Source organism: Schistocerca americana, chromosome 5 (assembly GCF_021461395.2).
Source record: "Schistocerca americana isolate TAMUIC-IGC-003095 chromosome 5, iqSchAmer2.1, whole genome shotgun sequence".
Classification (NCBI taxonomy): Eukaryota; Metazoa; Arthropoda; class Insecta; order Orthoptera; family Acrididae; genus Schistocerca; species Schistocerca americana.
The window spans coordinates 129867289-130011467 of NC_060123.1; positions in this window are offsets into that span (position 1 = coordinate 129867289).

A 144179-nucleotide genomic window follows, 5' to 3' on the forward strand; every position below is an offset into this window, starting at 1 on the left:
CAATTTGCAAATAATACGGTTGCCAGCCTAATTAGGCATTAATTGAGTTTCTTCCCTGTACAAGTTGATGTACGTTCATACAAAACAACACGTAATAACACTACATAATATGGTAAATTTTAGAACCAGAAAATCTACTGAACTGATAATTTCACTTTCTGTACTAATATGGATAAACCATAAATACATAACATTACACTATAATGTTTACTACAAAACTTCGTACTGTCTATTGATCTGATTAAAATCGGGCATAGCTTACCCTAGAAATAGCACTTTCGAAACACACACACAATGTCAATTTTGATAAAGGTAGAACACTGATAAATTTTGGTTTCTATTTTGGCTTTGACTTTGCTGGTCAAATCAGTTTAGAACACTTCAGAATTCAAATCAATAAAAAAGGGGGGGGGGGACCCTGAAACTGTTATGATCACTGTATTAAAACAATTAATTACTGAAATCATTATGAACTCAAGATTTCCAATATATGAGTTACTACTCTTTTTATCTTATTTCCTGCTCATTTAAATACCATTATATCTGCCTCAAAATAATTAAACTTCATTTCTAAATCGATATCAAAATTATCTTCCAACTTTGTTCAAAATGGTTCAAATGGCTCTGAGCACTATGGGACTTAACTACTGTGGTCACCAGTCCCCTGGAACTTAGAACTACTTAAACCTAACTAACCTAAGGACATCACACACATCCATGCCCGAGTCAGGATTCGAACCTGCGACCGTAGCAGTCGCGCGGTTCCGGACTGCGCGCCTAGAACCGCTAGACCACCGAGGCCGGCTCCAACTTTGTCAGACCTTTGTTATTCGTCTATTAGTTCATTAACAAAAAAAGTTCTTTAAACATCATTCTTACATAGCTAGGTCTGCTGGTAATTATTATTAACATAAACTTTAATTCTTCATTTCGGGACACTCGGATTGCACAACATTTGGAAAGGACCCTGTCTAGGTTAGTTGTGAGGATAATTAAATCATAGGACAGTTCTGGTAAAATTTAAATTGTTATTGAACAGTATGGAGCAAAAGTAACACTGGTCCACACGAATACGGTATTAAAAGTTTCAACCTGTTTGTATCGATGTGGCGGTTGGCGGGCGGCGAGATGGCGAGGCACAGAGCACACATTCAACCACAGCAATGGCTCTTGATGTATCGGCACTTTACTTCTTCATAACGTCGCAATACTTTCCCATTTAGTGCCTATGGAATTTTGCCATGCTGTATAGGCGTCGGAACGGCATATCCGAGGCCCAATGAAACTACGTCTTCCAGGAGAGCCTCCTCGATCCAGAACGTGTTGCTCAGACCAATGCCCAACTCCGACTACCACTGCTGAGCCCGTTATGCCGTGCAGAGCCCGTGTGGATTTTCCCGCGCTCGCCTGCCATCCACCTTTTACCGCTCCCCTACAGACAAGGTATTCACCCGAGGTCTTGCATTCTACATATCCTAATACATTGCCTATGTATGGACCAGACGCACAATTACAATTTTAACATCTTACAATAGTTTCAACGTTTCTTACATTTCAATTCTATTATAATATTGCTTGAAATTTGACATAAACATTAATATTCACATCGAAAATTGTTTACAGTTTCTTTAACATAATGGCATGAAAAAAAAGAAATGAAATCAGAACATCGATTATACTAATTTATCGAAAATCAGAAGAAAAAATTATTATATGTACAATAGTACAGCGTTGTTGTTGTTACAACAGCTCACAAACTACTCTCTCCAGCTCATCTCGTTAAAATTAGAGAAATCTGGCCCCATGCACAGGAATGCCGACGTCTTTCTAACGGCGTACCATTCACAAATGGAATAATAAAGGGAGGGGGAGGGGGAGGAAAGTCGTGGCAGAGATGCACTAGTATGCTCCACACTCATTGTACGTTGGCTTCCGGGAAAACAGCTGTAAATGCATATATAAGCACACGTACTTCACATGGGAGGCCACTGAATCCCGATTTTGCGATATGAGTACTGACCTGTTGGATGACGGCCACTGGGAAGACTGCGCAAGATGTCATGATTGACCTAGAACTGAATGAGAGACCAACTCTGTGAAGGTAAAAAATAAGACCTCTCGTAGGATAACAAATACTACACACAAAAAGCACTCCGTCTTCAGGTCACAATTGGCCCATCGGGACCATCCGACCGCCGTGTCATCCTCAGCTGAGGATGCAGATAGGAGGGCGTGTGGCCAGCACACCACTCTCCCGGTCTTTACGATGGCTTTCTTTGACCGGAGCAGCTACTATTCGGTCGAGTAGCTCCTCAATTGGCATCACGAGGCTGAGTGCACCCCGAAAAATGGCAACAGCACATGACGGCCCGGATGATCACCCATCCAAGTACCGGCCACGCCCGACACCGCTTAACTTCGGTGATCTGACGGGAATCGGTATACTATACACGTACTGTATATAAATGCATAACTGAATAAAATGTCATCAGTTTTTCAGCCATGTCAAGTGATAATCCACGAGCTTTCGACTGCCTGTCGGGTGGTTACTGGTCTTATCCTTATACAGCATCAGTAGCCACTGTGACTTTACTTGTGGTTGGTCCATCGCCGTATAAGCCAAGACTATTTTATCTGACGATATTTGTAGGGTTAATGCCTTTTGGGATAGTGCAGTAATAGAAGCTGAAGAGATCAAAATACAGTGTGGTACATAGGCATCGCGAAACTGAATTCGGTGCATCTGACCCAGAACAAAAACAATTTTTTTAAATGGCGATGTACTTCTCATGGGGCCAACGAGATATATAGACCCTATGGAACATAGGACAGCATGTGACACTGCAGGTCTTAGGGGTTGCAGCGACTGTTTTCAGCGGGGAGCGAGTTACTATTTGAGACCACTTTAACACTTCATAACGGTGCATTTAAGCAGACTCACGTTCTCAATTGCATATTGTTGCGAACTGCGTGCTTGGGTCATGTTGTGATCAGGTCAAGTCTAGAGTGGGGGTGAGAGATCCACAGCACACCCAGAGGTGTCAGTGATACAGAGGTATCTGTAATAACATTTATTTACCATGCAGAGTGTACAAAGGTGAAAGTGTCTTCAGAGCTGCAGTCAGCAGCCAAGAACAAGTGCTGACACCTCGTCAGTAAGTAAGTGATGCCACTGCCACAGGTCAGTCCCACAGCCACGTGTTGTTCTGGCGGTGGTAGTGGGATCAGGAAGGTGCTGACCACCCAGGCTTTCCACAGTGACGTAGTAGGCTATAGCTTCCATCTCAGCGCTCTCGAACACAGCCCGTTGAACACTCAAATGGAGGCTATCGACTGTGGTCCAGCAAGTCCACTGTTGTGAAGACTCGGCCCTGCTCAGCCATCAAGGATTGATCAAGATTGCAGCAGATGGTCACGAGTCGACCAGTAGGCTGTGTGGGTGCTCTTCACCTGGTCAGTGTAAAGATGACAGGTTGCAGATCAGCTGCAATGAGCCAGTAGTGAAGGAGGGCTGGCCGCTCACCAATCTTCTCATCCGCTGCGACTCAGTAGGCAGACGACGGCTGTGGGTTGCCTGCCTCTCGGTGTTGTACCCAGAACGTAGCAGGCTGGCCATCATCGAGCAGCTTGTTGTGGTTTCATTGAAACCCAGTAGACTGTCACCGTCACTGGTGCTAGTGATACGAACAGAATGTCTTCTTGAGCTCCGATAGCCTCTCTACATAAACGGTCGACTCGGTGCGTATGACGCGGTAGCTCTGAATGTATAAGAGCATTCGTCCTCATTTACTGGGCCCGTCGGCGCTTCTTGCCTCGCTGTGGTAATGCAGTGCGTATTCTTGGTCACCGAGCTCAGTTCTCTAGTGTCTATGTTTGACTTTGCAGTGGCGCTCTGTCGTTGAAGTTACGAAGTGTTACCTCACAGTGTCTCGTTAAGTAGCAGAGTAGTGCTTGCGTTTCTGTCTGCCCTGTTCTGGGGCTGTTACACCGACGGTATGCCTTGTTGACATACCGATTAGCACATGAGTCCACCGCTAATCTATTCTATTCCAGCTTGCCCAGTGAAAATTAAAAAAAAAAGTTAAGCTTGCACAGTAAAATTATACTGCTGTACAACAATTTTACAAAGTTAAAAACCTTACTGGGTATATTTTCACTGACTTATTGATTTTACAGCTGGTTCCAGACTTAGCCGAGCGTTCACAACGTACGTCGGGTAAGACAACTAGTACGACGTCAGAAGTTGATTGCAGAACCCATATTTCCCGTGGCCCCGTCTGAGTACTAGGTACGTCACAGCCACTAACATGGCTGTTTAAGATCGAGGCCAGCAACCACACGTCAGTCATTCACCGCTTTACAGTGGCTGAGGAGCACTCGGCCGAAACAAGCTGCAAGCTAGTAAACACAATGACTATTTTCAACACAGTCACCATGTGACAGATATTTGTCGTAGCGCTTCCATCTCCTCTGCAAAAACGCCTGTCACCTGTTGACCGAAACTTGCCTTCACTTTTCCCTGCATGTATTCATTTTAGATAGAACTTCTTTGGCCCAACCACTTCCTCATCCGCTAATTTTTGTTTTACAGTGTGCGTTCGCCAAGTCTTCTCATACACAATTCCCTTCATATATACAGACAATGCACTTTCAGATCTGTTTAAGAAAAAGAAGAAAAACGAGCTTAAGTACACATCTGCAGAGTTCCCTCAGTATACAGTTTACAGACTGAAAAGTAACTTGTCAGTATAGGAACTAAATATCCTACATGTGCAATAGTGGTAACATTTAAACGCAGGATTAAAAAGGCTTTAGCTAATGTGACAGTACATGTGAGCCACAAGAAGGAAGTACACACACAGCTGGCAGAACACAGTTGCTCCTCGATTTCCGCCTACCATTCCACTGGTAAAGTTTATCCTCTCTCTTACGTCGGACTGCTATGTCAGCAGTTCATTTCTTTCCTCGCCACTTATCTGGAATGAAATCCGGTGGTTAATATGTTAATATGACCCTTCCTTCGGTTATACAACACAAAACGTTTAGCATATTCCAATTAAACAGCTTCATTTACTACACAAGTCATTAACTCAAAGCTTTGGGATAAACACAGTAACTAACTTCTGAAGAACAAAAACAAAAACTTTCTCTGACTGAGTGAGTGCTCAAATAATCTTAATTCCAAAAAGTAGTAGTCACATGTTGAATTCCTTTAAACTATGTAGGAATGAATTTTGTAATACCTGTAATTTTTGGCACAAATTCCAACACTTCCCAAGTGCAAGAGATGCAGCAAAACACAATGCTAAGTCCTCTTCACAGTCTCCCCTGTGGTCAGTGATGGCGAAGAGTAGAAGAGTGGATCGTGGTTGCGCATTGACCAGGCAAGGTCATCCTAATGTGGCTGGCTGCACTGCAAATGCTGGATGCCATCACGGTTCGGGCCTAAATAACCGTCTCGCTGAGTAACACTTCTGTCTGATTGGCTTAAACTTAGTTTCGGCGGAAGCAGGAAATACTACAGCCTGCGCGCGCTGATTGGGGCTGCCCACACACCGCGGAGCTGCTGCTGGTCCGGCTACTGGTGTCACCGTCTGTTGATCTGCTGTAGTCGGTCTCAAGCCTTGCAGCTCACAAGGAATGTTGTGTTTTCAACTGAGCTGGAAGCACATAGACAGCACCTGTGTTACGTTCCTACACCTTGGCAACGTTGCAGATTGGCTCATCTAAATCTGCCTCAAGTTTGAAGAACAAGTACACTTCAAAAATAAGGTTCCCTGCCTGTTTGTGAAACACTTGTTGCCTTCTAGGCTCTTCAGCCATTATGAGAAAATTGAAAGAACACACAGAATACCACAAATATCAGTCAGCCGTTGTTTCGCGCACGTAAAACGCGATAGAACGTTCACATACGAACGAAGTTTACACAGTACGGACCGCGGAAACAGACTGAGCACTGACTGGCCAGCTGTGCAGCTGTCTATTGTGAATCCCCAGCCCAGAAGCCTTAAACGCTAACGCAGACTACAGCAAGCTCGCTGGTTTGAATTTACGGCTAGCTCGGACTGGAGTACTGTCGCCGTGATGTACACTACTGGCCATTAAAATTTCTACACTACGACAGGAAGAAGATGCTATTATATGCAAATGATTAGCTTTTCAGAGCATTCACACAAGGTTGGCGCCGGTGGCGACAGCTACAACGTGCTGACACGAGGAAAGTTTCCAACCGATTTCTCATACACAAACAGCAGTTGACCGGCGTTGCCTGGTGAAACGTTGTTCTGATGCCTCGTGTAAGGAGGAGAAATGCGTACCATCACGTTTCCGACTTTGATAAAGGTCGGATTTTTAGCCTATCGCGATTGCGATTTATCGTATAGCGACATTGCTGGTCGCGTTGGTCGAGATCCAATGACTGTTAGCAGAATATGGAATCGGTAGGTTCAGGAGGGTAATACGGAACGCCGTGCTGGGTCCCAACGGCCTCGTATCACTAGCAGTCAAGATGACAGGCATCTTATCCGCATGGCTGTAACGGATCGTGCAGCCACGTCTCGATCCCTGAGTCAACAGATGGGAACGTTTGCAAGACAACAACCATCTGCAAGAACAGTTCGACGACGTTTGCAGCAGCATGGACTATCTGCTCGGAGACCATGGCTGCGGTTATCCTTGACGAGACAGGAGCGTCTGCGATGGTGTACTCAACGACGAACCTGGGTGCACGAATGGCAAAACGTCATTTTTTCGGATGAATCCAGGTTCTGTTTACGGCATCATGATGGTCGCAGCCGTGTTTGGCGACATCGCGGTGAACGCACGTTGGAAGCGTGTATTCGTCATCGCCATACTGGCGTATCACCCGGCGTGATGGTATGGGGTGCCATTGGTTACACGTCTCGGTCACCTCTTGTTCGCATTGACGGCACTTTGAACAGTGAACGTTACATGTCAGATGTGTTACAACCCGTGGCTCTACCCTTCATTCGATCCCTGCGAAACCCTACGTTTCAGCAGGATAATGCACGACCGCATGTTGCAGGTCCTGTACGCGCCTTTCTGGATACAGAAAATGTTCTACTGCTGCCCTGGCCAGCACATCTCCAGATCTCTAACCAACTGAAAACGTCTGGTCAATGGTGGCCGAGGAACTGGCTCGTCACAATACGCCAGGCACTACTCTTGATGAAGTGTGGTATCTTGTTGAAGGTGCTTGGGCAGCTGTACCTGTACACACCATCCAAACTCTGTTTGACTCTATGCCCAGGCGTTCAAGGCCGTTATTACGGCCAGAGGTGGTTGCTCTGGGTACTGATTTCTCAGGACCTATGCACCCAAATTGCGTGAAAATGTAATCACATTTCAGTTCTAGTACAATGTATTTGTCCAATGAATACCCGTTTCTCATCCGCATTTCTTTTTGGTGTAGCAATTTTAATGGCCAGTAGTGTAAGTTATGCGGGTTGGTGTTGCCGCCTGTTGCACTTGTCGCCACAGCACCGGTGGGTAAAGTGACACAACTATGTAGTAATCACCGAAAAAGGAGCTGCCTGGTCGTTCCCAACAACTCACGTAAGCTTTGCTCTGTGTATTCAAGTGCTTTGTATCTTGTGTTTACAAGGAGACAACGAGGGAATCAGACACTACCAGGAGACACTGGCCGACTGTCTGAGGGCGACAATGGTGAGACGCCGAAAACCACAGAAGGACAACAACAGTGATGGACGAACAACAAAGACACCATGCAGAATGGCAAGTCCGGAGAGGGAACCAAATCGAGAGCCTAGACGTATCAATATAAAGAACGGAGTAACTCTGAGTACAACGAACAATACGGGAGCGCAGTCGGAACATGACTGAGGTCCGGGCCGGGCCCCTGCGCTGCTAGCTTCGTGGTACGGCCTGGAGCGTGGGACGTGCTGCGCGTCCGGCGCTGGGGCGGCTGCTGCAGCGCTCGCAAATATTAGGAGTGCCGCCTAGCAGCCGTCATCTAGAGCCGTGCGTTCTGGCGGGCTTACGAAATCGTCGGACCGGTATACCAGAGGGACGTGGCTGATACCCACATAAAACGTATGTTGTAAGTATGTATCACTGACTTTGAACCACATAAAGTTGTCATACCATCATTTGCAAAATCAGCACCAAGTAGGAGAGCATATCTATGAAATATTTACATCTACACTCTACAGAACCATTAGGCGGACAGTGCATTCGGTACCATTGCCGTATCCCCTCTTTTCTGTTCCATCCACGAATGCAAGAAAATTTTTCGTTGCAGACTGAAGGCTTCATAAAAAAACAGTACCCCTTGCTGTCGGTGCGCCGTTTCTCCACGATAGGAGTGGTAGTCCTTCGTGGTATTAAGAGAGCTTTCGTGAAGTTAGGAAAGTAGAAAAAGGGGTACTGAGAGAACTGAAGCTGTCACGTGCTTTGATAGCTCAGTCGATAAAACCGTTGCTCGTGAAAGGAAAGATTACGATTTCAGGTCCAGCGCACAGTTCGAATCTGCGGCGAAGTTTCATACAAGAGGTGAGGTGGCTTAGAGAACCAGCATTTGAGGCTGACTGCAGTACAACTTTACTGCAGCCAACTTACATTTCGCGGAAAGACCACAAAGATAAGATAAGAGAGATTAGGGCTCGTACAGAGGCATATATGCAGTCATTTTTCCCTCGTTCTGTTTGGGAGCGGAACAGGGAGAGAAGATGCTAGTTGTGGTACGAGGTACCCTCCACCATGCACCGTATCGTGGATTGTGGAGTATGTATGTAGACGTAGATGTAGTAATTTTATAGAAAAAGCACCGACTGCGACTTTAGTGCAAAACTACAGGCACTATGAGATCAATGTTGAAAGACAACTCTTACAACCCTTTTTTCTGTTACTGATGTTACATAAATCGGATTCTATAGGTTTTTGTTCCTTGCAGCTCATAAATTATAGTCATTGGAACGTTTTTAATAGACAAAAAGAAATTGTGTCATTAATTACAACAGAGCAGTCCTGAAGTGACGCAAGGGTAATAAACACGAAGAAAGTAGAGGCTTCTGAAATTTGGTGCTACAGAACAATATTGAAGTCTAGATGGCTAGATTTAGTAACTAAGAAAGAGGTACCCAGTCAGGGAGAATCTCAAGGAACAGTTATTCGGATACTGGAGGAAAATGTGGGTTAAAAGGTGTCTGTATTTCCAGTTTGCACGACAACAAACTTCCATAACTTTAAATTTTATCATACTTCGTTAGTCTTCAACAGGCGAAATAACAGCTGAAGTCAAGATACCAGGTCAGTATCGATATTCCTGAAGCAGTATACCCTTTGGCAACCAAAACACTTGTGTCTTTGTGAAGTTGGGCAGAGAATGTGACTATGTAATGATGACTTCTGGTGGCGTGGAGGCGTAGGTTAGCTTTGGTGCGAATAGTTATTTGTTAGTGACCAGGAAACACAAAGGACTTACTACTGAAGAGCCGAGCTGCAAGCTGTGGCTTAAAAAATCTTAATTACTCTTATACATGATTCGCGTACAGCTTTTGATCATTCGCATTACTCACATCATTTGTTACTCGTAGTATGCGTGCGTATTGATCACCCAGTGGTAATGTGGATATTTTTTCAATAAATTAACGGAAGTTCTAGATAAAGTCTGAAGTACAAAATCAACATAGTTTTGAGTGCAGATATAAACATAGACACAAATATCACAAATGAAACTAGTAGCACCTTCATAAAAATCCTTCATAGTTTGGCATGTCCCTGTAGGCCAATAGCGCAACAAGAGTTATCATAATAATGATTGCTTCGATAATCGATCATGTTCCCACATATATAGACAGGGATAACTGTTGTGTAACTGTGAAAGATCTCTGATTATCAATTCGTTTCCGCCAAATAACAGTAAAATCGACTTTGTAAAAAATTCCTAAACTGTAGCCGTCCAAAGGTATCCATCGGACATGAAAATATAAGGTCTTCCAAGATATCTAGCAAACCAAAGTTGGGATGAAGTATATACAGAAATCAATATTAATGCGAAATTCTCTAAATTTTCAACATTATTGGCACTGAAATTTGAGAAGACAGTTCCAGAAGTACTCACATCAGTATCAATGTTCCACAAAAACAAATGAATAATATCAGGTATTAAGAAGTCTTCCAAAACCCTTAAATACCTCAGTTCTATGAAAAAGAGACATAACGAACCAGAGTTCTTCAGTTTATATCGTAGGGACAAAAAGACTTATAGAAAAATTCTGACCATTGTGAAACAATCATTCAATGACAAAATAATATACATGGTAGAGAATAGAATCAAAGTAGTCTGGGAAGTCATCAAAAAGGAAACAGGGAGAAACAAATAACGGTGTAATAACATGCTGATAAGGAAGTGGGTGTGCACCTAGCAAACTGCGTGAAAGAGCATTTTCCAGGTATTACAGAGGAATTACAACAAAAATTCTCATGAACCAATATAATACTTGCAAAGAATTGTACAGTAAGTACATCGATTTACTATCAACCACAAGCCATGAAATCAGTAAAACAGAACAAAAACTAAATAATAAAGAGTCAGTAGGCTTCGGTGAAATATCAGTGCGTGTATTTAAAAAATGCATAGATAGTGTACAAGCTCCCGCAAAAAACATTATAACTGAGTTCTTCTCATCAGGGATATTTTCAGAGTATTTAATACAGTAAGATTTGTACCTCTGCACAAGAAAGGTGATGCAAAAGACACAGAAAGGTACCAGCCCATTTCATTTTTCACACCATACTCAAAAACAATTGAATCAATAATGAAAGATAGGTTAATGAATTATTTGAACAAATAAGACCTTTAAAGTAAATCACAGTTTGGTTTACGAAGTGGTAGAAATACAGAATCAGCCATAGTACAATTCACAAAAGTGGTACTTGATGCTCTTCATAAATGTGTGTCAGAGGCATATTTTTAGATCTTTCTAAGGCTTTCGATACTGCTGAGTACAATACTCTACTAGATAAACCAGGAGCATTAGGGATAAGTGACATAGTTAAAACCGGTTCCAGTCGAAGCATTAGGGATAAGCGACATAGCCAATAACTGGTTTCAGTCATATCTAGCAGATAAGCTACAAAGAACAGAGATAACACATACCTCGATTAGTGTAAACTTTCAGTGAGATGCTTGTCAGAACCAAAATACATTAATATAGAGTTCCTCAGCTTAGCATATTAGGATCAACATTGTTCCTGATGTATATCAAGGACTTGCGCAATAGTGTTAGTCTAGGGGAATATTTTCTTTGTTCACAGCAATATTACAGTCACTGAGATAACAAGAGAAATCCTTGCAGAGAAAGCAAATGAAACGCTCAAGAAGTTTACTGTTGGCAATATGCAACGAAGTGTGCCGGCCGTAGTGGTCGAGCGGTTCTAGGCGCTACAGTCTGGAACCGCGCGACCGTTACAGTCGCAGGTTCGAATCCTGCCTCGGGCATGGATGTGTGTGATGTCCTTAGGTTAGTTAGGTTTAAGTAGTTCTAAGTTCTAGGGGACTTATGACCTCAGCAGTTGAGTCCCATAGTGCTCAGAGTCATTTTTTGCAACGCAGTGCCTTTGAACATAAAGAAACAAACGGTGTGAATTTCAGTTTGAGGAGGGAAAATGACATTATTAAATTAAATTTAGATGTCACCTCTATAGACAGCACGACTAACAGAAAATTTCTAGGAATTACTACCGATTGTTAGTTGAAGTGTTGTAACCACACAAAGATACAAATAAAGACAATGCCAGCAGCATGTTATGCGCTTAAGAGTCCTGTCATCAGTGAGTAACAGTCAGCGGTCTTTTCGTCACATACTATTCATATGTACACTCATTTCTTAGATTTTTTTGGGCAGGGGGCACAAATCCACATAATATGAACATAGTTTTCAAATCATATAAAAGGCCAGTAAGAATAATAACCAAAATAAGCAACTCATTGTATTGTAAACATGTATTCAAAACACTGGACAGTTTAGCTCTACCACGTGAATACATCAACTAAGCAGCTGTATACATAAAAAATGGTATTGATGATTACTGCACAAACAGCACTGTCCATGACTGTGAAACCAGAACAACACTGATCTTACGTTTACTAAGAAAGAATTAACATAAAACAGAGAACAACGTTTTCTATCAAGGAAAAAAGATCAATAAATTGGCAAAGGAGATTAAAGAGATTACTAAAACAAACTTATTCGAAAAGGAAGTTAAAAAGTAACTGTTAAACAATACTTTCTATACGTTGAATGATTACTTACATAACAGAGATAGGGGTTTGGTAAAAAATATAACCCAACAAAATAAAAGTGATAACAAAAACTGTCATTTCACGTAACACTTCGATACTACATTTTCTATTCTTTTCTCTTTTCTGGAAAAACGTATTTCCACAGGTATGTAACGTACAATATGAACATCTTATCCTCTTTCTGAGCTTATCATCTCACTCATTATAAAAGGCTGCCTACTTAGTTTTACAGGCACGAGAATGGGAGGTTGTGATACACAAAATGGAAACCAGACATCGTTGCTATGGCCCTGACGGCACTTCATAGTATGTATAACGTTACATTATCAAACAGCGTGTGTTCAGTGCATGTAGTGTGCGCGATGAGGGAGTGAAAATGTATGAAGAGCGTAGACATAGCCTTTTATATTTTTAAATAACTTTATGCGAATGTAGACCTACATTCGCGAGTATTGATAATGAAGTCTGTAAGTAGGCTGTTTATGTTTTCTTATTGACAACGTTACGTAGCGCTCTTACGAAAATCACTGGCTGTGCTGTGTGCAGTCTGTGGCTAGTTTGCATTGTTGTCTGCCATTGTACTGTTGGGCAGCTGGATGTGAACAGCGCATAGCGTTGCGCAGTTGGAGATGAGCCATCAGCAGTGGTAGATGTGGGGAGAGAGATGGCGGATTTTTGAAATTTGTAAGACTGCATGTCATGAACTGCTATATATATTATGACTATTAAGGTAAATACATTGTTTGTTCTCTATTAAAATCTTTCATTTGCTAACTATGCCTAAAAGTAGTTAGTACCTTCCGTAGTTTGAATCTCTTATTTAGCTGGCAGTAATGACGCTCACTGTATTGCAGTAGTTAGACTAACGAAGATTTTTGTGAGGTAAGTGATTTGTGAAAGGTATAGGTTAATGTTAGACAGGGCCATTCGTTTGTAGGAATTATTGAAAGTCAGATTGCGTTGCGCTAAAAAAATATTGTGTTTCAGTTTAAGCACAGTCTTGTATAATTGTTCAAAGGGGATGTTTCATAAGTTAGTAGAAAAATCTCTCAACTAGAAAGACAGTAGTCATAATCAGGTGTATGGACATTAACATATTTCTCATCATTTCATTAGGCATTTCAGTAAATATCATAAATTAAGAGCTCCACAGTGTTATCATATGTTTTCAAGTTTGAGCGTGTCGTATTTGCGATGCTTTCTACAAAGTAATGTCAATAGTGAGGATAATGGCCCCTTTTTTTTCACCTGTGCCTCTGAAAGGCACACACTAATAGCTTTTTTCCAGGCGACAGTCGAGCAGCAGGGTGCCCACGACTCATTACGTGAAGGTGATCACTTAACTTTCTTACTGAAATATTTACGACAGCAGTTTGCATTACAGTGACAGTCTCACATAAAAAATTTCACCGGTCGAGAATTTGCGTTGCAAATGTGTAGAAACAAAATCCTATGAATATAACAGTGTTCAAAAAGTTTTTGTCGGAATTGTGATACATTCGCGCATTTACACACATTTCATAACTCTTAAAGTACGATTCTTGGTTTCCAACATCCTTTTCCACAAATCACAGTCCCTAACCACTACTCATTATTCATATACGTATTCGTCGACAATTCTTCATTATTTCATCAAAATAAAAACGTGGCATTATCAAATTCCTCATTTACGGTAGCATCATCTTATTGATCATAAACATACCTCAGCAGCATAATACACATTGTCATCGTAATAATAACATCATAAAAACTCAGCCAAATCTCAAAAACGTCGTAGCTTTCAGCTATAATGTCAAAACCTAAAAAAATTCTCTGCTCATTTCAATAGTGTCATCTACCTCAATCGTACTTTAAAAATTGTGATCACATACCAAATATATCATTCAAAGCTCTCATAATATCACAATGGTTCCGAAAAAATATGAACAGTTCACAAAGTACAGACAAAATACAATTTCATAAGTGTGAAGTTACCCAACTGTGTAATTGCGTAAACATGTGTCACTGATGTAGTAAAAAAAATCTCTCAGTTAAATGATCAGATAGCTGTGTAATTTGTGTGTGAGAGAAATATGGTACTGATGTGTAAAGTTGTATAAGCAAATACCATATTAGCTAGGGCTCCTTGTGCTTGCCAAACACATGGTACACAAAGTAAGCGTGCACACCCCTGAGGATTAATGTAATTATACCCACAGGTGTTACAGATTACAGCGATGGAATGAAATGTATCACAGAAAACTTTCTTTGTAATTCAAAAATCTTGAAAAATAAATGGTTTAAGTGCAAAATTAATCACTCAAATGCGTGTCCTGTAGCGCTAAATGTGCGTCTTGCTGTAAGATAATCCTGTGGAAGTGTCGTAGTTATCGTTCTCTGTAAGCAAAGTTCTGCTGAAGTCAATGTACTTACCTCATCATAAACGAAAGTGAAATGCTTTGCGTATAGATATCGTAGTTATTATGTACCTTACCGTGATCAAGAAAGTAATGGTATTGGTGGGCCACCAGAGGTGCAGACCCACTGCAGTCCTTGTAGAGATGGCCAGCAGCCATGTGTTGCGACTGTGCAGGTGCACAATCACCATCGAAGAGTCTTGCGGAGAATATAGCAAGTCCATAAACCACCACTTGTGCACTCACAAAGTTTTTGGAATTGTCCTTAGAACCAGCAATGCTGTTATCCAGTCCCTTGCTGAATTATTAACACACGTCCAAACACTATCAGTCCCTACTTCTCACATATTGTCCATATACTATGACCAACAGAAACGTGTGCAGTGAAATGTAACTTACAAGTTACTTAATTTGATGAATTGGTGTCAATTACAATTTTTAACATAATAATACAATAACAAAGGTACAAAATACATCATTAAAGAACATAACAATACAGATAACATTTATGGTAATTCAGGCTTTACAGAAGAATCGAAATAACATATACATCAGTGTTACAGGAATTATGACATAAGTAAATACATAAAAGATCAGAATAACTTTTGAAACATCAACTTCACACATGAGCATTAAAACAAAACAGAACAAATAATGTCTAAACATCTTTACAAAGAAAATAATATATTATCAGAAAAATTCTACAACATAACTCTTATTAGCTAAACACATTAAGACCGGAAAAACACAAATTCACATAGCGTAATAACACAAAAATACAGGACAGGGTTTGTTTTCAGTGTGACATTTGGTACTGCAGTCCACCCCAAAACTTCATTCCATATATCTTTCCTCTTATTTCAACATTTGTTTCCACCAAAAAAATTCTATCCAAGCTTGCTTTCTGTATTCTGTTCACATCCTCTTTCAAAAATAGTTTTTCTCCACTGTACACTACTTTTTTGGCCAAACCATTTTCTTATAGCTTCTCAATGCATTTCTTCCAATTCGTCATAACTCATTCTGTTATATAGTCTACCCCCTCTTAAGCTAACTTAAATCTACTGAGCTCAGATGCTAAACTAAGGGACGACGCAATGCAGCAGCACAAAACAATTAACACAAACAGCAATGACAAAAAAATGGAAATTTGCAAAGCAAGCTACAGTAAATCTAAATTACCAAGCAATGCAACATTACAACTGTTGAGCCAATGTGCAGCAACAAGAAATATAAATCAGTAGTAAAACTGGCTTAACAGAGTAATACAAAGTGAAATTTAGTAGCACTATGCCTGGCAAACAGCAGCAGCAAATGCAATAACTTGTATCTAAACATGACAAATCTCAAGCAGAAAAATATTACAGTCGGAACAGATGGCTGCTGGCCGTCTCTACTAGGACTACAGTGGGTCTGCATCTTTGATGACCCACCAATACCATTATTTCTACAAGGACTGCAGTGGGTCTGCACCTCTGATGGCCACCAATACCATAATCTCTACCAGGACTCCAGTGGGTCTGCTCTGTGATGACCTACCTACCAATATTCTTCAAAACTTCGACTGACTCTGCTGTGGGTTTGCTCTGTTGTGGCCCATTACCTGTCTGCATGTCGAGAGTCAGCACTGTCTTTCATTTGGAAGGACAACACTACTTCTTCAACACTGCATGGAAATCCACTACTTCCGTGTGCATTTTCTTTTACTGCTCAGACTTTGAGAAAAACACAGCAATTTTACTGTGATGAATGATCAGGACTGTCTTTATGGACTGTGAGAAAATTTTAGCTTTTGACCAACATTGTATCAATAAGTGTGTGCATTTGATTTCTTTGTTATTGTAATTATGAAAATTTTTTTCAAATCATTGTTGGCCACTGCCCAAAACAATTTGTAAAATTTTTTGTGGGGAGCATGGGGGCTCTGTAAGTAGGCTGTTTATGTTTTCTTATTGGCAACGTTACGTAGCGCTCTGTATGAAAATCACTGGCTGTGCTGGGTGCAGTCTGTGGCTAGTTTGCATTGTTGTCTGCCAGTGTAGTGTTCGGCAGCTGGATGTGAACAGCGCATAGCGTTGCGCAGTTGGAGGTGAGCCGCCAGCAGTGGTGGATGTGGGGAGAGAGATGGCGGAGTTTTGAAATTTGTAAGACTGGATGTCATGAACTGCTATATATATTATGACTCTTAAGGTAAATACATTGTTTGTTCTCTATTAAAATCTTTCATTTGCTAACTACGCCTAACAGTAGTTAGTGCCTTCCGTAGTTTGAATCTTTTATTTAGCTGGCAGTAGTGGCGCTCGCTGTATTGCAGTAGTTAGAGTAACGAAGATTTTTGTGAGGTAAGTGATTTGTGAAAGGTATAGGTTAATGTTAGTCAGGGCCATTCTTTTGTAGGGATTGTTGAAAGTCAGATTGCGTTGTGCTAAAAAAATATTGTGTGTCAGTTTAAGTCTTGTATAATTGTTCAAAGGGGATGTTTCAAATCTTCTCGGTTTATCAGCTGAGACAAGACGTAGTTCTGCGGCAACGTTTCAACAAGTTTCCTAGATGACACACTTCGCCTGAAGATGACAACTAAGAAACCTATTTGCCGCAGAACGACGCCTTGACTGGGCTGATAACCCGATAAGACTTCATCATTAAATACAGGGCTATTACAAATGATCGAAGCGATTTCATAAATTCACTGTAGCTCCATTCATTGACATATGGTCACGACACATACAGATACGTAGAAAAACTCATAAAGTTTTGTTCGGCTGAAGCTGCACTTCAGGTTTCTGCCGCCAGAGCGCTCGAGAGCGCAGTGAGACAAAATGGCGACAGGAGCCGAGAAAGCGTATGTCGTGCTTGAGAAGCACTCACATCAGTCAGTCCTAACAGTGCAACGACACTTCAGGACGAAGTTCAACAAAGATCCACCAACTGCTAACTCCATTCGGCGATGGTATGCGCAGTTTAAAGCTTCTGGATGCCTCTGTAAGGGGAAATCAACGGGTCGACCTGCAGTGAGCGAAGAAACGGTTGAACGCGTGCGGGCAAGTTTCACGCGTAGCCGCGGAAGTCGAGGAATAAAGCAAGCAGGGAGCTAAACGTACCACAGCCGACGGTTTGGAAAATCTTACGGAAAAGGCTAAAGCAGAAGCATTTCTTAAACAGGAGATTGGAAAACCGATGGATCTGTCGTGGTGGAGATCATGATCAACAATTCATGTCATGGCCTCCACGCTCTCCCGGCTTAACCCCATGCGATTTCTTTCTGTGGGGTTATGTGAAAGATTCAGTGTTTAAACCTCCTCTACCAAGAAACGTGCCAGAACTGCGAGCTCGCATAAACGATGCTTTCGAACTCATTGATGAGGACATGCTGCGCCGAGTGTAGGAGGAACTTGATTATCGGCTTGATGTCTGCCGAATCACTAAAGGGGCACATATCGAACATTTGTGAATGCCTAAAAAACATTTTGAGTTTTTGTATGTGTGTGCAAAGCGTTGTGAAAATATCTCAAATAATAAAGTTATTGTAGAGCTGTGAAATCGCTTCAATCATTTGTAATAACCCTGTAACTTATTTGGGAAAAAAGTGTTGTATACTAGGGGTAAACCGAATGAGGTAGGTCTTGTATTTGGGAGGGTGAAGGCTCCAGTTTTCATCCGACCATCCTGATTCAGGTTCCCCGTTGTCTCCCTTAATCACTTTAGGCAAATGTCCGAATGGTTCCTACAAGGTCACGATAGACTATATCCCACCCTTGTCAAGCTAGACCTGTTAAGTTTGTAAATGTCTGAACATACGAATTACGTTGTTTTTGTTCTACTTAAGATGTAATACCAAGATACACTACTGGCCATTAAAATTGCTACACCAAGAAGAAATGCAGATGATAAACGGGTATTCATTGAATAAATATATTATACTAGAACCGACATGTGATTACATTTTCACGCAATTTGGGTGCATAGATCCTGAGAAATCAGTACCCAGAACAACCACCTCTGGCCGTAACAACGGCCTTGATATGCCTGGACTAACAGAGTTTGGATGGCGTGTACAGGTACAGCAACCCATGCAGGTTCAACACGATACCACACTTCATCAAGAGTAGTGTCTGGCGTATTGTGATGAGCCAGTTCCTCGGCCACCATTGACCAGACGTTTTCAGTTGGTGCGAGATCTGGAGAATGTGCTGGCCAGGGCAGCAGTAGAATATTTTCTGTGTCCAGAAAGGCCCGTACAGGACCTGCAACATGCGGTCGTGCATTATCCTGCTGAAATGTAGGGTTTCGCAGGGATCGAATGAAGGGTAGAGCCACGGGTCGTAATACATCTGAAATGTAACGTCCACTGTTCAAAGTGCCGTTAAAGCGAACAAGAGGTGACCGAGACGTGTAACCAATGGCAACCCCATACCATCACGCCGGGTGATACGCCAGTATGGCGATGACAAATACACGCTTAAAACGTGCGTTCACCGCGATGTCGCCAAACACGGACGCGACCATCATGATGCCGTAAACAGAACCTGGATTCATCCGAAAAAATGACGTTTTCCCATTCGTGCACCCAGGTTCGTCGTTGAGTACACCATCGCAGGTGCTCCTGTCTGTGATGCAGTGTCAAGGGTAGCCGCAGCCATGGTCTCCAAGACTGATAGTCCATGCTGCTGCCAACGTCGTCGAACTGTTCGTGCAGATGGTTCTTGTCCTGCAAACGTCCCCATATGTTGACTCAGGGATCGAGACGTGGCTGCACGATCCGTTACAACCATGCGGATAAGATGCCTGTCATCTCGACTGTTGGTGATACGAGGCCGTTGGGATCCAGCATGGCGTTCCGTATTACCCTTCTGAACCAACCGATTCCTTATTCCGCTAACAGTCATTGGATCTTGACCAACGCGAGCACCATTGTCGCGATACGATAAATCGCAATCGCGATAGGCTACAATCCGACCTTTATCAAAGTCGGAAACGTGATGGTACGCATTTCTCCTCCTTACACGAGGCATCACAACAACGTTTCACTAGGCAAAGCAGGTTAACTGCTGTTTGTGTATGAGAAATCGGCTGGAAACTTTCCTCATGTCATCACGTTGTAGGTGTCGCCACCGGCGCCAACCTTGTGTGAATGCTCTCAAAAGCTAATCATTTGCATATCACACCATCCTCTTCCTGTCGGCTAAATTTCGCGTCTGTAGCTCGTCATCTTCGTGGTGTAGCAATTTTAATGGGCAGTAGTGTACGTCCAACATCTATGTAAAAAGGATCTACGGATGAATAAAACTACTGCTGCTATAAATCCCCAATAGTGGTTACAGTACTGTGTTGTTTAGGGGACAGTAAGTACAAATGATTCCAGGTGACTTATTTAGACCTGTTTCACAATTCGTCAAATTATTGGCACTGTAATGAGTGTGGAGTTCACAGTCTACGTAAATAAATACTGCTGCCCGAAAATCCGAAAATTTCGCTGTAGATTCTTTAGCTTCCATCCCGTTTCTCCCTCTTCATTACGGAATGGGCCCACGAACGTCGAGGGTTAGTAGATCGAATACGGGAGGGGAGGAGGGGGAGAGGGGGGAGGGTCCAGAAGTTGTTTAGGTCTGGTGGACAGCTGCTGTAATAATAGACGTCAGCAACATTATCGAAGAGTCCATTGTGGGGCGAAAGTTTCCCCGATGGCAACTGCCGACAGCTCGGTTGAAACGCTCTCATTGTGACTCCGAAACTAACCGAAACGCTCCAATGAAAAAGAGCTGAGAAACAGTCCAGAGTGGAAAGAGCGGCCGTTAATGAACTGCAATAAATATTCATCGAGAGATTTATAACCGGTGGACACTATGAGATTCTTTATTGGGAACCAAGTCGTAATCGGGAGCGGGTAGAAAAGAGATATGTATTCATCATTTTTTATAAGTTTCCACAGTTACGCGCATTGAGTGGTGGTGTGTGTGTGTGTGTGTGTGTGTGTGAGTGTGTGTGTGTGTGTGTGTGTGTGTGAGTGTGTGTGTCCAGCATTTTGTGGAAACGCAGAGTTCGTTACGCGCCGCGCGGCAGGAGAATTGGATTGGACGCCAGCTGACGGCGACAGGACGCAGTATAATGGTCGTCGCGACGCCATTACCCTAACGACCGCCGACGCTGTCCATAAATATGTATGTCGGGCGGACGCGCAGCATATCTACCGAATCGCCGGCAATGCAGCGCGATGTCTTTGTGTCTCCACCATCACCACCCTCCCACGTGGCAAGTACCTCATTGGACGTTGTCAGCTGCTATTTGTACTGCAAACCGCAGGACGGACGAGTCTTTCTGCGTTTGTCTCTGTTTGGCACACTTTATTTACGCCTCAGAAATTAATAGTACGAACACTGTGCCAGAAAGACGCACTTGTGTAAAGAATCGAGTTTATATTTTTTATTTTGCGTATGACAATACAGCGACAATATTTTTTATAAGTACAACAATATGTAAACGAAATGTATAAAACAAAACAGTGTGTAAATAATACATGTGTAAAAAACAAGCAATAGCACAGAAGGATAAAATACAAACACTCAAGACAAAATAACTACAAGGTAAAAGCTTGGCAAGCCTGACTAGAAACTCACTCATATATTTACAGCTCAATATCTAGATCGCACAGCCAATCCAAAGCAGAGGTTTCACATATATAACCTCAGAGACAGGTCCGGAGTATCTACTTAAGGGGCATTCCTCAATAATATGGCGGACGTTCTGTTCTGGTGCTCCACAGTCACAGGCTGGTGAGTCGGATAGTCCCCTCATGTACTTGTATGCATTGCATCTTGCATGGCCCGTTCTGATACGGTTTAATTTAGTCCAGGTACATTTCTTCAGGTCAAAGCCCGGTAATTCCAGAGTAGGATCTTGGATACCTATTTATTAATTCCAGAATCATTCCAAAAGTGCTGCCATTGCTCCTTGATGTCAGGTTGATGCTCTTGTGTATTAACCCATATAGGCTTCCGTGACTTCAAGCGGGTCGATGGTATTTCGTTCAAAACATCATGGATTGGTAGATTCTGTGGGTGATTGAGTCATGAATTTTTGACCACTCTCTTGCTGCTGCTTCTTGCCTTCTCAATTGTGGAGGTGGGATATTGCTTAGAGTATGCAGCCAAGGGACTGGGCTGGATGTAATAGTACACGTTATTATCCTCATACACTCGTTCAACTGGACGTCGATTTTCTTAGTGTGAGTGCTCGAATGCCAGACAGCAGAGCAATATTCGGCAACCGGATATACCAGGGCTATTGCGGCAGTACGTAAGGAGGATGCTTGAGCTCCCCAAGTCGAGCTAGCCAATTTTCTCAGCATGTTGTTGCGACTCTTTAGCTTTTGGCTTACGTTTTCTAGATGTTTTTGTAAGTCAGGGAGCGGTCTAGTATTATGCCAAAGTATTTGGGGTTGAAGTTGTGTTTGACTCTTTGTTCACGGAAGTTCACATTCAGTTCCTGGTGGGCCATTTTATTGTTCAAGTGGAAAGCACACACCTCAGTCTTGGTTGGATTAGGGCAGAGTCGCCATTTTTTATAATAGGAATTCAAGGACTCCAGATCTTCTGTGAGTACGTTCGCTCCCCCCCCCCCCCCCCCAAGTGTTTTAGTTTGTACAACTAGTGCCGAATCATCGGCGTAGCAAAATTTCCTGCTGACTGTATTTGGCAAGTCGCTAATATACAAATTAAAAAGGGTTGGAGCCAACACAGATCCTTGAGGAAGGCCATATTTTATTTAATACGATCTGCTGGTGTTGTGCCCGATGCTCACTTTGAAAGACCTGTTCGTCAGCATGTTGTTCATTAAGGTTGCCAGTTTTAAACTAGGTATGTGTCTCTTGAACTTACGCATAAGACCCTGGAACCACACAATGTCGTATGCCGACGACAGATCAACAGAAGTTACTTCCTGTTCTGGAATCCACTTTCTATATATGATGTTAGGGCTAAAACTTGTTCGCAACAGCTGCGTTTGTTTCTGAAACCTGCCTGATATGGAGGGGTTATTCTATCCACGATGTCCTGAATTCTGTTAAGTATTTGGCGTTCCAGCAACTTAAAGCATACACTCAAGAGGGCGATGGGGCGGTAGCTAGTTGGATCTTCTGGTAGCTTTGCAGGTTTAAGGATTGCTAGCGTGTGGGCTATTTTAAATTGTGGTGGGACTATTCCAGCGTTTGAAATGTTGATGTAAAAGTTTCTTAGCCACGCTTTTCCATTAGGTCCGAGGTGTTTTATAAATTCTGGGAATATACCGTCCAATCCCGCCGCTTTGCTTATTTTTAAGGTCTATATCGCACCCATGATTTCCTCTTCACTAAATGGTGATGAAAGCGATGTATCGTCATTCAGAGTTTTATCAAGTTCTTGTAGTTCTTCTTTAGTTACTGCTTCAGTTGTTAGATCAAGAGGGGTTTTCTCAGCACGCGTATTTATGTGCAATGCCATCTCCGACGGTTTTATTTTAGGTTCCTGGTGGTGTGCTGAAGAGGAGTTACCAAGTTTCCTCAATAATGGCCACGCATTTCTGCTGGATGTGTAAAATTCAGCTGGGACGTGAGTTCCTGCCACTTGTGTTTTCTGTGTGTGTTTAGTCCCTCTAATATTTGTCCACCGATTCCAGGGTTTCCTGTTTCTTGGTATTTATCATAAAGTTTGTTAATATTACTGTCCCAACAAGGAATATACTGTTGTCTAACTCCCCATGGTATATTCCTTTTGGCTGCAGTGATGACGACTCCAGTAATTCGTTTATACTTTTCTTGCTTTGGGTCATCCAGCGCAAATTTTGATCAACTTACTGAGGATATTTTGCCCAATTAGCTTTCTTAAAGTTCCATCGCGGTTTATTGATGGATTTTACTACCGGGATTTGGAGGCCTATGGTAAGTATGGTGGGACGATGTTGGCTCTTTGGAAAGTGTTTCAGGACTCTTTTTGTATGGTATAGTGGGACTCTATTCTGATCATACAGTGCAGAGATCAGGATTGGTATCTGTTTGCCATCTGGCCGATTGGAATGTCTTAGGGTCCTTGGCATGTCTTGTGCTTCAATCCACTCAGACAGAGTTTCTCCGTTTTCGTCGACGTTGCCATACCCCCAGAGAGTGTAACGGCTATTGAAATCCCCCACATACACGCTGGGGTTGGGCAGTACAGGTAAAGCTGGTGTTGGCCATTTACTTTGTGGGGGCTTATAAACGGCTGCTATGGTCATTCCATTAAGTTCAACAGCAATTATTTCTATGTCATTAATTTCTTGGCAAATCACTTCTTTGTACCCAGCAATGTTGTTACCAAGATACAGAGCGGATCCATGAATGTGCGATGGCAGTGCTGCGACCATCCTGTAGCCTGGAATGGCGCATGCTGTTATGCGCTCCTGCACTTGATGTGTTTCTTAGAGTGCTATGATGTCGATTTTATGATCGTTAGCCAGCTTGCTTATGTAGTCACATTTATCCCTTGTCAGGCTTTCTACATTAATTCGAAGAACATGGACGATGGGTCAAATATCTTTAGTCTGTTACCTCTCAAAAGAGCCTTTCTCGATGATAGCATTCTTCTTTTTCTTGTTTTGTCGCTGTGTGTGGCCATGAGAGATCAATGATCTAGTTCGGCCGCCATTTGTGTAGACTTTCTGCCGTCCTCCTATCGCAGTCTGTTGCCCGGGGTGCACCATCTTGGAGGTTGTCTACATGTCGCACCCCAAGAATCGAGTGTTAAACGGGCTTGAACCACAATGCTTTGAGCCTGCGAAAAGCGAGACAGGTTCTTTTTTACGAGGATTAGTCATAAAGTTTTAATCATCACTTCAAAACATCAAACAAAGGGAGAAATGGGGATTAGAGTTTAACATCACGTCGACGGCGTGACCGTTAGAAACGGAACACGAACTCGGATTACGGAAGGGTGGGGAAGCAAAATGGCCGTGCTGTTTTCAATGCAACCATCCTGGCAGTGACCTGGACCTGGACCGGTCTCGGGAAATCACGGAAAACCTAAATCTGGTTGGCCGGATAGGGATTTGAACCGTCTTCCTCCCGAATGCGAATCCATTGTTCTAACCAATGCGCCAACGTTGGCGTGACACAGTTTTCTCAGAGTTGGCTGACTTGGTTGTAGAAATCTGCATTTAGGCTGACCAGGAAACGTTCCACCTCGAAAAACCACCTCGACATCATACCGTGAGCGCCTGCTACACAACATTTTCTCGTTCGATGAAAGAGGAAGACGTCACTGGCTGCCAGGTCAGGAAAAAATGGCATGAGTCATCGACAGATGTCACCAGCTGACATGGACCTGAGTTACAGAGCTGCACGTAGTTGCACTAGTAGGCGGCAGAGGTCAGCAGTTGACGGGCAGTGCTAGCAGTCGTAGTCAAAACAATGTTGTAAAGTTATGTTTCATTAATATTTAATGTATTTGCACAATTATAATTGTTCTATATGTGTAGTAATTAGTAGTGTGAGTTTTGTATGAGTGAAGAAGAACAGAAGCAAATTAAAATTGTTTTGTTTATTCACGAAGTGCCAGTTACACTATACAGGGGATTTACTATAATTAAATGTGCACTCAGTTTATGGTACTAATAAATCGTGAGTAGAACACAAATTAATCGGTAATTTCAGAAGGAGTAATTTTGTATTTGATACTTTTCTAAATTTATTTATTTAGCAATTGCCTTAGAAAGAAATGTTTTACTATGATTGGTCATTGAAGTAAAGCGCGGGTTAGCGTGGGATAATGCTGCAACCTGATTTGCTGTTTGTGATATCAGCCAATCAGAAAATGCAGGCTCGCGCAATCTATGCTGGGAACAAAGCCTTTGGTGTGATCTAGGGAAGTCGGGGCTTAGGGCTCGAACTAGTAAGATCTCATTGAAAGCAGCTCCGACGAAAGTACTGTAAAATCGCGGAAAAATGCTAATTACGAGTTCGCGAAATAGTACAAAGTGTATTTAAGTGAACGGTATAGTGGAAGTCGTGTGGAATTTCGGACGGAATATCAAAATTATTGCTTTTGACTGTTAGTTAAAACCGCGTGGCGTGTTGTGCGATCTAAGACTGGAACAGGTATTACGTGTAGAGCAGAGTGCACAACATTTGAGCGAACAATTTCATAACTAAATGATCCGGTGAACTCTATTAACTTCGGTAACGGGTGTAAACACCATAAATTAGCTACGTGTGTGATTGTGGTGTGCGTGTGAACTTTACATTGTGTTGCCACTTAGTACGGACTTGGCAGTATTAACTGTGATCTTTATCATAAAAATACACCTGAAAATTTACATTGCCAAGTTCAAACTTTTATTTCAGTAGCTAGCCACATCCCATTTACCGGACAATTCTATGTTGCGACCTGCAATAGACAGTAGTGGTCTAGTATTTTCTACTACAGCTTTTAGCTAGACAAATGAACATTGATGGACACTGGCAGGGCGACAAAAAGAAGCGTGCTGCGCCGCACCCTGACTGAATCTGGTAAGATTTGACCACGAAAGTAAGACAAAATCACTGTTAATAAACGTCATCTTTGTGTAAATTATGTATTTGAAAGTTTTTCTGAGTTTTTTCTTTTTCTTTTGCTGAGGATCGCTGGTAGAAAGTTGTATTACTCCTGTATCTTGAAATCTGTTGGGAAATAACAATGCTGTTTGAATTATTTCGTCTTTATTTTGTAGCATACTTCGTAGCCCTGAATTCTGCTACTAATGAAGCTCTTTGCACATATATACATTTTTTTCCTTTACATTTGAAGTAGTCAGTTTTGTGATGCTATGATAGAACGCTATAAGAGCTCTATTTCCTTCTCATTTGAACTGTTGTAAGTCGAACCTGCGTTCTAAGTTTTTAAACGATGTCCGATTATTATTATGCAAACTGTTTCTTTGTAATGACTGTTAACAATAACACAGTTTCTAGTCACCAAGCTCACTGCATTCCAACGCCGACTTCTTGGCCTGCAGCTAATTATTCCATGAGAACGAAATCAAATTCGCAGTCTCTTACACCCTAAGAAAAGAGTAAAATAACTAATACCTTCTTTGTAATCTAACTATTATACTAGCTTACTGCCCGGTGCTTTGCTCGCATAGACTGTATGGTCAGCATTGATTTTTTTTTCTTTAATCGAACTTTTGCACTGTTCAGAAACTGCAACAGTTTCGTAATTTTCCAAGCTAATTAAGGTCATGGGAGCCGAACGTGCTGACCAAAAAGCGATTCTGGTATCTAGAGTCGGAGGTTTTTGTTAATCCTGCCTTTTGAGTTCTTGTGGTGATATCTCCATAGAAACTTTCATCCCCTAACACATATTTCTTTATTTCTAACAATGATGTGAAATACCAATTTTCGTAGATTTGGCTTTAAAAATGTTCTAATACAGCGAAATATTTTCTTAGCATTCATCCCCTAATTTTTTATTTCTAACCAAAAAGTCAAATACCGATCTTCATAGATACTGTAGTAAATTTGGTTTTATGGTAGGTAGTTTATTTTTTAAAGTTTAGGTGGATAGGAACTCGTGAATGAGACTACCCCTGATTTTCGATCCGAAGTAAAATTGCCAAAAGAAAATTTATTTCTATGTGAACAAATTTCTATTAAAGTTTTCTAAGTCGCCAAAAGAAAGTGTTTTTAATGCAGTATTGAGAATGTAACTTTTCACGACCGTATCGGACAATATGGGTCGATTTACTACAGAAATAACAACATTGGATAATTTTTGAGCTTTAACAGAGTGAATTTGCTTTTAGAATCCCTTTTTACCTAATTTTACAGTAGGCTGTGTAGATCTTCGTTTTCTCTTGATAGCTGCTGGTCAGGCTATTGTCTCCGTTTATTTTCTCCCTCCGATTCTTGAAGTAGGTAGGTATGGAAATGATTTTTTTCTAACTCTTGATCTTGCTGTTTTTCATATTCATTTATTGCTTGTACTAATTTACGACCATACGAAATTGAGTTGCAATGAAATCTGACATTATCGAATCTTCAAACTGGTCAATATCATTTACAACAATACATCAATCACTTGCACTGTTCCTATGAACTGCTCTACGTGTTATCACAGTAAGAGATCTTAATTGCAGTTGCCACTGCTCTCGACTGGCGGCGTCTGTCAGGGATAGCAATGCCTTGTCTTCGCTGCTTCCGGCCAAAGAGTAATTTACAAAAATGATAATTTAAATAATTAATTGCGTAATTTCATTTGAATAAAAAAATTAACATTTTCCTTTTTCGTCATTTGCGTCAATGGGGAGGGATCTGTTCCACTACACCGCCCCCTACTGTTCACTGACGCATGAGGTCACTTTCCTTGGTTCATGCGGATAGTGAACAGTACCTTTTACACTTTTACATATGTCTATATATATCTCTAAGAAAAAAATCAGCTCTGCTCTAAATCTAATTGAAGAAGTGCTATACTAGGTGATATTCTTAACTACTACCAAAAAATATGTTACATAAATTCATACATATATACAGATATATATATTACGCACAAAAAAATTTTTTTGGTTTCACAATTGCGTTTTTCCTCTTTTTCTCGCGTTGGCGTGTCCTCAGATTCGTCCTGTTGGGATTGGATACCCATTGTTTCCCTTACAGTTGGCGGTCGGCAGGCTTTTGTTCCGTGGGACCATTGTTTGGCTCGTGCGTCTAAGGCACGCATTGTCTTATCCCACACTGTTGTTCCTGTCCTCGTGCATGACCGCGTTGTCCCTTCAGGTGGAGGCTGTGAAAGTGCTGGGTTCCTGGTGGTAAATGCTACTAGAAGTCGCGTTGGTTGCGCCAGTACCCAAAGTACCCTCTACGACACCCCTTGGTGTGCTCTAGGGTCGAAGCGCGAACTTCCAGCCCACAGTATCAGCTCACAGGTACGTAACACAAGCACTAACACTCACACGCCTTTTTCTTCACTTTCCTCCCTTGAGAGGTATGATTTTTCACAATCACTTAAAGACTTTTTCCTTTCACACGTTTTTTCCATTACTCTTGTCACAAGGCTCACTTTGTCTTCTTCCATGCCAACATTTTTTTTATGACATACATTGTCATGAAAATATGCGAAACAAGAGGACAAATAATTATACTTCTGAAATTCCAGTTCATATATACTTTTGTTTTACATGAAAAATCCTTCATTCTTTTGTCATTATTCTTTTGTGGCATCAGTTATCCTTAATACTAAATACATACATGTTACATAGCTTTGTTTACACATACATTTTTAACATGAAATTTAAATATCTCATCCTGAAGAGCTGAACTTCTTCAACCTTTGATTTCTTTCTTAATTTCTCTCTTTTAGGGTGAACTCCTGTTGTACATAAGTTCCATTCTCAAGGTTCAATTGCTACTTCGCTATTCACAAGGGTCTTCACCACTTCTTACTGCAAGTCATGTTATTTTTACACTACAAGTAGAAGGTGAAGAAATATGCTAAAAACTACCAATCTACAATATCTACAAAGAAGAACTTTTAACCATAAATATTTACATTCACTCCACATTTATTCTTTGTTTCTCACTTGTACACCAGTGATTTCTACAAGTTGTGTCAACTTAGTGCAAAATTCATCTCTCAGCATATCTGAGGTCTGCATTTTACTTCAAGCATCGTTTGTGTATTAGCGTTTTTTCGTGTTACGAGCTTGAAACTTCCCTTAATTTTACTCTCCATGCTCCTTCTATTAATGTATTATGCACACTCTTAACAAACAATATTTAAGTAGGTATATTTTCAGAGCTTCATGCTGTGCGTGGCTATCCATTGCATGTTTCAAAAATCATGTCATATTCTCTGCTATGGCTATGTACAAGTCCTTCATGTGTGCTTCCCACTATAATGTGTGTGTGTACATGTATATAGTTTTGGGTGTAAAAGGATTTGTAGCTTAATATTGCTTAAATATTGCTTTTGCACATTCTTCCTTTTAAATGCAGATATGTCATACATTCTCTTAGCATTCCTGAGGTATTGTTTGCTTATTAACTTCATAGGTTAGTTACTAGTTTACAGTAAGAACAATAATCTTATTCAGATATTAGTGGTTCTTTAGGTTTCATGTAGCTTATCTTATGATGTTAGCTAGGCTACAGAATGTTAATTTGTTGTTTTCTCAACTAGAGATAACTGTGTGTATACACTTAAGAAATGTTGCAAAAATGCGTATTGCTTCTTGTGTTATTTTGTGCCTTGAGGTGGTCTCTACACAGTTGGCTTCAAATTTGAGCTATTCTCAACATAAGTGTGGTTATTTGTGGTGTATTTTGTGCTTTTCTAATGGAAAATTATTTACTCTTCCCATTGCTTATTATCATAATACACATGGTTTCTAGATCATGTCAGAGGTTCACTGTGGCTTCATACTCTCACACATATTCTATTCTCATTACACACTCATTCACCTTAAATCTACAATATTTGTGTGGCCCTCTCATTAGGTACCAACACCTCCATTTCCTCAATACTGTTGGGCAGCTGGATGTGAACAGCGTGTAGCCTTGCGCAGTTGGAGGTGAGCCGCCAGCAGTGGTGGATGTGGGGAGAGAAATGACGGAGGTTTGAAATTTGTAAGACTGGATGTCATTAACTGCTATGTGTATTATGATTTTTCAACACTATTAAGGTCCAGTAAATAATTTTATGATCTATTCAAAAAAAACGAAGGAGCATAAAAAAGACATTTCCCTTCACAGGAATTGCATACGGAATTTTCTTTTCAACTACTTGGTAATGTTTTTGGTAGAATAACTTCTTGTGGTGCACCACTTTAATTACGTAGACATTACGATGTGAATATACATTTCCCCTGTCTGCATTGTTGTCTTTAGTGTAATATTTTTTTCTGCTTGAGCTATGTCATGTTTAGATATAAGTAATTTCATTTTCTGCTGCTGTTTGCCAGGCATAGTGTTACTGAATTTGACTTTGTGTTTTTCTTGTTTGCTGCACAGTGCCTTATATTAGTTGTAATATTGCAATTGCTTTGCCAATTTGAATTTTTTTTGTCATTGCTGTTTGTGTTAATTGTTTGGCGCTGCTGCATTACCTCTTCCCTTAGTTTAGCATCTGAGCTCAGTAGATTTAAGTTAGCTTAAGATGGGATAGGCCATATAAGAGAACAAGTTGTGATGAACTGGAAGAAATGCATTGAGAAGCTATAAGAAAATGGTCTGGCCAAAAAAGTATTTTGAAAGAGTATACGATCAAAAAAAGTAGGGTTTAGGGACAACAGGTTTAGGTAGGATTCTCTTGGAAATAAATGATGAGGTAAGATAATGGAAAATAAATAATGAGGTAAGAAATGTGTGAACATATAAATACAGAAAGAATGCTAAGATAGAATTTTTTTGGTGGAAACAAATGTTGAAATAAGAGGAAAGATATATGGAATGAAGTTTTGGGGTGTACTGCAGTACCAAATGTCACACTGAAAACAAACCCTGTCCTGTATTTTTGCGTTATTACACTATTTGAATTTGTGTTTTTCCTGTCTTAATGTGTTTAGCTAATAAGAGTTATGTTGTAGAATTTTTCTGATAATATGTTATTTTCTTTGTAAAGATGTTTAGACATTATTTATTCTGTTCTGTTTTAATGCTCATGTGTGAAATTGATGTTTCGAAAGTTATTCTGATCTTTTATGTATGTACTCATGTCATAATTCCTGTAACACTGATGTATATGTTATTTCGATTCTTTTGTAAAGCCTGTAGTACAAATGTTATCTGTATTGTTATGTTCTTTAATGATGTATTTTGTACCTTTGTAATCGTATTCTCATGTTATAAAATTGTAATTGACACCAGTTCATCAAATTAAGTAACTTGTAAGTTGCATTTCACTGCACACATTTCTATTGGTCATAGTATATGGACAATATGTGAGAAGTAGGGACTGATAGCGTTTGCATGTGTGTTAATAATTCAGCAAGGGACTGGATAACAGCATTGCTGGTTCTAAGGACATTTCAAACAAATTTTTTGTGAGTGGACAAGTGGTGGTTTATGGACTTGCTATATTCTCCACAAGACTCTTCGATGGTGATTGTGCACCTGCACAGTCGCAACAGATGGGTGCTGGCCATCTCTACAAGGACTACAGCGGGTCTCCATCTTTGATGACCCACCAATACCATTATTTCTACGAGGACTGCAGAGGGTCTGCACCTCTGGTGGCCCACCAATACCACAATCTCTACCAGGACTACAGTGGGTCTGCACCTCTGGTGGCCCACCAATAACATAATCTCTACCAGGACTACAGTGGGTCTACTCCGTGATGACCTACCTACCAATATTCTTCAAACCTTCGACTGACTCTGCTGTGGGTTTGCTCTGTTGTGGCCCATTACCTGTCTGCATGTCAAGAGTCAGTACTGTCTTTCCGTTGGAAGGACAACACTACTTCTTCAAGACTGCATGCAAATCCACTACTTCCGTGTGCATTTTCTTTTACTGCTCAGACTTTGAGAAAAACACTGCAATTTTACTGTGATGAATGATCAGGACTGTCTTTATGGACTGTGAGAAAATTTTAGCTTTTGACCAACATTGTATCAATAAGTGTGTGCATTTGATATCTTTGTTATTGTAATCATGAAAAATTTTATCAAATCATTATTGGCCACTGCCCAAAACAATTTGTAAAATTTTTTGTGGGGAGCATGGGGGCTATGTAAGTAGGCTGTTTATGTTTTCTTATTGACAACGTTCCGTAGCGCTCTGTATGAAAATAACTGGTTGTGCTGTGTGCAGTCTGTGGCTAGTTTGCATTGTTCTCTGCCATTGTAGTGTTGGGCAGCTGGATGTGAACAGCGCGTAGCGTTGCACAGTTGGAGGTGAGCCGCCAGCAATGGTGGATGTGGGGAGAGAAATGGCGGAGGTTTGAAATTTGTAAGACTGGATGTCATGAACTGATATGTATATTATGATTTTTCAACACTATTAAGGTAAATACATTGTTTGTTCTCTATCAAAATCTTTCATTTGCTAACTATGCCTATCAGTAGTTAGTGCCTTCAGTAGTTTGAATCTTTTATTTAGCTGGCAGTAGCGGCGCTCGGTGTATTGCAGTAGTTCGAGTAACGAAGATTTTTGGTGAGGTAAGTGATTTATGAAAGGTATAGGTTAATGTTAGTCAGGGCCATGCTTTTGTAGGGATTTTTGAAAGTCAGATTGCGTTGCGCTAAAAAATATTGTGTGTCAGTTTAAGCACAGTCCTGTATAATTGTTCAAAGGGGACGTTTCACTACCGTCATTAATGTGGGCCAGGCTTTATCCTCTGGTCGCACTGTAAATTCCTCCCTCCTCTAATACTTAAAACTAAGTTAAGGCTCCCTCTAGGATTACCTCAGTGTTCACTCACATACAAAATTCTCCCAAAAATCCAAGTTATATCTCTCCCTGACAGTTACCATGTGTATGACATAAGTGTTGTCTATAATAGTTCAATAGTTTGCCTTTTCCTTACAACAAAATATTCCTCCTTGTTATTCAGCTTTCAGAATACTACCTTTTGCTCACACTTCAACTTATGTTACCTTTTATGCTTTTCATATGCATTTATCGTGTCTTTATATTGTTCCTTACTTGCTTGGCACTTCCATCTGAAAAAAAAGTAGTGTATACTATATAGTTTCTGCTTTTTCCTCTCATTTACTGTAATCTGTGCTTAATATTGCTTCAGTTTGCCTAGGCTTTACCTTGCAAGTGTTTGTGTATAATGTTAGCTTGAGATGACATTTGTTTTCAGTGTTAAGTGTTTTCCCTTCTCTTACTGTCTGCCTTTTACACAGAATTAAGGTGGGTTTTGTAAATATTGTACATCATGTTCATAGCTATAGCTTTAGTGTTATGGTGGTGGGTTTTCCTTTCTCTTGTAATTTGTCATCCATCTTTTGTTCATAGCTTTCCTTATTCCTATTTTTGGCTGTGCATAGTGTGAACTTACTGTCTAACCTTTACTTGTTATGTGCATGAAGTGTTTAGAACATGTAGTGTGTATCTCTAGCACTCCACTATTCCTCCTGTTCTCTACAATACCTTACTTAGTCTACTTTCTTACTTAAATGTAACTTATTGCCTAAAGTAAAGTTTACTATTTACACATGTGTCTTTTCCCTGATATTGTCATAGCTTCCAAATCAGATTATTCTTTCTCTCTCATACTAGGTCCTGTGTGTCTTAAATACTTCCTTAAATCTTTATGTGGATATAATCCCTTTATTTTCCTAGTTTTTGGGTAGCTTAGCAAGTATGCTCCAGGGTGTGGAATTTTACTAATTTTAAATGGACCAGCATAAAGCATCTGCCATTTTTTGTTCAGTTTCTTAACCTTGGTAGACTTAGGGTGTGTCCTAAGTAGTACCTCCTCTCCTACCTTGTATTCTGTTCTGTTTCTATGTCTTTTGTCAAATGCTCTCTTTCTATTTTGACCCTGTTCTTTTAAGTGTACCAGTGCTTCTCTGATCTTTTCTTCCAAAGTAACTTCATGATTGGTTAACTTAAGTAAAGGGTTGATCCATTCATTTCTTTCCTGTTGAGAAAACATTAGTTCGGCTGGTGTATAGCCTGTAGATGTGTGTGGTAGATTGTTAAAAATTTCTTCGAATGGTGTAAGGTGTTCTAACCATTTAGTCTGTTTATGTGGGATGTATGTTCTGATGAACCTGTTTCATTCTTTGAATACCCGTTCCACCGGATTTGCTTCTGGGTGAAATCGTGAAATGAGTATGTGTCTTATGTCTTGTTTTGTCATAAAACTCTTCCATCTGTGGCTCATGAAAGTCGTTGCGTTATCAGTAAGAATTGCCTGTGGTTTGCCCACTCATGTAATGTAATCTTCTTTGATTCTCTTAATGTTGGGTTGTGAGGTAACAGTTTTTGTGGCAAACAATTTCAAATATTTTGTGTATACATCATATAATGCAATCACATATTTAGTTCCTCCTTTTGATGTGGGTAAGGGTCCTGCAGCATCTAAAACTACTATTGATAAAGGCCTCTCTGGTATTATAGGATGTAACTCTGTTCTTGTGTCCTTGTTGTCGTGTTTTACCTTTTGACAAATGGTGCAATATCTAAGTACTTGTTGAATGTGCCTACGCATGTTTGGAAAGTAGTAATAAGTGGATATCTTACTCATGCATTTGGAAACACCATAGTGCCCCCAAACCCAATGAGTGTATTGTATAAAGTTCTCCACAGAATCTTCAGGTATGCATACACACCAATAACTTGAAGTGGGTGTACACCTATAAAACAAAACTCCTTCAGATAAACAGTAGTGTGTAGAAATCTTGTTGTTCTCTCCCTTAATTAGTTGTTCTTTTACTGACTTCCATCATGGGTCTTTCTCTTGCAGGAATTTCATATTTTTGCAAAGTTTTAGATAGTATGGTCTGTAAGTACCTTCATACATTAATATGATTCTAAAGTCTGTTGTCTGTTCTGTAAGCTCTGTAAATTCTGTTAAATTTTGAGGTAACCTCGACAAAGCATCAGCTATAACGTTTTGCTGTCCATCCATATGGACTATTTCGAATTGGAATTCTTGGAGGTAAAGACACCAACTAGCTAACCTGGCATGTAATAGTCTGCATGTCAATAGAAATGATAAAGCTTGGTGGTCACAAAAGACTTTAGTGCGATTACCCCACAGATAGTATCTAAATTTCCTGAATGCCCATACAACAGCTAGTGCTTCTAATTCAGTGACCAAGTATGACCTTTCACATTCAGTTAATGTCCTGCTAGCAAAGCGTATAATACATACAGTTGGTGTGTTGTCCATTAAACGTATCTGAAACAAGGTAGCACCAAGGCCTTGAAAACTTGCATCAGTGGCTAAACAGAAATCCTGTGTCACATCTGGGTGATGTAATAAGTCTGCATTTACTCAAGCTTTTTTGATAGCATAAAAATCTTTCTGACATTCCTGTGTCCAAATCCATGTGTTGTTTCTTCTCAATAGGTTCAACAGAGCTTCACTATTTAAAATTTGGTGTGGCATAAACTTCCTAAAGAATGATGCTAATCCTAGAAATGCCTTAAGCTGTTTCTTTGTTTGAGGAGTAGGACAATTCCTGATTGCATCTATTTTACTTGTGTCTGGTCTTATTCCTTCCTCAGAAATGATGTGGCCCAAAAATTTCACTTCCTGCCTAGCAAATTTTGACTTTTTAAGATTTACAGTACTCTGAAAATTTTGTTAACACTTTGTTTAGTAAATCTAAATGTTCTCTCCAAGTGGCTGTAGCAATGAGTAAATCATCTACATATACTGTTACATGACTACGTAATTCAGGCCCAAGTACTTGATCCAAGGCTGCTATAAATACTCCTGCGCTGACATTCAGGCCAAAAGGTACCACACAAAATTGATAGCTTCTCCCATCACATACAAATTCTGTGTATTTACGGTTATCTACATGCATTACTATTTGCCAGTACGATGCTTTCAGATCGATAGTTGATAGAAATTTTACACCATAAAGCATTAGTAGTTGCTCGTCCAACTTACCTGGTTTTGTTCTTACCGGGATAATAATTTTATTGATGGCTCTAGCATCCAAAACAAGTCTTACTGTACCGTCAGATTTGCTAACTGGCAAGAGGGGACTGCAGTAAGGTGACTGAGATGGCTCTATAATTTTCCATTTCAGCATTCGTTCTATCTCTTTGTTTACTGCCTCCCTCTTCACCCATGGTATAGCGTAAGAAGAATGGCAAAAGGCTTCACGTGGTTTAACGTCCATTCTGTACACGTAATCCTTCACTACTCCTGGTCTTTTACTAAATACTTGTTTATGTGTACACAGTACATCACAAAGTTCACGTTGTTACTCAGGTGTTAAGCTGTTACACTCATGTACCTTCTCTATAATTTCTTGTGTGCTCACATGTTCTGTGTCACCTACAGGATAGTGTTGCTGTTGATTTGTAAATAGAATTTTGGGTAGTGTTAGCTCGAGATTAACCAAATGACAATATCTACTATGCATTGCAGGTGTTCTTTTCATGTCCACAGAAATTACCCTTCCCTCAAACTGAAATGTGCATTTACCTATGGCTATGTCTAGTGTAACTTGGTGTTGTCTGAAAAATTCCATTCCTAGGATACAGTTTACAATGAGCTTTTCAACTACTAAAAATGAGCATTTTATTTCTATGCTCGCCAGTGTAACAGGTGCTAGTGTCTGTATTTTAACTCCCTTTGACTTATTCCCCATAGCACTCAATATTTTGCAATTCTGCACTGGAAAGGTAGGCAATACTGTTGTCTTGTTAATCTGTTCGAACAAGCTGGTTGACATTACATTCACGGATGCGCCTGTGTCCATAACAATTTTCACAGGTACGCCTCCTAGTGTCCATTCAACCAACGCTTGTACCTCATATTCTTGTCGATGTGTACAAATTGTTCCATCAAAACACAAATCTTCCTCCATCTCCGTGTCCATGTCATATCTGATAAGGTTTATTGTTTTCGCGTTATTGCCCCTATTCCGCTGTCGACTACTGCTGCGGGGGTGAGCAGTGGCGCGTGCTGTTTTCCGCGGTGTTGGCAACGCTGCCGTTAGCTAGTACGAGTGTACTGGCTGTGTTGTTGTCATTCAATTCAATAATATTTACACTTGGCGTTTGCGCTTCCACGCATTGCCAGTTGCTGGATATGTGGCTCGCCTGTTTCTTCCGAAAGTGTTGTTGTTTCTGTTGTTGTTCTGTGTGTTATTATTTTGCCAATGTGGATTTGGCTGAAATCTGCCCCCGTTCCTAGTTCTGCCGTTTTGATACCCGGGATTGTATCTGTTTTCCCTGCGGTTCCACGGTTTGTTTCCATATGTTTGACCATTCTGCCCCTGCGGCTACTTAAGTTGTTGTGTTTGCCCGCCGGGTGTATTATTATTATTGTGATTGTAATTACTGTTACGGTTATTGCCGTTGCGGTTACTGTTATTGCTGTTGTTGCTGTTCTGCCTTTGACCGTCCTCGTGAATCAGGTCAAAGGTGTCCAGTACTGATAGAAAATAGTCAACATTATCTGCCGGTACTGTGGCGAGTCTTTCTCTGATCGGGATTGGTAACTTCTCTTTAAGAATTTCCAAAACATCAACATAAGATATGGCTTTATCCCAATATCGAGTTTTATTTAGATATTTTTCGAAATGTTTACGTAATCCTCCGCTTTTTGGATTGAATGGTTCAGTGTGGAATACCTCTTTCCGCAATCGTTCCTGAATTCCCTGGGACCAAAATTTGGCTAGCAATGCATTTTCGAAATCTGAATAGGTGTGGCAGTATTCTGCAATTTCATTCTCCTTGTATGTACCCAATGACATACTGTATTTTCTGCTCCTCACTCCAATACTGTGGAAAAATGTTTTTGAATGATTTGAGGAAGACAACAGGATGAACTTTTTTATTTTCCGCAGAAAATACCTGGAACTGCCTGTACTTCAGTAAGCTTTTGTCTATGAAAGTTGCATGTGGTGTTGATGAATGACTACACGAGCAATGCGGTGTGTAATTGCTACTTGACGGCATGTTGCGTAAGCAGCTAACAGCTGGTGAAGTTCTATCTTTCGCTTGTGGTGTGTACCGTTGCTGTACCTGATCTTGTACTCGTACAATACTCTTTTCATTACCTAATTCAGTGCTTAGTGGTTTGCTTATAGCAGTGTCAGTAGTGACGGTTCTAGGTGTTTCTGTTTGTGTGTTTGTCTCTACAGATGTTTGTTTGGTGTGCTGTAGGGCAGTCTTAACCTGTTTCGTTACTCTGTCAACTATTTCTGTCTCCTTTTCAGCTAGATGTCTTTCGAAACCTGTAAGGCATGTGCCGTATTCATGCACCACCTTTTGTGCCATTGTAGTGTCTTCTAGACTTTCCTTTACTAAGCTTAGATCTTCCTTGATCTGTTTTTGCTCTAATTCTAGTGATCCTATTCGATCTGACAGTTTTGTAACCTCTGTTGGAATGTTTCCGTAATTCTCCTGTATACTGTTTACTTCGGTTCTCATGTTTCCTACGTCAGTAATCAGTTTGTTCTGTGATGACTGTAATTGTTCTTGTTGTTGATGTAGTGTACCTAATTGGTTCTTAAATTCATTATGCTCCACAGTGAGGTGTTTCAACTGTACTGTGAGGCTCTGTACTTCGTCTTTTACCCCTCTTATCTGCCGCGTTATATCCCTCTTTGATTCTTCTACCTTCTTATTTAACCGTGTTCAGTCCCCATTCGTTTCATCCACTTTATGTGTTAAGTCATACCTAGTTTTCTCGCTCGATTCGTCTATCTTTTGTGTGATCTGTGCGAGTCTGTCTCCTAGGAAAGTGAGCAAAGCCGCAAACGCTCCATTTCCTGCTACATCGCTTAATTGCTGTGCAGAATGTGTTGTGTCGGGTTGTGAAGTTACAGGTTGTGTCTTCTGCAATTCACATGCACTCGAAATTTGTGTTTGTGTTTGATCTCTGTTCGGTACGTAAATTATTTTCCTTATTGTGTTGGGACTATCGTAAGTTTCTGGGCCAAGCCCGTTACGGCTACTACCAGAACTTAACGTGTCCGAAGCTGTGTTAATCGGTTGCGTATCTTTGTCAACACTACACACTTCCATACTTTGTATGTCCAAATCAGTAATATTGACTGTCGCGTCTGTCATGTTGTTTAATGTAGGTCAGCTGTGTCCATAGCAACACGTTCGTTGACGTGACCTGTGACGTCACCTGTAGTGCGCAACATGGCTTCCGAATTGTTACTCGACAATTGCGACATTATTGATGTTAAGATTTTTTACGAATACACAAATTTTGCACTACAAATGGTGTTTTTCACTTTCAATTTTGTCAAAAATGTGAATGTAGGTGTTACAAAACTTCACTGCACTCGCGTATTCCGCCAAGCGTGCTCTAACACATGGTACGTAAAGACAATGCTCTTTGACAATTCGGCTTAGTCACACGCATTCTCCAACCACACAATAGCAGCGTAAGCGATAGATACAAGCGGCAAAGTATGAACTACAAGATGTTACGACTTGCGTAAAGAAGCAGTATGAATTTGCATTTTATCACTCGCCATTGGTGTCTTCTGATTGTTTGCTGATAAGAATGCACTTATGTACTTCTTTCACCGTTTTTTCCGTCTCCTTTTTTAATATATTACTAATTTTCCTTTTATATTATGTACATTGCTCATCCAGAAATGTTGCACTCAATTTTGAAGTTGTTACACGTAACAGAAATTGACGTTATGTTAACAATGACAAAGACAGAATCAATAAATACTTTCTTTAAGTCTACAATTTTTATAAAATTTTACACATTCTCATATTCGTGTTCTGTCAAAAGGTAGCCAATTCTGTAGTAAATTTGGTTTTTTGGTAGGTAGTTTATTTTTTAAAGTTTAGGGGGATAGGAACTCAAGAATGAGACTACCCCTGATTTTCGATCCGAAGTAAAATTGCCAAAAGAAAATTTATTTCTATGTGAACAAATTTCTATTAAAGTTTTCTAAGTCGCCAAAAGAAAGTGTTTTTAATGCAGTATTGAGAATGTAACTTTTCACGACCGTATCGGACAATATGGCTCGATTTACTACAGAAATAACAACCTTGGATAATTTTTGAGATTTAACAGAGTGAATTTGCTTTTAGAATCCCTTTTTACCTAATTTTACAGTAGGCTGTGTAGATCTTCGTTTTCTCTTGATAGCTGCTGGTCAGGCTATTGTCTCCGTTGATTTTCTCCCTCCGATTCTTGAAGTAGGTAGGTATGGAAATGATTTTTTTCTAACTCTTGATCTTGCTGTTTTTCATATTCATTTATTGCTTGTACTTATTTACGGCCATACGAAATTGTGTTGCACGAAATCTGACATTATCGAATCTTCAAACTGGTCAATATCATTTACAACAATACATCAATCACTTGCACTGTTCCTATGAACTGCTCTACGTGTTATCACAGTAAGCGATCTTAACTGCAGTTGCCACTGCTCTCGACTGGCGGACGTCTATCAACGCTACCGCACCTCTTTGGTCAGAGATAGCAATGCCTTGTCTTCGCTGCTTCCGGCCAAAGAGCGCGTTTACAAGAAAATGTATTTATTTATTTCAATATTAATTTACAAAAATGATAATTTAAATAATTAATTGCGTAATTTCATTTGAATTAAAAAAATAAACATTTTCCTTATTCGTCATTTGCGTCAGTGGGGAGGGGTCTGTTCCACTACAGTGCAACCTTAAAAATGCTTTGGTAGTAGTTTAGTAATGATTTATTTTCAAAAAAACTTTCACCCAAAATTTTACCCCCTTAGTGGTTGAATTTCCAAAAATGCAAAAATACGAATTTTATGTTTGTGACCTAGAAACCAAATTACAATTTCGAATTTTTTGCTTCAAAAATGTATTAATAGTGAAGCCTCTTTTAAAAAAAAATTTCACCCACTACTTCATGCCCATAGTGGTAAATTTCGAACAATCCCTTACTAGACGATGCCTGCACCCCATCCAAATTTCAGTGTTTTGTCCTTAGCAGTTTGCACTGGGCAATGGTGAGTAAGTGAATCTGTTAGACCCTATTTCACCCCCTTAGGGGTTGAATTTTCGAAAACAACGAAACACATATGTCTTTATTTCTAACTAATATTTTTTCATAGATTTTGCTTTAAAAATGCATGTTCTATATGTGCGACAATGGTCCCTCTGTTCCGGCATCGGCTAGCGATGCGCTGCGCTGACAGAATCGAGGCAGGCACCCTGTAATTTTTCTTAAACGATTTTACAGAAACCGTTCAGAAACAATACTCGTCTTTTTTACATTAGTTGTAGCTTTGTATCTCAGCTTCATGGTGAAGAGCCCAATCATCTCGCTAATGGTTATACTTATTACCATATTCTCGTTTAACTAAAATACTGCGCGAAATTCGAAAAGTTTGCAATGAAAAACAGGGCTCGCTATCATTTTGCGTTTGGTGTATATTACACTGTATGTTGCTGAATATGATATGTAGTTGACGTATTGAATTTTTCTTCCGGCTTGACAGGAGGTCTCTGTCTCCGATCTCGAGAAAATGTGTCGTATGTAGTGCGTTCCCTCCCGATTGCATGCATGCGAGAATGAAATATTCACAACATCCCTCATATATGAAAACCAAGTAAAAAATGTGGAAAAGATATTTTGGTGAATGACAGCACACAAGAAGGTGGAGAGTGCTTTTCCAAATCGTTAACATCCAGAATTTTCTTATCGAGGGTGATATAGCATAAGCTATAGTTTTTATTTAATTTTTTCAATCCAGTACTATAGTTTTAAGAGTCATTGACAACTAGTAAAAAGATAATTTACCAGTATGAAAATAAACATGAAATTTCTTCTCTTATGTTTATTGCAAACCGACACAATGAGGTTTTCCATAAGCTATTGACCTCTCTGGTCGCCAGTGCTCGTTTAATGAGACACTCTGTTTCAGTATTCTGTCGCAATAGCTGCTGCGAGGCGAGTGTAATGTGTTTTGGTTAGAGAAGCACAATTAATCTTGTCAACAAGAGAAATGTGGCTGTTACTAATAACTGATGACGCTTCTTCGAATAAGTAAAGGTAAACAATTCACACAAAAATAAATCGCCAGTGCTGTTGCAATTTTGGCAGGATCCCTGTAGCTCATCGTATTTTTAATATGAATGACTGGAATGGAAACTTACCAAAGGATTTTCTTTCTGTTCTTCTTCTGAGCAACATGAAAATAATGACAAGTGCGCCCTTCAGGCGGAGTGATGCGCAAATCCCAGATGTTGCTTACTCACTTACAGCTTGCCAAACTGACAGTGAGTGATTCGCAAATAAAAGAGTTAGTATTGAGAAAAGTGTACTGTCACCAGGCAAGAACAAAGCGTGCAACAGGAATGCGGATGCTAGCCAAGTGCACCTTGTGAAGTGAAGAGCTCATGCCGATCGAAAAACACTGTCATGAATGTAGACACTCCTTTGTCAGCAATACATCTCAGCAAATTAAATATACCTAATCACCACTCTCCTTCAGAATACTGATGCTTTTGGAATAATACTGACCACAATCTTCACTTGCGTAGTCCGTTGTATAATTCTCTGTATGTCCACCTTTTTAGAGATGGCTGCTGGACTCGGCTGTTCGATAGAGGATGTCAAATTAAACACCCTTCAGCTGCCAAATTTCCAACCTTATTTTATTTGTCAACCAGTTTCAGCGTTACATTACGCCATCTTCAGACCCCTAATCGACGTGTAGGAAGAATCTACCTCGGCTGTGATCTATACAGGAGCCAGTAAAAACTGGTATTAGTAGATACCTACTTGCTACAGTGAGCACTTCAACTATCACTTGCTGATTGTTGTGTAATTAGTGCAGTGGTGCTAATAACGTGTGTAAAATGTCTTTCATGAGGTTTCTCAACTGTTCCCAACTTAAAGCGAAAATATGGTGTCAACATGCATGTAGTATACACCTGTGATCACTTTTCAAATTTCTCTAACAGATCATAGAGATACGTTAGCACAATATACAGCACGTAGACGTCCTTGATTGACTGTATAATATTTAAAATTTCCTGCCTTGTTTCTTGATCACATGATTTTATAATATTCCTTCCTATTTCACCACCCTCACAAAGAGTCGTCTATCCCTTCTTGCGATGTGAAAACATTCTGGAAGCAGAAGATGTAATCCCAGTAGATCATGGCGTGCCAGTCACTGAACTGTGCATTGTTCTTGATTTTAAAAGAAAGAAAGAAAGAAAACAAACGAGAGAAAACAGCAAAGTTATACAGGTAAGAATAACTGAAAACTCAATTGTACTTAAGAAAAAAATATCGAAAGCTTAAATGGCGAAAAACGAAACTCTACTCACGGTCAGTAAAGTTCGGCAGTAAGGCAGTTTTTTTTTTTTTGACTGTGCATATTATGTCACAGACACAGTCTCTTTAACTATTCAGAGATGTCACTAAACCCACTCAAAGACGTAAACAACCAAGCATGAGCAGCGCTATTAGACGGAGTGAGTCCGACAGCCAATCAGCGCCAGTCATTCCACCAGGAAGGAGGTATACGGCTCGTGTTGTCTGTAGTTCAATCATGCCTAGACGGTTAATACCGCGGTTCGATCACGTCCGCATTGTTACTTTGTGCCAGGAAGGCCTCTCAACGAGGGAAATGTCCAGGCGTCTCGAAGTGAACCACAGCGATGTTGTTTGGACATTGAGGAGATACAGAGAGACAGGAACTGTCGATGACATGCCTCGCTCATGCCACCCAAGGCTACTACTGCAGTGGATGACCGCTACCTTCGGATTATGGCTCGGAGGAATCCTGACAGCAACGCCACCATGTTGAATAATGCATTTCGTGCAGCCACAGAACGTCGTGTTACGATTCAAACTGTGCGCAATAGGCTGAATGATGCGCAACTTCTCTCCCGACGTTCATGGCGAGGTCCATCTTTGAAACCACGACACCATGGAGGGCGGTACAGATGGCCCCAACAACATGCCGAATGGATCGCTCAGGACAAGCATCACATTCTCTTTACCGATGAGTGTCGCATATGCCTTCAACCATACGACCGTCGGAGATGTGTTTGGAGGCAACCCGCTCAGGCCGAATGCCTTAGGCACACTGTCCAGCGAGTGCAGCAAGGTCGATGTTTCCTGCTGTTTTGGGGTAGAATTATGGAGCGCAGACGTACGCCGCTTGTGGTCATGGAAGGCGCCGTAACGATACGATATGTGAATGCCATCATCCGACCGATAGTGCAACCATATCGGTAGCATATTGGCGAGGCATTTGTCTTCATGGATAATTCGCGCCCCCATCGTGCACATCTTGTGAATGACTCCCTTCAGGATAAGGACATCGCTCGACTAGAGTGGCCAGTATGTTCTCCAGACATGTGCCCTATCGAACATGCCTGGATGGATTGAAAAAGGCTCTTTATGGACGACATAACCCACCAACCACTCTGAGGGATCTACGCCGAATCGCCGTTGAGGAGTGGTACAATCAGGACCAACAGTACCTTGACGAACTTGTGGATAGTAGTCTACGACGAATACAAGCATGCATCAATGCAAGAGGACGCGCTACTGGGTATTAGAGGTACCGGTGTGTACAGCAAACTGGACCACCACCACTGAAGGTCTCGCTGTATGGTGGTACAACATGCAATGTGTGGTTTTCATGAGCAATAAAAGTGGCGGACATGATGTTTATGTTGATCTCTACCCGAGTTTTTTGTACAGGTTCCGGAACTCGAGGTGATGCAAAACTTTTTTTGTTGTGTGTATATATGGTGTCTGTTCTTTCGGACATGTCAGGTAAAACGGGAAGTGGGAAGTCAAAAAGTATAGAAACTTTTGCAATTTCTCGCCTTAGGGTAGCTAACACTGCTAGTATCCACTATTTATTGACTAGGGAGACCTGTGTCGATTTACTCTTCGATCATAAGTTTGCTGTGTATTGTTTCATAACAATTTGACTAACAACATTGAAGTATTCAGACATAATCAGTAGTAACATTGCATACCCGCCAGTGATCGAGAAACTTTCACTATCAATGGCGCGTACTGATAGCTTCAAACAACAGCGAGGACTGCTGGACTAGTGCAGGGCCGAGTTATTTACAGGCGCTGTCGCTTCTGTGGACGCGCCCGCGCGACACGCCCACGGCTGCAGCGGCGTTCTCCTAGGGAGCGAGCTGCGGCGACGGTACGAAGACCGAGCACCTCGCACCTCTCCCCGACATCAACACTCGGCCTGGGCGGGGAATCAGAATCACTGTCCGATACTAGACTTTAGTTTCTACCTGCCTCCGCGAAATCAGTCAATTAGCTATTTTATTCGATCGTGGAGTGTCTTCCTCTTCTGCGTCCTCTTACTCAACTTTCTGCAGCTTGTCGGCTCCACCCGTGGACTTACGAACCACGTCGGATTTCTTGTTGATAGTAGGTATGTCGTACTGAGAATTTATGCCTTTACCTGACTTCAACGTTACCACTGATGTCGTATGGGCATCCAAGTGGACGGGCCTTCAACACAAGCAACTGAAAAGCATCATGCGTTAACTGTAGCTTATTCTCTGAAAGCTGGCTGTGCTACTCCGACGTTGATACATGTAAAAATATAAATGCTTCTACTGAACTTTCTTTGTTTACTTTGAGGAGAATGTGGGGTGTCATGATACCTACGACCCTTTGAACTTCTTAGTTTGAGTCTACTGAAGTAACTGAGTGGATGAAATTTATTTGTGATCACTTAAACTGGTGAGCGTCCCCTTTTGAAAAATTATACAAGACTGTGCTTAAACTGACACACAATATTTTTAGCGCAACGCAATCTGACTTTCAAAAATCCCTACAAAAAAATGGCCCTGACTAACATTAACCTATGCGTTTCACAAATCGCTTACCTCACAAAAATCTTGGTTACTCGAACTACTGCAATACAGCGAGCGCCACTACTGCCAGCTAAATAAAAGATTCAAACTACGGAAGGCACTAACTACTGTTAGGCATAGTTACCAAATGAAAGATTTTAATAGAGAACAAACAATGTATTTACCTTAATAGTCATAGTATATATAGCAGTTCATGACATCCAGTCTTACAAATTTCAAAACTCCGCCATCTCTCTCCCCACATCCATCACTGCTGGCGGCTCACCTCCAACTGCGCAACGCTACGCTGTTCACATCCAGCTGCCCAACACTACAATTGCAGACAACAATGCAAACTAGCCACAGACTGCACACAGCACAGCCAGTGATTTTCATACAGAGCGCTACGTAACGTTGCCAATAAGAAAACATAAACATCCTACTTACAAGTGAAACTGAACGTACTGTCTTGTTCCTTATTTTTGTCATCACGACAACGACCCACGGAATTTTCCCTGACAATGACAACTCGAACTTAACCTAATCAGTTATTACCCACACTATACAAGTGCAATGCACTCTGACAGCTCTACAATGACAACATGACTTCAAATAATTAACCCAAAAGAATAGCCCAGAGTTTGAAGAAATCCTAACAATAACCCACACTTTTCATAAGTCACTTACCTCACAGAAAATCTTCATAACACGAACCACAGTAATTACAGCGAGCAGCAACTACAACCAGCTAAATAAAAATATTCTAACTACTACAGGCTGTAACTACTAGGAGGCACGTGGTTAGCAAAAGAAAGATTTTGTTGAAGAGGAAGCAATGTATTTAGCAGATTTTACCTTAATCGTGTGACATCCAGTTCCAAAAATTATATAGTCGTCAAAAATTCCACTAATCGAACATCACCAACTACATCCATCTTCATTTTACAATGCTTGTCCTACCAACACTGAGTCTTCACGAAGGAGACATGTAAAAGCCGGCCGCTCGCTACCTGTTAACTGTTAGTCCGTCCAACCAGAGTCTCTTACTGAGGCCACAGAGGGCTGTCAGCGATATTAATTACAGTCTATAGTGCTGCCGACATACAAACATATAAAGAGGCTACTAGTCCCTTCTCCTTCTTATTATTCTTTCCAAGTGCTCTTTCTTTAACAATGTGGATCATAAAATTATTATTTAATGGACCTGTTGACAGAAAGTGTTCACATTAGCATATGTATGGAATTTTATTTTGTAAAACCAATGCTGCAGTGCAGCTAAAAACCAGATATAAAATAAAATAAGCAAATTATGTTCAAAACAAAACATAAAAACATCGTTCAACAGCCATGTGGCATTTCTTAAATCGGTAGAAATTCTCTCAACTCTCGTAAAGGACTCTTGTCATAATCAGGTGAGTAAAAGTAAGAATATTTCTCATCAATTCGTAAGTATTTCAGTAAGTAGCGCAAAGTACAAACTCCAAAGTGTAATAATATGTTTATAAGTAATAGTGTATGTCGTGTTTGTGGTGTGTTCTGCAAAGAAATGTTAATAGTGAAGTCAATGGCCTCTCTTTTCTACTGCTATGCGAGCACTTGCTTGAGTGCAGTGAGCTTAAAAGAGACTGAGGCGACACCATTAAAGTTGACAGGCAACACAACAATGGGTATTTCCTGCTGGCTAGCGTGCAACTCAGTGCAGCAGAGCATTACATCAAGGTCACATACAGTATAGATCACTCAAAGCTTTCGCTGTATCACAATGGTTCGTTCCTAAAGTAAATGTGAACGGTTCACAAAATGCAGACAAAGTACAGTTATCTAAATGCGAAGTGATCCCACTGTGCAATTACCTAGACATATGTCAGAGACGTAGTAAAGATGTTTATTTCTCTCTGTTAAATGACCAAATAGCTGTGTAATTCTGTGTTAGAGAAATATAGTACCGATGTATAAAACTGTATAAGCAAATACCATATCAGCTAGGGTTCCTTGCGCTTGCCACACGCATGATACACAAAGTAGGTATACCCCATGAGGGATAGTGTAATTATACTTCAGATCTTACAGATTAAAACTGCGGAATGAAATGTATCACCGAAAACCTTCTCTGTATCACTGTAGTTCAAAAATATTTCTAAAATGTTCCAAGTACAAAAGTAATCATTCCAATGTGTGTAATGCAGCGCTAAACTATATTTCTTGCTGTAAGAAAATTTCTGCCATTGCTTAACGGTAAAAATGTGCCAAGTATTGTATTTATCGTCGTTCATAAGCAACACTCTCCAAAAATCGATGTACTTACCTTGTCATACACAAAAGTATAGTGCTATGCGTATAAATGTCAGTTATTACGTTCATTGTCATGACCTTGAAAGTACTGCACTGTAACATATTGAAGTGAGATTGTGCAGAGATAAAACAGATACACTATAAAAGCAATAATCAAAATTGTGTCACTCATAAGTTGTGTTGTAATGTAATCGTGTAGCTGTCACACAAACCAAATACTGTGTCATCTGTGGCACCTTCGAAAGTACTTTAAATAAAAAATGTTTCTTTTCAAGTAAACCAAAATGTTCAAGTAAAACCTCATTAGCAGTATAGGTTCCAACAATGTGACCTTTATAGTCATGACGTAATCGTGCAACTAACAAGCAAAAATGTACACACAATAAGACTGTGTCGTCTGTTCCCTATAAAGGTGAACTCGTAAAATTACTCTCTTAATATGTTCCATAGGTTCTTGATTAGATAGTTAACTTCAAAACATCGCTGCATGCTAAATGTCACAAAGCATAACAGTAACTTGAAGTGAAGAATTTAATAGCAAAGACTAAGTCAGAAGGCAAATTATTTCTCAATAAATGGTTTTACATGAGAAACGTGGTGTAATCCTTTACTTTTCTTAGTACAGAGAGTTTCTACGCAATTATCATGTGGAATGCTTCAGATTCTGTACGGTCCATTGCAAATCAGAAAGAATTTGTGACTCAAACGTTTCTTCTTATGTGACAATGACTGGGCTTTAATGAGAACTTCCAGACCAATGTATTTGCATTTGTCTTACCGCATAGTTTTCAACGTTTGTCTGCAGCAGAATTTATATTTTATATTTTTAATAGCCAGATCAATTATGTCTTTATCTCGAAGTTTGCATGTACTCGGAAAAGGTACAAGCTCTCTGATTGTGTTCGGTGGTTCTTCGCTCTTCAGTATCAGAATAGTTGGTAAAGCATTGGAGTCATGAGGCATTTCATTCAGTACGTTTTGAAATAAGTGTAAGTATCTGTCCCAATACTGATGCTTCCTGTGACAATAAAGCCTGCAAAGCTTATTAATTTTTCTCATAAATGCGTTCAGATGGGTTGCAATGTGGAGAGTACAATGAAATAAAAACAGGTTTGATTTTACGATTCCGAAGCATGCGTGACCAAACAGCAGATCTGAATTGTGGTCCATAATCTGAAATGACCTTGACAACGCGTTCAACTTCACATAAGAAATTTTTAACAAAGGTGTTGGATACAGACAGTCCAGTGGCTTTGCGTGACGTTGTGAAAGAAATAGATTTTGAGGTAAGTTCAACAGCGACGAGAACGTACGAAAATCCATTCATCGTATTAACAAGGGGTCCCAGAAGATCAATAGCAGCTAATTCTTTTAATCAGTTATGAATAATAGAACACTGGATCACGATGTGAGATGCTAGATGTTTTAGCTTTTTAACAAAGTTTACAAATAGACAAGACTCTCCTAATTCTCTTTTCCATGTTGTTAAAATAACAAGTCGTCCCAAGAATATGATAACATTTTCGTGGACCAAAATGTGCGTAGCTAAAATGAATGTACCAATTGAGCTTTTTGACAAAATTATCAGGAAAGCAAAGTACCCATAGCTTTTCATCAACAATGCAAAATTTGAAGAGCATGTTGTTTCTAACCAGATAATAATGACGAATCTGCGTGTGTGTCTTTTCATGCCATTTATTTGTAATATCTTTCCAAATCGGATTCTTGTCTTGATCATGAGCAACGACCTTTAAAGATGCAGAGACGAAGTTTGCAAAGGCTACTTTTTGAATGTAAAGAATACTGACACTTTTGTCGAGGTCAGCTTCTGTGTTGCTTTTCTCAAGGCCAGTCAGTGCACGTGACAGTGCGACCGCAACAATGTTTTCCGTGCCAGGAATGTAGACTACCGTGAAGCGGAATTCTTGCAGAAACAATGCCTAGCGTTTCAACCTGTCATTATTTAATTTTGAAGGCATAAGAAACTGTGATGCTCGATGATCACTATGAACTTTTAGATGTTTGCCAGAAAGAAAGAAACAAAATCTGTCAAATGGTCATACGATAGCTAAAGCTTCCAATTCAGTGACGGAATAATTTTTCTCAGAATTTGTTAGCGTGTGGCTAGTTAAAGCGATGGTTTTCTGAACAGTAATGTCATTTTCTATAGCTTTTTGAAATAAATGGGCACCAAGACCAACTTTAGAAGAATCCGTGCTAAGGCATGTGACGGAACGTCACATAAATTGACATTTAGAGAAAAATTAAAAGGGTTTTCTGTGTGTTAAAAAAATAGTGATGTGTGAACTATAAATTATTGAAAGGCTGCGTCCGTGTGCGTGATGAATATCAAATATTAAAAAGTGTAGTTTATTATCTGTAAAGCTCGCAACTGCGATGCTTTTAACAAATAGCCTTTTGTTTATAGTATCTGTGTAACGTAGATGAAGAAGAACAGATATAATTTTTTTTGGGTTGGACCTTTTTTCCTAGCTTGTTTCGTCTAGCGGAAGGCCGCCATTGTATCACAGTCTGATATTTAATGTAAGTCTGTCTGTAAGTTATCAGAATATGTGTCTAATTGTTATTCGAAAGTGTTGGTTATTGAAGTAGTGAGCACCTACCATAATAGCCACCACTAATTGTAATTAATAACTCTATTTCAGAACTTCGTGTTGCGGGAAGCTCTCTTTCCCTAGCAGCATTTGGTCGGACATTACGCTGACTATATTTTTTAGTTAGAAATTCAGTCTGTGATATTAAATGGAAATGCGGGAAACTTTTCCATTTTGATCTTTTAATAATTTCAAAGCTAGTAAAGTAAAGACAAATTCCATTCATTAATGTTTTCGTACTGAATGAGTTCAGTATGTTAAAGATTGGCCGCTTAACGGCAGACGAGATTCTCCTCAGTTTTTGCCTTGCAGATAACTGATAGTAAATACAGAAAAATATTCCGTTTAATAAGCAGAAAAATATCTCACTTTCTTTGTGAAGGTTGGTACATAAATGATCAGTAGCCCCTGAGAACCAAATTAATCCTTACCGTTTGCGTAAAAGCACGCAATTTTCTTTCCGTAAAAGCAGCGCTCACGCGAACTATCTGTTAAAAGGCGGTGAGTCGCGCGCTGTGTATAAAGTGTTACTTCGTGCGTACTTCGGAACAGCCGACGTCCGTACGTATGTTATCGTGGTATTGGGTTATTTCAAAGTCTCATGCTGACCAAAAGTATTTAACAGAATAAATAATATTGCAGTACAGAGTAAAGAATATTTTAGTACTCAGTATTTATTTTTTTGATTAATCACTGCATATATAGAATTTAACAAAACTCCCAAACCCCAGTACTGCGATAGGCAGAAATCTTGTGACAGACATGGGTGAGCTAAGGAAGGCGCGCTAAGTAGAGCTTCTTTCAAAGAATCAAATTCCAAAAGTGTGCCTGTTCGTCCCAGTTCCAAATAGTTGTTTTACCAGTGAAGAACATACTTTTGGATTTACTAGAATTTGCATATTCAGGAAACGACGGTAGAAATTCACAAGACCTAGAAAACTGCGAACTTGTCTTTTTGTGGATGGGACAGGAATGGCTCTGATTCAGTCCGGAGCCGCGCGACTGCTACGGTCGCAGGTTCGAATCCTGCCTCGGGCATGGATGTGTGTGACGTCCTTAGGTTAGTTAGGTTTAAGTAGTTCTGAGTTTACGGGACTGATGACCTCCGATGTTAAGTCCCATAGTGCTCAGAGCCAGTTGAACCATTTTTACGCCACTGAAATTTTAAAGAAGTTCTTCCAAAGTTTGCGGCCTGTCTGTTTGGGGACTGATTATGGCATTTATTTGTCTGGAATCTAAGGCAAGCCTGATCGATCCGTTTTCCTTCTCGACAACATGTAATGGATCATTGTATGAATGAGTTTACCGCAGGTTCAATAATGCGATCTTCAAGCATATATTGCCTTTCCGTTCTAACACGGTCCCTATAATGTGCCGGAGTTACGTATGGCTGGCTGGCTCTGAGCACTATGGGACTCAACATCTGTGGTTGAAACAGAGGATGACACGCGTAAAGCTGAAATACTAAACACCTTTTTCCAAAGCTGTTTCACAGAGGAAGACCGCACCGCAGTTGCTTCTCTAAATCCTCGCACAAACGAAAAAATGGCTGACATCGAAATAAGTGTCCAAGGAGTAGAACAGCAACTGGAATCACTCAACAGAGGAAAGTCCACTGGACCTGACGGGATACCAATTCGATTCTACACAGAGTACGCGAAAGAACTTGCCCCCCCTTCTAACAGCCGCGTACCGCAAGTCCCTAGAAGAACGGAAGGTTCCAAATGATTGGAAAAGAGCACAGGTAGTCCCAGTCTTCAAGAAGGGTCGTCGAGCAGATGCGCAAAACTATAAACCTATATCTCTGACGTCGATCTGTTGTAGAATTTTAAAACATGTTTTTTGCTCGCGTATCATGTCGTTTTTGGAAACCCAGAATCTACTCTGCAGGAATCAACATGGATTCTGGAAATAGCGATCGTGTGAGACCCAACTCGCTTTATTTGTTCATGAGACCCAGAAAATATTAGGTACAGGCTCCCAGGTAGATGTTATTTTCCTTGACTTCCCGAAGGCGTTCGACACAGTTCCGCACTGTCACCTGATAAACAAAGTAAGAGCCTACGGAATATCAGACCAGCTGTGTGGCTGGATTGAAGAGCTTTTAGCAAACAGAACACAGTATGTTGTTATCAATGTAACCTCTGGCGTGCCATAGGGGAGTGTTATGGGACCATTGCTTTTCACAATACATATAAATGACCTAGTAGATAGTGTCGGAAGTTCCATGCGGCTTTTCGCGGATGATGCTGTAGTATACAGAGAAGTTGCAGCATTAGAAAATTGTAGCGAAATGCAGGAAGATCTGCAGCGGATAGGCACTTGGTGCAGGGAGTGGCAACTGACCCTTAACATAGGTAAATGTAATGTATTGCGAATACATAGAAAGAAGGATCCTTTATTGTATGATTATATGATAGCGGAGCAAACACTGGTAGCAGTTACTTCTGTAAAATATATGGGAGTATGCGTGCGGAACAATTTGAAGTGGAATGATCACATAAAATTAATTGTTGGTAAGGCGGGTACCGGGTTGAGATTCATTCGGAGAGTCCTTAGAAAATGTAGTCCATCAACAAAGGAGGTGGCTTACAAAACACTCCTTCGACCTATACTTGAGTATTGCTCATCAGTGTGGGATCCGTACCAGATCGGGTTGATGGAGGAGATAGAGAAGATCCAAAGAAGAGCGGCGCGTTTCGTCACAGGGTTATTTCGTAACCGTGATAGCGTTACGGTAATGTTTAGCAAACTCAAGTGGCAGACTCTGCAAGAGAGGCGCTCTGCATCGCGGTGTAGCTTGCTCGCCAGGTTTCGAGAGGGTGCGTTTCTGGATGAAGTATCGAATATATTGCTTCCCCCTACTTATACCTCCCGAGGAGATCACGAATGTAAAATTAGAGAGATTCGAGCGCGCACGGAGGCTTTCCAGCAGTCGTTCTTCCCGCGAACCATACGCGACTCGAACAGAAAAGGGAGGTAATGACAGTGGCACGTAAAGTGCCCTCCGCCACACACCGTTGGGTGGCTTGCGGAGTATAAATGTAGATGTAGATGCAGATGTGGTCATCAGTCCCGTAACTAACCTAAGGACATCACACACATCAATGCCCGAGGCAGGATTCGAACCTGCGACCGTAGCGGTCACGCGGTTCCAGACTGTAGCGCCTAGAACCGCACGGCCACACCGGCGGAGTTACGTATGGTCTGACGCAAAGTTTAGTATGCTCATGAACACGAAATTTATAGTGAAATCCTTTAATTGTTCCTGTTTTGTGAGTAAAAACTGTGGAATGTCCTTGTACGATGTCAAAAAGGTCCTGCCTATCAGTGTCATTACAGTTCTCAATTGTTTGGATTTGTTCTGAATCAAAACGTTAGTATATAATATGTCATCAATATCATCCCTGTCAGTACTTTGAAAGTGATTATTAGTGTCAAATTTCGTCGAAAGTTCCAAGCTGTTATCTGACAAAAGATAAAGCCGATTGATTTCCTCATCATGGTTTGAAAGCCAATCTTCTAATTTGAAAGATACTGACTTACCCTCTTTCTCTAAGCTTATGTCAGCATCGTGAGCGCTTGAAATTGCTTTATAGTCATTCAAAAAGTCTACACGTAATATAATATCCGTCGACAATAACGGAGCAATAAGAAAATTCACAATAAATCTGTGGCTTTGACAAAAGAATTCTAAGTTGCCATACATCCACACCATTTCCAAAAATTGGACCTTGTAATTTAACTTACATAAAGGAAGTGGGGGGCAATCGTTCGATTTGTTGGATTTACTAAAAGCTGTTTCACTAATTACGGCAATAGCACTGCCGGACTCAAGTACTGCTGTAAATTTTGTCATTTGTTGTGATGTGAATTACAGGGTACATAGTACTGTTCTGTTTCATGTCATGTTCCTGGAGTAAAATGTCACTAATGTCTTCCATTTTCACGTAATTGATAGTCACAGCAGCTACGTCGTCAGCTTCATAAGTACGTTTTGTGGCTGCCTGCGGTGTGAGTCATTGCCTATTCTCTCTCTGCTGTTGCTCGTCGATACTGGGATTTGGAGGCCTAATTTCTACAATATCAACTTGTCGAGAGGGTCCTGCCCTATTTAGTTAGATAACGACAGTTCTCATTACATTCAGATCTGTTGTCATGACTATAGCGTCTGTCGTCCTGTTGGTGATTTCTGTAATTTCTTTCTTGTCGATTAAGTGGCGGAGAATTTCTCCCGCAATCGTAATTACGAGGTGGATTGTTGCGTCTGAAGTCATTTTGTCTCCCTTGATAATAATTGTTCCTGTTCCCATACTGTCTATTTCTACGGTTGTCTCTGTCATAGTCATTCCCACGGAAATGCAATCTTTCTCTGTAACTGTTGTTATTCTGCCAATGGTTGTCATACGGGTGGTGTCTGTTTTGGTCACGATTTGCGTTATAACAGTAGCCTTGTCGTGTACGGTTATTACTTCTATCTTCACGATACTGTGATGGATGTGACCGGTAATGGTTGTCGTTTTCCTGTTTTCGCATCATGCGATTGTCTGTGGCGATTTCCAATTCTTGAAAAAGTCCCTGAAAAGCTTCGATATCATCTTTACAACATCCAGCCAAAATAATATCTCTTAAGTGCCAGGCTACTTAATTAAGCCAATGCAAATAAGTTCCGAAGGGCTATATGGGTCTGACAAATACTGATTCTTGTGTAACGTATCTGCAAAATATTTTACCGGACTGGAAAATTCAGACTGTTCGAATGTTTCATCGTTATAATACTGTATTTTACTCGATCTTGAGTAGCCTGAGACCAATATGCAGAAAAGAAGGCATAATAAATATCTCCTTCACTGTGACAGTCGCGATCGCATTCTTACAGCTGGTTCATTTTCTAAAGAGCCACACATAAATTTTAAGCTATGTTCTAGTGACCAATTAGGAGGAAAACAATGAGAAAATTGATGAAGCCAAGCTTGTGGATGAAGTTTTGAATGTTTCAAATTTACGCGTTGTGATGAAGAGCCAAGTCGCAAATCAGTCATTCTTACGTCGTGTCGGCGGTTCCATCTCACCCCTGCCGACACCTTTCAAAATCTAGAAAATACCATGTATTATGCCCGTGTGACATTTCCGTGTTACTAAATCCCTCTTCCCGTGTCGGATCGCGAGTATCCTCTGAAATATATAATTCTTGTATCACCTGTGCCAACTGATCTTGTACTTCACGCAGTTCTCTTTTTTGTTGCGTATTAATTTGTTTCTGACTTTGTTTGAATTTCCTAATTTCCTGGTACTTCTATGTGTCAGTAAAGGCTACCAGTCTTGTATGATTGAAATCATCATCTACCTTCGTAGGTAAATTTGTTAACTGATATGCAGGTTGGGCTACTTTTTCCGATAATGTGCTCATTTCCTCCATGTGCTTTTCTGAACCAGATTTTAAGTGTCCATTTGTGCCGTAATTGTATCTACTGTTTCCTTAAAGTTTTCCTGATTTTTTACATGTTGCACGACCGGATCCGTGGATGCAACACAGTCTGTTTTAGCCTGCAAGGTGTCGTGATTTTCGTGTACAATGGTCTGCAGTTCTTTTATGGCTGCTTCATGCTTCTATAATGTTAGTTCATGTCGCAAAAAAATAGGCTGAAAATGCTCACAAATTTGTGTCTTTACATCTTCAGAAATTTTTTGATATTTCGATTCGATTTTGAGTATCTCAGCAGTTAAATCTTTACGTGTTTGTTCAAGTGTTTGTTCAACTGTGTCTAACTATTGAAGTTGTTGCTGTGTGTGTTTCTGATTTTGTTCCATATGTTGCTGCATTCGCTCCTGATTTTGTTGCATTTGTTGCTGTGTTTGTTTCTCTATTCGATCAAATTTTTGAATTAATTGCAATAATAATGTATTAGTGACTGAACATGTTCCTTTGTGGTTTCTGTCAGTGCGTTTGCATTGGCAATATTCGTATTTTGAAAAGCTGAGAGCGTGTCTTGACCTAATTGAGAAAAGCATATTGATGCAAAACCTGAATCGACGGTATTTGCAAGATTTTGTTCTGTTGTTTCACTTTCCTGAGGCGAACTGTTACCTACCGATCGATCGACAGTAGTTCCCTGTTCACTAATTGTTTCAATTTCCACACCATTATTTACTGCCTGGTCTATGTCCCTATGCACTACTACCAAATTATTGTCTTTAACATTCGTCAAATCTTTACTAGGTGGTGCTAACAAGCTACGCTCATCATCACTGTCATTTCTCACTTTGCTTTGTAGCATAGTTTTACACTTTCCACTTGCCATGATTATCACACTATTTCACACAATTACACACAAAAAACAAGTTGAAAAGCAAAAATAGGAAGAAACACTAAAATAGCTTGGAAAATAATCAATATGTAATTAGTTGCAAATCGATTGTGAGAAGCTTAGTGCAAATCCACATCCATGTCACAACTACTTTTGTCATGACAATACAGTACAACAATAAGAAACTACAAAGACAAAGGAAATTCCATACATACAATTATACACTAGCAGTAAATGGTAACTAATTTCTAATCATGTGCTAATTATGCAAACTACAAGAAAAATCAAAAGATTCCAGTGAAGTATTCTGGCAGGGTCGCCAAGTGAAACTTCTTAGTTTGAGTCTACTGAAATAATTGAGTAAGTGAAACTTCTTTGTGTTTACTTAAACTGCTGAGTGAAACTGAACCTACTGTCTCATTCCTTATTTTTATTATTTCAACACTGACCTACAGAATGTTCCCCTGACAATGACAACTCAAACTTAACCACTTCATTTATTACCCACAATATGCAAGCCAAACACAATCTGACTGCTCTGCAATGACAACATAACTTCAAATACTTAACCCAAAAGAACAGCACAGAATTTGAAGAAATCCTAACAATAACCCACACTTTTCATAAGTCACTTACCTCACAGAAAATCTACATAACATGAACTACAGCAATTACAGCAAGCAGCAACTACAGCCAGCTAAATAAAAAGACTCTAACTACTATAGGCTCTAACTACTAGGAGGCATATGGTTAGCTAAAGAAAGATTTTTGTTGGAGAGCAAACAACGTATTTAGCAGATTTTACCTTATTCATGTGACATCCAGATCCACAAATTATATAGTCGTCAATAACTCCACTGCCTAAACATCACCAACTACAACAATCTTCATTTTACAGTGCATGTCCTACCAACACTGAGTCTCCACAAAGGAGACATGTCTAAGCCACCCACTCACCATCTGTTAACTGCTAGTCCGTCCAACCACAGAGTCTCTTAGTGATGGCGCAGAGTGCAGTCAGCCATATTAATTACAGTTTATAGCGCTGCCAACATACAAACATATAAACAGGCTACTTACACCCTCCCTTGGATCCGTGTGTGCGTGCAACCTACTAAAAGTATTCTATGGCAAAGGAAGGTCATAATTTCTAGAATACCTAGCATTTTCGAGAAAACTTATTTTCATTCTACTTTATTCTGCTGTAGTTAGCTGAGAAATTTTGAAACTGATCTTGTAACAAATAACACAAACCTTTACACTAAAATGTTCCTCACAAGCGACTATCGTCTCAGTAGTGCGCCTCGATTCGTGATTCCCTTTTAGAAAGCCCACAATTCGAAGTAATTGACGAAAAGCCATCGAGTAAGTAAAGTAATATCTGGCGTTCCACAAGGAGGCGTTATTGGCCCTTTACTGTTCCTGATCTACAGAAATGATTTAGGAGACAATCTGAGAAGCCGACTCAGATTATTTGCAGATGATGCTGTCATTTTGAGTCCCGTAAAGTTCTCAAATGATCAACCCCAATTACAAAATGATTTAGAAAAAATATTTGATGGTGCGGAAATTGCCAGTTGACTCTAAATAACGAAAAATGTGAAGTGATCCACATGAGTACTAAAAGAAATCTGCTGCACGATAAATCACACACATCTAAACGCAGTCAATTCAGTTAAAAGTTTAGGGATTACAGTTACGAATAACTTAAACTGGAACGATCCCATAAATAGTATTGTAGCGAGAACAGACGAAAGACTGTGATTTATAGGCAGAACACTTGGAAAACGCAGCAGGTCTACTAAAGAGACTTCTTACATTAAGCTTGTCCGCCTCCTTCTGGAGTACTGCTGTTTGGTGTAGGATTCAAATTAGTTACGTTTGGCGGAGAACATTGAAAAAGTGTAAAGAATGGCAGCTCGTTTTGTATTGTCGCGCGAAATAGGAGAGAGAGTGCCACAGATATGATACGCGAATTGGGGTTGTTGTTGTTGTAATGGTCTTCAGTCCTGAGACAGGTTTGATGCAGCTCTCCATGCTACTATATCCTGTGCAAGCTTCTACATCTTCCAGTACGTACTGCAACCTACATCCTTCTGAATCTGTTTAGTGTATTCATCTCTTGGTCTCCCTCTACGATTTTTACCCTCCACGCTGCCCTCCAGCGCTAAATTTGTGATCCCTTGATGCCTCAGAACATGTCCTACCAACCGATCCCTTCTTCTAGTCAAGTTGTGCCACAAACTCCTCTTCTCCCCGATTCTATACAATACCTCCTCATTAGTTATGTGAACTACCCATCTAATGGTCAGTATTCTCCTGTAGCACCACATTTCGAAAGCTTCTATTCTCTTCTTGTCTAAACTATTTATCGTCCACGTTTCACTTCCATACGTAGCTACACTCCATATAAATACTTTCAGAAACGACTTCCTGACACTTAAATCAATACTCGATGTTAACAAATTTCTCTTCTTCAGAAACGCTTTCCTTGTCATTGCCAGTCTACATTTTATATCCTCTCTACTTCGACCATCATCAGTTATTTTGCTTCACAAATAGCAAAACTCATTTACTACTTTAAGCGTCTCATTTCCTAATCTAATTCCCGCAGCATCACCCGACTTAATTCGACTACATTCCATTATCCTCGTTTTGCTTTTGTTGGTGTTCATCTTATATCCTCCTTTCAAGACACTGTCCATTCCGTTCAACTGCTCTTCCAAGTCCTTTTCTGTCTCTGACAGAATTACAATGTCATCGACGAACCTCAAAGTTTTTATTTCTTCTCCATGGATTTTAATACCTACTCCGAATTTTTCTTTTGTTTCCTTTACTGCTTGCTCAATATACAGATTGAATAACATCGGGGAGAGGCTACAACCTAATCTCACTCCCTTCCCAAACACTGCTTCCCTTTCATGCCCCTCGACTCTTATAACTGCCATCTGGTTTCTGTACAAATCCTAAATAGCCTTTCGTTCCCTGTATTTTCCCCCTGCCATCTTTAGAATCAGAAAGAGAGTATTCCAGTCAACATTGTCAAAAGCTTTCTCTAAGTCTACAAATGCTAGAAACGTAGGTTTGCCTCTCCTTAATCTTTCTTCTAAGATAAGTCGTAAGGTCAGTACTGCCTCACGTGTTCCAGTATTTCTGCGGAATCCAAACTGATCATCCCTGAGGTCGGCTTCTACCAGTTTTTCCATTCGTGTGTAAAGAATTCGTGTTAGTATTTTGCAGCTGTGACTTATTAAACTGATAGTTCGGTAATTTTCACATCTGTCAACACCTGCTTTCTTTGGGATTGGAATAATTATATTCTTCTTGAAGTCTGAGGGTATTTCGCCTGTCTCATACATCTTGTTCACCAGATGGTAGAGTTTTGTCAGGACTGGCTCTCCCAAGGCTGTCAGTAGTTCTAATGGAATGTTGTCTACTCCCGGGGCCTTGTTTCGACTCAGGTCTTTCAGTGCTCTGTCAAATTCTTCACGCAGTATCGTATCTCCCATTTCATCTTCATCTACATTCTCTTCCATTTCCATAATATTGTCCTCAAGTACATCGCCCTTGAATAGACCCTCTATATACTCCTTCCACATTTCTGCTTTCCCTTCTTTGCTTAGAACTGGGTTTCCATCTGAGCTCTTGATATTCATGCAAGTGGTTCTCTTTTCTCCAAAGGTCTCTTTAATTTTCCTGTAGGCAGTATCTGTCTCACCCCTAGTGAGATAACCCCTACATACTTGCATTTGTCCTCTAGCCATCCCAGCTTAGCCATTTTGCGCTTCCTGTCAATATCATTTTTGAGACGTTTGTATTCCTTTTTGCCTGCTTCACTTACTGCATTTTTATATTTTCTCCTTTCGTCAATTAAATTCAATATTTCTTCTGTTACCCAAGGATTTCTACTAGCCCTCGTCTTTTTACCTACTTGATCGTCTGCTGCCTTCACTACTTCATCCCTCAGAGCTACCCATTCTTCTTCTACTGTATTTCTTTCCCCCATTCCTTTCAATTGTTCCCTTATGCTCGCCCTGAAACTCTGTACAACCTCTAGTTCTGTCAGTTTATCCAGGTCCCATCTCCTTAAATTCCCACCTTTTTGCAGTTTCTTCAGTTTTAATCTACAGTTCATAACCAATAGATTGTGGTCAGAGTCCACATCTGCCCCTGGAAATGTCTTACAATTTAAAACCTGGTTCCTAAATCTCTGTCTTACCATTATATAATTATCTGATACCTTTTAGTATCTCCAGGCTTCTACCATGTATACAACCTTCTTTTATGATTCTTGAACCAAGTGGTAGCTATGATTAAGTTATGCTCTGTGCAAAATTCTACCAGACGGCTTCCTGTTTCATTTCTTACCCCCAATCGATATTCACCTACTTTGTTTCCTTCTTTCCCTTTTCCTACTCTCGAATTACAGTCACCAATGACTATTAAATTTTCGTCTCCCTTCACTACCTGAATAATTTCTTTTATCCATCATACATTTCATCAATTTCTTCATCATCTGCAGAGCTAGTTGGCATATAAACTTGTACTACTGTAGTAGGCGTGGGCTTCGTGTCTATCTTGGCCACAATAATGCGTTCATTATGCTGTTTGTAGTAGCTTACCCGCACTCCTATTTTTTTATTCATTATTGAACCTACACCTACATTACCACTATTTGATTTTGTATTTATAACCCTGTATTCACTTGACCAAAAGTCTTGTTCCTCCTGCCACTGAACTTCACTAATTCCCTCTATATCTAACTTTAACCTATCCATTTCCCTTTTTAAATTTTCTAACCTACCTGCGCGATTAAGGGATCTGACATTCCACGCTCCTATCCGTAGAACGCCAGTTTTCTTTCTCCTGATTACGACGTCTTCTTGAGTAGTCCCCGCCTGGAGATCCGTATGGGGGACTATTTTACCTCCGGAATATTTTACCCAAGAGGAGGCCATCATTAAACCATACAGTAAAGCTGCATGCCCTCGGGAAAAATTACGGCTGTAGTTTCCCCTTGCTTTCAGCCGTTCGCAGTACCAGCACAGCAAAGCCGTTTTGGTTAGTGTTACAAGGCCAGATCAGTCAATCATCCAGACCGTTGCCCCTGAAACTACTGAAAAGGCTGCTGTCCCTCTTCAGGAACCACACGTTTGTCTGACATCTCAACAGATACCCCTCCGTTGTGGTTGCATCTACGGTACGGCCATCTGTATCGCTGAGGCACGCAAGCCTCCCCACCAACGGCAAGGTCCATGGTTCATGGGGGGGAAGGCGAATTGGGGTGGCAATTATTAAAACAATGGCGTTTTTTCTTTGCTGCAGGGGCTTCTAATTAAATTTCAATCACCAACTTTCTCCCCAGACTGTGAAAATATTTTGTTGGCGCCCATTTAGACAGGGAGAAATGACCATGATAATAAAAGAAGAGAAATCATAGCTCGTTCCGAAAGTTTTAAGCATTTGCTGTTCGAGAGTGAACGCTAGAAAAATGTTATGTCACGAAGAATTCCGCTGATAGTTGGTAAAATTGTTGTATTATTGATACACAACCTGTTTCGCCGCCTAAACCCGCATCATCAGATGCAACCTACATGCTAAAGAGAATATACAATGTCTCAACCTCGTAGATTTTAAAATTAATAAAGTCAATATCTAAAACACATTCACAGTGTTGAAAGGTTACGCATTGCTCCCAGACAAAATATGTTATTCAGTGAGTATTGTCTACGTTACAATGGCGAACGAAAAGTGACAAAGACATGATCTGCAAATTTCGTGAAAATTGATGGTGGCTGGATCATGTACTTATCGATGGACTTGTTTTAAATTTGCCCGCATCTAAAAGAAGAAGAAAGGAAACGCACAGTTTGCGTTGAACAATGAATTAGAATTAAAGCACCACAGCATTCTGACTAGTTTTCTTTGGTTATACGATTAATTACTCAGTACGCAACAGAATTCACTATTATTCTAGCTTGTAAGGGGAGCGACCCAGCGGTGCTAGTCATGGGTACATGACGTCACACCGTTCACAAGACAGTTTCCGATCCGCCAGCCTGATAGTCCGTCGTAGTCGCTTGTGTGGGCCGCTTCTACTCTTCCCAACACCGAGTTGTCCCACCGTCACACCCATAAGAAAGCGCCACCACATACCATTCCACACAGCAGTTTGCATTGTACCCCGACTAATCGCGTCAGTAGAGAATATTTTTTTTTATTGCCAGCCGCCGTTTTAAAAATTTTGTAGCATCCTTTCACTTTAAATTTTTTTCCTCGTTTTAGATGCAGGAAAATTTATAACAAGGTTCTATAACTACATGATCTACGCACTATAAATTTCTATTAAATTAATGGATCACGTCGTCGTCACTCTCCGTTCGCCAGTGTATAGGAGACTTTATTCACAAAATAACGTATCTTCAATACGAGCGACAGGTACAGCGATGTTACAGCTATGATGCGTCCGTCGTCTACGAGTAGCGTCTTTGATTACTAACCAAAACGTCCTCGGTCCGGGTTCAATCCCGCCGCCAGTTAAATTTTGAATAAAAGTAATAAGCACTGGCGGCCGAAGGCTTCCGGCACAACATGTCATCCTTATTCTGTCAACGGCCTTGTCAAAAAGGGCGGAGGTGCAGGGCCCTCTCTTCTCCTAGGGGTGGGAAACTGCCCCTAAACACGGAAGAATCAGCAATGATCAGTGGTATGAGGATGCAGTGATCAGTGGTATGAGGATGCAGCAGGCAATAGAAACCACTGCATTAAAGACACAGAAGGTGTATCCACAGGGCACGTTGCCTGTAGTGCCATGGTGATCTCTCCATTGGCGAAAAATTCCGGACTAATTCCCATTCGGATCTCTGGACTGGGACTGCCAAGGGGGAGGTGACCATGAGAAAAAGATTTAATACCCAACAAAATTATAACGTTTTACGAGTTGGGGCGTGGAACGTCAGAAGCTTGAACGTGTAGGGAACCTAGAAAATCTGTAAATTGAAATGCAAAGGCTCATTCTAGTTACAGTGCGGGTCAGTACAGTGAAATGGGAAGAAGACAAGGATTTCTGGTCAGATACGTATGAGGTAATAGCAACAACAGCAGAAAATGGTATAACGGAAGTAGGGTTCGTTTGTGAGTAGGAAGGAAGGACAGAGAGTGAGTTACTGTGAACAGTTCTGTGATAGGGTTGTCCTCATCAAAATCTACAGCAAACCATCACCGACAACGATAGTTCAGGTATACACACCGACGTTGCAAGCTGAAGATGGAGAGAGAGAGAAAGTATATGAGGATACTGAACGGGTAATTCAGTATGTAAACGGAGATGAAAACCTAGTAGTCATGAGGAACTGTAATGCGGTTGTAGGGGAAGCAGTAGAAGAAAGATTTGCCGGAGAATATGGGCTTGGCACTAGGAATGAGAGAGCAGAAAGACTAACTGAGCTCTGCAATAAGTTTCAGTTAGTAATAGCGAAAACTCTGTTCAAGGTTAAAAAAATGGTTCAAATGGCTCTGAGCACTATGCGACTAAACTTCCGAGGTCATCAGTCGCCTAGAACTTCGAACTAATTAAACCTAACTAACCTAAGGACATCACACACATCCATACCCGAGGCAGGATTCGAACCTGCGACCGTAGCGGTCGCTCGGCTCCAGACTGTAGCGCCTAGAACCGCACGGCCACTCCGGCCGGCCGTTCAAGGTTCACAAGAGGAAGAGGTATACTTGGAAAAGGGCGGGAGAACGGGAAGATTTCAGATAGTTTACACCATGGTCGGGCAGAGATTCCGAAATCAGATGCTGGATTGTAAAGCGTACACAGGAGCAGATACAAATTCAGATCCAAGTTTAGTAGTGATGAAGTTTAAGAGACTAATCAGGAAGAATCACTGTGCAATGAAGTGGGATATAGAAATATTAAGGAATGAGGAGATACGCTTGAAGTTCTTTAAGGATATAGCTACTGCGATAATGAATAGCTCAGTAAGCAGTTTAGTTGATGAGGAATGGACATCTCTAAAAAGGGCGATCACAGAAGTTGGAAAGAAAAATTTGGATACAAAGAAGATAATCGCGAAGAAACCATGAGTAACAGAAGAAATACTTCAGTTAAGTGATGAAAGAAGGTAGTACAAAAATGTTCAGGAAAATTCAGGAATACAGAATTAAAGTCACTCAGTAATGAAATAAATAGGAAGTACGGGGAAGCTAAGGTGAAATGGCTGGCAGGCAAGAAAGTGAAGAAATCGAGAGAGAAATGACTGTCGGAAAGACTGAATCAGCGTATATAAAAGTCAAAACGACCTTCGGTGAAATTAAAAGCAAGGGTGGTAACATTAAGAGCGCAATGGGAATTCCACTGTTAAATGCAGAGGGGAGCGAACAGGTTGGAAGAGTACATTGAAGGCTTCTATGAGTGAGAAGACTTGTCTGATGTGATTGAAGAAGAAACGGGAGTCGTTTTAAAAGAGATAGCTAATCCAGTCTTAGAATCAGAATTAAAAAGAGCTTTGGAAGGCTTAAGATCGAGTAAGGCAGAAGGAATAAATAACATTCTACCAGACTTTCTAAAATCATTGGGAGAAGTGGCAACAAACGACTATTCACGTTTGTGTGTAAAATGTGTGAGTCTGGCGACATACTAATTGACTTTCGGAAAAATATCATCCACACAATTCCGAAGGCTGCAAGAGCTGACAGGTGCAGAATTATCGCACAATCAGCTTAACAGCTCACGCATCCAAACAGCCGAATAATATATAGAAGAATGGAAAAGAAAACTGAGGTTGTGGTATATGGCGATGAGTCTGGCCTTAGGAGAGGTAAAGCACCGGAGGGACGGTTCTAACGTTGCGGTTGATAGTGGAAGTAAGGCTGACGAAAACACAAAACACGTCCTTAGGATTTGACGACCGGAAAAGCGTTCGACAATGTCAAATGGCGTAGGATATTCGAAATTCTGAAGAAAATAGCGGTGAGGCTGGCTCTGAGCACTATGGGCACTTAACTTCTGAGGTCATCAGTCCCCTAGAACTTAGAACTACTTAAACCTAACCAACCTAAGGACATCACACACATCCATGCCCGAGGCAGGATTCGAACCTGCGACCGTAGCGGTCACGCGGTTCCAAACTGAAGCGCTTGGAACCGCACGGCCACATCGGCCGGCAAAATAGCGGTAAGCTATGGGAGATACGTGTAATAGACAACATGTACAAGGCCCAAGAGGGAATAATAAGAGTGGAAGATCAAGAAAAAGTCTTTGGATTAAAAAGAATATTAGACGAAGATGTAGTCTTTTGCCCCTACTGTTCAATCTACACATCGAAGAAGCAATGACGGAAATAAAAGAGAGGGTCAAGAGTGGAATTAAAATTCAGTGTGGAAGGACATCAATGATAATATTCGCTGATGACATTACTATCGTCAGTGAAAGTGAAGAAGAATTACAGTATCTGCTGAGTGGAATGACCAGTCAAAATGAGTACGGAATATGGATTGAGAGTAAACTGAAGAAAGATGAACGTAATGAAAAGTAGCAGGAATGAGAACAATGAGAAACTTAACGTCAGGATTGATGGTCCCGACGTAGATGAAGTTAAGGAATTCAGCTACCTAGGCAGCAATATAACCCGTGACAGACGGAGCAAGCAGGACATCAAAAGCATACTAGTATTGGCAAAAAGGGCATTCTTGGCCAAGAGAAGTACGGTATACTATTATCAAACATAGGCTTTAATTTGAGGAATAAAGCTCTGAGAATTTATGTTTGGAGTACAGCGTTGTATCCTAGTGAAATACTGACTGTGATAAAACCGGAACAGAAAAGAATCGAAGTATTTGAGATGTAGTGCTACAGGCGAATGTTGAAAATTAAGTGGACTGGTAAGGTAAGGAATGAGGAGGTTCTGTGCAGTATCAGAGAGGAAAGGAGTATGTGGTAAACACTGACAAGAAGAAGAGACAGGATGACAGACATCTGTTAAGACATCAGGTAATGACTTCCGTGGTACTAGAGGGAGCTGCAGCGGGTAAAAACTGTAGATGGAGACAGAGATTGGAATACATCCAGAAAATAATTCAGGACGTAGGTTGCAAGTGCTACTCTGAAATGAAGAGGCTGGCACATGAGAGGAATTCGCGGCGAGCCGCATAAAACCAATCAGACGAATGATGATTAAAGAAAGGTCTTTTAGATATCACCTTTATTAATTTTAAAGTAATGTATGTTACTACAGAGCGGGGCAAATATAAGTGGCCCGGACGAGTGGATACGATCGGATTTGAATATAAGCATATAAACACACCCCGTGTCCGCCTCCGTAGCTGAGTGGTCAACGCAGCAGAATATCATACTAGAGGCCCGGGTTCGATTCCCGGCTGGGTTGGAGATTTTCTCCGCTCGGGGACTGGGTGTTGTGTTGTCACTATTCTCATCGATACGCAAGTCGCCGAAGGCGGCGTCATCTAAAAAACTTGCAGCAAGCGACCGGTCTACGCGCCGGAAGGCCCTCGCCACACGACATTTCATTTCACGACACCACGTGTACGCCCATCACGGAACCCACTCCTGTTCAGAACGTAGTGCGTGCTGTGTCAATGAGAGTGGAGCAGTGCAGAGGGAACGATCATACCCACAGCGAGAAGCGGGTGTTCGCTTTGTAAAGTTACGTGACAGCAAAGTCGTGGAAACTGTATGGTCAGTTGTTTGCTGAGAAGTTTAAAACTGTCAAAGTGCCAGGAAAGAGTGCGATGCAACGCTTAGTCTGAAAATGGCGTCAGACTGGACTGTTTTGAACTAGTCAAAAACATTCCAAAACGTGCCCGCACATCAGAAAATGTGGGTGCAGTTACCTGAAAACGCTTCAGAGTTCTGTCAAAAAAAATGGTTCAAATGGCTCTGAGCACTATGCGACTTAACTTCTGAGGTCATCAGTCGCCTAGAACGTAGAACTAATTAAACCTAACTAACCTAAGGATATCACACACATCCATGCCCGAAGAATCCTGTCAAACCAACTCGACAGCTATTGCAAGAGTTTGGGATATCAGTTGATCATGCTGACGAATACTTCATCTGGATCTGCAAATGCATCCCTACCGAGTGTCTGTTGTTCAAGCATTAAAATCAGCAGATGCCCCTGAGCGCCTCCAGTTTTGTGAGTGGCTGTTCAGTGAGCTAGCAATGAAAGGCTTCATGTTCTTTGGCTTTATGTCTGATGCAGCCTGGTTTCGCCTGATTGGTTATGCCCACTCACAGGTTCAAGGCAGCGGAGAATTAGCAGAACTTCCACGAAACACTGCATGATCAGAAGGTTGGGGTTTAGTGTGCAGTGTCTGTACGCCGCATTATTGGTCCCATCTTCTTTCATCTTACATGGCCAACATTTTGAAAACATTTGTGGCAGCATTACTTTGAAATGTGTGTGAATTTCTAAGGGACCAAATTGCTTAGGTCATAGGTTCCTAGACTTACACACTGCTTAAACTAACTTATGCTAAGAACAACAAACACACCCATGCCCTAGGGAGGACTCGAACCTCCGGCGGGAGGGTGTGGCAACATTAAAGGACGAGGCAAAGCCCTGCAGTTACTTCCAACAGGATGGAGCAGCTGCCCAACAGGCGGACGAACCTTGAAGCGCTTTTACACAATCTTCGCACCTGACAGAGTTGTTAGCAAAGGTCGGTCTGGTCGCGGCCCTAGCTGGCCACCCAGGTCACCTGTTCTGTCAGTGTGCGATTACTTCGCGTGGGGAGCCGTCAAGTCAAGGAGCATCACAACAACTCTCAAACTCTTCAAGAACTGTAGCAGAAGGTTTCGGATGAGACTGCAGCAGTTCCAGCAGTCCACTTTCGATATCCCTTCGGCATCTTGCTGACCAGGATCCAAAAGTGCCAAGAGATGGATGGTGGTCACTTTCACCAACTGCTATAGTCGGGTTAGTACTGTATTTCGTTTCCTCTTCTGTGTTTCTTTACACCCTGGAACTCTGTTCTGCAGGCGACTTTCATTTGCCGCAGCCTGTATGTAGGCTGCACCTGATGGTGCGGCTTTAGAGCGCGAAACCGGTTGTATATCAATAAAACAACAATTTTACTAGCTGTCAGTGGAATTCTTCTTAACATCATGCCTTTCAACAACTGCAGATGCCCAGAATATAAAATACGAGGGTGAGTCAAATGAAAACCTTAAATTTGTAATAACAAATCGAAATTTCGCGCCGTTATCCTGTACGTTGGTAAGCGTGCTACAGATAGCGTGCAGAATGGCCTGTAGGTGGCAGTATAGTGCAGATGCACACATACCCTCGCAGTATCAGTATAAAGATGGCCGCCCCCGAGCGGACTCAGGTGCTGCAGTCATGGACTGTGCCGCTGATCCCGGCGAAGGTTCGAGTCCTCCCTCGGGCATGGGTGTGTGTGTGTGTGTGTTTGTCCTTAGGATAATTTAGATTAAGTAGTGTGTAAGCTTAGGGACTGATGACCTTAGCAGTTAAGTCCCATAAGATTTCACACACATTTGAACATTTTTGGCCGTCCCACGTGCGACTTGCACCAGGGAAGAACAGCGTTCTGTTATTCGGCTTTTGCGTAGTGAAGGTGTGAAACCTATTGAAATTCGTCGACGAATGAAGGTTCAATACTGTGATGCATGCTTGTCACAGAAGCAAGTCTACGAATGGAGTAGGAAGTTCGCAAATGGTGTGACTTCAGTGGAAGATGCTCCTCGTCCAGGTCAGGCACAACGAGTTGTGACTCCACTGAACATTGCAGCAGTTGAAGCCATGGTGAAGGAAAACCGCCGATTGACACTGAATGACGTTGCAGCATGTTCACGGATTAGTCATGGGTCAGCACACCACATTGTGCATGATGTGCTCCAGTTTCACAAAGTGTCTGCAAGATGGGTGCCACGGCAGCTGACTCCTGAAATGAGAGAACGACGTGTTGATGCTTGTGAAGAACTTCTTCGGCGCTTTGAACGAGAAGGTGATGGCTTCCTTGCAAGAATTGTTACTGGAGACGAAACCTGGGTTCATTTCCACCAACCGGAAACGAAGAGAGCAAGCAAGGAATGGCGCCATTCCTCATCACCAAAACCAAAGAAGTTTCGAACATAACCATCAGCAGGGAAGGTTGCGCTGACTCTCTTTTGGGACGATAAAGGCGTCATTTTGGAGCATTACATGCCTAGAGGGACCAATGTCACCAGTGCATCGTACACAGATCTCCTAAGAAATCATCTGCGGCCTGCAATCAAATCAAAGCGACGTGGATTGCTGTCAGCAGGTGTCCTTTTGCAACATGACAATGCAAGGCCCCCACACTGCCCGTACAACGGTTGCAACAATCACAGACCTGCATTTTGAGCGTCTTCCTCGTACACCATACTCACCAGACCTTGCCCCAAGTGATTTCTATATGTTTGGACCACTCATAGGCGCAATGGGAGGAAAGAAGTTCCGTTCTGATGAAGAGGTACGCCACGCGGTGCATGAGTGGTTGCGCAGACTGCCAAAAGAATTTTTTTCTAAAGGAATTTATGCACTTTGTAAACGCTGGAGGGCTTGCATTGAGCGTGGGAGAGATTATGTTGAAAAGTGATACAGCTTTGTACCACTTCTGCACAATAAATAATATTTAAAAAATATTTAAGGTTTTCGTTTGACTCACCCTCGTACTTTGTGGTAAAAAAAAAAAAAAAAAAAAATAGCTTGAAGGTGATTCGGCGAATCCTCTGCCAGGCATTTAATTGTGAATTGCGGAGTAATCATGTAAATATAGATGTAGATGTTCTTTATGGAGGGGGTATCACGGTCTTCACGGCCTCCCCTCATAACTTCATAGTCCAGCCTTCCACCCCACTCCCACCCCCTGACTACGGACTACGAGACTGTTCATTGGTGGCGGTGATAGGTGCTGATCGTGACGCTTTGCGTGGTCGCGTGGGAATCGTCACAGCGACAGCGAGGCATTAACAGGCCGACCACGGGGTCGCGAATGCGGGGACGGCGGCGGCGGCGGCCGTCAAAGGGAATGTTTGAGAGGGGCCGGCAGGCGCCGTCGCGTGCCACGCCGCTGCCCTGGCCGCAGCCGCTCCATATTTCACGACCGGCCGGACAAAGAGTAAAACAGGTGCTCCCACAAAATTGCTACGACCGCTGCCACTGCGATAGGACCCCCCCCCCCTCCTCCTTTTTTCCTCCGTCCACTCCGATAAAACTGTTTGCGGAGAAGCGTCTTCCCTTCCCGGGCACACAGACAGGTCGCTCGCTCTTCCGGCCGCCGGCGCAACTAACACCGGCGATGAAAAATTGAAGACCTCCCCGTGCGGGGCGGCCAAATATTTTCCACGTGCACCGCTGTTTAAGAAGAAAACAAAAGGTTCAAACGGCCGGCCGCTAACATCCGGTCTGTTGTGTTCCCTGCGTCGAAACTTGTCACTCGCGACGGACGCGTAATTCTCCGCCGCTTTCCATCTTTTATGCCGAGAAGCGTTTTGCGTCAACTTGTTTGCTTCGGAACACTCGCGCTGGAAGGCTGTCATTTCAGTCGGGCGATGGGCCACTTAGGCAAGTTGTGCCCGACGTCTCTGTCTGCCCGTCGCCCATTTGCGGCAGAGTTGCGTAAATGCAGGCAGAAATCACGGCTGCCGCGGCGGACAAATTGCTGTGCTGCAGCGAAATGTCGGCTGCGCCTCGACCCACGCAGCACGCAACGATGTGCTCCGTTACGTGAAATGTGGGGGCCACTGCATTAATTTCACACACGCTGGAAATTTTGCTTCTTGTTCGAGCATATTTTATTCACTTACGGGACAAACACGTCCTTATTTCAAAAAAAAATTAAGTACCTCATCGCTGAGTATTTTGTCGAACGAAAATTTAAAGTTAGAATTACACTCCTACTCTCTTCGAGGCTGTGGTTTCGTAAACTATTGTGCCAGCGAACAATATCATCTTTAATTCATGCACGTAAAACTGAAATTACTGAGGTGGCACCTATCTTGGGAATTTTATAAACAACGAACATTCCTGTTCCGACAATTTTGTATCCCAGGTTTTAATAGCATGACGCATTTCAGTATCATGGGAGATTTGTCTCTTATTTGTGCATAATTTTGTGTGGCTACATTTGTCACCAGTGCGATGTTTATGATGTTTCTGGATGTGACAGAGCGGTCACGCAGCGAACGTACTTTGCAGAGACTGTCTCAGGGGAGGACTCATCCTCTGGTGACAGAAACGCTATTGTAACCGGTTTTGACTCAATACCAAGTCATCCTCAGATAATTTGTTTGAGAAGGAAGAAAATAGGGGACAACGGACTACTAGAGAAACAAATCATAAAACAAAAGTAACTTCCGAATACAAATACAAACAACTGAATGCGTTACATACAGTAGTAATTCGCCCAGGTACAAATGAAAACTAAAGGTGAAGGTGACAGAAAGGAAAGGAAAGGGAAGGAATAATTGATATTAGCTGCATTGCTACTTTACGCAGAATCATCAGCGACGAGTTAAAAGGTGTGCCATGCTGGGACTCGAACCAGGGATCTCCCGCTTAGTAGGCGGCTGTGTTAACCACTGTGCCATCCGGACAGAGCACTTACAGCCAACGTGCGCACCATCTCAGTACGCTCCCCGGCCGACTCAAAATTCGCATCCAGTGCCACCTATTCTCAGTCTCCGTCCATGACCTCCATGCTCATCAACTTTAGATGCCGGCAGAAGATGGAACATCCCCACTGAAGGTGGTGGGTTCATTACCCATCGAGACGAATCAGTTATATGAATGCGTCGTGTCCATTCTTTCGGACATGCCCAGACACGATGCATTCGTATAACAAATGGAAACCGTACACGCCACTGCTGGCCTGTTACGTTACGTTGCTATAGAACTTAGTTTGATTCTGCAATGTAGTTGTCTGGTGTCTTACCATCCCCCTTTTTCTTTCTTCTTGAGCTGATCAAGCGATGAGACTTGATAAGAAGTCCAGACTGGTAACGATACATTTTGTGCGACCCGAGGCTGACAGCTGTAACAGAAGGATTTCGAAATTACTATGGCTGTCAGGTGAGACATACAGTCAAAAGTTTTGTGCGTTCTGCAACGGTACAAGTCTTCTGTCCAGCTACTACGAACAGAAATTAGAATGAGAGTAACTTGTCTTGAAAGAGACCAAAGAGCAAAGTAGCTTCAAACAACTATCCAAAAAAGGAAAGCGGAACATTTTGTACTCTTATTTAGGAAAAGCAAGGGAAAGCCAAAAAAGAAAATAACAGGAAATCTGTCAGAGAATACAAACTGTCAAAACTATCGTGAAGTGGACAGCACAAAATAAAGAAGAAGGCAGAAGAAGGCATAATCTTCATTGATGATGACGATGATGATGATGGACTGAGAAGCTCTGGACTGGGGAAGGCGTGGGGCGCAAGACGGCAGAGGCACGCCCAGGACTGGCGGCCACCACCCCCGCATGTCTTCCGGAAGTCACGCCGCGAGGGTAGGAGTAGACTGGACTACTGGCGCCGCACCGTCTGGCTTCGGCGAGCAGCACATCTCAGCCAACACCACCCAACGGTCATCCAGGGAGCGGCTAACCGAGAGTGTGCGCCGAATACTGACGCTACAAATCAGAAAGCACACAGTTATGATGAGACAGGTACAATTAACGTTTACAAGAGACAAACAGGAGCATAAGATCGAAGCAATGCTGAGTAATATAAGAAAATAGGAATTCAGCACTACTGAACTGCCGTATCAAAAATAAGCAGCAAGTGGTATTACTAACTTGTGACTGGCTGGTAGCTCACACGAAGTGCCTCCTGCCTTGGTGACTTGACAGAGATCAGTTCAGACAGACGGGATGACTGGTAGCCGTGTTGGAACTCGATTCTGTCCCAAAAGATCAACTCCATTTCTATTTCAGCGACTATTGCAACAACTATGTGTGCTGTCTTATAAAGAGAAAAGTGAGTTGTCACCATAGACTATGTATATCTATGGAGTAAGCATTGTCTTCCGGGCATGTTCTCGACATCAAACCGTCATAGTCAGGTCATTTTGGGATGGCGCTCGTTGTCTACAATTTGCTGTAACAGAGAGACTTGAACATCACTCGTATTCACCTTGTTTTATATGCGTTTCTGCACGTCTGTGTTTTAGTAACAGCTCTGGTAGACCACACCGCTGCCGTTGCTACCGACGCAAAGAGAAGACGAGAAGTATTTGAAAGAAGGACCAGTTAATTTTCACAGGTTGTGCAACACATGTATAATTGTAAATATGTTGGAAAAATATCGAGGCACGGTGTTATAAAGTCTTGTACTGTATACATAATATCTGTGATTTTATGGCCATGTGCTTACGAGACAAGTGCTAGATAAACTTGCAAGCGTGTTCGAGTTAACTGCCAGTTACTGTACACATATTGATGATACACTATGTCATCAGAACTATCCGGACACCTGGCTGAAAATGACTTACAAGCTCGAGGCGCCCTCCATCGGTAATGCTGGAGTTCAGTATGGTGTTGGCCCACCCTTAGCCTTGATGACAGCTTTCACTCTCGCAGGCATATGTTCAATCAGGTGCTCGAAGGTTTCTTGGGGAATTGCAGCCCATTCTTCACGGAGTGCTGCACTGAGGAGAGATATTGATGTCGTTCAGTGAGGCCTGGCACTAAGTCGGCGTTCCAAAACATCCCAAAGGTGTTCTATAAGATTCAGGTCAAGACTCGGTGCAGGCCAGTCCATTACAGGGGTGTTATTGCCGTGTAAACACTACACCATAGGCTGTGCATTATGAATAAGTGCTCTATCATGTTGAAAGATGGAACTGATATCCCCGAATTGCTCCTCAACAGTGGGAAGGAAGAAGGTTCTTAAAATATCAATGTAGGCCTGTACTGTGACAGTGCCACGCAAAACAAGAAGGGGTGCAAGCCCCATCCATGTAAATCACGACCACACCGTAACACCACAGCACCCGAATATCACTGTTGGCACTACACACGTTGGCAGATGACGTTCACTCGGCTTTCGCGATACCCGCACCCTGCCATCGGATCGCCACATTGTGTACGGTCATTTACCACACCTTACACCAAGCGAGGCGTCGTTTGGCATTTGTCGGCTTGATGCGTGGTTTATGAGCAGCCGTTCGACCATGAAATAAAGGTTTTCGCACCTGCCATCCCCGAATTGCTCTTCAACAGTGGGAAGGAAGAATGTTCTTAAAATATCAATGTAGGCCTGTACTGTGACAGTGCCACGCAAAACAAGAAGGGGTGCAAGCCCCATCCATGAAAAACACGACCACACCGTAACACCACAGCATCCGAATATCACTGTTGGCACTACACACGCTGGCAGATGACGTTCACTCGGCATTCGCGATACCCACACCCTGTCATCGGATCGCCACATTGTGTACGGTCATTTACCACACCTTACACCAAGCGAGGCGTCGTTTGGCATTTGTCGGCTTGATGCGTGGTTTATGAGCAGCCGCTCGACCATGAAATAAAAGTTTTCGCACCTGCCATCCCCGAATTGCTCTTCAACAGTGGGAAGGAAGAAGGTTCTTAAAATATCAATGTAGGCCTGTACTGTGACAGTGCCACGCAAAACAAGAAAGGGGGGCAAGCCCCATCCATGAAAAAAGGACCACACCGTAACACCACAGCATCCGAATATCACTGTTGGCACTACACACGCTGGCAGATGACGTTCACTCGGCATTCGCGATACCCGCACCCTGCCATCGGATCGCCACATTGTGTACGGTCATTTACCACACCTTACACCAAGCGAGGCGTCGTTTGGCATTTGTCGGCTTGATGCGTGGTTTATGAGCAGCCGCTCGACCATGAAATAAAAGTTTTCGCACCTGCCATCCCCGAATTGCTCTTCAACAGTGGGAAGGAAGAAGGTTCTTAAAATATCAATGTAGGCCTGTACTGTGACAGTGCCACGCAAAACAAGAAGGGGTGCAAGCCCCATCCATGAAAAACACGACCACACCGTAACACCACAGCATCCGAATATCACTGTTGGCACTACACACGCTGGCAGATGACGTTCACTCGGCATTCGCGATACCCACACCCTGTCATCGGATCGCCACATTGTGTACGGTCATTTACCACACCTTACACCAAGCGAGGCGTCGTTTGGCATTTGTCGGCTTGATGCGTGGTTTATGAGCAGCCGCTCGACCATGAAATAAAAGTTTTCGCACCTGCCATCCCCGAATTGCTCTTCAACAGTGGGAAGGAAGAAGGTTCTTAAAATATCAATGTAGGCCTGTACTGTGACAGTGCCACGCAAAACAAGAAAGGGGGGCAAGCCCCATCCATGAAAAAAGGACCACACCGTAACACCACAGCATCCGAATATCACTGTTGGCACTACACACGCTGGCAGATGACGTTCACTCGGCATTCGCGATACCCGCACCCTGCCATCGGATCGCCACATTGTGTACGGTCATTTACCACACCTTACACCAAGCGAGGCGTCGTTTGGCATTTGTCGGCTTGATGCGTGGTTTATGAGCAGCCGCTCGACCATGAAATAAAAGTTTTCGCACCTGCCATCCCCGAATTGCTCTTCAACAGTGGGAAGGAAGAAGGTTCTTAAAATATCAATGTAGGCCTGTACTGTGACAGTGCCACGCAAAACAAGAAGGGGTGCAAGCCCCATCCATGAAAAAAGGACCACACCGTAACACCACAGCATCCGAATATCACTGTTGGCACTACACACGCTGGCAGATGACGTTCACTCGGCATTCGCGATACCCGCACCCTGTCATCGGATCGCCACATTGTGTACGGTCATTTACCACACCTTACACCAAGTGAGGCGTCGTTTGGCATTTGTCGGCTTGATGCGTGGTTTATGAGCAGCCGCTCGACCATGAAATAAAAGTTTTCGCACCTGCCATCCCCGAATTGCTCTTCAACAGTGGGAAGGAAGAAGGTTCTTAAAATATCAATGTAGGCCTGTACTGTGACAGTGCCACGCAAAACAAGAAGGGGTGCAAGCCCCATCCATGAAAAAAGGACCACACCCTAACACCGCAGCATCCGAATATCACTGTTGGCACTACACACGCTGGCAGATGACGTTCACTCGGCATTCGCGATACCCACACCCTGTCATCGGATCGCCACATTGTGTACGGTCATTTACCACACGTTACACCAAGCGAGGCGTCGTTTGGCATTTGTCGGCTTGACGCGTGGTTTATGAGCAGCCGCTCGACCATGAAATCAAAGTTTTCGCACCTGCCATCCCCGAATTGCTCTTCAACAGTGGGAAGGAAGAAGGTTCTTAAAATATCAATGTAGGATTGTACTGTGACAGTGCCACGCAAAACAAGAAGGGGTGCAAGCCCCATCCATGAAAAAAGGACCACACCCTAACACCGCAGCATCCGAATATCACTGTTGGCACTACACACGCTGGCAGATGACGTTCACTCGGCATTCGCGATACCCACACCCTGTCATCGGATCGCCACATTGTGTACGGTCATTTACCACACCTTACACCAAGCGAGGCGTCGTTTGGCATTTGTCGGCTTGATGCGTGGTTTATGAGCAGCCGCTCGACCATGAAATAAAAGTTTTCGCACCTGCCATCCCCGAATTGCTCTTCAACAGTGGGAAGGAAGAAGGTTCTTAAAATATCAATGTAGGCCTGTACTGTGACAGTGCCACGCAAAACAAGAAGGGGTGCAAGCCCCATCCATGAAAAAAGGACCACACCCTAACACCGCAGCATCCGAATATCACTGTTGGCACTACACACGCTGGCAGATGACGTTCACTCGGCATTCGCGATACCCACACCCTGTCATCGGATCGCCACATTGTGTACGGTCATTTACCACACCTTACACCAAGCGAGGCGTCGTTTGGCATTTGTCGGCTTGATGCGTGGTTTATGAGCAGCCGCTCGACCATGAAATAAAAGTTTTCGCACCTGCCATCCCCGAATTGCTCTTCAACAGTGGGAAGGAAGAAGGTTCTTAAAATATCAATGTAGGCCTGTACTGTGACAGTGCCACGCAAAACAAGAAGGGGTGCAAGCCCCATCCATGAAAAAAGGACCACACCCTAACACCGCAGCATCCGAATATCACTGTTGGCACTACACACGCTGGCAGATGACGTTCACTCGGCATTCGCGATACCCACACCCTGTCATCGGATCGCCACATTGTGTACGGTCATTTACCACACCTTACACCAAGCGAGGCGTCGTTTGGCATTTGTCGGCTTGATGCGTGGTTTATGAGCAGCCGCTCGACCATGAAATAAAAGTTTTCGCACCTGCCATCCCCGAATTGCTCTTCAACAGTGGGAAGGAAGAAGGTTCTTAAAATATCAATGTAGGCCTGTACTGTGACAGTGCCACGCAAAACAAGAAGGGGTGCAAGCCCCATCCATGAAAAAAGGACCACACCCTAACACCGCAGCATCCGAATATCACTGTTGGCACTGCACACGCTGGCAGATGACGTTCACTCGGCATTCGCGATACCCACACCCTGTCATCGGATCGCCACATTGTGTACGGTCATTTACCACACCTTACACCAAGCGAGGCGTCGTTTGGCATTTGTCGGCTTGATGCGTGGTTTATGAGCAGCCGCTCGACCATGAAATCAAAGTTTTCGCACCTGCCATCCCCGAATTGCTCTTCAACAGTGGGAAGGAAGAAGGTTCTTAAAATATCAATGTAGGCCTGTACTGTGACAGTGCCACGCAAAACAAGAAGGGGTGCAAGCCCCATCCATGAAAAAAGGACCACACCGTAACACCACAGCATCCGAATATCACTGTTGGCACTGCACACGCTGGCAGATGACGTTCACTCGGCATTCGCGATACCCACACCCTGTCATCGGATCGCCACATTGTGTACGGTCATTTACCACACCTTACACCAAGCGAGGCGTCGTTTGGCATTTGTCGGCTTGATGCGTGGTTTATGAGCAGCCGCTCGACCATGAAATCAAAGTTTTCGCACCTGCCATCCCCGAATTGCTCTTCAACAGTGGGAAGGAAGAAGGTTCTTAAAATATCAATGTAGGCCTGTACTGTGACAGTGCCACGCAAAACAAGAAGGGGTGCAAGCCCCATCCATGAAAAACACGACCACACCGTAACACCACAGCATCCGAATATCACTGTTGGCACTACACACGCTGGCAGATGACGTTCACTCGGCATTCGCGATACCCACACCCTGTCATCGGATCACCACATTGTGTACGGTCATTTACCACACCTTACACCAAGTGAGGCGTCGTTTGGCATTTGTCGGCTTGATGCGTGGTTTATGAGCAGCCGCTCGACCATGAAATCAAAGTTTTCGCACCTGCCATCCCCGAATTGCTCTTCAACAGTGGGAAGGAAGAAGGTTCTTAAAATATCAATGTAGGCCTGTACTGTGACAGTGCCACGCAAAACAAGAAGGGGTGCAAGCCCCATCCATGAAAAAAGGACCACACCGTAACACCACAGCATCCGAATATCACTGTTGGCACTGCACACGCTGGCAGATGACGTTCACTCGGCATTCGCGATACCCACACCCTGTCATCGGATCGCCACATTGTGTACGGTCATTTACCACACCTTACACCAAGCGAGGCGTCGTTTGGCATTTGTCGGCTTGATGCATGGTTTATGAGCAGCCGCTCGACCATGAAATCAAAGTTTTCGCACCTGCCATCCCCGAATTGCTCTTCAACAGTGGGAAGGAAGAAGGTTCTTAAAATATCAATGTAGGCCTGTACTGTGACAGTGCCACGCAAAACAAGAAGGGGTGCAAGCCCCATCCATGAAAAAAGGACCACACCCTAACACCGCAGCATCCGAATATCACTGTTGGCACTACACACGCTGGCAGATGACGTTCACTCGGCATTCGCGATACCCGCACCCTGTCATCGGATCGCCACATTGTGTACGGTCATTTACCACACCTTACACCAAGCGAGGCGTCGTTTGGCATTTGTCGGCTTGATGCATGGTTTATGAGCAGCCGCTCGACCATGAAATCAAAGTTTTCGCACCTGCCATCCCCGAATTGCTCTTCAACAGTGGGAAGGAAGAAGGTTCTTAAAATATCAATGTAGGCCTGTACTGTGACAGTGCCACGCAAAACAAGAAGGGGTGCAAGCCCCATCCATGAAAAAAGGACCACACCGTAACACCACAGCATCCGAATATCACTGTTGGCACTGCACACGCTGGCAGATGACGTTCACTCGGCATTCGCGATACCCACACCCTGTCATCGGATCGCCACATTGTGTACGGTCATTTACCACACCTTACACCAAGCGAGGCGTCGTTTGGCATTTGTCGGCTTGATGCGTGGTTTATGAGCAGCCGCTCGACCATGAAATCAAAGTTTTCGCACCTGCCATCCCCGAATTGCTCTTCAACAGTGGGAAGGAAGAAGGTTCTTAAAATATCAATGTAGGCCTGTACTGTGACAGTGCCACGCAAAACAAGAAGGGGTGCAAGCCCCATCCATGAAAAAAGGACCACACCGTAACACCACAGCATCCGAATATCACTGTTGGCACTGCACACGCTGGCAGATGACGTTCACTCGGCATTCGCGATACCCACACCCTGTCATCGGATCGCCACATTGTGTACGGTCATTTACCACACCTTACACCAAGCGAGGCGTCGTTTGGCATTTGTCGGCTTGATGCATGGTTTATGAGCAGCCGCTCGACCATGAAATCAAAGTTTTCGCACCTGCCATCCCCGAATTGCTCTTCAACAGTGGGAAGGAAGAAGGTTCTTAAAATATCAATGTAGGCCTGTACTGTGACAGTGCCACGCAAAACAAGAAGGGGTGCAAGCCCCATCCATGAAAAAAGGACCACACCCTAACACCGCAGCATCCGAATATCACTGTTGGCACTACACACGCTGGCAGATGACGTTCACTCGGCATTCGCGATACCCACACCCTGTCATCGGATCGCCACATTGTGTACGGTCATTTACCACACCTTACACCAAGCGAGGCGTCGTTTGGCATTTGTCGGCTTGATGCGTGGTTTATGAGCAGCCGCTCGACCATGAAATCAAAGTTTTCGCACCTGCCATCCCCGAATTGCTCTTCAACAGTGGGAAGGAAGAAGGTTCTTAAAATATCAATGTAGGCCTGTACTGTGACAGTGCCACGCAAAACAAGAAGGGGTGCAAGCCCCATCCATGAAAAACACGACCACACCGTAACACCACAGCATCCGAATATCACTGTTGGCACTACACACGCTGGCAGATGACGTTCACTCGGCATTCGCGATACCCACACCCTGCCATCGGATCACCACATTGTGTACGGTCATTTACCACACCTTACACCAAGTGAGGCGTCGTTTGGCATTTGTCGGCTTGATGCGTGGTTTATGAGCAGCCGCTCGACCATGAAATAAAAGTTTTCGCACCTGCCATCCCCGAATTGCTCTTCAACAGTGGGAAGGAAGAAGGTTCTTAAAATATCAATGTAGGCCTGTACTGTGACAGTGCCACGCAAAACAAGAAGGGGTGCAAGCCCCATCCATGAAAAAAGGACCACACCGTAACACCACAGCATCCGAATATCACTGTTGGCACTGCACACGCTGGCAGATGACGTTCACTCGGCATTCGCGATACCCGCACCCTGTCATCGGATCGCCACATTGTGTACGGTCATTTACCACACCTTACACCAAGCGAGGCGTCGTTTGGCATTTGTCGGCTTGATGCATGGTTTATGAGCAGCCGCTCGACCATGAAATCAAAGTTTTCGCACCTGCCATCCCCGAATTGCTCTTCAACAGTGGGAAGGAAGAAGGTTCTTAAAATATCAATGTAGGCCTGTACTGTGACAGTGCCACGCAAAACAAGAAGGGGTGCAAGCCCCATCCATGAAAAAAGGACCACACCCTAACACCGCAGCATCCGAATATCACTGTTGGCACTACACACGCTGGCAGATGACGTTCACTCGGCATTCGCGATACCCGCACCCTGTCATCGGATCGCCACATTGTGTACGGTCATTTACCACACCTTACACCAAGCGAGGCGTCGTTTGGCATTTGTCGGCTTGATGCGTGGTTTATGAGCAGCCGCTCGACCATGAAATCAAAGTTTTCGCACCTGCCATCCCCGAATTGCTCTTCAACAGTGGGAAGGAAGAAGGTTCTTAAAATATCAATGTAGGCCTGTACTGTGACAGTGCCACGCAAAACAAGAAGGGGTGCAAGCCCCATCCATGAAAAAAGGACCACACCCTAACACCGCAGCATCCGAATATCACTGTTGGCACTACACACGCTGGCAGATGACGTTCACTCGGCATTCGCGATACCCACACCCTGTCATCGGATCGCCACATTGTGTACGGTCATTTACCACACCTTACACCAAGCGAGGCGTCGTTTGGCATTTGTCGGCTTGATGCGTGGTTTATGAGCAGCCGCTCGACCATGAAATCAAAGTTTTCGCACCTGCCATCCCCGAATTGCTCTTCAACAGTGGGAAGGAAGAAGGTTCTTAAAATATCAATGTAGGCCTGTACTGTGACAGTGCCACGCAAAACAAGAAGGGGTGCAAGCCCCATCCATGAAAAACACGACCACACCGTAACACCACAGCATCCGAATATCACTGTTGGCACTACACACGCTGGCAGATGACGTTCACTCGGCATTCGCGATACCCACACCCTGTCATCGGATCACCACATTGTGTACGGTCATTTACCACACCTTACACCAAGTGAGGCGTCGTTTGGCATTTGTCGGCTTGATGCGTGGTTTATGAGCAGCCGCTCGACCATGAAATCAAAGTTTTCGCACCTGCCATCCCCGAATTGCTCTTCAACAGTGGGAAGGAAGAAGGTTCTTAAAATATCAATGTAGGCCTGTACTGTGACAGTGCCACGCAAAACAAGAAGGGGTGCAAGCCCCATCCATGAAAAAAGGACCACACCGTAACACCACAGCATCCGAATATCACTGTTGGCACTGCACACGCTGGCAGATGACGTTCACTCGGCATTCGCGATACCCACACCCTGTCATCGGATCGCCACATTGTGTACGGTCATTTACCACACCTTACACCAAGCGAGGCGTCGTTTGGCATTTGTCGGCTTGATGCATGGTTTATGAGCAGCCGCTCGACCATGAAATCAAAGTTTTCGCACCTGCCATCCCCGAATTGCTCTTCAACAGTGGGAAGGAAGAAGGTTCTTAAAATATCAATGTAGGCCTGTACTGTGACAGTGCCACGCAAAACAAGAAGGGGTGCAAGCCCCATCCATGAAAAAAGGACCACACCCTAACACCGCAGCATCCGAATATCACTGTTGGCACTACACACGCTGGCAGATGACGTTCACTCGGCATTCGCGATACCCGCACCCTGTCATCGGATCGCCACATTGTGTACGGTCATTTACCACACCTTACACCAAGCGAGGCGTCGTTTGGCATTTGTCGGCTTGATGCGTGGTTTATGAGCAGCCGCTCGACCATGAAATCAAAGTTTTCGCACCTGCCATCCCCGAATTGCTCTTCAACAGTGGGAAGGAAGAAGGTTCTTAAAATATCAATGTAGGCCTGTACTGTGACAGTGCCACGCAAAACAAGAAGGGGTGCAAGCCCCATCCATGAAAAAAGGACCACACCGTAACACCACAGCATCCGAATATCACTGTTGGCACTGCACACGCTGGCAGATGACGTTCACTCGGCATTCGCGATACCCACACCCTGTCATCGGATCGCCACATTGTGTACGGTCATTTACCACACCTTACACCAAGCGAGGCGTCGTTTGGCATTTGTCGGCTTGATGCGTGGTTTATGAGCAGCCGCTCGACCATGAAATCAAAGTTTTCGCACCTGCCATCCCCGAATTGCTCTTCAACAGTGGGAAGGAAGAAGGTTCTTAAAATATCAATGTAGGCCTGTACTGTGACAGTGCCACGCAAAACAAGAAGGGGTGCAAGCCCCATCCATGAAAAAAGGACCACACCGTAACACCACAGCATCCGAATATCACTGTTGGCACTGCACACGCTGGCAGATGACGTTCACTCGGCATTCGCGATACCCACACCCTGTCATCGGATCGCCACATTGTGTACGGTCATTTACCACACCTTACACCAAGCGAGGCGTCGTTTGGCATTTGTCGGCTTGATGCATGGTTTATGAGCAGCCGCTCGACCATGAAATCAAAGTTTTCGCACCTGCCATCCCCGAATTGCTCTTCAACAGTGGGAAGGAAGAAGGTTCTTAAAATATCAATGTAGGCCTGTACTGTGACAGTGCCACGCAAAACAAGAAGGGGTGCAAGCCCCATCCATGAAAAAAGGACCACACCCTAACACCGCAGCATCCGAATATCACTGTTGGCACTACACACGCTGGCAGATGACGTTCACTCGGCATTCGCGATACCCACACCCTGTCATCGGATCGCCACATTGTGTACGGTCATTTACCACACCTTACACCAAGCGAGGCGTCGTTTGGCATTTGTCGGCTTGATGCGTGGTTTATGAGCAGCCGCTCGACCATGAAATCAAAGTTTTCGCACCTGCCATCCCCGAATTGCTCTTCAACAGTGGGAAGGAAGAAGGTTCTTAAAATATCAATGTAGGCCTGTACTGTGACAGTGCCACGCAAAACAAGAAGGGGTGCAAGCCCCATCCATGAAAAACACGACCACACCGTAACACCACAGCATCCGAATATCACTGTTGGCACTACACACGCTGGCAGATGACGTTCACTCGGCATTCGCGATACCCACACCCTGCCATCGGATCACCACATTGTGTACGGTCATTTACCACACCTTACACCAAGTGAGGCGTCGTTTGGCATTTGTCGGCTTGATGCGTGGTTTATGAGCAGCCGCTCGACCATGAAATAAAAGTTTTCGCACCTGCCATCCCCGAATTGCTCTTCAACAGTGGGAAGGAAGAAGGTTCTTAAAATATCAATGTAGGCCTGTACTGTGACAGTGCCACGCAAAACAAGAAGGGGTGCAAGCCCCATCCATGAAAAAAGGACCACACCGTAACACCACAGCATCCGAATATCACTGTTGGCACTGCACACGCTGGCAGATGACGTTCACTCGGCATTCGCGATACCCACACCCTGTCATCGGATCGCCACATTGTGTACGGTCATTTACCACACCTTACACCAAGCGAGGCGTCGTTTGGCATTTGTCGGCTTGATGCGTGGTTTATGAGCAGCCGCTCGACCATGAAATCAAAGTTTTCGCACCTGCCATCCCCGAATTGCTCTTCAACAGTGGGAAGGAAGAAGGTTCTTAAAATATCAATGTAGGCCTGTACTGTGACAGTGCCACGCAAAACAAGAAGGGGTGCAAGCCCCATCCATGAAAAAAGGACCACACCCTAACACCGCAGCATCCGAATATCACTGTTGGCACTACACACGCTGGCAGATGACGTTCACTCGGCATTCGCGATACCCACACCCTGTCATCGGATCGCCACATTGTGTACGGTCATTTACCACACCTTACACCAAGCGAGGCGTCGTTTGGCATTTGTCGGCTTGATGCGTGGTTTATGAGCAGCCGCTCGACCATGAAATCAAAGTTTTCGCACCTGCCATCCCCGAATTGCTCTTCAACAGTGGGAAGGAAGAAGGTTCTTAAAATATCAATGTAGGCCTGTACTGTGACAGTGCCACGCAAAACAAGAAGGGGTGCAAGCCCCATCCATGAAAAACACGACCACACCGTAACACCACAGCATCCGAATATCACTGTTGGCACTACACACGCTGGCAGATGACGTTCACTCGGCATTCGCGATACCCACACCCTGCCATCGGATCACCACATTGTGTACGGTCATTTACCACACCTTACACCAAGTGAGGCGTCGTTTGGCATTTGTCGGCTTGATGCGTGGTTTATGAGCAGCCGCTCGACCATGAAATAAAAGTTTTCGCACCTGCCATCCCCGAATTGCTCTTCAACAGTGGGAAGGAAGAAGGTTCTTAAAATATCAATGTAGGCCTGTACTGTGACAGTGCCACGCAAAACAAGAAGGGGTGCAAGCCCCATCCATGAAAAAAGGACCACACCGTAACACCACAGCATCCGAATATCACTGTTGGCACTACACACGCTGGCAGATGACGTTCACTCGGCATTCGTGATACCCACACCCTGTCATCGGATCGCCACATTGTGTACGGTCATTTACCACACCTTACACCAAGCGAGGCGTCGTTTGGCATTTGTCGGCTTGATGCGTGGTTTATGAGCAGCCGCTCGACCATGAAATAAAAGTTTTCGCACCTGCCATCCCCGAATTGCTCTTCTACAGTGGGAAGGAAGAAGGTTCTTAAAATATCAATGTAGGCCTGTACTGTGACAGTGCCACGCAAAACAAGAAGGGGTGCAAGCCCCATCCATGAAAAACACGACCACACCGTAACACCACAGCATCCGAATATCACTGTTGGCACTACACACGCTGGCAGATGACGTTCACTCGGCATTCGCGATACCCACACCCTGTCATCGGATCGCCACATTGTGTACGGTCATTTACCACACCTTACACCAAGCGAGGCGTCGTTTGGCATTTGTCGGCTTGATGCGTGGTTTATGAGCAGCCGCTCGACCATGAAATCAAAGTTTTCGGACCTCCCGTCTAACTGTCATAGAACTTACAGTTGATCCTTATGCAGTTTGAAATTTCTTTATGATGGTCTGGATAGATGTCTGCCTATTAACATTACGACCCTCTTCAACTGTCGGCGGTCTCTGTCAGTCGAGAGACGAGGTCGGCCTGTACGCCTTTGTGCTGTACGTGTCCCTTCACGTTTCCACTTCACTATCATATCGGAAACAGTGGACTTAGGGATGTTTAGGAGTGTGGAAATCTCGCGTACAGACGTATGACACAAGTGACCACGTTAGAAATCCGTGAGTTCCGCTCTCTCACGATGTCTAATGATACTGAGGTCGCTGATATGGAGTACCTGGCAGTAGGTGGCAGCACAATGCACCTAATATGAAAAACGTATGTTTTGGGGGTGTTCGAATACTTTCGATCACATAGTGTATATTCATAAGCAGATAAAATTTATAGATCACAGTCTGATTAATTTTCTTCAGTTTATGCAGGTTCTCAAACCCTTGCGCCCGTATCTCAATATTTCTGCATGAGAGTTTCCTATACTTAATTAATTAGAACAAATTCGACAATATCAATTAGTGTTGTAGAAAACCTAAAAAGATATTATTGGCTGTCCCTTCTTTTATTACACCAAAATTCAGCAATTAATCGTCTATTTTTTATTTTTTAGTGCGTAATGTATGGTTTCACTTTCTGATGAGATGGCGAAGAAATGTTATAGACATCTTAACTTGTCTATAAAGAGCAGAAGGGTAAATAAAGAAAAACTGAAAAGTAATAGACAAGGAGGTGGTGTAAATCGCTTTCCATATTTACTGTAACAGTTTCACAGTTCTTATTGCGTTGTTTTTCGTGACACTTCGGCGCCGTCTACAGGGCCACTGTAACGTAATTAATTGGAACAGAGATTCAACAATATGAATAAGTGCAACAGGAAACGGAAAAAATGTATTGCTGGCTGTCGCTTCTTATGCCGCTACAGAAAAAACGTAAATAAAGTGGAATCTGAGCTATGATACTCTGGTCATTGCTCTTCATATCCATAAGCCAACTTCAGTTGCAGACATCAAGCTCTTAAGTTGTTTGTAAAACGCGTATACAAATTTTCACGGTACTTCTGAAGGTGACCAGTCTGTATCAGCGAAGAAATAACACTCAAAACACGATAAGCGCGATATGGCTTAAATTGTGCCATCTCACAATCACGTGACTTGATCTGCAGGAGATGTTGCGGATAGAATCCTCGTCCTGTGTGTATCCGAATGCTCACTCCATAGATATTTATACTCTGTAGTTACTGCCAGAGACGTGTTAAACGTGCTGAAGTTAGTAGTGCTGCTCTGACGGTATGATCAGCACCGCAGTTCTGGCCACAGACGGCCATCCGCCTCTTATGAACGCGGTATAGAGGGGAGAGGTCTGCTGGCCGCTGTGGCCGAGTGGTTCTAGGCGCTTCAGTCCAGAACGACGCGACTGCTACGGTCGCAGGTTCGAATCCTGCCTCGGGTATGGATGTGTGTGACGTCCTTAGGTTAGTTAGGTTTAAGTAGTTCTAAGTTCTAGGGGACTGATGACCTCAGAAGTTAAGTGCCATAGTGCTCAGATCCATTTGGGAGGGGTCTGCACACCGCACTCTCGCTCGTTGTAGGGTTAGCAGGCGTGGTGCTGCCACTACTTGGTCAAGTAGCTCCTCAGGTGGCACCACGAGACTGAGGTCAGCCCGATCCAGCCCTCCAACCATGCAAAAATCGCTGCCAGTACTAGGAATCGAACCTGAGGCCTCTGGATTGCTCTCAACCACGCTGACTACTTTTTTCTTTATGGTCGCGGAGGCAAAGTGGGCAGTGGTCAATATACGATGCTTTGCCACGAAGTCTGGGTCACCAAACAGGAGGAAATGGAAGGTTTAAATGGCCACAGGAGAATTCTCATTCATTTACTGACAAAAAATAAATGCACCTTTTCCATGACTTGTCACGTGTCTCTGTCGCTAAGATTTCAAAAGAAGAAGAGTTACATACTTCAGGTGTGAAAACAGCTCTGGAACCCGAAGTGCGGAGTTTATACTCCACGAACGCCGTCGCCCCACCTTCGTGGTATGTCTTCTCGTACTGTCGTGTAGGTACCGTTATCTGCTTATAACACTATATCCCAATACAACAAGTAGTCCCGTCACGGGAAAAATACGTATAATGCTACTGTACGGGGAATTGTGCATATGGTATATGCGTCATAAACGTGCCTACTTTCCACAATTGTCGTATAACGTTAACCCTTTTACATGATTTGACCGTGACGTATGAGTAATGGCTATACAAATCAAACTATTAGTTCCTTTTCCTAGAAGTTTTCTAATTGATAAAAAGAAACGCGTGAAAACTGAACAATACTGAATCTAGGACCATTCTGTACCAAGTTCATTCAGTGGTTTGTCTAATAGATTTACGGTCGACAGCCTACTAGACAAAGAAATGGTTAAGTTTCAGAAAAAAAGAAGAAGTAAATTTGGCCTACTCTCCTGCTGTTCCTTAACATAATTTCACAAATAAATATAACTTTTCAGGATACGACTCTGAGAAAGACACAGGAATCTTTTAGATACTACACCCACATACATGTATAGTTTTGATTAAGAAAGACCATGAATTTTTAATCATTACTATGTGCTAAATAACCAACAAATTAGATACTTAGTATTCTAATAGCATAATACACACATTTATTAAGACACCTTGTTTATACTTTTCCCTTAACAAATGATCTGTGAAAAGGCAAAGGTAGGGTGTTGTCACTCTATACTGTCATTCAGTATTTTTATGTAATCCTATTTCAGTGTTACTGTGCCACATAAGCAATTTCCTTTTCGTAGCTCTTTGTACTTTATTTAAGTTCATTTATAACTGAAAGAATTTTATGTGTACTTTACGCAAAACTTATTTACTCACTTCCACTTCACTTACTGTCACAGAGAAAGTAAGAATATCAAAATCGCTAAATTTCTTTCAAAATGTCTTCTTCTGTACTCTATCTTTTACACAACACATATCCTACACATTGTCCCCAAACGTGTACCGTTTTTTTTTTTTTTCGGATGGCAGCTTGCACAAGTATATAAAATTACATACACGAACATTTTCATTTCATTAATCCATACAAAATATTATTTAGTAAATTATACATTTCACATATTTCTTTATATAAGTTACAACACACCTTAGCAAAGCACTCTAACATCACATATATCACAATTTCCATATAGCCTATCCATATCACAGTTATATTCATACAAACTTTAAAGGTAAAAAAAAAATTATAAATTAGATGACTGATTGAATAATAGCGTTAAGTGCTCAGTCGTCTACGTGTGGGTGTATCAAATTCATCTCCTGTCATGAATTATCCAGTTGCGGAGCGGATCGTGGAAGATGCTCCGCAAGAGATTCAAAAAGTATCGACTGTACTTAGGATTCTTCACAATAGCACGAATACGATCGTTTACATAGTTCGAAAAATCCATGAGTGCTATGACACCATCTCCAAATAAATAGTGAATCGCGTGGCCTCTGATCCACGTGACGACATTGTCTCTCGTCCTCGGGTAATACAGGGTAGAGGAGACTGCGTGAATCGACAGAAGCGGGAGACACTCGTAAAAAGAGAGCCAAAATCTGACGTACGAAATACCAGATCTCTTCCGCCGGCCCACAATGTAGGCGGTGTTCGTCTGTATCCTGAGCGTTGCAGTCTCTCTCGAGTAATCTGTTTTCCGTTCATCGTGACGTACCAGGTCGAACAGGATCTAGCGTTACCGCATTGACAGTGCGCCATACTAGCCTCCAATGCGTGTTATGATATGCAAGTTCGACGATACAGGGCGAAAGGCGGCGAAGTAGAGGCCGGTAGATGTCACTGGCCGTTGGTAGGCGAGAGACAGGGACAATGTACAGACAAAACCTCCCAAAATAGGAAAATGGCACCGGTATCTCGGTAAACGTCACCGGAGGGTCAAGGGAAAATGGTAGCAGAGCCTCCAGCAGGAAGACCGTGAGACTGGTCGTGCATCACTGACAAAGCTTTAGATGCATACCAGCGTAGAGAGACGCCGAAGGATCTTAAAGAAACTAAGGGAGTCGTATCGAATCTTAAAAATCATTCCAGGGCTGACAGATCTCCGGACTATGTGTTTACGCGTTGGTACCGTCCGCGCCACATGCGGAATTCGTGATTAATAACTTCGCTCCGTTGATGAAGGATCAAAGCCCAGAGACGATGATTGACAAGTCCACGACGGACGGGTTGAAACAGGCTCCAGTAACTAAGGATCGTCGACCAGTAAACTACAGAGGTGGACAATCACATGATAGGTTAACGTAAAATAAATGAAACGACAAACGCAACTAGACTGGAGTATTCAGACTATTGGCGGCCAATTTATAATTTATATGAACTTTCCGTAGCCAGCCTAGGAATACGTGTATATACCCAGACAAGAAAACCTACCCGCAACGAGTGAACGGAGGAAGGAAGATTAGGGTTTAACGTCCCGACGACAGCGAGGTCATTAGAGACGGAGCACAAGCTCAGAATGTTTCAAGGATAAATAAGAAAATCTGCTGTTCCCTTTCAAAGGAACCATCCCGCCATTTACCCCGAGCGATTTAGGGAAATCACAGGAAAAATGGCCAGCTGCGGATTTGAACCGCCATCCTCTCAAATGTGTGTCCCGTGCTTAATTACGGCGCCACCTCACTCTGTCGCCACGAATGTAACGTTATAATTCGCAACACGATTCCAGTTTTTCCGAAATTCCGCTATTACCCATCCCACTCTCTGTTCCACTGTTGTCCCCGACCACGAATAACTCGGATAAGGCTCAGGCAGGCTATGGAGGACGCATCCAAGTCGAGTAAAGATGCCAGGGTGTAATGAGGCGTTTTCCCTGGCGTTGGCACGTTTTGTAAGTGTTTTATAGGTAACAAGTTGTGACACCGACTTCTTTTAATGGAACTATATATTTTGTCTGTGTCTTTCGAACGTGTTTCGAAGAGGACTTCAGAAATGTAATATCTGTGCAGCTTGATCAAATGGTAACAAAACAACAGTCCCGCAAACCTATGTCCCACTGTCAGTAGAAGAAGTTCCACAACAGTTGCCCTACTGTAGTTCCATTAACCAAAGTCGGTGTTATGATTAGTCAGCTATATATGCGAAAAATTACTTGTCTAAAACAGGAAAATCGCCACATTCTCCGATTTAACTTGGCGAAAACCACATGTCCACATACTGATTCGCTCTGGATGTACACTGATATGCAGAAATTAAGGACGAAAGTAACTTTCGCACAATGTGTCACTGCCAAGAGCTCGATGAAGTTGACCGTACTGCTGCAGTACAGTACAGAATGTAAACTAAAAGAAATGCGTAATGAGTCGAACAGAAATGACACTATTGCTCAAAGACAGTAATTACCCAAAAGTCACCCTGATTTATGATTGTTCCCTGGACATTACAAAAGGCGGGACATGGTTTTTAATAGTGCGTCTGGTCACACCGGATGCTCTTCAACATTTCCCCAGGCTGGCTACTGCGGCGGGGCACGCTGCTTTCTTTATCGCCCTTCCAGTGTCCAGCAACGTTCATTTGTCTAGCTAAAAGCTGTAGTAGAAAATACTAGACCACTACTGTCTATTGCAGGTCGCAACATACATACAATTGTCCGGTAAATGGGATGTGGCTAGCTACTGAAATAAAAGTTTTAACTTGGCAATGTAAATTTTCAGGTGTATTTTTACGATAAAGATCACAGTTAATACTGCCAAGTCCGTACTAAGTGGCAACACAATGTAAAGTTCACACGCACACCACAGTCACACAGGTAGCCAGCTTATGGTCTTTACACCCGTTACCGAAGTTAATAGAGTTCACCGGATCGTTTAGTTATGAAAATGCTCGCTCAAATGTTGTGCACTCTGCTCTACACGTAATACCTGTTCCAGTCTTAGATCGCACAACACACCACGCGGTTTTAACTAATAGTCAAACGCAATAATTTTGATATTCCGTCCGATATTCCACACGACTTCCACTATACCGTACATTTAAATACACTTTGTACTACTTCACGAACTAGTAATTAGCATTGTTCGGCTATTTTACAGTACTTTCGTCGGAGCTGCTTTCAATGAGATGTTACTACTTCGAACCCTCAGCTCCAACCCCCCTCGATCACACCAAAGGCTTTGTTCCCAGCATAGATTGGCGCGAGCCTGCATTTTTCTGATTGGCCGATATCACAAACAGCAAATCAGGTTGCAGTATTATCCCGCACTAACCCCCCTTTACTTCAATGACCAATCATAGTAAAACATTTCTTTCTATGGCAATTGCTATATAAATAAATTTAGAAAAGTATCAAATATAAAATTACTCCTTCTGAAATTACCGATTAATTTGTGTTCTACTCATGATTTATAAGTACCATAAACTGACTGCACATTTAATTATAGTAAATACCCTGTATAGTTTAACTGATACTTTGTGAATAAACAAAACAATTTTCATTTACTTCTGTTCTTCTTCACTCATACAACACTCACACTGCTAATTACTACACATATAAAACCATTATAATTATGCAAATATATTAAATATTAATCAAACATAACTTTACAGCATTGTTTTGACTACGACTGCTAGCACTGTCCGTCAACTGCTGACCTCTGCCGCCTACTAGTACAACTACGTGCAGCTCTGTAACTCAGGTCCATGTCAGCTGGTGACATCTGTCGATGACTCATGCCTATCACGATATCGTCCTAACAGGTGACAGGAGCGATGCGAAGGCGCTACGCCTCACCACGAGGTCGTTAAGGAGTTCCATTCCTCCACCAGCGCTGTTGACAACTGCTGGAGCCCCATTCTGCAAGTGGAGGTGCTGCAGTATGTCTTCTCAAGGCAACCCACACGTGCTCGACGGGATTCAAGTCGGGGGAACGGGCAGGGAAGTCCAATCGCCGAACATCCTCTCGTTCCAACAGCTCCTCTACCTGCGCAGTTCGTTGCGGTCGCACATTGTCGTCAATGAAGATGAAATCAGGGTCAAGTGCACCCTGGGGAAGGAGTACAGTGTCACAACAACGTTGACCAGTGAGGGTACGTATTAAAGAATTTGGAGGTGACTACGTCCATACTCTTTGTCTGCGCCAAAATGTTGTGCCAATGGTTCAAGTGAGGACAGAAATGAAAATCAGAGGAAGCCAACACTTCCCATCGAAAACGCTGCAAGAGCGTCTTTGTTCAAGATGCAGAGTGTGGCTTAGCATTGCCAAGAAGAAGGACAATGCCTGTTGACAACACTCCTCTTTAGTTGTTCCACGCTGGTCATCGTACACGACTTTCTCGAATCGTCCGATCCACTGCCTGAACAAGATCATCGGTTGATACTCACTTCCTTACCTGACCGACTCCATCATGAACGTCTGTAAGTCCCGCTTCAAAGTTCCTGCGCCTTTGCTGAATTTTGCTGTCACGTGCGACAGTTAGGTTATGTGGGCTGCATGAAAAGAGGCGGAACCCCTCTGGATAAAGAAATCCAATGACAGCGCGCATTTGACGCTTGGCCGGTGACTCTATAGTTCTGGGCATTTTTTCGTGCCCACTGTGTGCTCAGAACTGAGAAGTGTGCCGCAGCGCGATCGCCGGGCACATTAGAGACACTGCAGATCTACGCAAAGCTTCATTGGATTTTCACTGTGATTTTCATATCGCGACCGATCGGACCTTGAAAGCAAAATAGCCGCGGTAGAGTACTGTGACTGACACAACCAAAGCCCAGACATCATGACCACTGCCCATCGTGACACTGGATGCCGCCTGGTGGCGTTGCAGACACGTGACGCGATAACAAAAGTATGTAAGCGGACCACACACGGACGGCCGATCACCCTAGCGAAGATGTGGACTACAAATGCGGAAATCCATGAGATAAGAGATTCTGACAAAGGGAAGATTATTATTATGCAGAGTCTGTCAAGGAGTGTCTCGAAAACGGCAAGCTGATTTAATGTTCACGTGCAACTGTCGTGAGCATCTACGGAAAGAGGTAGAAGGAGAGTGAAGCTACCACTAGGAGCTAAATGGCTGCACGTCCACGACTCTTCACAGAACGTGGTGCTCGGAGGCATGTCTGCTCTGTAAGGTAGGCCAGATGGTGATCTGTGACATCTCTTCCGAAAGAGCACAATGCTGGTGCTCGAAAAAGTGTTTCGAAGAACACCGCTCATCACACAGTACTGAACATGAAGCTCTACGTATTTGTATATTGGCACATAGACATCGTCATATACGATTGCAGCGCGCACGGTACTATTGGGATTCGACCGTCAATCAATGGAAACGTGCCGGTTCTTCGGGTTAACCACATTTTTGGCACACTGCGTCGATGGTCGTCTCCACAAAAGCCGTCATGCAGGTGAACGGCAACTCGAAACGTGCAGCGTGCCACGAACGCTTGCTGGTGGGAGCAGTATTATGCTATGGCAGTCATTCTCCTAAGCCTGCTTAGGACCAGTCGTAGTAATCGAAGACGCACTGACACCTGCGAACTACCTGCATCCCTCCATGCTCGATGGAGGGATTGGTTTGATTTTCTTTCTGTGTTAGTCTTTTGTTATATTCTCATTTGTTGTTGATTGATACTGTTAATAGTAGTAGTTACTTCCCATGTAGAGTAAGTTTTTGACTATTGTAGTCAGTTTTTTAACATCTTCTTATTGTAGTAACGGAACTTAGATAAAGTAGTTTTCTTGTTTCAATAACTGTAAAATTTTACCATGAGTGAGGAGTGTGCGCTTTGGCGTAGGATCGTGAGTAGTGGATTGCGGTGTGAGACTTGTTCGAAGTATTTTTACTGGAGGGAATGCAGTGGGGAAGCCAGTGGGCATTCTGGTGAGATCCTCTCCTGGAACTGCAGGTTATGTAGCAAGAGTAAGTTGATAGAGGAGCAGAAGCGTAAGATCTGTGCCCTTCAGGTGCAGTTGAAAAACGCACAGGAGGAGCTAGATAGGATGAGAAGGGGGTTGGGGACTGGGAGCTGGCTGTTGGCAAGAGATCTGCTAGGAAAAGGAGATTTTCAGATAGTTTTACTATTGGTGTTTGCAATAGATATGACCAACTGTCAGAGTCTAGTAGAGAGGAATCTCTAGTAGCTGTAGATGTAGGAAGTATGCAGCAGACCTCAGCAGTTACGGTGGCTAGGACAGTTGCAAAGTCTAAGAGAAAGAAGAAGGTTCTGCTGTTAGGTAGTTCTCATGGTAGAGGTGTTGGCCAGCAGTTGCAGGAAGTGTTGGGGAGTGATTACCAGGTCACCAGCATTGTGAAGCCTAATGCAGGATTGGCTCAGGTGACTGTTAACATAGGGGGGTTATGTAGGGATTTTACTAAAGAGGATCAGGTAGTGATTGTGGGTGGGGCTGGTAATACTATTGATAGGGATGGGGAGTATGACATAGATGGTGACCTGGAAAAGATAGCCACTCAGACTGGCAACACGAATGTGCATTTCGTGGAACTGTTTCAGCGTCACGATCGGCCTCATCTTAATACAGCCGTCAGGCGTAATAACATGAGACTTGGGGGTGCGCTGATGACGGAAGGCATGGGTCACATTTCAGTGGTGTGGGTGGAGTCTATCAGCAGGACGGGTTTCACTAGACATGGCCTGCACCTCAACAGGTATGGGAAGGGGAGGTTGGCAAAGCTTATAGGTGACAGCAAAGGTGGGGGTGGTGGGATCACTCATGGGAAAATTCCTGTAGTAATGGGTGTTAGAGCTGCACCTTTTTTAGACTGAAGTCAGCTGATAGGTATTCCTGCTTAAAGGAAGTCTCTCTAACAAAGGCACCACTTTCGACAGAGCTTAGGTATCCGAGTAATGAGGGAATTAGTATATTTAATCAAAATGTACAATGTATTAGAGATAAAGTTAGTGAACTGCTTATAGATGTTGACTCTGAAATTATTGGAATATCTGAACACTTCTTAAATAAGGAATTAGCCATGTATGCGAAAAACGGCATCCCATTTGAGTCAATTGATGTTTCAAAGTTTTTTTTTTTGGTCATCAGTCTACTGACTGGTTTGATGCGGCCCGCCACGAATTCCTTTCCTGTGCTAACCTCTTCATCTCAGAGTAGCACTTGCAACCTACGTCCTCAATTATTTGCTTGACGTATTCCAATCTCTGTCTTCTTCTACAGTTTTTGCCCTCTACAGCTCCCTCTAGTACCATGGAAGTCATTCCCTCATGTCTTAGCAGATGTCCTATCATCCTGTCCCTTCTCCTTATCAGTGTTTTCCACATATTCCTTTCTTCTCCGATTCTGCGTAGAACCTCCTCATTCCTTTCCTTATCAGTCCACCTAATTTTCAACATTCGTCTATAGCACCACATCTCAAATGCTTCCATTCTCTTCTGTTCCGGTTTTCCCACAGTCCATGTTTCACTACCATACAATGCTGTACTCCAGACGTACATCCTCAGAAATTTCTTCCTCAAATTAAGGCCGGTATTTGATATTAGTAGACTTCTCTTGGCCAGAAATGCCTTTTTTGCCATAGCGAGTCTGCTTTTGATGTCCTCCTTGCTCCGTCCGTCATTGGTTATTTTACTGCCTAGGTAGCAGAATTCCTTAACTTCATTGACTTCGTAACCATCAATCCTGATGTTAAGTTTCTCGCTGTTCTCATTTCTACTACTTCTCATTACCTTCGTCTTTTTCCGATTTACTCTCAGTCCATGCTCTGTACTGATTAGACTGTTCATTCCGTTCAAGTGTGCTCCCTGCCGCCGTTGGATAAGCAGCTGAGCAGCAAGTCGTATACTCCTAGCTCACTCGTTTGTTACATAGTTTAATTCTTAATTTCTTTGCGTGTGTTTGGTACTTGCATTGTTTAATTCATAAATTTCGAACGTATTATAGTATTTGAGAGTTGTAGCATCGCGTTTTAGTACCTGAATAGTGTAAATTCGCGTAGTCGTTTGTCTACTTTTTTTGTTTTGAACGGCCAGTGTCGGTTGGTCACAGTCAGTGTGCTCCCTGCCGCCGTTGGATAAGCAGCTGAGCAGCAAGTCGTATACTCCTAGCTCACTCGTTTGTTACATAGTTTAATTCTTAATTTCTTTGCGTGTTTTTGGTACTTTCATTGTTTAATTCATAAATTTCGGGCGTTTTATAGTATTTGAGAGTGTAGCATCGCGTTTTAGTACCTGAATAGTGTAATTTCGCTTAGTCTCCTTCCGCCGCCGAGCAGCGTCAGCAGTGCGCAAGTAGCAGCATTACTGCATTTACTAGGCAATCTTGTATTTTAATAACCGTTTAAATTTTGTCGATTTGTCTGCGCTCTCTGTATATTAGTTCAGACGTTTTTTGCAAAACAGCTTTTAGCATGGATAGGGACTGCAACTGCTGTGTTCGGATGCAGGCTGAGTTGGCAACCCTTCGCTCCCAGCTTCAGGCAGTGTTGGCTTCGGTCACACAGCTTGAGGCTGTTGCCAATGGGCATCACTGTGGGGGTCCGGATGGGGGTTTGTCGGGGATGGCCAGCTCGTCCCACGCATCCCCTGATCGGACTACGACTGTGGTTGCCCGGGATACTGCCCGCATTGAGGCTGATCCCTCACCTGTGGTAGAGTGGGAGGTCATTTCAAGGTGTGGCAGGGGGCGAAAGACATTCCGGAGGGCTGAACGGAAAGCCTCTCCAGTTTGTCTGACGAACCGGTTTCAGGCTCTGTCTCAGGCTGATACTGATCTTCGGCCTGACATGGCTGCTTGTCCTGTTCCAGAGGTTGCCCCTCAGTCTGCAAGATCCGGGCAGTTGCAGAGGGTGGGCTTACTGGTAGTTGGGAGCTCCAACATCAGGCGCGTAATGGGGCCCCTTAGGGAAATGGCAGCAAGAGAGGGGAAGAAAACCAATGTGCACTCCGTGTGCATACCGGGGGGAGTCATTCCAGATGTGGAAAGCGTCCTTCTGGATGCCATGAAGGGTACAGAGTGCACCCATCTGCAGGTGGTCGCTCATGTCGGCACCAATGATGTGTGTCGCTATGGATCGGAGGAATTCCTCTCTGGCTTCCGGCGGCTATCTGATTTGGTGAAGACTGCCAGTCTCGCTAGCGCGATGAAAGCAGAGCTCACCATCTGCAGCATCGTCGACAGGACTGACTGCGGACCTTTGGTACAGAGCCGAGTGGAGGGTCTGAATCAGAGGCTGAGACGGTTCTGCGACCGTGTGGGCTGCACATTCCTCGACTTGCGCCATAGGGTGGTGGGGTTTCGGGTTCCGCTGGATAGGTCAGGAGTCCACTACACGCAACAAGCGGCTACACGGGTAGCAGGGGTTGTGTGGCGTGGGCTGGGCGGTTTTTTAGGTTAGATGGCCTTGGGCAAGTACAGAAAGGGCAACAGCCTCAACGGGTGCGGGGCAAAGTCAGGACATGCGGGGACCAAGCAGCAATCGGTATTGTAATTGTAAACTGTCGAAGCTGCGTTGGTAAAGTACCGGAACTTCAAGCGCTGATAGAAAGCACCGAAGCTGAAATCGTTATAGGTACAGAAAGCTGGCTTAAGCCAGAGATAAATTCTGCCGAAATTTTTACAAAGGTACAGACGGTGTTTAGAAAGGATAGATTGCATGCAACCGGTGGTGGAGTGTTCGTCGCTGTTAGTAGTAGTTTATCCTGTAGTGAAGTAGAAGTGGATAGTTCCTGTGAATTATTGTGGGTGGAGGTTACACTAAACAACCGAACTAGGTTAATAATTGGCTCCTTTTACCGACCTCCCGACTCAGCAGCATTAGTGGCAGAACAACTGAGAGAAAATTTGGAATACATTTCACATAAATTTTCTCAGCATGTTATAGTCTTAGGTGGAGATTTCAATTTACCAGATATAGACTGGGACACTCAGATGTTTAGGACGGGTGGTAGGGACAGAGCATCGAGTGACATTATACTGAGTGCACTATCCGAAAATTACCTCGAGCAATTAAACAGAGAACCGACTCGTGGAGATAACATCTTGGACCTACTGATAACAAACAGACCCGAACTTTTCGACTCTGTATGTACAGAACAGGGAATCAGTGATCATAAGGCCGTTGCAGCATCCCTGAATATGGAAGTTAATAGGAATATAAAAAAAGGGAGGAAGGTTTATCTGTTTAGCAAGAGTAATAGAAGGCAGATTTCAGACTACCTAACAGATCAAAACGATAATTTCTGTTCCGACACTGGAAATGTTGAGTGTTTATGGAAAAAGTTCAAGGCAATCGTAAAATGCGTTTTAGACAGGTACGTGCCGAGTAAAACTGTGAGGGACGGGAAAAACCCACCGTGGTACAACAACAAAGTTAGGAAACTACTGCGAAAGCAAAGAGAGCTCCACTCCAAGTTTAAACGCAGCCAAAACCTCTCAGACAAACAGAAGCTAAACGATGTCAAAGTTAGCGTAAGGAGGGCTATGCGTGAAGCGTTCATTGAATTCGAAAGTAAAATTCTATGTACCGACTTGACAGAAAATCCTAGGAAGTTCTGGTCTCACGTTAAATCAGTAAGTGGCTCGAAACAGCATATCCAGACACTACGGGATGATGATGGCATTGAAACAGAGGATGACACGCGTAAAGCTGAAATACTAAACACCTTTTTCCAAAGCTGTTTCACAGAGGAAGACCGCACTGCAGTTCCTTCTCTAAATCCTCGCACAAACGAAAAAATGGCTGACATCGAAATAAGTGTCCAAGGAATAGAAAAGCAACTGGAATCACTCAATAGAGGAAAGTCCACTGGACCTGATGGGATACCAATTCGATTCTACACAGAGTACGCGAAAGAACTTGCCCCCCTTCTAACAGCCGTGTACCGCAAGTCTCTAGAGGAACGGAGGGTTCCAAATGATTGGAAAAGAGCACAGGTAGTCCCAGTCTTCAAGAAGGGTCGTCGAGCAGATGCGCAGAACTATAGACCTATATCTCTGACGTCGATCTCTTGTAGAATTTTAGAACATGTTTTTTGCTCGCGTATCATGTCATTTCTGGAAACCCAGAATCTACTATGTAGGAATCAACATGGATTCCGGAAACAGCGATCGTGTGAGACCCAACTCGCTTTATTTGTTCATGAGACCCAGAAAATATTAGATACAGGCTCCCAGGTAGATGCTATTTTTCTTGACTTTCCGAAGGCGTTCGATACAGTTCCACACTGTCGCCTGATAAACAAAGTAAGAGCCTACGGAATATCAGACCAGCCGTGTGGCTGGATTGAAGAGTTTTTAGCAAACAGAACACAGCATGTTGTTATCAATGGAGAGACGTCTACAGACGTTGAAGTAACCTCTGGCGTGCCACAGGGGAGTGTTATGGGACCATTGCTTTTCACAATATATATAAATGACCTAGTAGATAGTGTCGGAAGTTCCATGCGGCTTTTCGCGGATGATGCTGTAGTATACAGAGAAGTTGCAGCATTAGAAAATTGTAGCGAAATGCAGGAAGATCTGCAGCGGATAGGCACTTGGTGCAGGGAGTGGCAACTGACCCTTAACAGAGACAAATGTAATGTATTGCGAATACATAGAAAGAAGGATCCTTTATTGTAAGATTATATGATAGCGGAACAAACACTGGTAGCAGTTACTTCTGTAAAATATCTGGGAGTATGCGTGCGGAACGATTTGAAGTGGAATGATCATATAAAATTAATTGTTGGTAAGGCGGGTACCAGGTTGAGATTCATTGGGAGAGTGCTTAGAAAATGTAGTCCATCAACAAAGGAGGTGACTTACAAAACACTCGTTCGACCTATACTTGAGTATTGCTCATCAGTGTAGGATCCGTACCAGATCGGTCTGACGGAGGAGATAGAGAAGATCCAAAGAAGAGCGGCGCGTTTCGTCACAGGGTTATTTGGTAACCGTGATAGCGTTACGGAGATGTTTAACAAACTCAAGTGGCAGACTCTGCAAGAGAGGCGCTCTGCATCGCGGTGTAGCTTGCTCGCCAGGTTTCGAGAGGGTGCGTTTCTGGATGAGGTATCGAATATATTGCTTCCCCCTACTTATACCTCCCGAGGAGATCACGAATGTAAAATTAGAGAGATTCGAGCGCGCACGGAGGCTTTCAGACAGTCGTTCTTCCCGCGAACCATACGCGACTGGAACGGGAAAGGGAGGTAATGACAGTGGCACGTAAAGTGCCCTCCGCCACACACCGTTGGGTGGCTTGCGGAGTATCAATGTAGATGTAGATGTAATTCTTCTTCAATTTCACTCAGGATAGCAATGTCATCAGCGAATCGTATCATTGATATCCTTTCACCTTGTATTTTTATTCTACTCCTGAACCTTTCATTTATTTCCATCATTGCTTCCTCGATGTACAGATTGAAGAGTAGGGGCGAAAGGCTACAGCCTTGTCTTACACCCTTCTTAATACGAGCACTTCGTTCTTGATCGTCCACTCTTATTATTCCCTCTTGGTTGTTGTACATATTGTATATGACCCGTCTCTCCCTATAGCTTACCCCTACTTTTTTCAGAATCTCGAACAGCTTGCACCATTTTATATTGTCGAACGCTTTTTCCAGGTCGACAAATCCTATGAAAGTGTCTTGATTTTTCTTTAGCCTTGCTTCCATTATTAGCCGTAACGTCAGAGTTGCCTCTCTCGTCCCTTTACTTTTCCTGAAGCCAAACTGATCGTCACCTAGCGCATTCTCAATTTTCTTTTCCGTTCTTCTGTATATCATTCTTGTAAGCAGCTTCGATGCATGAGCTGTTAAGCTGATTGTGCGATAATTCTCGCACTTGTCAGCTCTTGCCTTCTTCGGAATTGTGTGGATGATGCTTTTCCGAAAGTCAGATGGTATGTCGCCAGCCTCATATAGTCTACACACCAACGTGAATAGCCGTTTTCTTGCCACTTCCCCCAATGATTTTAGAAATTCTGATGGAATGTTATCTATCCCTTCTGCCTTATTTGACCGTAAGTCCTCCAAAGCTCTTTTAAATTCCGATTCTAATACTGGATCCTCTATCTCTTCGAAATCGACTCATGTTTCTTCTTCTATCACATCAGACAAATTTTCACCCTCATAGAGGCTTTCAATGTATTCTTTCCACCTATCTGCTCTCTCCTCTGCATTTAACAGTGGAATTCCCGTTGCACTCTTAATATTACCACCGTTGCTTTTAATGTCACCAAAGGTTGTTTTGACTTTCCTGTATGCTGAGTCTGTCCTTCCGACAATCATATCTTTTTCGATGTCTTCACATTTTTCCTGCAGCCATTTCGTCTTAGCTTCCCTGCACTTCCTATTTATTTCATTCCTCAGCGACTTGTATTTCTGTATTCCTGATTTTCCCGGAACATGTTTGTACTTCCTCCTTTCATCAATCAACTGAAGTATTTCTTCTGTTACCCATGGTTTCTTCGCAGCTACCTTCTTTGTACCTCTGTTTTCCTTCCCAACTTCTTTGATGGCCCTTTTTAGAGATGTCCATTCCTCTTCAACTGTACTGCCTACTGCGCTATTCCTTATTGCTGTATCTATAGCGTTAGAGAACTTCAAACGTATCTCGTCATTCCTTAGTACTTCCGTATCCCACTTCTTTGCTTATTGATTCTTTCTGACTAATGTCTTGAACTTCAGCCTACTCTTCATCACTACTATATTGTGATCTGAGTCTATATCTGCTCCTGGGTACGCCTTACAATCCACTATCTGATTTCGGAATCTCTGCTTGACCATGATGTAATCTAATTGAAATCTTCCCGTATCTCCCGACCTTTTCCAAGTATACCTCCTCCTCTTGTGATTCTTGAACAGGGTATTCGCTATTACTAGCTGAAACTTGTTACAGAACTCAATTAGTCTTTCTCCTCTTTCATTCCTTGTCCCAAGCCCATATTCTCCTGTAACCTTTTCTTCTACTCCTTCCCCTACAACTGCATTCCAGTCGCCCATGACTATTAGATTTTCGTCCCCCTTTACATACTGCATTACCCTTTCAATATCCTCATACACTTTCTCTATCTGTTCATCTTCAGCTTGCGACGTCGGCATGTATACCTGAACTATCGTTGTCGGTGTTGGTCTGCTGTCGATTCTGATTAGAACAACGCGGTCATTGAACTATTTACAGTAACACACCCTCTGCCCTACCTTCCTATTCATAACGAATCCTACACCTGTTATACCATTTTCTGCTGCTATTGATATTACCCGATACTCATCTGACCAGAAAGTACTCAAAGTACTGCACTGAAAAGGTATTTGAATGTTGTGCAGGTGTGGTTAAATATAGTGGAGCTAAACTTCTAACTGTTTTTATTTATAGATCCCCAGACTCCGATTTCACAACATTTTTGCTAAAGCTAGAGGAGGTTCTTGGTTAGCTTTATAGGAAATACAAAACGTTAGTTATATGTGGTGACTTCAATATTAATTGTATAAGTGATTGCGCAAGGGAAAGGATGCTGGTAGACCTCCTTAATTCATATGATCTTATGCAAACTGTATTCTTTCCAACGAGAGTGAAAGGGAACAGTAGAACAACCATAGACAGCATTTTTGTTCATTCCTCATTACTAGCAAAAAGGTGAATGGCCTTTCAGATCATGATGCACAAATTTTAACTCTAAAAGATTTTTGTGCTGCAACACATGTTAAATACAGTTATCAGCTTTTTAGGAAAGCTGATCCAGTTGCTGTAGAGACCTTTGTAAACCTTATCAGGAACAAGAGTGGCAAGATGTTTATAGTGCTGATATAGTAGACGATAAATATAATGCTTTCCTCAAGACTTTTCTCGTGCACTTTGAAAGTTGCTTTCCGTTAGAACGTTCAAAACAGGGTACTAGCACAAATAGGCAGCCTGGGTGGCTGACTAGAGGGATAAGAATATCTTGTAGAACAAAGTGGCAATTATATCAAAACATTAGAAACAGTCAAAATGTAAATGCAGCAGCCCATTACAAACAATATTGTAAGGTGCTTAAAAATGTTATTAGGAAGGCAAAAAGTGTGTGGTATGCAGATAGAATAGCTAAGTCTCAGGATAAAATTAAAACCATATGGTCAGTCGTAAAGGAAGTGGCTGGTCTGCAGAGACAGGTCGAGGATATAGCATCAGTGCGTAGTGGGAATGTCCATGTTACTGATAAGTCGCATATATGTACAGTAATTAATAATCACTTTCTGAATATAGCAGGTGACCTAAATAGAAACCTAGTCCCAACAGGGAATCATATAGCGCCCTTAGAAAAAAGTGTTCCGAGACTGTTACCTGAAATCCCCCTCCATGATACTGACAAGAGGGAGATTGAGTTAATAATTAAATCACTAAAGACCAAGAACTCTCATGGATATGACGGGGTATCTATCAGAATACTGAAGTATTGTTCTATGTATGTTAGCCCAGTACTTCGCCATATCTGTAACTTTTCCTTTAGGAGTCGTCGGTTTCCTGACCGATTAAAGTACTCGGTAGTGAAGCCAATTTATAAAAAGAGAGACAGGGATAATGTTGACAATTTTAGACCTATTTCTATGCCATCGGTGTTTGCTAAAGTTATAGAGAAGGTTGTATATACAAGGTTACTGGAGCATTTAAATTCACATAATTTGCTGTCAAATGTACAGTTTGGTTTTAGAAATGGTTTAACAACTGAAAATGCTACATTCTCTTTTCTCTGTGAGGTTTTGGACGGATTATATGAAAGGTTGTGAACGCTAGGTGTTTTCTTTCATTTAACGAAGGCTTTTGACTGTGTTGACCACAAAATATTACTGCAGAAGTTGGACCATTATGGAGTAAAGGGAGTCGCTTGTAATTGGTTCGCCTCTTACTTTAAGAACAGAAAGCAGAAGGTAATCCTCCACAATATTGAGAGTGGTAGTGATGTTCAGTCGCAATGGGGCACTGTTAAGTGGGGTGTTCCCCAAGGGTCGGTACTGGGGCCACTGATGTTTCCTATTTATATAAATGATATGCCTTCTAGTATTACAGGTGATTCAAAAATATTTCTGTTTGCTGATGACACCAGCTTGGTAGTGAAGGATCTTGTGTGTAATATTGAAACAGTATCAAAAATGTAGTTCATGAAATAAGTTCGTGGATTGTGGAAAATAATTTTAGGCTGAATCACAGTAAGACTCAGTTTTTACAGTTTCTAACTCGCAATTCAACAAGAACCGATATTTTGATCAGCCAGAATGGATATTATAAGCGAGACGGAACAGTTCAAGTTCCTAGGCGTTCAGATAGATAGTAAGCTGTTGTGGAGAGCCCATGTTCAGGATCTTGTTCAGAAACTAAATGCTGCTTTATTTACCATTAGAACAGTATCTGAAATAAGTGACAGTTCAACACGAAAAGTAGTCTACTTTGCATATTTTCATACGCTTATGTCGTATGGTATTATTTTTTGGGGTAATTCCTCTGATTCAAAAAGAGTATTTTTTGGCTCAAAAACGGGCTCTTCGAGCTATATGTGGTGTTAAGTTCGAGAACCTCTTGTCGACCCCTATTCAATAGTCTGGGAATTCTGACATTGCCCTCACAGTATATATTTTCTTTAATGTCGTTTGTTGTTAGCAATGTTAGCTTATTCCCAAGAATTATCAGCTTTCACTCAGTTAATACTAGGCAGAAATAAAATCTGCAAGTGGAATGCACTTCCTTGACTCTTGTGCAGAAAGGAGTGCAGTATTCTGCTGCATCCATTTTCAATAAGCTACCACAAGAACTCAAAAATCTTAGCAGTAGCCCAAACACTTTAAAGTCTAAACTGAAGAGTTTCCTCATGGCTCACTCCTTCTATTCTGTCGAGGAGCTCCTGGAAGAGCTGAAATATTAAGCAAATTCCAGTGTTACACTGTTGATTTTCTTTATTTAAACTTACGACTTGTCGCCTGAATATGTTTCTTATATTTTATTTTATCTGTTTCTACTATCGTGTTATAATTTCATGTATTGACTCATTCCATGACCATGGAGACTTCTCCTTAATTTGGTCTCACGGAACAATAAATAAATAAATAAATAAATATCTTCTCCGACGGCAATCTCATTTTTCAGCAGGATCACTGTCCGTGTCTCGGAGCCAGAACTGTGCTGCAGTGGTTTGAGGATCATTGTAGTTAACTTCACGTTAATGTAAATCCTACGGAACCCCCCTGGGTCACTATCGGGCGCTATCACCGCCTACGCAAAATGGTTCAAATGCCTCTAAACAATATGGGACTTAACATCTGAGGTCATCAGTCCCCTGGTCTTAGAACTACGTAAAGCTAACTAACGTAAGGACATCACACACATCCATGCCAGAGGCAGGATTGGAACCTGCGTCCGTAGTAGCCGCGTGGTTCCGGACTGAAGCGCCTAGAACCGCTCGGCCACAGCGGCCGGCTCGTCTGCGCAAATCAGCGGCCCGTTATTTACGCGAAGTACATGACCCGTGAGTAGATATCTAATGCCATATACGTCCATAAACAAACAAGCTGTCGGATTCCTGATACACAGAATCAGTAGTGTATTTCGTTCCAAAGACGGACAAACAAGCTGTTATGCAGATGGTCGTAATGTTTGGGCTCATCAGCGTATCTGTTAAGTCACAGAAGACCCCAATGGTAATGAGAAAGCAAGTACGGCCAGGTAAGTCGAACTCGACGCCTCCAGTGCCGCCTCCTCTGGTCTCACCCCTACAATGGCCATCACGCCAGCCACGGTCCTGGTATAGGAGCAGCGGGTACTGTCTGCTGGGTACGCCGGTAGCGCTCGTTGTAGTTTCAGCTACAGCTTCGGCCACGGACGGTGTGGTATGCGGACGAACGCAGGTAAATAAAAACATTCCCGCTTTGAGCGCCGCCGGACGGCCTTTGTAATCGCCTTAAAAGTTGAAAAAACTGCCAACTTTGACAGGCCACGCGGAAAGCGCGGCCGACAAGAATTAGCTGAATGGTAGGGCAGCCCACGGACAGCCCGCCGTTTGTTCGGCCTCCTACGCCAGCGCTCCAAGGCAGATTAAAAAATGTTCCGCCAGCTGGCCGTTCGCTCCGGAAAAAAAGAGTTACCTAATTGTCCACGAAACACTGCTGGCTGCTATCTGGACCGTTTGTTGTTCGGTTCCTGGAGAGCCTAACTTGCTTTTTTGCCCGTTCAGTGACTAAGTGAATGCAGCAGGCACGCTTTGGGTGTCTCCGTTGGCCAACTGATACACGAGCGGCGAATTACAGTGCGCTTCATCATTAATATTTATCGCCTCACTTATTTTTACACACTAGTGATAATAATAAAGATTTTAACAACAAGTCATCAGCTTAGTAAAAATGTTCTCAAAGAACTCGACGAACTGTTCTGCACGTTGTTAGTACAGCTGACTTCTGCCATTTGTCCAAAAAGTGAAGTTTTACTTCGTTTACGCTATTCACGGTTTATTTAAAACACACCACCTTCAGACGTCTGTCGCTGCGCTATTATCTTTTCACTTTTCTCACTGAACATGTTTCGGACCAAATTACATTTTCAACACTCGTCCTGCCCAAGAGAAATGAAACCAAATACCGGAAGAGACGCTATAAAGGCTTTTACACCAGTACAAAACCAATGTGATCATATGAATGCGTGGTGTATGTTATTACGGACAGTCCGAAAGAGCAGACCCACGTGAAATGCACAGCTGTGATTCGTATGATGTAAACTGAAGATGGAGGTGGGAGAAAGGAAACGAAAGGAACAGATGATATCAGCTGCATACGGACTTTATGCGGAATCAGGGCGACGAGCTAAATGAATTACAATTTATTCGCCTAGCTGGGCAATGGATCAACAACCTTCAATGCGAATATACATTTACGTTCGACCTATAGCAAGAATCTAAAATTAACGAGCGTGTAAGACGTGAACGGGACTAAATGGCTCAAATGGCTCTGAGCACTATGGGACTTAACATATGAGGTCATCAGTCCCCTAGAACTTAGAACTACTTAAACCTAACCAACCTGAGGACTTCACACATATCCATGCCCGAGGCAGGATTCGAACCTGCGACCGTAGCGGTCGCGCGGTTCCAGACTGAAGCGCCTAGACCCACTCGGCCACTTCGGCCGACTGAACGGGGACTGTGGATAGATGGCCATAGGTTAGGGTGTCCATTCCATTTTCATTGAAAAATTGACATTTAAAATAAATTAGAGAATAACCTGGGACAATGAAGAAAAAAAACGGGACATAAATATTGTATTGACTAAATTTAATACACATACAAGTTTACCTTTACAACGTGCACTCAGATGATCCCAAATCACGTCTTACAATTATTCTGCTACACTATCACCGTACTTTTCACTTTTATGTACTTTACCAAGAAGTACATTTTCGTTTGAAATTGTGCCATAAAAGTCAGTACACGATAAACTATTAAAGTGTGTTTTGACAATGAGCAAGGCCCTCACTGTTTCAACTTTCATTCAGATTTTTTTTTTTTTCATCTGACCACAAAGAGTTCACTAACGAAAACACACGTTCCACAGCAGCATTCGACACAGGAATTGCCAGACAAAACTCCACCAAATGAATCATGTTTTTCATGTTAATGTTTTTGCTTTTGAAATAAGCAAATATTTTACACCACGTTGCACTACCACTTTCTTTGTCTCCTTCTTCACTTTTTATGAAGTACTGTGCACATGAAAATTGATCGAACAGTTCGTCTTCATCAACAGGAAAATTTGGTACAATACTTTTAACAAAAACACAACCATCCTGAATATCCTTCCACTGTAGCTGCTCCTTTTCAGTATTAACCCAGACAAACGCTTTAAAAGGTGTGAGAAATGGTAAACACCATTCATTAATGTACTCAATGCAAGAGTCGTAGAAGATGTCAGCATAAATATGAAATTGTTCTAAAGTAATTTCACCCTCTTCTTCCAGCTTTCTTAGAGTCTCATGTTCAAAGGATGTGAGAAATCTTTCAGATTTTCTACATTGTAATCTGCCCAATAATTTGTTTATTTCTTTATAAGCTTCCACTATTGTGATTTCTTGTTTCTCAATACATTTAATTGTTGTGAAGAAAGGTTTTAGCTGGCTAACAAGAAAATATAGAAGAACAATAGACACAGGGTTATCAAAGAATTGTTTAAGGATAACAGGACACTTATCAAGGGAAATTAAATATGATTTCAAAGCAGGAAATATCTCTACAATTCTTTCCAATGCTGGTACCAGAGATAGACACCTTGTCTTGCTGTGCCCAAGTACAATTTTGTATTCATTTTCAGTAAACTTACAGAATGACTTCAGAGATTCAACCCTTACAGTATATATGTGTAAAAGCTGGTAGATTTTGTTTACAATTAATTGGCAGTCGATGGCTAGGCAATCTGAGCCAGTTTGTAAGCAATTGTGCAAGACATGTGATGGACAGCCAACTCCTACTATATTATTCACTGTGTTCTGTTGCAGTTTATAGAACAAATTGTTTTTTCCTTTCCTCTGCTTACCACCAAAATTGGTGTTAGTGTTGTCTGCAGAAACTACAATCACCTTTCCCTCAGGATCATATTTCTTTAAAACCTCCAGCACATAATTCTGAAGTAAATCTGAAGTTTCTCCAGCTAAATTAACCAATTCGAGCACTTTCACCGTGATGCCATTTTCAGGGTGAAAGTATCTGATAAAGAGAGGAACCAACTTCAAATCCAGATGATTCGATGTATCAATCATTATAGAAATGAATCGAGCACTTTTCAGTTCATTTAAAACCTGCTGAGCTGCATACGGTGCAATAACATTTGAAATGATTGCACTACATTTTGTGTGTCCACATGTGAATTTAGGATTGAAAACTTTTTAATAATTGCTGCAGTACAGTCCATTGACTTAAAGCTATGGTTATGCATTGCACTGTGGTATGCAAACGTAGCTTCTTGTGCTGCCAACTGCCTATCCATTTTTCTTACTGGTTTTAAGTTTACATAGTAGTCACTCACGCATTTATTTGCTCTTTTCGTTTGATCACTCATGCGAGGTTTCTTTGTCTTAATGTGATTCACAATATCAGACCTTCCACCATGACCAATAGCAAATTTTCATCTGCACAACGTACATTCTACAGTTTCTCCACTACCACTGATAAAAGGAAACTCGCTTTTTATATTGCTGTTAAAATTGCACTTTCGTTTTCGCATAATGAAGCAGTGATTGCACAGTGCAAAACATTAACAGTGTGGTGACGAAAGCCAGAGAGCAAGTATCAGTGGTGTAGAGTATCTCTGGACCGAAAGGACCGATTCAGTGGATCGATTTAGAAGAGAAGAATCTTCGTTGTTATTCGTAACCTATAGTGCGTGTAAAATTACTTGCGATTTTTGACAGTTCGGTACATGTTTGGGGTATGCTGAAAGTCATCACACGGTTCCTAGCGTAAATAATTGCGCAGTTAATAGCAAGTCAAACAACCGGAAGCGTAAAATAATCTAGCCAAGCGGAATCATAAAAAAACGGGACATTTGAGCGTCCCCAAAAAAAGTTTCGGGACAGCGGGACATTCTGGTAAAAAACGGGGGCTGTCCCGGGAAAAACGGGACGAATGGACACCCTACCATAGGTGGCAGTGTGGGTCCTCCGGGGATCGGCACGACATAGTTGCTATAAATGCTGTGTCCGGCTGGCACGGTGCTTAACGCAATTGCCCTCCTCTGTAAACTACGCAGGATCATAGCCTAAACTTCGAAGGACAAGGACGTACACAAGAACCCTCAGTTCAAATTTCCGTTGCAGCAATACACAATTTATTCTTCTTATAATAGCCCTCGCGAAGACCACTTCATTCGTTACAGTACGTCTCCAGCTAGCCAGTTGCTCCACACACTGTTAGGCTACCCCTTGCTTTAACAGTTCGTGTCCACTCTCTAACATCACCACCCAACTCGAAATCGAACACTAGATTAAGACGTGCTCCACGGCCGTGGAAGGGAACACACTTTCGAGCACTTTCCGAACTTTCCATGAACGAAAACAACCTTACTGGCCCCTGACTACAAACTTTCAAAGTACGTCTCGACACCACCTCCGTCCCAGAGGGCTCAAACCATCACCCTGAACACTAGCAGGACCAGCGCTAGACTTGTTTAGGACAGCTGCCAGCAGCTCCACGACATCATTTTCAGATGCCGATATTTTTGCATCTACATTGAAACGTCCCCTTTGAACAATTATACATGACTGTGCTTAAACTGACACACAATATTTAGTTAGCGCAACGCAATCTGACTTTCAAAATTCCCTACAAAAGAATGGCCCTGACTAACATTGAACTATTACCTTTCACAAATCACTTACCTCACAAAAATCTTCGCTGCTCAAGCTACTGCAATACAGCGAGCGCCACTACTGCCAGCTAAATAAAAGATTCAAACTATGGAAGGCACTAACTACTGATAGGGATAGTTAGCAAATGAAAGATATTAATAGAGAACAAACAATGTATTTACCTTGATATCATCATATATAAATATAGCAGTTCATGACAAATTTCAAAACTCCGCCATCTCTCTCCCCACATTCACCACTGCTGGCGGCTCACCTCCAACTGCGCAACGCTATGCGCTGTTCACATCCAGCTGCCGCTGCCCAACACTACAATGGCGAGTATTACAACAATGCAAAGCAGCCACAGACTGCACACAGCACAGCCAGTGATTTTCATACAGAGGTGGCGTTACCATAAAAAAACCTAAACAGCCTACTTACATAGAGAAAACATAAACAGCCTACTTACATAGAGAAAACATAAACAGCCTACTTACAACATCTACATGGATACTCTGCAAATGACATTTAAGTGCCTGGCAGAGGGTTCATCGAACAGCCTTCACAATTCGATATTATTCCAATCTTGTATAGCGCGCGGAAAGAATGAACACCTATATCTTTCCGTACGAGCTATGATTTCCCTTATTTTATCGCGGTGATCGCTCCTCCCCTTGTAGGTCAGTGTCAACAAAATATTTTCGCATTCGGAGGAGAAAGTTGGTGATTGGAATTTCGTGAGAAGATTCCGTCGCAAAGAAAAACGCCTTTCTTTAAAAATTTCCAGCCCAAATCCCGTATCATTTCTGTGGCACTCTCTCCTATACTTCTCGATAATACAAAGCGTGCTGCCTTTCTCTGAACTTTTTCGATGTACTCCGTCAGTCCTACCTGGTAACGATCCCACACCGCGTAGCAGTATTCTAAAAGAGGACGGACAAGTGTAGTGTAGGCAGTCTCCTTAGTAGGTCTGTTATATTTTCTAAGTGTCCTGCCAATGAAACGCAGTCTTTGGTTAGCCTTCCCCACAACATTTTCTATGTCTTCCTTCCAATTTCAGTTGTTCGTAATCGTAATACCTAGGCATTTAGTTGAATTTACGGCAGACAAGGATCGCGAGCAGAAACTAATCACTACGATTGGGGATTTCCTGCTAACGCTCAGGGTACATCTGTAAAGGGCTGCTGCCTACCGACAGTGTCAGAAGTTTGTTTCCCAAAGGGTGCCGGAGAACTCCAGCCATTCTGTGCGAGAAACACCCGCCTTTGGAGACCACTATGTTGTCACAGGCCAGGACTCTTCAGCCGGATTAGTGGAACCCAACCCGTTACCCTCAGACTATGGAATATTAAATGTTGAAATGTGTGTGAAATCTTATGGGACTTAACTGCTGAGGTCATCAGTCCCTAAGCTTACACACTACTTAACCTAAATTATCCTAAGGACAAACACACACACACCCATGCCCGAGGGAGGACTGGATCCTCCGCCGGGACCAGCCGCACAGTCCACGACCGCAGCGCCTAAGACCGCTCGGCTAATCCCGCGTGGCACTGTGGAATAGCCGCAGTCGCACGGACACTGGCAAACCGGCGCTAGCACCCACAATAGCGATCCATAAATGGTCTGCCACACAGCCCCTCCATATTTCGGCGACAGATAACATTATTCCTATCTGGGATAATGGGAATCTTGGAGCCGAAAAATTCACGTAACATGAACAACTACTAGCTGGATCTACATCCATATCTACATTTATACTCCGCAAGCCACCCAACGGTCTGTGGCGGAGGGCACTTTACGTGCCACTGTCATTACCTCCCTTTCCTGTTCCAGTCGCGTATGGTTCGCGGAAAGAACGACTACCGGAAAGCCTCCGTGCGCGCTCGAATCTCTCTAATTTTATATTCGTGATCTCCTAGGGAGGTATAAGTAGGGGGAAGCAATATTTTCGGTACCTCATCCAGAAACGCACCCTCTCGAAACCTGGACGGCAAGCTACACCGCGATGCAGAGCGCCTCTCTTGCAGAGTCTGCCACTTGAGTTTGCTAAACATCTAGATAACGCTATCACGCTTACCAAATAACCCTGTGACGAAACGCGCCGCTGTTCTTTGGATCTTCTCTATCTCCTCTGTCAACCCGACCTGGTACGGATCCCACACTGATGAGCAATACTCAAGTACAGGTCGAACGAGTGTTTTGTAAGCCACATATACACGTCCCAACTGTTATTCGAAAATGGATCTTGCCACACAGTTCTACACTGATGGAGAAAATCGCAACATCGAGAAGCAGTTGTACGATAATAACGAAAGTTGGTAGGCGTGTTTCTGCACGTGAAAGATGATGTGTATTCACTATTCATTTTTCACGCCAGTCGCATAAGAGTGGCGTTAGTAGTGCCACTATGAAGACGCAAATTAGGTTTGCCTTAAATACACGCTGTAACGGTCGTGAGCATTTGATAGGAAGTTGGACGTTACTTCGGCGATGCTGCAGAAAGACTTGGCAGAAATGTAGCTACTGTACGCGACTGGTGGCAGCAGTGGTCACGGAAATGTCCGGTCGCGGAAAGATGGGGTCCGGACGGCCACAATCCTCGCACCATTTGTCCTTTAAATGATCACATTTATTTACAATGCACATGATAGCACAAAATAAAAATATAACAATTACCGCCGGCCGGAGTGGCCGAGCGGTTCTAGGCGCTTCAGTCTGGAACCGCGCGACCGCTACGGTCGCAGCTTCGAATCCTGCCTCGGTCATAGACGTGTGTGATGTCCTTTATTTAGTTAGGTTTAAGTATTTCTAAGTTGTAGGGGACTGATGACCTCAGATGTTAAGTCCCATAGTGCTCAGAGCCATTTGACCCATATTTTTTTACAATAATTACCAAATATTTCCGAACATATGAGGCAGTTAAATGAAAAAAGTCCTAAATTTTAACCACAGATTGACGTGACTAAACCTTCAGTTCTTGCTACCCCAAGGAATTAATGCCAGCAACAAATCAAAGAATAAATAACAACAATACATCTCTTAAACAATAAGTAAGTAAAAGATAACTCTTGAACAATCTTTTTAAACAGTCACAACTGTTAAATTAAGGACTGGTAATTTAGAATAAACACCCAAGCATATCAGAACTGGAAGTATTCTTACATCCATAGGATGGTTACAATGGCAAATTAAGCTGAAACAAAGAATAGTCAGTTATAATTATAAATAGAAATCTAAGGAGGTGGCAATCAGAAAGGAAATTACATTAAATTTTTCCTCCGCTCGCTAAGTATATATGCAAATGTTTGAGCAGGCAAAGGAACTACTGTAAGTAGGCTGTTTAGGTTTTTATGTTGGTAACGCCCACGTAGCGCTCTGTTTGAAAATCGCTGACTGCGTTGTGTGGAGTGTGTGACTGGTTGGACTCATTGTTGGATTATTCGCTTGTGTAGTGCTGGGCAGTTGACTGTGAACAGCGCGTAGCGTTGGGCAGTTGGAGGTGAGCCACCAGCATTGGTGGATGGAGAGAGATGGCAGAATTTTGAGAGCGGACGATCTGGATGTGTGTCCGTCAGAAAAAGGAAATATGTAAGACTGGATGTCATGAACTGATATACATATTACGCCTTTTGAACACTATTAAGGTAAATACATTGTTTGTTCCCTATCAAAATCTTTCATTTTCTAACTATGCCTATCAGTAGTTAGTGCCTTCAGTAGTTAGAATCTGGCAGTATTGGCGCTCACTGTATTGCAGTAGTTCGAGTAACGAAGATTTTTGTGAGGTAAGTGATTCGTGAAAGGTATAGGTTATTGTTAGTCAGGGCCATTCTTTTGTGGGGATTATTGAAAGTCAGATTGCGTTGCGCTAAAAATATTGTGTGTTAGTTTAGTGATGATCAGAATAAGTAAAAAGAGAACTGTCTGAGTACGTTCAGTTTTGCTCAGCTGCTTGAAAATCATATGATGTAAGAGATTTTCCTGCACTGTCATTCTTTACATGCAAAGGGCAAGTTTCACTACCTCAAAATTAACTTGCAACATCGCTCACATGTAGCCCTTTCGGCAGAATATTTCGAAGCAAGCACCTTAGAGCGTTAAGAAGGGAAAGGTGAAACTTAACTTAAAGAAGGCAAGCCGCCAAGGTGAACAGTGGCACTGTAACAACTGCACAAGCCTTAGGGGCGATACTGCTAACAAACGCCCATAGGTGAGATGTAACGAACGCTCATAGCTGAGATATAGGCTTCAGAAATACAAATTACACGAAGAACAATCGCCACCTTCTTTAGAGATCACGGTTACAAGTCCAATAAAGCCCATCACAAAATAAGGTAGCGAATATTACTCGCAAAGAAATTGCCTAAAGGTAATAGATCTTAAATCACTGGTAACGGAGTATAAAAATATAATAATTAACATTTCCCCAAACAATTTAGGTAACCTTTACATCAAAATTGCATGCCTACTTGAATCAAACAAACAGCGCAGAAAATTATCAAGCTTACCCCTCCAAGGGAATAATTAGTGGCTAGGCGTTACAAACAGTGTTTCCTTCAATCAGTCTCAGGATTCACAACCATCTAGAAACTAATTTCAAAACACACATATTAATAGCCGGCCGGAGTGGCCGTGCGGTTCTAGGCGCTGCAGTCTGGAACCGAGCGACCGCTGCGGTCAATGGTTCGAATCCTGCCTCGGGCATGGATGTGTGTGATGTCCTTAGGTCAGTTAGGTTTAATTAGTTCTAAGTTCTAGGCGACTGATGACCTCAGAAGTTAAGTCGCATGGTGCTCAGAGCCATTTTTGAACACATATTAATATAGGAAATTCCCCTTAAAATAATTGAAAAGTAAGTTTACGAACCCTAAAATACGTTAAATAAAATTTCAAACTCAGTGAACAGGAATTATGCGACACGGCTCATGAAGAAGCTAATAAAATTTAGCAAAGAACTTGATTAAACACTAAAACAACAAACTGATATTTGCATAAGGCGAAAGTTAAGTTTCACTAGTAAAGCACTTAATTTGAAAGTTCTGCACGGCTTATGGCCCTGGGAATCCACAGCAAGTGAGTGTCTCTGTGGTACACTTTATCGCCAACGCAGGGACACTGTTTTACATCCAAAATTTCCACCAATGAAATTAATGCAACGGTACAACACGGTTCCGAAAAAAGATTAATCGCAATGAATTAAAATTTTCCAGTGTTCCTTAAGGCACCAGCAGTAGAAACGCAGATATTAGAGCGCGCGCAATACAGACCGCAAAATTTTTCAGTAATGGTCCCTGCATACGCGGATACGATGTGGGCAAAACTGCAAGCGCCCAGCTCCTCACAGCATGGATAAACAGGGAAGTGTAAATCCTCTGAAGGCCGTAGGAGAGCACCGTCGATATAGCAGTAAGATTTCCACTACCCAAAGGAGTGACAAGCCGGTCTCGGCACAAGCAGAACTGGCCGAAGGAGCCGTTGCGCGCGAATGCCCTGTGATACGCGTGATACCCACCATTACGCTGCGCCGCTCCTGCCCGTTCTCACCTCACAACCCACTGCTGGCCTGTTTAGCCGGCACGGTAACTCAGCGTGTTCGGTCAGGGGGTTCGTTGCCCTCTGTAATAAAAAAACTGAGTAAATAGATTAGCGACGAACTGAAACGGGTGTCTTCCGACGTCCGCCCCGAGCAGATACAACGAACGACAAAATGAGATTTCAAAGAGAAAAAAAAAAAAAACACTCTCTGAGCCAGCGTTCATCTACCAAAAATGCTAGTTGATTCGCGCCGCCTTTATGGGCGCCAGTAAAGAAGGCACGCCTCACACCGCGTTCGGCGTACTGCTCTGGAACAATGTACTGCATGTGCAGCAGCAGTTTGAACAGCACTTGGCGCCACAATGACAGAATGTTACGCGGAGAGGTCAGAGCCAGACGCTCTGTAGCGTGCATTCCACTGACCCCAAACCGTCACCATTTGAGACATCAGTCAGAAGCGGACCAGTAGAGTGCCTGCACCCAGCCTGCCTTCGTGCTAGATACTGAAACGTCCCGTTTGAAAAATTTAGAATGATTGTGCTGGTAAACTTCTACGTTATTTGATTTTCGAACGGCTGAGCAAAACTAAATGTACTCAGACATTTCTCTCTTTACTTATTCTGATCATCACTAAACTGACACACAATACTTTTAGAGCAACGCAATCTGACTTTCAATAATCCCTACAAAAGAATGGCCGTGACTCACAACAACCTATACCTTTCATGAATCACTTATCTCACAAAATCTTCGTTACACGAACCACTGAAATACAGTGTGTCCCATTACTGCCAGCTAAATAAAAGATTCTAATTACTGAAGGCACTAACTACTGATAGGCGTAGTTAGAAAATGAAAGATTTTGATAGAGAATAAACAATGTATTTTCCTTAGTAGTGTTCAAAAGTCATCATATACACTCCTGGAAATTGAAATAAGAACACCGTGAATTCATTGTCCCAGGAAGGGGAAACTTTATTGACACATTCCTGGGGTCAGATACATCACATGATCACACTGACAGAACCACAGGCACATAGACACAGGCAACAGAGCATGCACAATGTCGGCACTAGTACAGTGTATATCCACCTTTCGCAGCAATGCAGGCTGCTATTCTCCCATGGAGACGATCGTAGAGATGCTGGATGTAGTCCTGTGGAACGGCTTGCCATGCCATTTCCACCTGGCGCCTCAGTTGGACCAGCGTTCGTGCTGGACGTGCAGACCGCGTGAGACGACGCTTCATCCAGTCCCAAACATGCTCAATGGGGGACAGATCCGGAGATCTTGCTGGCCAGGGTAGTTGACTTACACCTTCTAGAGCACGTTGGGTGGCACGGGATACATGCGGACGTGCATTGTCCTGTTGGAACAGCAAGTTCCCTTGCCGGTCTAGGAATGGTAGAACGATGGGTTCGATGACGGTTTGGATGTACCGTGCACTATTCAGTGTCCCCTCGACGATCACCAGTGGTGTACGGCCAGTGTAGGAGATCGCTCCCCACACCATGATGCCGGGTGTTGGCCCTGTGTGCCTCGGTCGTATGCAGTCCTGATTGTGGCGCTCACCTGCATGGCGCCAAACACGCATACGACCATCATTGGCACCAAGGCAGAAGCGACTCTCATCGCTGAAGACGACACGTCTCGATTCGTCCCTCCATTCACGCCTGTCGCAACACCACTGGAGGCGGGCTGCACGATGTTGGGGCGTGAGCGGAAGACGGCCTAACGGTGTGCGGGACCGTAGCCCAGCTTCATGGAGACGGTTGCGAATGGTCCTCGCCGATACCCCAGGAGCAACAGTGTCCCTAATTTGCTGGGAAGTGGCGGTGTGGTCCCCTACGGCACTGCGTAGGATCCTACGGTCTTGGCGTGCATCCGTGCGTCGCTGCGGTCCGGTCCCAGGTCGACGGGCACGTGCACCTTCCGCCGACCACTGGCGACAACATCGATGTACTGTGGAGACCTCACGCCCCACGTGTTGAACAATTCGGCGGTACGTCCACCCGGCCTCCCGCATGCCCACTATACGCCCTCGCTCAGAGTCCGTCAACTGTACATACGGTTCACGTCCACGCTGTCGCGGCATGCTACCAGTGTTAAAGACTGCGATGGAGCTCCATATGCCACGGCAAACTGGCTGACACTGACGGCGGCGGTGCACAAATGCTGCGCAGCTAGCGCCATTCGACGGCCAACACCGCGGTTCCTGGTGTGTCCGCTGTGCCGTGCGTGTGATCATTGCTTGTACAGCCCTCTCGCAGTGTCCGGAGCAAGTATGGTGGGTCTGACACACCGGTGTCAATGTGTTCTTTTTTCCATTTCCAGGAGTGTATATATCAGTTCATGGTATCCAATATTACAAATTTACTCTTTCTGATGGACACACGTCCAGATCGTCCGCTTTCAAAATTCTGCCATCTCTCTTCCCACATCCACAACTGCTGGCGGCTCACCTCCAACTGCGCAAGGCTACGCGCTGTTAACATCCAGCTGCCCAACACTACAATAGCCAACAACAATGCAAACCAACCACAGAGTGCACACATCACAGCCAGTGATTTTCATACAGAGCGCTACGTGGCGTTACCAATAAAAAAAAAACCTAAACAGCCTACTTACAACACGTCCAGATCGTCCGCTCAAAACTCCGCCATATCTCTCCCCACATCCACAACTGCTAGCGGCTCACCTCCAACTGCGCAACGCTACGCGCTGTTCCCATCCAACTGACCAACACTACAATGGCGAATATTCCAGCAATGCCAACCAGCCACAGACTGCACACAGCAAAGTCAGTGATTTTCATACAGAGCGCTACGTGGCGTTACCAACATAAAAACCTAAACAGCTTACTTACAATACATCTGGAGCTATGATCTGCGCTGCCATTTCGTATAACAGCAGGAAAACTCTCGTAGTTGTCCCACACACCCTGACTGCAGATTTGTGCATCAATCTGATGATTCGATCTGTTATGCTGCCTTTCATAAACAGCATTCCCGGGGCTATTTTCCAACAGGATAACGGTAGCCCACATACAAGCATGTTGTAACCTAACTTGGCCTATAGAATGTCTACGTGTTGCCTTGGCCTGCTCAATCACCAGGTCTGTCTCCAATCGAGCACATATGGGACATCATCAGAGAGCAATTCCAGCGTCATCCAGAACCAGCATTAACGGTCCCTATGCTGAGCAACCAAATCTTACAGGCATGGAACTCCATCCCACAAACTGGCATCCGGCACCTTACAACGCATTGCATGTTCATCTGGGTGCTTGTGTTCAACATTCTGGCCGTTATAACGGTTATTAACGTACCAACATTTAACATTTTCAATGGCTTATCTCGCGCTTACATTACCTGTGATCTTGCACTGCTAATCAGTTAAAAAATGTATTCCTGAAATTTCATTCCTGTACATTAGTTATTTTTTGATGTTGCGACTTTTTTTCGTGTGCCCTATTAAGATTCATGTTAATGTTACTTATGACGTGTGCACACTGAGAATGATTGTAATAACCTTAGATTCACTTGAGCCAAGATTGTGATTCAGTAGTTTGTGAATCTCTTTTTCCTAGCACTATACCTTTAACGGTTTTTGCCAAGCCCAACACCCAAGATTCAATTACGGGGGCACCCATTATCTGTCGTCAGATCTGTTGCGCACAGTTCTTAATTCAGTATCTGAATCCTTTGAGAAGTGATCTGCCTCTCGGTAGTCCAGCTGATGCAGATCCCTGCAGCAGTCGGAAGTCCCGCGTTCATAGCCCTGTTGGTGTTCGTCATAAATACTTTTTATTCACTAATCCACATCATCATCCTTAACACCTGTTCAAGAACACGTGACGGCCTACCATTCACGTAAACATGACGTTATTAAAAAAAAAAGGCACGGCGAAACTGACTATCATATCTGCACTGGCACACAGTACACATCTCCAGGGTAACTTGGCTCGTCGAGTTGCTGAACTTAACGGTAAATCAATGGAAACACAAGGGAAATGCAACCTGTCATTCAGTCAAGAGTCAACCTTGTCTTCGTTGGTGTCCTTCGTTGTGACTTGAGGCAGCGATGACTATGAAAAAAAAAAAAAAAAAAAAAAAAAAAAAAAAAAAAAAAAAAAAAACGATTCCACTGAAAGCGCAGGTGTAAAATGAGTGGTTTCCGTAAATTTCGAGCTGGAAACACTCATCTCAGTTGAGAAGGTTGGCTGCAAATTGTGTATCGACAGTTTCCTTGACCATACCGAGCGAGGTGGCGCAGTGGTTCGCACACTGGACTCGCATTCGGGAGGACGACGGTTCAATCCCGTCTCCGGCCATCCTGATTTAGGTTTTCCGTGATTTCCCTAAATCGCTTCAGGCCAATGCCGGGATGGTTCCTTTGAAAGGGCACGGCCGATTTCCTTCCCCGTTCTTCCCTCATCCGAGCTTGCGCTCCGTCTCTAATGACCTCGTTGTCGACGGGACGTTAAACACTAATCTCCTCCTCCTCCTCCTCCTTGACCACCGAATCCTAAAAAATCGAAGCTGTAGCCAGTTCCATGACTTTCCTGTAATCAATGGAATGGCCAATGAAAATGCAATGTCCTCCAGTCACTGCAAATTTATTGGGCTATAGGAAAGGGGGGGGGGGGGGGGGGTGTCGCACACAATACAGTGTTCTTGTCCACTGCATGTTGCTTGTCCTAGATAACGTTTACCACACTGACAAGAGCCTCCCTTTCGTGAAAGCAGATCATCTTTGACAGATCCTGAAAGGGGCGCAGTCTTGGTCGTTGGGTGGAAGATTTGATTCACACCATGCCTCATCATTACTCCAATAATTTTTAGAGAAACATTTCCCACATACGGTAAAAGGGCCATAGTCTTTGCATATCTTTCCTCTTCCTCTTCCTTTGATTGTTCTGATGTTTTCGTTTGTAGACCTCTCTTAAGCTGATGTTTTGTACACCCATTTTTACTGAATAATTCTTCTAGGTATTTCAATTCGTCCTGTAGGCTGTCGCCATCAGACCTTACATGGGCTCCATGAATTTAAATTATAAGTATGGAGCACTCACAGTTTGTGAAGGATACCAACAATTGGACGTATCCATGTATAAATCGGTATGGTTGGGCTTATGGTGTATGAACTGCCTTGAAGACGCATCTACATATCATTTCCATAAATCGGCTCAAGCCAGCCTTTTTTTCCTTATGACGGTGCGATCATTACGACTCAAGTACATGTGTTCATCTTTTATATACCAAAGTAAACTTGTTTTTAATAAATATGACGTGCTCCCACTTCTTCTTCTTGTTCTTCGCGGATGGACCGCTTAGGACCACGCGTAATCAACATTTGTTGGCCTTCCTTTTCGCCCGGTATTTCTTCATACGCGACGAATGGGCTAGTTTTCGTTGCACAGACCACGTATATCGGTTTTTCTCTCTTCTTCCCCAAAACCTCGTGTGTGATTTTTCTGATTTCATTTCTGTCATGTAGATTTGGAAACCCTAATTCTCTCAGGTCTTTTTCCGTCTGTTTGTACCAATTCGGCCTTGTAGTTTTGATCTTTGAAAATGAATGGATTTTTTTGCGTTAACCAGTTTGGGTCCATTCTTTCTAAATGTCACATGAATCGGATTCTTCTCATGCGCATTGTGTCTATTGTTTTGGAGATATTTTTATATATTTCTGCACTGGGTTTTCGATAGTGCACACCATCTTTAATTCTTGGTCCTAGGATTTTCCTCATTGATTTACGTTCTTTCACTTCTAATTGCCCTTTTAGTGTTCTGTGTTCAAGATTTAGTGTCTCAGATGCATAAAGAGCTTCAGGTTTAATTACTGTTGTGTGGTGTCGTATTTTGCAGTTCCACGAGAGACTCTTTTTGTTGTAAACGTTTTTTGTTAACTGAAACTCCATTTTCTGGACTCTTGATGTGACAGATTTGTTTTCATTGCAATATTCTGCAATCCATTCACCTAAATATTTAAATTCTTTCACTCGAGAGATGTAGTTATTACCAATTTTGAGACCAGAAGGTGCATCTTTGATGTCAGCCATAATTTTTTTTTTTCAAACGAAATTTCTAATCCTATTTTTGCTGCCTGCTCTTGTAATAATTCTAGCTGTTTCTGTGCATCGGTAATGTCTTTGGCGATCAGTGCCATGACGTCAACAAATGCTACACAGAATGAGATTTTCACTCTGCAGCGGAGTGTGCGTTGATATGATACTTCCTGGCAGATTAACACTGTGTGCCGGACCGAGACTCGAACTCGGGACCTTTTCCTTTGGCGAGCAAGTGCTCTACCACAAAGGTAGGAGACGAGGTACCGGCAGAAGTAAAGCATTCTCGAACAACTTTTTCAAGAGCACAACTGAAGAGCACTGGGGACAGTCCATCCCTCAGTCTGCAAGATCCGGGCAGTTGCAGAGGGTGGGCTTACTGGTAGTTGGGAGCTCCAACGTCAGGCGCGTAATGGGGCCCCTTAGGGAAATGGCAGCAAGAGAGGGGAAGAAAACCAATGTGCACTCCGTGTGCATACCGGGGGGAGTCATTCCAGATGTGGAAAGGGTCCTTCCGGATGCCATGAAGGGTACAGGGTGCACCCATCTGCAGGTGGTCGCTCATGTCGGCACCAATGATGTGTGTCGCTATGGATCGGAGGAAATCCTCTCTGGCTTCCGGCGGCTATCTGATTTAGTGAAGACTGCCAGTCTCGCTAGCGGGATGAAAGCAGAGCTCACCATCTGCAGCATCGTCGACAGGACTGACTGCGGACCTTTGGTACAGAGCCGAGTGGAGGGTCTGAATCAGAGGCTGAGACGGTTCTGCGACCATGTGGGCTGCAGATTCCTCGACTTCCGCCATAGGGTGGTGGGGTTCCGGGTTCCGCTGGATAGGTCAGGAGTCCACTACACGCAACAAGCGGCTACACGGGTAGCAGGGGTTGTGTGGCGTGGGCTGGGCGGTTTTTTAGGTTAGATGGCCTTGGGCAAGTACAGAAAGGGCAACAGCCTCAACGGGTGCGGGCCAAAGTCAGGACATGCGGGGACCAAGCAGCAATCGGTATTGTAATTGTCAACTGTCGAAGCTGCGTTGGTAAAGTACCGGAACTTCAAGCGCTGATAGAAAGCACCGAAGCTGAAATCGTTATAGGTACAGAAAGCTGGCTTAAGCCAGAGATAAATTCTGCCGAAATTTTTACAAAGGTACAGACGGTGTTTAGAAAGGATAGATTGCATGCAACCGGTGGTGGAGTGTTCGTCGCTGTTAGTAGTAGTTTATCCTGTAGTGAAGTAGAAGTGGATAGTTCCTGTGAATTATTATGGGTGGAGGTTACACTAAACAACCGAACTAGGTTAATAATTGGCTCCTTTTACCGACCTCCCGACTCAGCAGCATTAGTGGCAGAGCAACTGAGAGAAAATTTGGAATACATTTCACATAAATTTTCTCAGCATGTTATAGTCTTAGGTGGAGATTTCAATTTACCAGATATAGACTGGGACACTCAGATGTTTAGGACGGGTGGTAGGGACAGAGCATCGAGTGACATTATACTGAGTGCACTATCCGAAAATTACCTCGAGCAATTAAACAGAGAACCGACTCGTGGAGAAAACATCTTGGACCTACTGATAACAAACAGACCCGAACTTTTCGACTCTGTATGTACAGAACAGGGAATCAGTGATCATCATCATTTCATCCCCATCGACGTGCAGGTCGCCGAAGTGGCGTCAAATCGAAAGACCTGCACCAGGCGACCGGTCTACCCGACGGGAGGCCCTAGCCACACGACATTTCCATTTTTATTTATAAGGCCGTTGCAGCATCCCTGAATATGGAAGTTAATAGGAATATAAAAAAAGGGAGGAAGGTTTATCTGTTTAGCAAGAGTAATAGAAGGCAGATTTCAGACTACCTAACAGATCAAAACGAAAATTTCTGTTCCGACACTGACAATGTTGAGTGTTTATGGAAAAAGTTCAAGGCAATCGTAAAATGCGTTTTAGACAGGTACGTGCCGAGTAAAACTGTGAGGGACGGGAAAAACCCACCGTGGTACAACAACAAAGTTAGGAAACTACTGCGAAAGCAAAGAGAGCTCCACTCCAAGTTTAAACGCAGCCAAAACCTCTCAGACAAACAGAAGCTAAACGATGTCAAAGTTAGCGTAAGGAGGGCTATGCGTGAAGCGTTCATTGAATTCGAAAGTAAAATTCTATGTACCAACTTGACAGAAAATCCTAGGAAGTTCTGGTCTTACGTTAAATCAGTAAGTGGCTCCAAACAGCATATGCAGACACTACGGGATGATGATGGCATTGAAACAGAGGATGACACGCGTAAAGCTGAAATACTAAACACCTTTTTCCAAAGCTGTTTCACAGAGGAAGACCGCACTGCAGTTCCTTCTCTAAATCCTCGCACAAACGAAAAAATGGCTGACATCGAAATAAGTGTCCAAGGAATAGAAAAGCAACTGGAATCACTCAATAGAGGAAAGTCCACTGGACCTGACGGGATTCCAATTCGATTCTACACAGAGTACGCGAAAGAACTTGCCCCCCTTCTAACAGCCGTGTACGCAAGTCTCTAGAGGAACGGAGGGTTCCAAATGATTGGAAAAGAGCACAGATAGTCCCAGTCTTCAAGAAGGGTCGTCGAGCAGATGCGCAAAACTATAGACCTATATCTCTTACGTCGATCTCTTGTAGAAGTTTAGAACATGTTTTTTGCTCGCGTATCATGTCATTTCTGGAAACCCAGAATCTACTATGTAGGAATCAACATGGATTCCGGAAACAGCGATCGTGTGAGACCCAACTCGCCTTATTTGTTCATGAGACCCAGAAAATATTAGATACAGGCTCCCAGGTAGATGCTATTTTTCTTGACTTCCGGAAGGCGTTCGATACAGTTCCGCACTGTCGCCTGATAAACAAAGTTGTGTGGCTGGATTGAAGAGTTTTTAGCAAACAGAACACAGCATGTTGTTATCAATGGAGAGACGTCTACAGACGTTAAAGTAACCTCTGGCGTGCCACAGGGGAGTGTTATGGGACCATTGCTTTTCACAATATATATAAATGACTTAGTAGATAGTGTCGGAAGTTCCATGCGGCTTTTCGCGGATGATGCTGTAGTATACAGAGAAGTTGCAGCATTAGAAAATTGTAGCGAAATGCAGGAAGATCTGCAGCGGATAGGCACTTGGTGCAGGGAGTGGCAACTGACCCTTAACATAGACAAATGTAATGTATTGCGAATACATAGAAAGAAGGATCCTTTATTGTATGATTATATGATAGCGGAACAAACACTGGTAGCAGTTACGTCTGTAAAATATCTGGGAGTATGCGTGCGGAATGATTTGAAGTGGAATGATCATATAAAATTAATTGTTGGTAAGGCGGGTACCAGGTTGAGATTCATTGGGAGAGTGCTTAGAAAATGTAGTCTATCAACAAAGGAGGTGGCTTACAAAACACTCGTTCGACCTATACTTGAGTATTGCTCATCAGTGTGGGATCCGTACCAGGTCGGGTTGACGGAAGAGATAGAGAAGATCCAAAGAAGAGCGGCGCGTTTCGTTACCGGGTTATTTGGTAACCGTGATAGCGTTACGGAGATGTTTAAGAAACTCAAGTGGCAGACTCTGCAAGAGAGGCGCTCTGCATCGCGGTGTAACTTGCTCGCTAGGTTTCGAGAGGGTGCGTTTCTGGATGAGGTATCGAATATATTGCTTCCCCCTACTTATACCTCCCGAGGAGATCACGAATGTAAAATTAGAGAGATTAGAGCGCGCACGGAGGCTTTCAGACAGTCGTTCTTCCCGCGAACCATACGCGACTGGAACAGGAAAGGGAGGTAATGACAGTGGCACGTAAAGTGCCCTCCGCCACACACCGTTGGGTGGCTTGCGGAGTATCAATGTAGATGTAGATGTAGATGTAGATGTACTCCTGTGTCTATTTCAAATTCTTTGCCTAATTCTCCCATGAATTTTACTTTGGATTTGGTCTTCGTGAGTGTTTCTTTTATGATGTTTGTTGTTTTTTGATCTAGTCCACATTCTGCTAACACTTCAAAAAGGTATTCTCGGTCTCTACTGTCATATGCTTTTTTAAAGTCGACAAACGTGATGACATAACTTTTGTCTGAAGTACCATCCAAATGTTTCAACGAATTTTTCAAGTTAAGGATTTGTTCTACGCATGATAGACCTTTTCTGAATCCACCTTGGTATTCGACTAGTTTTGAATCCCGCTGACGTTCTGCTCGGTTTAGTAGAGCTTTAGACAGAATTTTGCATGTTATTGACAATAAAGAGATTCCACGATAGTTGTTGGGGTCTTTTTTACTTCCTTTTTTGTACAGAGGATGTATGATTGCTGTCTTCCAATCTGTGGAGATTTTTTCCGTTTTCCAGATTTCACCTACAATTTCTTTGAGTTTTGCAATAAGATTTTCTCCTACATTTTTCCACAATTCTGCGGTCATTTGGTCTTCTGCTGATGCTTTGTTAGTTTTCAGACTGAACTATCTCGTTAATCTCCTGTAAACTTGGTGGCTTTGAGTCTGGGTTTCGTTGCGTATGACGTAACTCAAATTTTGCTGCAGGCTTTCCACAATTCATCGCTCCCACTATTATTTAGCGATCTTTTTACAAGATGATGATTTTACATCTGGCATGTCGTGGGGAGCGAATATTTTTCTTAATTTACGGCCAGTTTTGAGATTGATATCCTGTAATATATGTTAATGACATAAACTGAATCACTTGAAGATGCCATAAAAGGCCGAAACTTGGGTAATTAAACAAACAACAATACAGTCAAATGGCGGTGTGTTCATCTAACGACTATGCTATTAATTTCACAATTTTATGTTTAACTGAATACACTACTGGCCATTAAAATTGCTACACCAAGAAGAAATGCAGATGATAAATGGGTATTCATTGGACAAATATATTATACTAGAACTGACATGTGATTACATTTTCACTCAATTTGGGTGCATAGATCCTGAGAAATCAGTACCCAGAACAACCACCTCTGGCCGTAGTAACAGCCTTGATACCCCTGGACATTGAGTCAAACAGAGCTTGCATGGCGTGTACAGGTACAGCTGCCCATGCAGCTTCAACACGATACCACAGTTCATCAAGAGTAGTGACTGGCGTATTGCGACGAGCCAGTTGCTCTGCCACCATTGACCAGACGTTTTCAGTTGGTGCGAGATCTGGAGAATGTGCTGGCCAGGGCAGCAGTCGCACATTTTCTGTACCCAGAAAGGCCCGTCAGGACCTGCAACATGCGGTCGAGCATTATGCTGCTGAAACGTAGGGTTTCGCAGGAATCGAATGAAGGGTAGAGCCACGGATTGCATGTAACACATCTGAAATGTAACGCCCACTGTTCAAAGTGCCGTCAATGCGAACAAGAGGTGACCGAGAAGTGTAACCAATGGCACCCCACACCATCACGCCGGGTGATACGCCAGTATGGCGAAGACGAATACACGCTTCCAATGTGCGTTCACCGCGATGTCGCCAAACACGGCTGCGACCATCATGTTGCTGTAAACAGAACCTGGATTCATCCGCAAAAATGACGTTTTGCCATTCGTGCACCCAGGTTCGTCGTTGAGTACACCATCGTAGGCGCTCCTGTCTCTGATGCAGCGTCAAGGGTAACCGCAGCCACGGTCTCCGAGCTGATAGTCCGTGCTGCTGCAAACGTCGTCGCACTGTTCGTGCAGACGGTTGTTGTCTTTCAAACGTCCCCATCTGTTGGCTCAGGGATCGAGTCGTGGCTGCAAGATCCGTTACAGCCATGCGGATAAGATGCCTGTTATCTCGACTGCTAGTGATACGAGGCCGTTGGGATCCAGCACGGCGTTCCGTATTACCCTCCTGAACCCACCGATTCCATATTCTGCTAACAGTCATTGGATCTCGACCAACGCGAGCAGCAATGTCGCGATATGATAAACCGCAATCGCGATAGGCTACAATCCGACCTTTATCAAAGTCGGAAACGTAATGGTACGCATTTCTCCTACTTACACGAGGCATCACAACAACGTTTCACCAGGCAACGCCGGTCAACTGCTGTTTGTGTATGAGAAATCGGTTGCAAACTTTCCTCATGTCAGCACGTTGTAGGTGTCGCCACCGGCGCCAACCTTGTGCGAATGCTCTGAAAAGCTAATCATTTGCATATCACAGCATATTCTTCCTGTCGGTTAAATTTCGCGTCTGTAGCACGTCATCTTCGTGGTGTAGCAATTGTAATGGCCAGTAGTGTATAAAAGTTAGTGATCATCCACAATGTGTACTCGCGAGCAGTCACTGATTTTCATTGTGGTTTCCATTTCGCGACTGATCGGACTTTACTTTCCGGATAGTTGTCGTGGGTAAAACTGTGTCAATCACATGACAGTACATCCAGCAACTATTTTCTCCTATTGATAGTGGGACTGCACGTGTCGAGAATGATGCCGATTAGTTTAGAACTGAGCGGACAGATAAATGAGGAGCACTGGTTGTTCACTGCGAGTAGTGGAGTAGCCGGTGGCAGACGACGCGCTTTGATGCCGCGCGCTGCCCCGTGGCGCCGCCCCCGCGTGTCTCGCGGCGCGTCGTAAGTGGCCGCTGATTGTGTGTGCCGGCCCGGCGGCGCCTTTGATGTCCGCGGCGCACGCACCCGCCACCGGGAGAGCGGCCGTTTGATGTCTTTGTTTGCGGCGCAGGAGGAGGTCGCGCCGGCGGACCGCGGGAAAAGAACACTTCAAAAAGGCCCGCAAAATGCCTCTTTTGTTCGCGGCGGCGCTCGCGCCCTCGGCTCCGTATCAGCTGGCGGCTGCGCGTTCGGCAGCGTCCGGGATCTCCTCCGCTTCCCCCCTCTCTCCGTTCGGATCGGTTCCTCCCTTCGCGTCTGTCACGAGTAGACAGTCGAGAGGGACGGCTGGGCGCGGGAGGGGGAGGAAAGTGTCGGGAGAGGGGAGAGGCGGCTAATGGCCTCTGCAGCTGCAGCTGCAGCTGGCCGCAATTAGAGCGGAGGGCAGCGACTTCATTAACACCTGCGCGAGGTGACCGCGCACCTACAACACGGGGCGCGACGTCGTAATCTCCGTGCCACCTGCCCAGTAAGAGCAGTGAGGAATGTCTCGCACGGGTGTCTGTTCCCCGTGGCACTCCACACTCGCGGCTGCCAGCAAACCCCAGGAACTGCCAGGATGTGACACTTCCTGTCACACTGTCACGTTCATTTCTTTCTTTATTTACACTGAAGAACATTCGTACTGCAGTATCGTGAAGACGACATACAACAAACGTCAGAACACCCTGATGTTCACTACACGACCGGATACGCAAAACCTTAATATTTCAGCGAACCCCACAAATTTTGTAGCAGTAGTGCCATCTGCGTTCTGTTTACGGGTATACTATTTTTCTTGATCACCCGAAACCAGTTTTTGCCCAGGAACGTAGTAAAAAATCTATGAAGCAAATACAGTTTAGCTACGTAAATGCCTGAGACGAAAATGACGCAAAAATTTTGATTCGGATGTAAACTGCATGTAGACTTGCGGCCAAGAAAATAGGAAGGATTCTTGGTGTGACATTGGATGTACAAGGTGTTCGTTTGAACTGGAGACAACTAAATATCTCGAAAACGACACATTGTAGGAAGAAAATGTTCTAGATGAAAGCTGTAACTGGCTACAATTGGCTACTTCCTAACTACCCCTCCTGCCGGGTCGGTGGGTGGTGTTTTCAAATGGGAACCGCCTGATTTTTATTGTATATTCAGATTCTATGCCAAACAATACGCACCATTTACTCAAACCATTGTTTTCCATTCGGTTTAGGTGAGGCTATAGTCAACAGATGTTAAACGCCCCTCTTTTTGCCATTAAGAACCGACACATTTCATTCTACGTTTTATTTGCGATGTAAATGTAGACCTCTGTGTTCTGATGATTGATGTTGATTTTCGCCGGCCGTTGTGGCCGAAAGGTTCTAGGCGCTTCAGTGTGGAACTGCGCGACCACTACAGTCGCAGGTTTGAATCCTGCCTCGGACATCGATGTGTGTGATGTCCTTAGGTTGGTTAGGTCTAAGTAGTTCTAGGGGACTGATGACCTCAGCTGTTAAGTTCCATAGTGCTCAGAGCCATTTGAACCATTTGTTGATTTTCAAACGTTATTTTGGTGTTGCAAATGTGATCGTACAGTACAAATAATATGACTAGACATTGGCATTTCTGGCAAATAAGCTACTTGTATGGTAAAGTAGTTTTCTTTTCCTAATTCTGGTGAATCGCCAAACCATTGGAATGCTCGATTCCGAAGGCCGCCCGCGAACCCTGCCATCGGGGAAATCGATTTCGGTATGTGTTTCCAGCCAACCGCTGTACCCCTCACGCTGACCATCACGTGGATGCCGGCGGAATACAAACCACAACCATTGTAACGGTAAAATGTCCACCAAGTGACAGTATCAGCACAACTGCCACCGACTCACCAGATTCAAGGACCCCAACGGTGAAATGCAAGGGGACTCACGGAAACCTAGCACTCCAATGATGAGAGGCAAGGGGACTCTCCAATAGCAAGCAGAAAACTATCGCATCCACGTCGTTGTTCCTGGAGCACGCTAAATGTAGCTTCTAACCAGACACTGAAATGCTAACCATTTGTAATCAAGGACGGTGCTAGGATTTTCTCAAAAGGGGGAGGGGGAAGCGAGGACCGGTTTGTTAAAGAGGACCTTAAGAAGACTTACTTTTTTCATTTATTCTGAAAATTTCATTAAACAGCGATGAGCCATTTCATTCGACAATGATTTCGGGGTTTTCAACAAGTGGAGATATAATCTCATTATTTGGGAGTGCTGTATTTTGGCAAAACATTAAGAAGCACTCATGCTCCAGTGTCCCTTCACCCTCCAGCGTCATTTTACACTTATCTTCTTTCAGTTTGGATCTGAGCTGAGGAACTGATCAGGCGTGGACGACGCTAATTTTTTCAGACGCCGTGTTTACTAACGACAGGGCTTTTGGAATAAAGAGATCTCTGTTCGACAGAGAAATACAACAAAAAATTTGCTGGCGAATATGCAAAGGATCCTGAATAATTCTGACTTACACTTTCCCAAATTTCCTCATTTAATTATGCACCCGTCACCTCTTGAATTTGAAATGAAACTGAAAGATCATTTTCAGCATTAAAGAAAGTCCCAGTAGACAAATGCACGAGCCTAAATGAGGAGAATTTGGATTATTATTTGTTAATCATAAGGCTTTTAGTGACTGGACTCTCTGGAGACATGGCAAGCGCACCGTCTTCATTTAATCAGATGGCCTGCGTCTTTAAGGGATTTGAAATCTGTCAGGAAGCAACTGGCTATGCTCCATAGTAAGAGAGCAACCCCGGCATTTGCCTAAACTGAAAATGGTAAAGCAAAGAGAATCATTTCCAAGGTTGCAGGCGGGTGGATTCAATCTATCTCTCCTCCCGAATCTATGATTCACTAGCTCAACGGCCCAGCACACATAGCTACCAAAAGTAGGAAGACAATTTGGAAAAAAACCAGCATGTTGTATATTGTATTAAAATAAAATAAAATGGATCACAATAAAAGGTTGAATTCTGACACTGCATGTTTTTCCTTTAATTGTACATGTTTAGTCATTTGATAGTGCTTGAAAGCATGTATATTTTCAGATTTAATTGTACGTGCAACTACTAGTTTCAGTTATTATAGTATTACAAGAACGAAAGGGAGAGGGGGGGATGCAGCGCGCAGTCGGCTCGAACGAATTCAAGCAGCCCTCTGAAAAAATATTTTAGAAATGAATGAACTATAGAACGTGCTGTCATCACACACCCCCTTCCGCTCTCCACAAACCCCCCTCCCCCCCCCCCCCCAAATCGTTCCGTATCGGAACTGGTTTTCATAATTGAAAACCACGCGGATGACAAGAGTGGAAGATATTTTGTCATTTGGGCTACTAACGGGAGAATATCGAGAAAATTTTTAAAAGAAGTGCAACCACCAGCATTCGAGAGATATTTTTTATTCAACGCAATGTTTTGGCGTCAAAGGCAAATCTAAGTTTATTTCTATGCAATGATTTTAATTTTATTTGTAACGATATTTACGGCACGGCTGCCTTATGAAATACTGAAATATGCAATCCTGAAGTTCTACCAGCCTCCAAATAACGGATCCTGTGCTTACATTAAACTGTCATTGATAGGTAAGTAGGCTATTACCCTATCGTAGTAGTGCAAACATATTTTTAACTTACCCTAACGCCAGTGGACGAATCCATTTTCTTCTTCTTTCTTGTGACTAACTCATCCCTTTGCAGTAACATTTGTAGATGTTTAATTAGGCTTATGACTGCTTCCATAGACCTTCAGTACTAAAAATTTTAAGGAATCAGGAACTCCATCCAAAACTAATTAAAGTAATAGGACTTACTCTAACCAACACAAAATCGAAGATTAAGTTTACAGGAGAAATTTCTGAGCCATTCCTTATAAATACAGGATTAAGACAAGGTGACTGTCTGTCACCATTATTGTTCAGTTGTGCCCTGGAATACATAATGAGAGAATGGTACAAGGATAACCCAGAGAACATAAGAATTGGAAGTGCTAAAAATAATGTAACTTTGGACTGCTTGGGACTTGCTGATCTTGCTCTCCTAGCCAAAAATGTTCAGGAAACCAGGCAACAAGTAAAAAAACTACAAGAAATGGCACAGAAAATTAGCCTCAGAATAACATTTGAAAAAACAGAGATTATGCTAACTGACCTACCGTTACAAAAAAAATTACAATAGGGGAACAAGAAGTCATAATTGTTGATAAATTTAAATATTAAGGTGGAATCGTAACTTACATTCTAAATGAGAAATCATCATGGAAAAATAGAATAAAAAACTGAACAACGCGAATTACATCATCAAAAACACATACAACAGGAAAAACCTATCGTAGATGCAAAATTATAAAACATTTAGACAACCAGAAACAACTTGCGAAGCTGAAACCATCTTCAGAACAACAAATACAGCGGAAATTGACAAAGTAGTAAAGACATAAAGAAGAATAATTAGAATGTACATATATAAACAATATCAAGTAAATGGACATTGGAGAATAGCTTGAAATGAAGCAGTGAACAAGAAAATAGAACCGGTAATGAACACTATCAGGAAGAAGCGTATCTCATTTTTTGGACATCTTATGAGAACTCCAGAAAACAGAATTAGTAAGGGATTAATAGAAAAATTATGGAAAAGTAAGGTCAACATAATTACGGAAGATATGCGAGAACTCCAAATGACAGTAGAGGACTTAAAAAAAGAAACAGATCAACAAAAGGGCTACAGGGAGATTGATCTCAGACAAAGAAACGAAAAAATATCTGAAAGGGTGAAGAAGTATCGGGCAGACAGAGGAGCAAAACACCCTTCATACAATAAATTATAGCAATCCCTGTATAACTGCTGCACTATGTTTTCCTTATTGAATTATTGTAAACTGTATTGCATTACTCAATAACAGCAACCTGTATAAACCTTTGTGTAAGTTACTAGAGTGGTCAAATGAAGGCCAGAAAATAAAAACTATAATAATAAATAATAATATACGAGTATTAATCTAGCAAATTGTCAAAGGGTTGTCTATCCGTTTCTTAGAATTATCCTGTGGATAATTAGTTCAGGATATGCAGACAAGTTGCCTGGCCTCTTCAAACTGACTCAAAAGTTATTCTACATCAGGTAAATCAAATACAACGGATGCCTGGCCACGACGGCGAGGAACTACAGCATACACCAGGTGGAGACAAGTTTTGCACACTCGTACCTCACGCCAATTCTTGTACGATCTGCTGTTGGTCGTTTCTGTTATTAAAATAGCACTGGTGGATTTTCCCGTTTTCTATAATAACGCGATGTTTCAAACCAATATAAATTTTTCCAACAAAAATTACTTCATTTTTTAAAAAAAGTTTATGTAAAAGGCAAACTTTTAGCACTACTACTATGATTTATTCTTAATTGGGTTTTCTTGCACGGCTATTAGTAAAAAAATGTAAAAAAAAAACAGCTGTTATAACTTGGACCAAATAAATACCGAAAAATGCCGGCCATTCAAAACTAAAACACCCGTATCGGTTTTAACAGGAAAGAGAACACTATTGTGATCGAGACGGCACTGCCCGTCGCCGGGAGATACGGCCAGATATTATTTCCTTTTTCATGAGTAAAAGTAAGTTGTATTTGAATTGTCCGAATGGAACGGAAATTGGTGAATGTGATGTAAATGTAGAGAAAAGCAAATGTTTACAATTTCAGAAAAAATTGACGATTTAGTCGAGACAAAGAGCTTCGCAATTGGGCAAGACAATACCGCGTTGTTCCAACTTTGGCACTTATGCAAGCAGTTATTCGGCCTGATATTAATTGAAAGTGTTATTGGATGTCCTCCTGATGGATATCATGAAAATTTGAGCGTTAGGTAGTTAAAATCCCGAGCTCGTTGGAGGGTCCTGTCCATAATGTTCAAAACGTTCTCAATTGGGCAGACATCCGTCGACCTTGGTGGCCCAGGTAGGGTTTGGCAAGCACGAAAAGAAGCAGTTGAAACTCTCTCCGTGTGCGGGCGGGAATTATCTTCCTGAACTGCAAGCCCAAGATATCTTGCCATGAGGATAACAAAACGGGGCGTAGAGTATCTTCGACGTACCACTGAGCCGTAAGGGATCCTGGTACGAAATGAAGTGGCGCCCCAAACCTTCACTGCTGGTTGCCAGGCCTCTTGGTCGGCGACAGTCAAGTTGGTATCCCACCAATGACTGGATAGTCTCCACACGTGTCTCGCTTGTCATTGGGCTCAGTTCGAAGCGGGTTTCACAACTGAAAACAATTCCACTCCAATGAATCAGACACCGAGCCATAAACGTGTGTCGAGACGCCACAGACAGCAGTGGGATATCATCCTGACTGCCGCCCGCCATACAGCCCAAAAACCGGGAATGATGGTCTGCGGGGCCATTTCTTTTCATAGCAGCACCCCTTTGGTTGTCATCCGCAGCTCCTTAAAGAGCACAGCGGAACGTCGACGATGTTCTAAGACTCGTTGTGTTGTCCTTCATGGCAAGCGATCCTGGGCTTACATTTCAGCCAGATAATGCCCACCTACACGCGACGAGAGTTTCTACTTCTTGTCAATGATATTCTACTGGGCTGTTGACCGCATTGTCAGTATATAAAATTGTCCCGACGTTCCGCCCACTATTGCAAATGGTCTTCCAGAGGGCACTGGGTCAGCGCAGCACCAACCTCTGAGGAAGGCCACTTGCAATAGTGGCCGGAACGTCGGGACGATTTTATATACTGACAATGCGGTCAACAGCCCAGTAGAATATTATTGACAGTGACAAAGGCCGCGGAAGCCTACAGTTACATTTCTACTTCTTGTCTTTGTGCTAGCCAAAGCCTGTCTCGGCCAGCAATGTCACCTGTTCTCTCCACAAATGAGAACGCTTGGAACATTACAGGCAGGGCGCTCCAGATTCTGACGATCTAACGCGCCAGTTGGCCTGAATTTGTGACGATGTCCTTCAGGTGGACATCCAACAACTCACTCAATCAATGCCAAGCCGAATAACGACTTGCATAAGGGCCAGAGGTGGACTACCGAGTTATTGACTTGCTCAATTTATGAAGCTTATTGTCTTGAATACATCATCCAGTTTCACCAACTGCGACATAGTAGCGTATATGAACACTGATCCAACACTGTCAAATATTTTTTATTCCAGTCTTTGATCACAATATCAATTCTTTTGACGATGTCCGGTTCCAGTCAGTAATGACCATCCTCAGATCTTTTCTACACTATGTCCTAAAGTGATAAGACCGTAATGGCTTCGTCAAAACATATAAATATACTCAGCACAGCATCGTCACATAGATCTAAAATAACGTGTAGAATAGGCCACATCGTCTACACAGTCATTTTTTCAACTATGGACGATGTGGCCTATTATTAGAAACTATCTAGCTGGGAACTTCAGACATCGTTCTTGATGGTGCCGTAGACACACAGTCTGTGTTGAGGGAGAAAACCACAGCTGTTACGCACAGAGACGTATCTTGTATTTATAAACTGGACGGTTTTAGAGTGTGCAAAACCTTTTCTGTAAAAACGCTTGACATATCTAAGAAAAGGATAAGAAACGTTATCTTTAACAAAAAATCAAATCCATCTGGCATTTCGCCACGTGACAAACGGGGAAGGAAGGAGCCCAAAATAAAACTCCAGCATACACAATTGCAATAATCAAGGAGCATATAAGAAGATTCCCGGTGTACTCAAGCCATTATAGTAGAGCAAAAGCTCCAAACCGAAAGTACATAACTCAAATTTAAGTGTGGCAATGATGTATAAAATGTATGAAACCTTTTGCCACGAAGGCAAAAAAGTGAAACCTGAAAGTGAAAGTTTGTATAGACATATATTCAGGACAGGATTTAACCTAAGCCTTCACAGGCCTCATACCGATACCTATGTAACTTGTGACAGGTTGCAAATGAAATTTGTACTTGGTATGCCTGATGAAAAAAAAGGCAACTGAAGTTGAAAAAGAATTTCATCTCAGGAAGGCAGAAGCAGGAAAAGAAGCCAAAAGGAATTGCAAGGAATTAAAGGACGACAACCATGTTGCAATATGCTTTGACCTTCAAAAGATGTTATCGACACTACTTGTGACGAACTCGAAAGCCTACTGTATGCGACAGTTGTGGACATACAACCTCACTATTCACAACTTAACCAGAGGTACTGCCCATTTGTTTATGTGGCGTGAAGGACAGGCAAGTAGCGGTTGCCAGGAGAAAGCATCTTGCCAGAGTTTTCCTCACACTGTTAAGCACATCTCAGCCTTCAGTGACAACTGTGGAGATGAGAACAAGAGCCATCTAATAGTAAAATTTTAGTATTATATTGTTATGAACACCCAAATTGAAACTGTTGATCACTATTTCCTCGTTTCTGGACATTCACACTATGAATTTGATCAGGACTTCGGAATCATTGAACTTAAAAGAAAGAGGAATCAACGTGTCATTTATATACCGGAAGACTGGATGAACCTGGCTGCAGCAGCAAGTTGAAAATTTGTTGTTACTAAAATGACGGATGAAGACGTCATTGATCTTCAACCACTAAACCGGTACTTTAGGAACACTGTGCCAGGGATAAGAGGAATGCAGGTATTTCATTTTGAAAAGGCAAATCCAAATACTCTTTTTTATAAGACAACATCAGCTGAAGGTATTCTGCCTTACCAGAAACTGCCAATGAAAACACAACGAACAGGTAAAATGCCTAAACAACTTCCAGTCTTCAAACCATTGCTGTGAAGCCAAAGCCAAAATACACAAAATTTGAAGACCTGATGGAACTCCCGCAATTTTGCCATCGATACATCACAAATTTTATAAACGTTTATCCCATGAAACAAAGACTGGTGAACCATTTGCACCTAGTACTCATGTTGATGATGGTGATGATGTCACTACGAACTTGGGTAACAATGTATTTGACACAGATGATGATGATACATGTTGATAAGTGGTAAACCCGAATATTTGTATTTTGTAAATAAATCAGTACACTATTGATGCAATACTGTATCCTGTTATAACAATAAATGTCGGTTATGTTGAGTATATATTCTGAGCATTATAATTTTATTCTATTGTAAGCGAGTGGAAAAGGGGTCTAAGTGCTTGCTGTCCATTCTTTGTACCTAGCAACAATAAGCCGGATGTTCTACTTATTTATTATCATTGGTAATAAAAGGCTAAGGAGCCGAGTATTCGTCTGAAATGTTCGAAAGGACGAAATTCTCATGTCCCCTCCTACAAGAACCGTTAAACTTTGACTTGTGTTTTCTCGAAACCATGGTTTTCTCACTTTGACCCCTTGACCTCTGGGGTCCTCTTTTATCTATAATGTGTTAATCTTGATCTCTGATTCTACCAGTTTCCTCCTTCAACAAATCCCATATTGTCTTTACTTTGTTATGTCATGTGACTGTCTTCTCAGAATGATTTGCTTTGATTTCTATTAATAACTTAAATATTTTTCAGTATATTTTGTAATTAGCTGCAGCATCAACATCAGATCTGTTTCTAACTAACAGGTACAATCTCCTTTCGGTCTTGCAAGAAACGTTTGAGTAATACATGACCTTTTTGTAGACTTCGGTCTATTCTGGCTCAGGTTTCGGGAAAAACAGCTTCCAAATAAAGTAAGGACTGTGCGAGGATCCTGTGTCCTTCCATGTCAAAATACAGGGTGTATGAAAAAGGATCATTCGATTTAAAAAAAATTATAACTGTTTTGTTATTTGAGATATGTGCACAAAAAACGTTCTATTGGAAAGTGCAAAGTCTCGAGTTTTACATGGTTCCCGCTAGGTAGCAGCAGTGTGCAGCCACTTTAGTTCTAGTAAAAATGGTCTCGGGACAACAGAAAGCGTTTTGTGTATTACGTTTTGCGCAGTGCGTTTCAGTAATAACTGCTCAGTGTGACTTTGGTACTAAGTATGGCATGGCTCCTCCTACAGCACAGACCATTAGACTATGGCACGAACAATTCCGAGAAACAGGTTGTTAGTGTACAGGCAAATAGCCAGCCCGTCCCCGAGTGTTTGACACAGACGTCCAACGCAACCGACATAGTATCACAAGGAGTCCGCAGAAATCCGTTCGCCGTGCAGCTCGGCAACCCAACATGCCCCCGACGTCAGTCTGGCGTGTGTTGCGTCGACGTTTACACATAAACCAGACAAAATTCAGACACTGCAAGCTCTACGTGAAGGCGACAAACAACAACATGTGGAGTTCTCTAATTTCCTTCTTGGTAAGATGGAGGGTGACAGTTTTCTTCCACACTTAGTGTTTAGTGATGAGGCAACATTCAATTAAAACGGAAAGGTGAAGAGTCATAATGTGAATATATTGTGTACGGAACAACCACATGAAGATATGCAACATGAGAGGGACTCTCCAACATTTGATATGTTTTATAAAGTTTCACAGGAAAGGGTGTACAGTCCATTTTTCTTTGCCGAGAACACTGTTAGAGGAAGCACATATCTCGATATGCTTGAGAACTTTCTTTTTCCACAGCTGGAGACTGATTCGAACGACTTCATTTACCTACGGGATGGGGCATCTGAGAGTGCGGAAATTTTTAAATCAAAGGATTATTGAATGATGGATCGGTTCATCTACATCTACATGGTTACTCTGCAATTCACACTTAAATGCCTGGCAGAGGGTTCATCGAACCATTTTCATACTACTTCTCTACCATTCCACTCTCGCATGAGGAACACCTAAATCTTTCCGTTCGAACTCTGATTTCTCTTATTTTATTATGATGATCATTTCTCCCTACGTAGATGGGTGTCAACAAAATGTTTTCGCATTCGGAAGAGAAAGTTGGTGGTTGAAATTTCGTAAATAGACCTCGCCGCTAAGAAAACCGCCTTTGTTTCAGTCACTGTCTAGCGTTAAAAGGTTTTTTATGCTTTTCACATTTAACCAAATATAACATTGATGATGATAATTTATGGCAATGTTTGCCGACAAGACAAAGAATGCACCCTTTAACACTAGATTGCGTACTCACGGCAGTTCTCCTTGGCCGTTTTTTGGTACGACTTGGAAAGAGAGAAAATCAATTAATGATCGCCGATGCGTCGGTTCTCGATTGTGTTCAGGAGACGTACAGATTGATTGCGCGAAAATAGTTTCTCAAATGACCTCTTAACCCGGATTGCTTTCACGGAATCAGACTCTTCAATGAAATTACCTAAGGGACCTATTTGAATAATAAAAAAAAATGCAAAACAGTGAAATTTTGAAGTTGTCAGATCGGAAATTGAACGCGTTAATGGTCTCCCAAATACAATCGAGACACCGCGATAAAGAGCGAACCTGTAACAAAGTTCATTTAAACATAAACATTATTTGTGGTTAATTTAAAGAAAAGAATAAGCATAGATTTTCTGTACAGTGAAGCATCAATATATTCTCAAAGAACAAAGGCGTTAAACTATAAACATTAACAAATTTACTATGAATACAAAACTTACATTTTTATGTTTTTCTCATACATGGAACAGTCCAACAATCGCTGCTTTTGTGTGTGTGATATTTTGTAAAATTAAATGTCCTGGCGTGCGCGTAAGTATTTTTTATCGTCACAAGGTTTACAAAAGCGTTTCTTTTTTCTTGGTGATAACGTGGTTTTTCACACTAAATGAAATATAACTTGTAGCGGTGCTACACAACACGTCTTAACAAGTCGACGACCAAACATCAAAGGTAATGAAGTACATGTTAACATATGGGCGACCATAAGTACAACTAACTGTAAAGACTCTAGAATTTTCCTAACAAATGATAAATTGTTCTTTCTTCTCTTTCGCAGCTTCTTGCTATCCAGCGTGTCATAGTGTTTAAAAGTACCTTTTAAACGCTGGCCGCGCGTCTTGGTATAGGCGCACGTTATAAACAGATTTCGTTTCTTTACTCTCGCGTTGTCATGCTTAGTATCATTACAAACTACAGCTCGATGGCTGTCCTTTTCTCATATGCAAAATGTCTGAAATCCAATAATATCACAACTGCCACCCCAACTCGCATATCATCAGTGACACTCTCACCCTTACTGTGCGATAACACGAAACGAGCTGCCCTTCTTTGTACTTTTTCGATGTCCTCCGTCAATCCTACCTGATAAGGATCCCAAACCGCGCAGCAATATTCCAGCAGAGGACGGACAAATGTAATGTAGGCTGTCTCTTTAGTGGGTTTGTCGCATCTTCTAAGTTTTCTGCCAACAAAGCGCAGTCTTTGTTTCGCCTTCCCCACAATATTATCTATGTGGTCTTTCCAATTTAAGTTGCTCGTAATTGTAATTCCTAGGTATTTAGTCGAATTGACAGCCCTTAGCTTTGTGCGATTTATCGTATACCCAAAATTTATCGGATTTCTTTTAGTGCCAATGTGGATGACCTCGCACTTTTCGTTGTTTAGTGTCAATTGTCACTTTTCGCACCTTAGAGAAATTCTCTCTAGATCATTTTGTAATTGGAACTGATCGTCTGATGATTTTACTAGACGGTAAATTACAGCGTCATCTGCAAACAATCTAAGGGGGCTGCTCAGATTATCACCTAGATCATTTATGTAAATCAGGAACAGCAGAGGGCCTATGACACTACCTTGCGGAACGCCAGATATCACTTCTGTTCTACTCGATGATTTACCGTCTACCACTACGAACTGTGACCTCTCTGAGAGGAAATCACTAATCGAGTCACACAACTGAGACGATACTCCATACGCAAGCAATTTGAGGAACGGTATCAAAAGTCTTCTGGAAATCTAGGAATATGGAATCGAACTGAGATCCCTTGTCTAGAGCACTCATTACTTCATGGGAATAAAGAGCTAGCTGTGTAGCACAAGATCGATATTTTCTGAATGCGTGTTGGTTATGTATCAATAAGTCATTTTCTTCAAGGTGATTCATAATTTTCGAGTACAGTATATGCTCCAAAATCCTATTGCAAATTGAGGTCAGTGATATGGGTCAGTAATTCAATGGGTTACTCCTATTTCCTTTCTTGAATATTGGTGTGACCTGTGCTACTTTCCAGTCTTTAGGAACAGACCTTTCGTCAAGTGAGCAGTTCTATAAGATTGCTAAGAAAGGCCCTATTGCGTCTGCATACTCTGAAAGGAACCTGATTGGTATACCATCTGGACCGGAAGACTTGCCTTTCTTAAGTGATTTGAGTTGTTTCGCAACCCCTCAGATATCTGCTTTTATGTCACTCGTGCTAACGGCTGTTCTGGTTTCGAATTCCGGAATATTTACTTCTTCTTCTTTCGTGAAGGAATTACGGAAAACTGTATTTAGTAACTCCGCTTTAGTGGCACCATCATCGGTAACATTTCCATCGCTATCGCGCAGTGACGGTATTAACTGTCTTTTACCACTGGTGTACTTTACATACGACCAGAATCTCTTTGGG